The sequence below is a fragment of the Gopherus evgoodei genome, chromosome 1 (genome assembly GCF_007399415.2).
Source record: "Gopherus evgoodei ecotype Sinaloan lineage chromosome 1, rGopEvg1_v1.p, whole genome shotgun sequence".
Classification (NCBI taxonomy): domain Eukaryota; kingdom Metazoa; phylum Chordata; order Testudines; family Testudinidae; genus Gopherus; species Gopherus evgoodei.
This window is the reverse complement of record NC_044322.1, coordinates 104,089,941-104,234,119: the sequence shown is the minus strand read 5'-3', so window position 1 is coordinate 104,234,119 and position 144,179 is coordinate 104,089,941. Positions and strand designations below refer to the sequence as shown.

General features: G+C 40.6%; 2 protein-coding genes across 3 annotated transcripts; both read left to right on the top strand.

Moving 5' to 3' along the window:
• The first annotated feature begins 67,974 nt into the window (after positions 1-67,974).
• ARGLU1 (arginine and glutamate rich 1) lies at positions 67,975-81,828 on the top strand. 2 transcript variants are annotated; one of them, XM_030568301.1, is made up of 4 exons: positions 69,829-70,720; positions 75,651-75,876; positions 78,182-78,265; positions 79,819-81,828. In XM_030568301.1, the coding sequence occupies exons 1-4, from the start codon at positions 70,371-70,373 to the stop codon at positions 79,981-79,983; spliced, it is 825 nt and encodes a 274-aa protein (XP_030424161.1). In that variant the 5' UTR covers positions 69,829-70,370; the 3' UTR covers positions 79,984-81,828. The 2 variants fall into 2 exon arrangements, with proteins under 2 accessions (XP_030424170.1, XP_030424161.1); XM_030568310.1 differs by lacking the exon at positions 79,819-81,828 and having other exon boundaries at positions 67,975-70,720; positions 77,699-78,235.
• A 7,303-nt stretch (positions 81,829-89,131) lies between these two features.
• EFNB2 (ephrin B2) lies at positions 89,132-141,723 on the top strand. Its single transcript, XM_030568288.1, has 5 exons — positions 89,132-90,162; positions 114,630-114,913; positions 135,757-135,849; positions 136,567-136,680; positions 138,193-141,723. Exons 1-5 carry the CDS (start codon positions 90,035-90,037, stop codon positions 138,573-138,575), a joined length of 1,002 nt encoding a protein of 333 aa, XP_030424148.1. The 5' UTR covers positions 89,132-90,034; the 3' UTR covers positions 138,576-141,723.
• Positions 141,724-144,179: the final 2,456 nt, after the last annotated feature.

Genomic DNA, 144,179 nt, shown 5'->3' with positions numbered 1-144,179 from the left:
TTCCTGCATTCCAGTTGTTGAAAATGCTTTCAGAATTCTCCACGCCCTATGAACTTTCATTGAAGGAAGCTCAAAGAGACATGCTGTCTTTGAAAAAATGTCAGAAAATTGGGGGCCCAACAACTCTTAAATCACTCAGGGACTGTCACGTCAAGGCTATCAGAGCTGTTTTGGAAAATTTTGATGAAATGGTTCAAGCTCTGAACAAAATAACACAGTGGGGTTCGAAAGCTGGAGCTGAAGCTTATGCACGTCTCAGAAATGTGCAAGATTTCAACTTTCTATACTGCATGTTTTTTATGCAGACAATGCTAATGCAAACAAGCCACTTGTCCAAACTTCAATGAAAAGACTAATATATTAGACAGCAATAGTGATGGCTAAATCCACTTCAGTGTCTGTACTAAAGGAAATGAGAGGTGCATCCCCAACCTTTAATCGCATTAATGAACTGTGCCAGAAAGTTATCCTGGCTCTTGTGCATCTTGCAAAGGGGCTATTCCCACAAAAATGTGAGGAGGGGAAACGTCCTCTTTTGAGAAACCCAAGGACTATTATAAGCATGAAATATTGTACAGAACTCTGGATACCCTTATTAAGGAAGACCACTTTTCTGAGAATGACCTGTTCATTTTCAAGTCCCTTGCAGACATTCTCTTTTCTGAGAGCCCACCAGATAAAAATGTAGGCACTATCTCCACCACTTACAGTATTGATCAAGACAATCTGAACTCTGAAATCAGTTTTCCCCCAGATTTCAAAGATGGGAATCCTGACACAAGTAATGAAGAGGAGCCTACCCAGCTTGAAAAAAGGCTGCAATTCTTTCATGAAAGGGCATTGCATGACATCCTTCCAAATCTGTCAAAACTCCATGTGTTTTACTTAACTACTCCAGTGACTATAACATCAGCTGAGAGAAGCTTTTCTTCCTTGCAGCAATTGAAAATGTACCTGAGGACTACAGTGACAGAAGCTCATATTTCTAACCAGGCAATACTACATATCAAAAGAGGGCAAGCTGTTACCATATAGAACATTATTACGAGGTTCGCAAGCAGGAAGGACCGAGGCCTACAATTCTTTTGATAAGGTAAAGTCAGTACTTTTTAAAGCATTTACATTTCTTATTGCTTAATGGTTAGTTATCACAAAAATATGATCGTGCATGGACAGAAAATCAGGAGAATAGTATCCGCTGTGAAAAATACCCAGATTTGGTCCTGTTTAGGAGTAATAATTAAAAACAACAACAACAACAAACATTGTTTATCGTTTAAATTTCAGTCCTTTCTTGGATACACCATTCACAAAATAAAGATACAATAGAATTAGGACAGATTTTTGTTAAAGCATTCCATATTGGTGCCATCTATTTATTAAGAATGGAAAGTTAGCACCTGACAACCCTGAAACAGGTAGTTGTTCTGTTTTCTTTCTGATTAAGAACACCGGCTAGTCGTCTCAACATTATTGCAGTGCAGTTGTCACGTTGTGAGGGTTTTGTTTGTTTGTTTTTTAAGTAAAAGCTTGCAATGGGGTTAATAAGCTCCAATATTAATATAAAACTGTTTTAACAACATCCAAATTACACTTGCCAGTGATGTTCAGTAACAACTGACTTGTTATATTTTATCAATACATCCACTGCTCAGTGAGGAGGGAGAAAAAGTAATAGGAAACTTGGAAATGGCAGAGATGCTTAATGACTTCTTTGTTTCAGTCTTCACTCAGAAGTCTGAAGGAATGTCTAACATAGTGAATGCTTATGGGAAGGGGGTAGGTTTAGAAGATAAAATAAAAAAAGAGCAAGTTAAAAATCACTGAGAAAAGTTAGATGCCTGCAAGTCACCAGGGCCTGATGAAATGAATCCTAGAATACTCAAGGAGTTAATAGAGGAGGTATCTGAGCCTCTAGCTATTATCTTTGGAAAGTCATGGGAGATGGGAGAGATTCCAGAAGACTGGAAAAGGGCAAATATAGTGCCCATCTATAAAAAGGGAAATAAAAACAACCCAGGAAACTACAGACCAGTTAGTTTAACTTCTGTGCCAGGGAAGATAATGGAACAAGTAATTAAAGAAATCATCTGCAAACACTTGGAAGGTGGTAAGGTGACAGGGAATAGCCAGCATAGATTTGTAAAGAACAAATCATGTCAAACCAATCTGATAGCTTTCTTTGATAGGATAACGAGCCTTGTGGATAAGGGAGAAGCAGTGGATGTGGTATACCTAGACTTTAGTAAGTCATTTGATACGGTCTCGCATGATATCCTTATCGATAAACTAGGCAAAAACAATTTAGATGGGGCTACTATGAGGTGGGTGCATAACTGGCTGGATAACCGTACTCAGAGAGTAGTTATTAATGGCTCCCAATCCTGCTGGAAAAGTATAACAAGTGGGGTTCCGCAGGGGTCTGTTTTGGGATCGGCTCTGTTCAATATCTTCATCAACGACTTAGATGTTGGCATAGAAAGTACATTTATTAAGTTTGCAGACGATACCAAACTGGGAGGGATTGCAACTGCTTTGGAGGACAGGGTCAAAATTCAAAATGATCTGGACAAATTGGAGAAATGGTCTGAGGTAAACCGGATGAAGTTTAATAAAGACAAATGCAAAGTGCTTCACTTAGGAAGGAACAATCAATTTCACACATACAGAATGGGAAGAGACTGTCTAGGAAGGAGTATGACAGAAAGAGATCTAGGGGTCATAGTGGACCACAAGCTAAATATGAGTCAACAGTGTGATACTGTTGCAAAAAAAGCAAACGTGATTCCGGGATGCATTAACAGATGTGTTGTAAACGAGACATGAGAAGTCATTCTTCCGCTCTACTCTGCGCTGGTTAGGCCTCAACTGGAGTATTGTGTCCAGTTCTGGGCACCGCATTTCAAGAAAGATGTGGAGAAACTGGAGAGGGTCCAGAGAAGAGCAACAAGAATGATTAAAGGTCTTGAGAACATGACCTATGAAGGAAGGCTGAAAGAATTGGGTTTATTTAGTTTGGAAAAGAGAAGACTGAGAGAGGACATGATAGCAGTTTTTCAGGTATCTAAAAGGGTGTCATCAGGAGGAGGGAGAAAACTTGTTCTCCTTAGCCTCTAATGATAGAACAAGAAGCAATGGGCTTAAACTACAGCAAGGGAGATTTAGGTTGGACATTAGGAAAAAGTTCCTAACTGTCAGGGTAGTTAAACACTGGAATAAATTGCCTAGGGAGGTTGTGGAATCTCCATCTCTGGAGATATTTAAGAGTAGGTTAGATAAATGTCTATCAGGGATGGTCTAGACAGTATTTGGTTCTGCCATGAGGGCAGGGGACTGGACTTGATGACCTCCCGAGGTCCCTTCCAGTCCTAGAGTCTATGAATCTATGAATCTAAAGTCATTTATGCCTGAGAGATTTGGGTAATTAAAACTCAGCGGTTACCCATGCCGACCTCTACATGAAACATGTTGGGTTTTTTTAAGTATAGGAAGGATATGCAATTCTACAAACACCATTACTTTGTGCCAAACAATGTTTTTATTAAAATAAAAAATTATTTTTCCATCAAAACCTCTCTTGATTTGGTTATAATAATAAAGCTGTATGTATCTGAGTTGGAATTCTATTTAGTCACAAGATTGATTCTGGCACTTTATCCTAAAGTAGCACACTAAAGAAGCAAATGACAGAACACATAAGCATTTCTGTGAGCGCTGTGAAAAAAAAAGAATCTCAAGTGTCAGAGTCACTCGCGTTTGAATTGGCCTTAATGCTTAACCATATATTAAGACAACTTTCTTGTTAAGATTTTTATGCACATATGGATCAGACAACCATTTTTCTTCATGGGTAGCCCTCTTTTAGAACAGTCTAGCTACTTCAAAACTCCTTTGCCTCTTGGGTACCTGCCCTGAACCTTGCAGCATACTACCAGAACCTTTAAATTGTGCCCTCCCTCCTGTAACTATCAGCAGTTATGGATCACCTCTGCCCTCCTATGAGCCAAATCTACCACCTTCTTGACTTTAACAGTGCAGTATTTGACTTGCACTATTATACATTTCCAACAAGTTCTAGGAGAACTTTATTAACCCTGGAGCCTTAAATTCATAGACACATGATTCCAGCCATCACAGAGAATGAAAGAAGTACTTCTGGAGAAAGAAGTACTGGAAAGGGAGAGAGGGAGCATGGTCAGTTTATTATCATTAATGATGTAAAATTGTACTCACAAACGAAAATGAAGAGGATTTAGATGGGAGGAGAAAATACCTTTTACTCCTATGATAAGTTGAAATAGTGCTGATTGCTTCTTGTTAACAGGACAGTCTGCAGCTGTGCAAGTAACTAAAAAAATCAGCTCTGTATTAAAATATTATTTGTGAACACAAATCTATAAATAAATCATTGAGAAAGGATTTTCTCCTCCACTTAGTATCACTAATAATTGTCATTATTTCTCTGGCTTTTCATGGCTCTCATTGAATGATAGGATTCTGTAATATAAGAGACATATGCTTCCATTTTGAATTTCACACCACTAGTATAAGAGAATTGAGGTGCACAGAGAGGGGGTGCATGGCGCTGAAAATCCAGATATAATCAGAGAACAAAGATTCATTTCCTACGATGATAGGTATGTCAAGTCTATTTCAAAAGCCTAAAGCAGTAGTTCCAGTCTTAATATTGCTAATCATATTAGCTAAATACCACAGCAGGTAAAATGAGTTTTCAATAAAACTGCTGAGTAATTTTCCAGCTAGTTTCATGCTTAGGATAATCTTATTTTTTTCATTGTCAATTTTGCATGGATATACTGGGGCAATTATCTTCAGGCATTTGGAAACTAAGCTAGCACAGCAGTTTGCCAGTCTGTCTCACTGTGACCCACCATGGTGTTTATGTTATGCATGCCAGTTGTTATTAGCTCACGTGTGTGGGATACTATTTTCCTCTTTATTGGTTTAACACTATAGCATGTGGAGTATTTATGGAAAGGGAAGAATTTGAATTTATGGGCTCGATACAGGTGTCTGGTAACCATGCCCAGGTAATTTCAGTCATGCCATTTTTAATGCAATAATAAATATTATGTATGAAACTAAAAGGAGACAGAAAAAAAATAATTGCAGTTGTTTATGTAGTGACAGCAGCTTGCTCCATGCGGTACAAACATGGCTCTAATCTGATTTTATATTATAAGGCCCACAGGCATTGACTTTCCCCAGGCCCCACCCTCACTCCACCCCTTCCCTCAAGGCCACACCTTTTTCCACCCCCACCTCTTCCTGCTCCGTTCCACCCCCTCCCCCAAGCATGCCGCATCCTCACTCTTCCCCCACAACCTCCTGCATGCTGCAAAATAGCTGATTGCAGTGGACAAGAGGCACAGGGAGGGAGGTAGGAGGCACTGATTAGTGGGTCCTGCTGGGGAGCAGGAAGTGCTAGAGGGAAGGGGAAGTGCTGATGGGGGGGGCTGCCAATCGGTGCTTAGCACCCATCATATTTTCCCCATCAGTATTCCAGCCCCAGAACACCCCTGGAGCTGGCGCCTATGATAAGGCCATGATTACCCCTCCTACCATGGTAAACTCTATACATGCAAACATATGGTGCTCAATATATCTCCTCTCAGAGTAGATAACAGGGGGTAGCCATCCAGTTGCACTGATGTCTCAGGATTTGCATATATATTGGAGAATATGCAAGAAGTATATGCTCCTCTGTTTTATATTCTGTTTCATACCACCCATCTCCCCCACAGCACAGATTCTTGGAACCTTTTTGCCATTAATGCCCTGGTTGGACCTATGGATTCCCCAACTCAAGGGTGGGGGAGTGCAAAGCCAGAAAATGCTGCACCACATAGTATTAATTTCAGTGAAAAATTGCCATGAGTTAGGAGAGGAATGATGTTTCAATAGGAGCCATCCCCTGGTTCCATTCCAACACTCAGCCATGACTCTCCAAAATCCATTCAACCCAGCTGCACAGTTCATGCCAAGAGTTCTCTGTGGGATCTGATGAAATGAGATGATGTTGCTTCTTAGGCTTCTCTCCCTCATCGCATGCAAAGATAAGATGTATATATAGACAGCCCAAAGCTCAGTCAGTGCGGACATTCTTTTAAATAGATATTAAAAATGTATCCCTAAGACAGTCTACATGGTGGGTTAAAAGTTAAAAGAAAGTGCTTTAAGGAAGCATAGGAATAAGGAGAGGCAGCTTTTTTGATTTGTGAATCTTCTGCAAAAAAAAAAAAAGACATTTTCTTTTTTTTTTTTGCAGATCAGCTTGATGCAGACGGTGTGCTGTTCAATCTTCTATACAAAGAAACCAGGCAGAAGCATGCCTGACTTTGAAATTATTTTTAAAAAATATGCTTCTATTTTCCCAAGCCATGAAAGAAAGTGGAAGACCATTTTTTCTGGGCTTCAGGACTAAACTGAGACCTGCAGTTTTGAGGGTTCCCCCTTAACTCAGCATGTTTGTGCCACCAAACATTTCACCGGGACTTTTGGATTTGATTCAGAAAATGTATCCTTGACAACACACACACATACACATGATTCTAAAATTCCAGTTAAGACAATGACATGCTACATAACTACAACTTCAAAACAAAATCACTGGGCCAGATCCTCAGCTGGTGTAAACTGGCATATCTTACTTGAGTGATGAGAAGCTGTTTGGGCAGCATAAAGCGTGAGAGCTGAAGGAAAAAAGTGACTGCTTTAGCCTGCACTCTGCCCCCAGATGCCCCTTTTGTCTCAGGTTCCAGTGTAACAGTTAAACCAGGAGCCAGCCAGTCAGCATTCCAGATTTATTTAAAATAAAAGAAGGTGAATTTCCTCTTATTTCTCAAATTAAAAGTGCAAAAGTTTTGTCAACCTGGATGACCACTCTGATACTGAAGCAGCAGATACCTTATTAGATCTTTGAGACATTTGACTCTGATTTAGGATCTACTTAGGCCCCAGTCCTGAGAACACTCTGTTCCTCTCTGAGTTTATGTGCTGCAAGTAGTCCATGGAACTATTCACAGGCCTCAATCCTGCAAAGACCTACTGGTATGTGTATGCTTAACTTTATGTACTGTCTGTAGTCCCATTGACTTCAGACTATTCACAATGTGTCAAATTAAGCATAAGCATTCTTAGAACCATCATTATTCCTATGCCAATTTGAGCCACAATTATTCCTTCATGCAGGAATAATTACTACTATCCCATGCTACTCATCCATGTGGGCACAAATGATACTGCGAGGTGTGACGCTGAGCAGATCAAGAGTGACTACAGGGCTCTGGGAGTACGGGTTAAGGAGTTTGGAGCGCAGGTGGTATTCTCTTCGATTCTTCCTGTTGAAGGTAGGGGTCCGGGCAGAAACAGATGCATCGTGGAGGTGAATGCCTGGCTGCGAAGATGGTGTCACCAGGAGGGCTTTGGCTTCCTCGACCACGGGATGCTATCTGAGGAAGGACTGCTAGGAACAGATGGCGTTCACCTTTCGAAGCGGGGAAAGGCCTTATTTGCGCACAGACTGGCTAACCTAGTAAGGAGGGCTTTAAACTAGGTTCGACAGGGACAGGTGAGCAAAGCCCACAGGTAAGTGGGGAACAAGACCTGGGAGATGGATTGGAAACAGGAGGGAGCACGGGCTATAATGGCAGAGAGGAAGGAGGGTCAGGGCAAAGCTAGGAGGCAAGATCAAACCAGTATCTTAGATGCCTTTATACAAATGCAAGAAGTATGGGTAATAAGCAGGAAGAACTGAAAGTGCTAATAAATAAATACAACTATGACATTATTGGCATTACTGAAACTTGGTGGGATAATACACACGACTGGAATGTTGGTGTGGATGGGTATAGTTTGCTCAGGAAGGATAGACAGGGGAAAAAGGGAGGAGGTGTTGCCTTATATATTAAAAATGTACACACTTGGACTGAGGTGGAGATGGACATAGGAGACGGAAGGGTGGAGAGTCTCTGGGTTAGGCTAAAAGGGGTAAAAAACACAGGTGATGTCGTGCTGGGAGCCTACTACAGGCCACCTAATCAGGCGGAAGAGGTGGATGAGGCTTTTTTCAAACAACTAACAAAATCATCCAAAGCCCAAGATTTGGTGGTGATGGGGGACTTCAACTATCCAGATATATGTTGAGAAAATAACACCGCGGGGCACAGACTATCCAATAAGTTTCTGGACTGCATTGCAGACAACTTTTTATTTCAGAAAGTTGAAAAAGCTACTAGGGGGGAAGCTGTTCTAGACTTGATTTTAACCAATAGGGAGGAACTTGTTGAGAATTTAAAAGTAGAAGGAAGCTTGGGTGAAAGTGATCATGAAATCATAGAATTTGCAATTCTAAGGAAGGGGTAGAAAGGAGTACAGCAGAATAGAGACAATGGATTTCAGGAAGGCGGATTTTGGTAAGCTCAGAGAGCTGATAGGCAAGGTCCCATGGGAATTAAGACTGAGGGAAAAAACAACTGAGGAAAGTTGGCAGTTTTTCAAAGGGACGCTATTAAGGGCCCAAAAGCAAGTTATTCCGATGGTTAGGAAAGATAGAAAATGTGGCAAAAGACCACCTTGGCTTACCCTTGAGATCTTGCGTGACCTACAAAATAAAAAGGTGTCATATAAAAAATGGAAACTAGGTCAGATCACGAAGGATGAATATAGGCAAATAACACAGGAATGCAGAGGCAAGATTAGAAAAGCAAAGGCCCAAAATGAACTCAAACTAGCTATGGGAATAAAGGGAAACAAGAAGACTTTTTATCAATACATTAGAAGCAAGAGGAAGACTAAGGACAGGGTAGGCCCACTGCTCAATGAGGAGGGGGTAACAGTAACGGGAGACTTGGAAATGGCAGAGATGCTTAATGACTTCTTTGTTTCGGTCTTCACTGAGAAGTCTGAAGGAATGTCTAGTATAGTGAATGCTTACGGGAAGAGGGTAGGTTTAGAAGAGAAAATAAGGAAAGAGCAAGTAAAAAATCACTTAGAAAAGTTAGATGCCTGCAAGTCACCAGGGCCTGATGAAATGCATCCTAGAATACTCAAGGAGTTAATAGAGGAGGTATCTGAGCCTCTAGCTATTATCTTTGGGAAATCATGGGAGACGGGGGAGATTCCAGAAGACTGGAAGGGGGCAAATATAGTGCCCATCTATAAAAAGGGAAATAAAAACAACCCAGGAAACTACAGACCAGTTAGTTTAACTTCTGTGCCAGGGAAGATAATGGAGCAGGTAATCAAAGAAATCATCTGCAAACACTTGGAAGGTGGTAAGGTGATAGGGAATAGCCAGCATGGATTTGTAAAGAACAAATCATGTCAAACTAATCTGATAGAGTTCTTTGATAGGATAACGAGCCTTGTGGATAAGGGAGAAGCGGTGGATGTGATATACCTAGACTTTAGTAAGGCATTTGATACAGTTTCGCATGATATTCTTATAGATAAGCTGGGAAAGTACAATTTAGATGGGGCTACTATAAGGTGGGTGCATAACTGGCTGGATAACCGTACTCAGAGAGTAGTTGTTAATGGCTCCCAATCCTGCTGGAAAGGTATAACAAGTGGGGTTCCGCAGGGGTCTGTTTTGGGACCGGTTCTGTTCAATATCTTCATCAACGACTTAGATATTGGCATAGAAAGTACGCTTATTAAGTTTGCGGACGATACCAAACTGGGAGGGATTGCAACTGCTTTGGAGGACAGGGTCAAAATTCAAAATGATCTGGACAAATTGGAGAAATGGTCTGAGGTAAACAGGATGAAGTTCAATAAAGATAAATGCAAAGTGCTCCACTTAGGAAGAACAATCAGTTTCACACATACAGAATGGGAAGAGACTGTCTAGGAAGGAGTATGGCAGAAAGAGATCTAGGGGTCATAGTGGACCACAAGCTTAATATGAGTGAACAGTGTGATACTGTTGCAAAAAAAAGCAAACATGATTCTGGGATGCATTAACAGGTGTGTTGTAAACAAGACACGAGAAGTCATTCTTCCGCTTTACTCTGCGCTGGTTAGGCCTCAACTGGAGTATTGTGTCCAGTTCTGGGCACCGAATTTCAAGAAAGATGTGGAGAAATTGGAGAGGGTCCAGAGAAGAGCAACAAGAATGATTAAAGGTCTTGAGAACATGACCTATGAAGGAAGGCTGAAGGAATTGGGTTTGTTTAGTTTGGAAAAGAGAAGACTGAGAGGGGACCTGATAGCAGTTTTCAGGTATCTAAAAGGGTGTCATCAGGAGGAGGGAGAAAACTTGTTCACCTTAGCCTCCAATGATAGAACAAGAAGCAATGGGCTTAAACTGCAGCAAGGGAGATTTAGGTTGGACATTAGGAAAAAGTTCCTAACTGTCAGGGTAGTTAAACACTGGAATAGATTGCCTAGGGAAGTTGTGGAATCTCCATCGCTGGAGATATTTAAGAGTAGGTTAGATAAATGTCTATCAGGGATGGTCTAGACAGTATTTGGTCCTGCCATGAGGGCAGGGGACTGGACTCGATGACCTCTCGAGGTCCCTTCCAGTCCTAGAGTCTATGAGTCTATGAGTTAATACAGGGATCATCAAACTCTGGCACGCAGCTCGCCAGGGTAAGCACCCTGGAGGGCCGAGCCAGTTTGTTTACCTGCCGTGTTGGCAGGTTCAGCCGATCATGGCTCCCACTGGCTGAGATTCGCCATCCCAGGTCAATGGGGGCAGCAGGAAGCGGTGCAGGCGAGGGATGTGCTGGGGGCAGGTAAACAAACTGGTCTGGCCCTCCAGACTGCTTACTCTGGTGAGCCGCGTGCCAAAGGTTGCCAACCCCTGAGTTAATATTAGAACACAGAAATGTGCCAATTTTTTTCTTTCCACCAGAGTTTAGGAGATCTCTTTCTAGAACAACAATTGTGATACATTCTTTATTCTGATTTTTATATATTTTACTTTAATATTTTGTCTTTGTTTAAGTAAAGTCATCATTTCTTAATAAATGATTAATAAAAAGAAGTGGCGGAGGGAGTGAATTAAATTGGGCCTCAACCTGCTGATTAAAAGTCAGCCATGCTACTGAGACTATGAGATGGAGGGCAAATAGGTCCAGCTAGAGCAGGCAATGTTATAAGAGTGAGATAGAGTTAGAGGGGAAACACAGAAATATATTCCAAATAGTCTAGAAAAAGGTATTATCTTTTTTACTGTTATTTTACAAGGATACTTTTCAGAGAAAGACCTCCACAAAATGCTTTTTTAAAAAGGTAAGAAAATGAAATGTAAGATTAGTGAGTCACGTTTAATAAGCAATAAGCCGGTCCCTGGACTGTACACTTTATTTTGATGTATTCTACAATGGCAGTAGTCTATTATGCACTTGTTAGGTGGCTCAAGGCCATCACATTCAGGTTCTCAGCAATACCTCAGAGGCTCTGATATCATACTAATGCACACCCTGTAGTGCCTTATTGCTATGTAAGAACACAGTTTTTCTCAAGTTCCAGTCCCAATTCAATAGACTCCAGTGTTCTCCATGTAAAAATAAACCTCTCTACTTCAGTTACCCCACCTATACCTCATTGGGGCCCCACCCCATGATTCTATTACTTAAGGCAAAGCTGGCATATGGTTTACCAGCATTCTCATTTGTTGACCTGGGGCCTGTTACAAAGGAAAACAACCCAATAACTTCAATGGGAATTTGCTGGTGCCCTTGAGATGCAGAGGAAAGATATTTCATATCAGACATGTGGACCCATTTTCTGACCACTGACACTGTATGTATGAGAGCTAGGTCAGAAAAATGGAGGCCATGATATTTATCTACCTTTTAGTGGCGTTGAGTCAGAGCACTGAATAGGAGACTTTTGAAAATCTAAATAACGTTTTCCAAGTGCTATATATGTGCAAAATACTATATTATTAAACTCAGGCATCAAATTGATATGTCATGGCTCCCAGCCATGCAGTCAATTCACCAAACTATACTATGCAGTCTTTAAGGAAGAAGCAGCTATAAATCTCTATCACTTCAGAAATTTGTATGTGTGAAGTTATGTAAAAGTAGTATTTTTCAATTACAAAAAAATACAAAGGAAAATATATCATATGGAAACTAAGTTTTTGCACACGTGAAAAATTAGCAACAATGCTGAAATTTCAGAGCAGTTTCATGAACTCAAGAAACAGGCAAATTTCCTTGACTAATGTTTCTTGACAAATCTTTCACACAGCTCTAATTACCACTGTCCAGTATCAGAATCAGAAAGATAGGGTCAATTTAAAACTGGAGCTGGAAACCAAGACAGAGCACAATCAAGATAGTTACGTGGATGGATAAGAATCAAAAGAACAGCCAGACCCCAGGAACTTTCAAGATGGGAGTGGCTATCATAGGTGGCGGGTCTTATAGGCCGGGAGAGCCTCGGACTTCCTTGGCGCTGCCACGGCTGTTGGACCACCGGTTGTGGGGTTTGGGGAGGAAGTTTTTGATTTATTATGCCCGATGAAGGTTCTGGGGCAACTGAAGAGGCAACATATGCTATTCACCTTCTCAGGTTCGTCAGTAATCTCACTGGACTCCAGGGAAATTACTCATGAACTCAGGAAGCTGAGTAGAAAATACCGCCTCCACAGTCCCCCTGGAACCTGCATGGGGCATATCAAAAGCTTCTTCCAGAGTAGAGCAGAAATATGTTTTTCTCAAAGCGTCTTGGGGTCTGGGGAGGGGAGGCATGGCACGGCTTTGGCTGAATCAGGGCTTCTCCAGGCAGGGGGTTGGGGAGGGGAAAACGGTCCAGCTGGGGAGGAGCAGGGAGGGTCTGGGGCAGGGTTGCCAACTCTGACTGAAGCTATTCTGGGAGATTGTTTTTTCCAACATGACAATGTCCTTTTCTTAAAATATCCTATTAAAATCTCCTGGATTGCTTTCAGTAGTCATCAGGAGATCTATGCCAATTCCAGATAACTCCAGGCCAACCCTGGAGGGTTGACAACCCAACTCTGGGGGCTCTGGTGTAGTGCAAGAAATACTATCTGTAGGAATTTGCTACATCAGATAGCAGTTTTTTACAACCCCTTACATATGAGCAACTGCTACAGGTAGCAAATTCCTACAGGTAGCAGTTTCTTGTACTACACCTCTCATGGGCAGGTGGGGAGGAGGTCTCAGGGCTCTGGCCAAAGGGGACAGTGTCTTGGGGCTCCAGCCATAGGGAAGGGGGGAAGAAGAGGTAGGACTGGGGCTAACCTCCCCAAAGGGGGCTTAACCCACCACCCATGATGGCTACTCTAATTGAACAGCCAGAGTCAAGCAAGTCAGGTACTAGTACTGAGAGAAATTAACTTTATATCATTACTTCTCTGAACACAATATCTCTAATCAGATATTAGAGCTTAATGAGTCTTGCAAGTACACTGAACAAAAAGATGTCATGAGTACAGTAGAATCACAAATGTATATGTAACCCACACACCTCCTAGATGTGGTACGCTGTCCCATGGAGTGGCACCAACCCCATAGAAATTTATAAGCCTGCTACAGCCTTAGCTAACAGCTATGCAGCTTTTAGCTCATGCATTTGGCACCAAAAGTCCCAGGTTTGATCCTGCCTGCTGATGACTAGCATCTGTCAATGTTACATATATATTAGGCTTTGACCACAGAGGCGATTTACTTTAATTACAGTCCCTGATGGAGAGGGTCCTGATGGCAGCCTTCACTGTTTGCAACAGTGAAGTTTACTAGAGTGTCTAAGCTTAATAGGTGCAAATATCAGCTTTGTCTGTCAACATTAAGGGTTGCCCCAGAACAGTTACACTGAAGACTAACTGGTGCAAACTTCCAGTTTAGATAAGGCAAATTGGAAGATCTTCAGGAAAAGGAACATATCTAACTATATTTTGTATAACACTTACCACAATGGGGCCCAGACCCTGACTAGGATCATAAGGGCTGTGAATGCAATATAAACAATTATTGTTCCATTGTACACATAAGATACTGTTACTGGAAATCCCTGTTTATATCACTTTGCTAAGCACAAAGTATAGTTACATTATTTTTCAAAAAATATTTTTCCAGGGTATGAGCTGACTGGCTTCGTGAATGGAGTTTGGAGAGAAAAAGCCTGATTGAAGTTAGAAATTACATAAATCACATTAGAACTGTAATTTTCAAATTTATTGTGTGAAGTAATTAATCAAAGCATGGCTGAGTTATAGTACTTGAGAGACTTTGATCTGACAAGAAGAAGAAATAGAAACTACTGGGTATCAAGCTACAGTGTTAGAACATAAAATGTTTCTCTATGCTAGTCACAAGTTTAATTACTTCTTTTTTTCCACTGACAGACCCAAATTAAAATAAATGGGCCAGATCGAGGTAAATCTCAAATGCATGGAGTGCTTAAGAATATATTGTTCCTGTAATGCAGGAATTCCATGAAATTTATAAATAAAGCTGTTCAATTTTTTTCCCCTTCAAATGCGGGGAGTGTAGTGGAAAAGGAGAAATAGATTATAACTATATTTGCCCTCTCCCAGACTCCTGTACCCCACTGTCACACTAGCCATATTCCCTCTGAGTACTCTGCAGCAGCACTCAGGCAGAAGTACCTCAGGATAAGATACATGGACCACTGTGAAAGATGGAATTTGGAGTAATGCACTGGGAGGCCAGATATACTCATGTGTGCACACAGATATCCTGCAGTACTTATGGATGTGTCTGGAACTGGGGGAGAAGGTGTACAGTTGTGTAATGGCAGTGGAGTAGCAGTTACTGTTCCGTAGTTTTTGTCGGGACATATGCCTGGAAGCAGTATAATTCAGAAGATGTGAAAGCATTCTGCCTGTGTATTTTACCAATAAATGTATCACCTTAACTTTTTTTGTTTTAATTATTTTTAAAGCATGTCAGTTCATCTTCCTGCTCCTGAATCCATAATGTGCTGTGCATTCTCTGTGGGATGCTGGCATACTCAAACCCTCAGCTGGAAATGAGGGAACTCAGAAATTCACATGAAGTCTGATCCTTGGAGGAATAGATAATAAATGAACAGAAAAGATCCAAAAACCCCTGCTTCCTGAAAACAAAAGCAACACACAAAACATTACCACACTTAGCCATTTAAAAGCAAAGACATGACTTAAGTCATATCTGCTGTGCAGTTTTAGACACAATGCACTTTGCTAGGCCTAGCCTTGCTATATCCTTCCTGAGGCCCTGTTTCCTTCCAGGCACAAGTGTTTTCTCAGACTTCTGATCTCAGTTCTCAGACTGTCATTTGCTGAGTTCTCATGTCACCAAAACTTTGTTTTGCAATCCCCATGTTCCAAGGACTTTCCAAAGGCTCCCTCTATCTCTTGCCAGTGAGACTAAAGAACAGTAGAGAAGGAGTAAACAGGAAAAGTAAAGCTGTTAAAAAAATACTGACTCCTTCCTTGCTGTACAGTAATTCACTTAAGTAGAGATAAGAAGTGTAATAGCTTTGTTTACGGACTTCAGATGAGATGCACCATTGTTTGTGAAAGGTTCTTTAAAAAGTACACAACTGTCAAAAATCCTCAACTGCAAGGAATGACAGTACTTTCATATGCTTGATTTTTACAAACTTGCATGGAAAAATTATGCAAGGTGCACCTTTTTTGTAAATTATTTTCAGCTCTGTTAAATCAGCACACAAGAGGGAATGTACACAGTAGAATGTCAGAGGGTGAACTTCATCAGCTAAAAAATTTGTGTTGACCTCCCCATCCCACCCCCCAAAAAAATAAGATAACCCAAGATATCATTAATCCTTGTAGAATTACTTGGGAAATTCTTTTCCCAGGCTATCCTCTTCTTAAACATGTTCTCCAATGTCTTACACACAGTCAGGGTTTCCTAATAGCAGACAAGTTTCTTCCCTCCAACCCAAACTCCGTTTTCCTGGGATAAATACTTTTACTGTGACAAACACAGCAGAAAAAAGTTGGTTAAGCAGATAAATCCACAGGAAGGGGGAAGGAAAGAAATGAGAGATTTAAAAAGGGTGGAGGGGAAATTGAGCCCAGTAAAGGAAAATGTAAAGGGTGAAAAAAGAAAAATGAGGGAGCCACAGTAAGGATAAGGAAAACAGAGAATTCAAACACAGAGCATAGGAGTAAGGAGGGAGAGATAGGAAAGGAATATAAGACCATACATTTCAAATGGGGGAGAATATCCCTCTTCTAACCATAAATAAATTAATTATGGATTGGTTTACTGACAACCTGGTTCCTCCCTATTTAAATCTTACCTGAACACAGTAGATGCAGACATTTTAAAGTCATAAGGGACCACTGTGATATCTACTCTGACCTGCTGTGTAATACAGATCATAGGGCTTCCCTGAACTAGAGCATATCTTAGTTGTTTGCACCCAGCTTACCAAACCATCCAGATCACTCTTTATCATTGACCTGTTCTCTTTGCTATTTACCGCTCCCCCATTATCTAAAATGTGATGACTTTATTTCCTTCCCATTCATTGATGAAAATGTTAACTAGCGTAGGGCCAAGAAGAGATCCCTGCAGTACCTCACTAGAAATCCATTTGCTTGATGATTCCCTGTTTACAATTACATTTTGAGACCTATCAGTTATCCTGTTTGTAATCCATTTCACAAGTGCCATGTTGATTTTGTATCATTCTAGTTTCTTAATCAAAATGCCATTTATGGACCAAATCTGTAATCTTAAAAATATATATATTGAGTTACTTTGATGCAATCTATTTTCTTTTTTAAAATGTGTATATTTGCTACAGGTCACAACCATTGATATATCCATTACTGGCTATCATGGTACTCGGTATAAAACTGCATCTAGAAAGAGGTCCCGAACTCCCTCCCATAAATTTCCCTCCAAAATTCCAATTTGCCATTCCTATTTGCCTGCCATATGGCATTGAGCTGAATGGGGGAATTGGGCAACATGCTACAAGTGGAGTAATTTGAGTGACTAGGACTTCTATGGTTAGGACAGTGAATTCAATTCTCAGCTTTGTCATACACTCCCTATGACATTGGGCAAGTGATTTAATTTTCTTGTGCCTCAGTTCCCTGTCTGTAATAGGGATTGCACTTTCTTTCTCTCCCAGTTTTCTGCCTTTTTTATTAGGATACCTTTAGATTGAAAACTCTTTGGAGCAAGGACTGTCTCTTATTAAGTGCATATACAGTGCCTAGAACAATGGGAAGTTGATCTCTGTTGTGGCCTCTAAACAATGCAGTAACTTTCCATCAAAAAACATTTTGACAGGAAGTAGCCTTTTATTTTCCAAAATGAATTTTTCACAAAATAATTGTTTCTTTGAGAGATCTTCAGTTATTTGAGGGGAAAAACAGAAACCAAAACATTTCCAGTTTTTATTTTGTTTTTCTCATTATCTCTCTTTCCCCCCTCTTGTTGTTTGTTTCTGGAAAGGTGTGGAGGAGGGGAAGCCAGATAACAAAAATTTAAAAAAATAGTTTTTGGTGGGTTGTTTTTGTTTTTGTCAAAAAAAAAAACTGTGACATTTTAAAAACAAACCCCCCAAAACTTTTAAAATCTCCAGTTGCGTAAAAAAAGGTATTTTTTTAAAACCAGATCCAATAATATGAATAATATCCTGGTGACCCTGACTGAACAATCTTGCCCTGCACTAGCAGAATGGCTCTAGTCTGATTGCATGGCTCTGTAACACTTGTGTTCCTACATCTCTGAAATTCAATGAAAGTGATGCACTTTGGAAAAGCATAACCCTTGATTCCTTTTCTAATTTTCAAAGTGCTGTAGAAACTAAGTCCTCAACATCCCATGAGAGCGATACTTGCTTCCTATACCTCCATTTCACAGATCAGGACACAGATGCTATTGTCTTTTCTTAAGGTCATTCAGTAGTATTTGGCCCAGACCTAAAGATCAATACACTAGACCACATGCCTGTCTCACTTGAAAAAAAAAATCTCTGAAGGGCAGTATTTTTATTTATTTAATTATTACATTATTGTGAATTTTGTCTTATTTTAAGTTGCATCCATTAATTTGAAATTTGAAGGCTGTTTAAACTGTGACTGTGAATAAATTCCAACTGGAAATTAGAAAACAGTCTAGAATCATTATAGTGAGGCTCTGGAACAACCTCCTAATAGAAGGATTGGAGGCAAGTGACTTAATGAGTTTTAACATGGCACTTGATAAGTTTATTAATGGAATTACATGCAAGGGATGCCTGCACCAGCAGGGGTCTGGACTTGAAGACCCAGGAAGTCCCTTCCAGTTCTATGTTCCTATGTTTTGAAACATTTGATTAGAAAGACTAGTTGACTAATGGTACATTGACTGTCTTAAATTGCCCCCATTACCCTTGTATCTGAGCACCTCAATCTTTAATGTATTTATCTTCACAATACCACTGTAGCATTAACCTCACTTTACAGGTGTCAGACTCTCTGTGCCTCAGTTTAACTCAGTGATGCTCAACCCACAGCCTGTCAGGGTAATCCACTGACTGTCCACAAGACAGTTTGTTTACACTGACTGTCCACAGCTCCCACTGACCACAATTCACCATTCCCAGCCAACAAGAGCTGCGGCAAGCAGTGGCCAGCACATCCCTGCAGCCCATGGCTTCCTGCAGCTCCCAGTGGCCGGGAACAGTGAACCGCAGCCACTGATAGCTATGGGCAGCCATGCCTGCAGACAGTCAATGTAAACAAACTGTCTCCCAGCCTGCCAGCAGATCACCCTGACAGGCTGTGTAGGGCCCGTGGGCCATAGGTTGCCCACCACTGGTCTAAGTGAATTGCCCAAAGTGACACAGGAAGCCTACAAGAGCAGAGAATTGAATGCTGGTCTCTCAAGCCCTAGACTAGTGACCAAACTACTGCACCATCCATCCTCTCACCTTAAATGTTAGCTCAGAGGCTTAAGCGTGTGGGAATTTAACTTTTTGGTACAAAGAATCTCTTTCTCTCTGGTGGAATTTGCATATTTGCCGTACCTAAAATGCATTAGCTAGGAGATTTACAGCAAGTAAGGACAGAGGGCTTGCATGGATAAAGTCAATTGAAACCGGGGGCTGGGGGGGGAGGGGGAGCTTTCACCATAGCAGCCCAGGAGGCAAGGGAGATGTGGGGGCAGACTGCCTATTCCTGCCAGGGAGAGCTCGGCTTTTGCTTTTAGCAGAGGAAAGTGGAGCTACTTCCTTTCTCTCCTAATACTTCTTATTTTAACCTCTGGGTTTTGAAAGCAAGATATCTCTCTAAAAGTGCCCTTTAAGTCAATAAGAGGGCCAGCAGTAATGTACTGTACCTTGTTTGTTGGGTTATGTGGGGAAATGCATGTTAACTTCCCTTCCACAAGAAAAGTTTTCTCAGAAGGGAATTCTGATGCCCCTTTAGAAACAGACTCTTGGATATTTGCTTTTTCAAACATGCACATCTAATGGCAAGGGAAGAATTGTTGCCGGGGAGGAGGGGGAGGCGGCACAGGGAGGCAAGGTCATTCAGTAGAACCTGAAAATACTTCACAGCAAGGTCAAATAAAATAATTGCCACATCTCTTAAAATTGGACTTGTGCAGTCTTGCCTGCATGTTCACTCTTTGAAATATTTGACACTTTTACATTTCTGATGTTGTGAAAGCAGAGAGGTTTATTTCAATAGGAAGAAAGAGAGAGAGAGAGAGAGAGAGAGAGAGATTGATTGATTGATTGATTGATTGATTATAATGTTGAACAGGAATAAAGAGATCTTACTTCTAGTCCCAGTTCTTCTACTGTGAATTCCTATATGATCTTGCCCAGAAGCATGTTCTCTCTTACCTACCACATAGATTTGTTACAAGGATTACTTAATTAATGTTTTGAAAAGTACCTTGAGATCCTTGGATTTCAGGCAGTTTTAGTATAATAGTGTAAAGTATTAATGCCTCCCAAAATTTCTGTGGGAATTTGCTTGAATTTATAGAAGAATTGAGTTCTGCTCATGGTTTTGTGTTCATTTCCACAGTTTTCTGATCAATTTTTACACGCATTCATAGGAAGTGAATATTAAGCTTGCAAACTCAAGTATTTATACAGGAAATGTTACGTTTTAAAACAGGATGGGACACTGCTGGACGTAAGAGTGGCAGAATTCATGAAACCCCATATCAGGGCCCTGATAAAGGGAACTTAATTGAGCTAGACAAGAATCTCACTGCACTCTTTGCCACAAGCACCATATCATTCACATGCAGTTGTTTTGTGCAAACTTTATGAGAGAAAATATAAGAACATAAGGATGGCCATATTGGGTCAGACCAATGGTCCATCTAGTCCAGTGTCCTGTCTTCAAACAGTGGCCAATGCCAGGTACTTCAAGGTAGGGTGACCAGACGTTTCAATAAAATTGGGACCGTCCCGATATTTAGGTGTTTGTCCCGCGTGCCAACTGATGTTTGATCGGGAAGCAATTTGTCTCAATATTTCACGGTACTCCATTTTTGTTTTTGTTTTTGCTCTACTGGCGACCCCCCACCACCCCTCATGTGTCCCAAAATTTTCTTCCTCTCATCTGGTCACCCTATTTCAAGGGGAATGAATAGAATAAGGCAATCATCAAGTGATCCATCACCTTTTATCTATTCCCAGCTTCTGGCAGTCAGAAGTGGAGACATCCAAAGCATGGGGTTGCATCTCTGATGATCTTGGCTAACAGCCATTGATGGAACTTTTCATTCTTTCTGGAACCCATTTACACCTCTAGCCTTCACAACATTCCCAAGCAAGGAGTTCCACAGGTAGACTGTGCATTGTGTAGTACTTCTTTTTGTTTGTTTTAAATCTGCTGCCTCTTAATTTCACTGAATGACCCCCTGATTCTTGTGTGATGTGAAGGAGTAAATAACACTTCTTATTTACTTTCTCCACACCACTCATGATTGAACAGACCTGTATCATATCCCCTCTTAGTTGTTTCTTTTCCAAGCTAAGTCTCAGTCTTCTGTCTCTCCTCGTATGGAAGCTGTTCCATACCCTTAGTCATTTTTGTTGCCCTTCTCTGTACCTTTTCCAAATCTAATAGTATTTTTTTGAGATGAGGTGACCAGAACTGCATTCAATATTCAAGGTGTGGGCGTATCATGGATTTATATAGTGTCGTGATATTTTCTGTCTTAGTACCTAGCCATTTTCTCATGGCTCTTAATATTCTGTTAGGGTTTTTTAACTGCTGCTGCACATTGAGTCGGATGTTTTCATGCACATTGAGTGGATATTATCATATTCAGATACTACAGTGATATCTAAATATTTATCATTTGTATTTCTATACAACTCAGATGTTCCAGTCAGTTCCATTGTTCTGGGTTTTGTAGAAACACAGAGTAGTAAAGGACAGTCCTTGTCCTAACAAGCTTATAGTCTAACTTGATGCAACAAGTGGCTGTAACGGATGAATTGGGGGAGGAAGATGAGTGCAACAGAGACAGGAATGCACAGTTATATAGCCTAGCTTTATGCACAGCTAGGAGATTTCAAATATTTGTAGGGGGAACTAATATATTAACAAATAGGAGAAATCATTCAAATCACTCATGCCTACTGGCCTATGCCTTATACATTATCAATTTATAAGTGGGTCCTGCAGAGAAATCAAAAGCAAGATATGTCATATAGGGGATAGAAGGGTAAATACATAAAATTTAATTTCTTCACTCAGGCCATAAACCTTACAGTATTAATTTTTTTCTAGGATAATTACTTTTTATTTTATTTATAATTACATTTAAGGCTTATGTGACCTATAAAGGGAAATCTCTAAAATGGTCTAAAATTGCCTAATCCTATTTATCTGCAAGTTCTTCCTGTGCTGTACCTTTTCCTAAAAGAAGTAAAGCCCCATTTTCTACCACAAGCCATTATCCTGATTATGAATCTGATCCAAAGACCACTGCAGTCAATGGAAAGATGATAGCTTTGAACCAATCAGGGAACAGAAGAAATAGCAGGTGACTTAGGCCCAATCAGAAATAACCAATACTTCTTGATTTTAAATGTTGAGTACTAAATATTTCAAACTGTTATCAATCCACAGAGTTAAAAAAAATCAGCTGAGTGAATTAAAAAAACACAAATACTTTGAAAGATTTGTCATCGATATTCCACAAGCAGGAAAGTTTAATTTATCAAGTACGTTTTTCAAGTAAAATTATTCACTGCAAATTATTCTCACAGATTTATTATTCTATAATTCATACGGTGAATGGGCTTCCGATAATATTAATGAATCATCCTAGTAAGGCAAGATTAGGTTCCGTGCTTAAATGTTATCAGTCAAGTTTTCAAAGAGATTTGCTACCATTTACTGTTTAGTGTGAAGATTTCACCTCTCCTTTTTTAGGGGACAGACCATTGTGAGATGATGAGTCATCCCTGAACTAGAACCTGATTAAGCCATATGCTGTGATCAGTCATTCTTGTGCTAGGCTCCAGCCAATCCATGTGCCAGGAGCATGTGCCAGGAGCTGTCACTTCCTGGCTTGGAATTTTCCCCTGCCTCATAGTGGTAACAGAGTCCACAGGCCTTAGCCTGCTCCAGCTCTGATCTTGCTCCAGCTTCACTTCCAGCCTTGTCGTTGCTTTGTGCCAACTCTACTCTGGACTTCTGACTCTGGCTTTGACCTCTGGCTCTGGCTGCCACTGCTCCAATCACTAGACCTGACCTTCCACGTCTTGGTTTCTGACACCCTTGCCATCAAGCAGCAACACATAATGCCAAAATCTACAACCAAATTAGTATATCAAGATGTTTTTAGTGCTAAGCTTGCTGTGCCCAAAACCAGGACACTCGATGGCACATACTCTCAAGGTATTCCATGAACAAAGCAGCAATCCCTCAATTGGATGCCCTGTTGCTACAAACCATTAATGATAAAGTCACAGGGAAATATCAAAAATATGATCCAGTAACTCTGAATGCAAACAATTAAAAAAATTAATAGTTAACAATGGAAGCTGAGGGGAGAAAATGGAATCAAATTTTGACAGCCTGGAAAACCCTAAATCATGCAACAACAATAAATATCACACTAATGAACTATTTTAGAACTGCTTGGACTTAGCACATAAACAAACAAGGGGCCACAGACTACCTATTGTTGCTCAGCCCAAAGAGAAGATCCAATTGTTTTCTTTGAAAAATGGCTCTAGAAAACCCTAGCAAAGGATGTCCAAATGTGTGTAGATGGAAAAAGCATGTAGTCTGCCTGCTGAGAGACTGGATCAAAGGCAACTAATTTACAAAGCAGTCTGTGATTGTGAAAAATTAGATTGAGGGGGTAGGGAAAGATAGAGAAGAATTTTATTAATGTTATCTAGAAGGAAAGGAAAGTTCACTTCTAAAGGGGATGGAATCTATATGTTCCCAAATTTGGAACACAGACTAAGAAATGTGCACTTCTTCCTGTAAAAAAGCATCACAAAAGAAGAGTCCAGAAGCAGCTTTGTTGTTTCCAGCTAAATTTTGGGTCAAGTGCAAGTGAAAAATGTACTTATTTTCAGACTATGAATCTAAAGCATCGTTTTTGTACAGGATCAATAATACAATGGAAGAGAATAAATGGGGATCAGAGGAACACATTGTAACTTCACAAAGGGACTATTTGTCATCATGCCTTTTTCTCCCTATGGATTCGTTAAATATAACAATAGAACTGCACTAAGGCTTGCTAGTGCTGAATATTTAGCTATGCTTTAATTGCTGTAAGAACTTTCTGAAGGAAAGTTTTATGTCCACTGTTTCTCTATATTTTCTTCTTTCTTAGAAGTTCATCTTTTCTTATCTATGGTGAGGGTGTCCTGGGGAGGAATTGACTAAACACAGCTGTGAAGAAATCATCATTTTTCCTATTTTGCCTATTGAGATGATATACAAACTTTACACTTCATTTGCCTCTAGCACGCTGTCTCCCAACTATCCCAAAATCTGGCCAGTTTCACCACTTATATGCAGGGCAGTTGGCTGAAGTGGAAATTGGACAAAATGAAGGTAGTGTAAATGGAAAGAGAGAAAGTTTTAGGACCAGGTTCCCACCATCATACCACCCTCTACTGAGAGAGTCTGCTGTCAGATCTTCAAATTAATCAGCAGCTTTGAGGTTCATTTGGACTCCTTGTTGCTGCTGTTCTTATTAAGTAATAGCTTGGCTATAGTAATTTGAAGCCTTCATGACCTCCAAGCCAAATTATTGCAAATTACTCTACCCAAGTATGAGCATATGATCCTTTTAAAATGTTATTTTAGTCCAGAATACAGCAGTTTATCTCCTCACTAGCATTAGCCACTGAGTGCACATCACCCCAGCATTTGCCATAAACTATCAGGGTCAAGGTCAAAGATAAGGCCTTACATGAAATTAGCCCTCAAATATAACTATCTTCTTTAGCAGCTATGTTCCTTCATGAACTATAAAGTTATCAACGTCAAGTGAAAAGCTCAGGAGAGCAGAAGATAGTGCTTTCATGTGAAAGTCATTGCCTGAAGAGTAGAAGGACCACTAACATCATGGTCTTTAGAATGAAGTGAAACACACACTTCTTAGGCTTGGTTTAATACAACTAAAAACAGCAAAGGAGAAGAAATTGAAGAGGAAAAAGAAGGTGAGGAGACATGAAGGCAAAGCAAGGAGATGGCGGAAGAGAGAGAAGGAAATTAAAACTAAATAACAAAATAATTCTTCTCACTACCTGGGAAAGTAGGGAGAAAAATGAGGCCATGGATCATTTATAGATTTAGTTTTTAACTCCTGGGGAGGTGTTCAGATATTACAATAATTAATACCGTTATAAAAACCTCAATAGGTTAGTAAGATATAGAGTGGTAGCTAGCGTAGCTCTTGGATGAACTAACAACACGGTTTGAATTTGTGAGAGTTCTAACTGTGAAATTTGCAAATGCTTCCACATAAAGATTAGGTACTCATGCAGCCTCTGTTCAAAAAGATCATCTTGTTGGTTGCTAGGAGATGGTAGAATTCTCTTGGAGAAAAATCAGTCCCGATTTAAAAAAAAAAGTTTTACATAAAGACCTTCTTAAATATAAATATATTTGACAGCATCTATTATTATTCACTGAGTTCCTTCACATCTGAATAAATGGCAGAAAAACGGTTTTATTCAAATATTACTATATCCTAAAATGTTAACTGGATTTTCTTGCCTCTTCTTTTCCTCCTTTTTGTATACAGAACTGATATTTGCTTCCAACTGAAACTGATGTCTTCCCTTTTCTATAGGTCGCTTAGTGAAAGAAGCATTCGGTAAACTGAGATCAAAAATTGAACTCACTTGTTTTCACTTTTACTGTGAAATATCCTTTGTGGACATTCTCAGAACAAATTGTACAACTGGGTAAATACTTTCCTGGGGAAGCAACTTGGACCTAGCAAGACTGAAAGAAAAGTGCACCAAGACTTTCACAAATGAGTGGCTGGGAGAAGGCAGGTGGGAGACTGTGCTTCATGAAAGCAACCCATAGTCCAATTTCATTTCAATAACATTTGTAATTTTCTTCCTCCTGGGATGGCTGGAGGTACAGCTGCCTTATATTTGTGTCCATGTGCCCAGCTTTTGCTAAAAGTGACCTTGACAAATAAAACGTGAAACAAATAATATACTTGCTGTTTTAAAATTGTATAGTCAATAAATGAAACAATAATCTTTCCTAATTTAGTGTATGCTGGCTTGCTATTGTGGACCTGAGAACTTCACAGCTGCACAACACAAAGGCATGCTGCCTACACAATATGTGGCTTCAGCAGCTGTGCCTTTCATTGACTGGAGCTGACAGAAATGTAGACCAAGTGCTAACAATGAGAGATCAGTGCTGTAACATTACCATGAGAATGAGCACGCCAAACTCTGAGTATATCTTTTTTATTGTTATAAAGTTTCTTAAGACTTTTTTTTCTAAAGTATCTTAGAATCAGGCAGCAGCATGTTTCCTAATACAAATATTGACAGGACTCCTTCAGCTTATTTGGAATTTTCCTGTGAAAGCCTCAACAATATGGTAATACCACTTCACCACTACTCACACATTTGTTCTGACTGTTGGCACCAGGAAGTCCTTATTGTTTTAATCAATACCACTGGAGTGATGACATTTTTTTTTTTCTTTTAGTGATGCATTGCAATGCATGGTGCATTTCCTTGCTTTAAGTTCTCATGAAAGGTTTTTGTGCTGTGTTCTGTATATGCAAAAGAAAATATGTTGCTCCCCACCTCATCCCATTCTCATTGTGTTACTTTAGGGCCTAATCTTTTTACTCCTACACACGCAAATAGCCCCAAAGAAGGCAATGGAGCTACTGGCATGAGTGACAGTTACTCACATGAGTAAGGTTCCCAAGATCGGGATTTACTCTTTTGGAGCTGTTGCTCAGATGGTAAACTCCCCCCACTGAAATACACACTCACTTTAACTGTTTTCTTAAGCACTAGATTACATTATAAATAGAGGGAAAAGGTGGGTGAGATAATATCTTCCACCAATAGAAGTTGGTTCAATAAAAAATATTACCTCACCCACCCTTGTCTTTCTCATCATGGGACCAACACGGCTACAGCAACACTGCATTGTAATAGTTTACAGTCATTTAAATGAACTAGTACCAAATTCATATAATATGATTAATGTTATTACAAGCCCAAATTCAGTCTGGGCCTAAGGTGGATGCACTGACCTAACTTTCAAGCTTTCTTAAGAAGAAAAAAAGGGCACATGATCAGTGGCTAAAAAATACTGTGTTGGTCACTTTAAACAGAGCTACACCCCTCTAAAGAGGCTTTAGAGTGAGTTGCAGGGAAGCAGATGGTGTAGGACAGTGGTTCTCAAACTAGGGCTGCCGCTTGTTCAGGGAAAGCTCCTGGCGAGCCGGGCCAGTTTTTTTACCTGCCGCGTCCACAGGTTCAGCCGATCACGGCGTCCACTGGCCGCTGTTCACTGCTCCAGGCCAATGGGAGCTTCAGGAATGGCGGCCAGCACATCTCTCGGCCTGTGCTGCTTGCCATAGCCCCCATTGGCCTGCAGCAGTGACCTGCGGCCAGTGGGAGCCACGATCGGCCGAACCTGTGGATGCGGCATGTAAACGAACTGGCCTGGCCCGCCAGGGGCTTTCCCTGGCCAACCAACGGCCCTAGTTTGAGAACCATTGATGTATGACATCTTCTCCCACATTTTGCGGCCTATGTAAGGGCTGTGCTAAACTTCGACCCCTGTGCTATGAGGAGAGCAAGGCCTGTTCCCTCCATACTACCCAGCAGGGAGCAGGTGAGGCCATGGCTCTACGCACTCCTGTGGAATGGAGCTGGTCCTTACAGGAGGAGTAAGCTACAATCCTTAAAGAGATGTAGGACATCGTACACTCTTCTGGGCAGCTGGAAACTCTAGCATATGGATTTTATGAAGGTTTTTGTCAGCCGAGTGAGGACTCCACTTCTTTTCTCTCTGCCCTGTTTAGAATCCCAATCAGTCCCAGACTTCCCCTTCATCAGTCTGTCCTGAATCTCTCTAGCAAGCCCACTTTCTCCCTATCTCCAGTTTCCTTCTCCTAGCATCACAACACAACACTACCCCCTGCAGTGCTGCCCTTTATCATAGAATATCAGGGTTGGAAGGGACCTCAGGAGGTCATCTAGTCCAACCCCCTGCTCAAAGCAGGACCAATCCCCATGAGATTTTTGCCCCAGATCCCTAAATGGCCCCTTCAAGGATTGAACTCACAGTTCTGGGTTTAGCAAGCCAATGCTCAAATCACTGAGCTATCCCTCCCATCCTGGAAGGATCCTGGAAGAGAGAAACCAACAGGACTCCACTGGCCATCACATACAGCCCCCAGCTAAAACCCCTCCAACGCATCATCAAGGATCTACAACCCATCCTGGACAATGATCCCACACTTTCACAGGCCTTGGGTGGCAGGCCAATCCTTGCCCACAGACAACCTGCCAACCTGAAACATATTCTCACCAGTAACTGCACACCACACCATAATAACTCTAGCTCAGGAACCAATCCATGCAACAAACCTCGATGCCAACTCTGCCCACATATCTACACCAGCGACACCATCACAGGACCTAACCAGATCAGCCACACCATCACTGGTTCATTCACCTGCACATCCACCAATGTAATATACGCCATCATATGCCAGCAATGCCCCTCTGCTATGTACATCGGCCAAACTGGACAGTCTCTACGGAAAAGGATAAATGGACACAAATCAGACATTAGGAATGGCAATATACAAAAACCTGTAGGAGAGCACTTCAACCTCCCTGGCCACACTATAGCAGACCTTAAGGTGGCCATCCTGCAGCAAAAAAACTTCAGGACCAGACTTCAAAGAGAAACTGCTGAGCTTCAGTTCATCTGCAAATTTGACACCATCAGCTCAGGATTGAACAAAGACTGTGAATGGCTTGCCAATTACAGAACCAGTTTCTCCTCTCTTGGTTTTCACACCTCAACTGCTAGAACAGGGCCTCATCCTCCCTGATTGAACTGACCTCGTTATCTCTAGCTTGCTTGCTAGCACACATATATATACCTGCCCCTGGATATTTCCATTACATGCATCTGAGGAAGCGGGTATTCACCCACGAAAGCTCATGCTCCAAAACGTCTGTTAGTCTATAAGGTGCCACAGGATTCTTTGCTGCTTTTACAGATCCAGACTAACACGGCTACCCTCTGATCCTGGAAGTGGTAGGCCATGCTGCAAAGGGATGATTTTCCTAGCAGTTCTGGTGGGAATAGAGGGAGACAGAGTACACACAGTAGTTTCAGTGGACCTGGCATCAGGAGAATGCATGGTCCTCCTTTGAGAAGCTGGGACAAACAGGGAAGCACCCCCAAACAAATAGAGAAAACTCAATTTGTTTATATAGTGCAGTAGATTTTCACAGCCCAGTACAATGAGTAAAGTGTGCAGGACAAACAAAGTTCCTAACTTCAAATGTTTACAATTTAAAGGCACACAAGTTTACAAAGCCTGATTACAGCAGCTGTACACATATTAGTTGATCCTCATATACATTTTGAAATCCCTTCCATCCTTTTTCCCCCTGCCTTGATCAAGTAAATATGTGGCTTCTCAGCTCCACTGATAAGTGTCTCAAAGACAGACTTTGTAATTCCCTTGGGGTTTTCCAGCTTTTCTCCCCTCCATGACTCAGACTTCCCATTTGCCTATGAACTTGGCATCATTCTGTCCTCAAACTGTTCTCAAACTGTCCTTTAACCTCCACCGCCGAGCACACTCCTACAGACCATAATTGCTGTCCATAAGAGTTTTGCCATTAACTTCAATGGGAATAGGATCAGGGCCTATATATACCAGTATACCCACCACCACAGGCTCACCATTCTTAGTATATGCCATTGCCTAAATTACACTTTTGTTGAAATATTCATCTCTGTTATCCTCTTATTTTATGGCTTCCCTCAAAACAAAAAAAGCACGCAGAAAGTGCCTGGTTGTTCCATGTAACTGACTGAGTAAACCTGTACAGGGAGAGACTCAACACTTCAGGTGTGTTTCAGATGGGGAAATACAGTTGAGCCAGTGCCCCTGTGCCTAGCAAAAACTGACTGGGTTTAAATAAGAATCAGACAGGGATCACTTAAAGTGATCATTACAGGAGTCTTATGTATGTGGTGCTTAATGCAAGTTTTGCCAACTAATGCAACTGTCTTGGGTACTATAGCTGTTTCAGGTGTGCACTTGCTGAATGTGCAGGGTGAAATTTTCAAGAGTGCTCAACATGGTAAAAGTACCCTTGAAGTTAGTGGAAGTAGAACCACACCTCATTAAAGTAATCAACTCAATTATTATTTTTTTAACATCCAGGCCTCTGGGGTCTTTTTTTAAAACTGAAATTAAACTGAGATTGCATCTAATCAGCTCTCATTTAAAAAATATCTGTACCTTCTTATTATCAACAACAAATGACAAAAAAAGAGAAGCCTGATTTTAAATGCTAGCTTTGACCCTGGCTCCTTGTGAAAGCTAATGTACCACATGAAAAAGGAGAGAGAGAAAGAAAGAGAGAGAGAGAGAGAGAACCCAGTATGTGGTTTATCAAAAGCCATTTCAAAGCTTGATATAAAGTTCAAACCTTTTGCAGCACATATTATGATTAAGATGAAATATTTAGTGGCACTGCATTCTGGTCATCTTTTGACAATAACTTACCATGTATCATAGGTGATGGGTGTTGGAGATTTCAGTCAATAATTAAAAAGAAACTTCTCATTTTTGAAGAGGAAAATTTATAATTTTTAATAGCACACCATTGATTAACTTGCACCCTCCATTTTAAAGTCCTGAACAAATTCTATAAGCATTAAAAAATTAGTTGCTTTAAAAAAAAAACCTTCATACATTGCCATTTAATAGCCATCCCTATCCCCTACCTAAACAAATTGGCATGACTCATTCACCTATGGACAATAGTAAGTCACATTCTCTGGACTTGCACGTAGTGTTCTTTAGAAATCAGACTGTTACAAATTACTTCAAGCTTCTCTATAGGATAGTTGCAAGGTGAATGCAAGGTTAGAGTGGAATTAGAGGTACAGCTACTGCTATACTTTTTCAGATTAAAATCTCACTAATAATTAATGTTTGAATTTAAGCAAAATGTTAAATGTTTAAAGAGTAAAGTTCTTTTGATTATTAAACCAGCATTAAAGCAAGATGGAAATTAGATTGCAGTACATTCCATTAGGCCCCATGTTGTTACCCTCACAAGTGATGATCGCTTTTCAGAAATATGTCGGCCAAAGTGGACAGCTAAGAAATGCTCATTTTCATTTAAAGATTTATTTCCAAATATAATTCACATCTTAGAAGTGGTCAGAACACTTTGTGGAATTTCAAAATAGTGCAGCAAGCAAAAACTAGTTCAAGATTTCCTCCATCACTATATTTCCACCTACTCCCTGTCTTTCTCCACTCCTTTTTTAATGTTGCTGCTAGAAGGGAACAACTCAATACCTGCCCCGCACACCACTGAGTGGGCAATTCTGGATGGCCCTTACATAGCCACACTTGAGAGAAAATTCCTTCCTCAAAATTCACTCTCTCAAAATATTGCTGCTAGAATATTTGTAAAAAATTAACATAAAGGCATGAACATAGTTGAAATGATCTCACCTGAATATCTGAATTAATACTGGTGATAGTTTTGAAGTATTAGTGGAGTTGTAGTGACAACTGAGACAGCACTCTAAAAGACTGGTGGGCTGAGAGGTGCTGTCTAGTGATCTGAGTGCAGGACTGGAAGCTAGGATTCTTTAGTCCTAATCTTGTTTTTAGATTGACTCTGTTTGGGGCCTTCGGCCATTCTCATACTATCCATGACTCAGTTTCCATATCTGTTAATACTTTTAAAAAAAAATCCAATGCAAGTTTGTTGTGCCAATTGTGAGAATTAATTAGTCAATGCTGATAAATCACCTAGATGACAAAGTGCTGTGGCTGCTGATTATTCAATTGGATGGGCTAAATAGAAAGTGGTTATATCTGGTCTCTACTTTTATTCAGTGAGGAAGGAAACGCTGAGTTTGATCCAGATGTTGGTGATGTTATCGGTGACATGCCAGACTTTATCAACTCTGTTGGATTCTACTATATTCCCTAGCATGCCATGACTGTCAAATCTGAACTATCTGGGCATCTGACTGATTTTTTCCCCACTGGGTTTGTAGGAATTTCAAGACAATTAGCAGATTTGGACCAAAATATCACTAGTCTGAAAATGTTGATGGTATTTTTCCCCCTCTCCCTCTCTCCACCATTTTAAATACTAGAAGACTTGCCTACTTCAATCCTCAGGCAGTGCTGCAGAAGATTAGTTTACCCTTAGCTGGGTGATGGGTGAAGGCCAGTGCTTGGATTACTGGAGTCCCTGGTACCAAAAAGGATCAATGCTCTGCCACGCCTGCATTTGAAAGTAAACATTTGCAAGAAGGAATAAGATTTTATTTGTAAAATATCTGTTTTAAAATAATATGATGGATCTAAATTTAAATACAATAATCCCTTTTCCTTCCTCCTCTTTTTAAAGGAGGAGACAATATGGTAGGACATGTTTCGAATCTCGTAGGGTATTTTCAAATGCAGACAAAGTTGTTAGCCTTGCTTCTCTTTTTTTCTGCATATGCTAGGATTTTAAGCACTAGATTGTCCGCAGGTTACAAAGCACAGATTGGCATTTGTATATACTGTGGCACTACCTCCACCTGCCGCAGACAATGTTTACTCTGTATGCAGTGGTGTTGTAGCTCTGTTGTTTCGCAGCCAACGAAGTCAGTAAAAACTGCTTCATAATAAAAAATGGATCTCATGTGTCAAGTTGTTCGATTTATTTTATAGGAGTTGTAGTCAGTTGCTTCTTCTCAGACTTTTGAATGGATATTTCTATTAGGGAGAACTCGTCCTCAAATCATCTTAATACTGTGTACTACTGATACTGTCCACATATGTGGATGCTTACATTTCAGTATAGAAGTGTAGCAAAGGTACATGCCAATTTTAAGCACCAGAAACAGGATACTGGCACCCAAACTGATCATTCAGTTTTGAAAACAACCCAGCTATAAATCTGTTATTACCTCCACCTTTCCTTTGTAATATACAATGCTTTCCAACAACTTTGATTACATTTGCTAAGGACCCTTTCCAATATGTGTGTAATTCAGAAGTGCCACTACATTAGACTAATCAGAAAGAGACTTTACTACACAAAATCTAAATCTTTGCACTGACTGTTCACTTAAATCACTTGGTTGAGTGCTGAGCAGCAAATGACAATACATTTTTTTTCTCTCATTCAGGACGGAAATGTGTTTAATTAGGCATTGAAAAGAGACAACTTCTACAGTCTTCATCACAAATGGTTTTTGAAGCAGCTCAATGATCTGAAACACCAATTAGTTTCAGTTCACACCTATTATCTGTCCCTCATTACAGTGTTCAGTGCAAAATTCAAATTTGCCTCCATGCCAAAAAACGATGACTTTTTCTTTATTTTGTAAAGTGTTTCTTCTAGCTGTTTTGAAAGCCATCGTGACAAAGGTCATTACTTAGAACTTAATAAAGATAACTTTTGGTGTGCCTCCCATTTCCTTTTTTCATTCTATTTATGCCGGCAGGGATCCTCCCAGGCATATACTCTTGCTTCTCCTTCTTCCCCCTCCAATCTACCACTGTGACTCCTCTATCCAGCCTTCTTATACAAGTCACTCACACCCCACCCAAGCTGTTGACACACCTCTGCACCCTACACTCCATGGTTTCTCCAAAAGGTTCTCCATTAACTGTCTGTTAATTGCCAACTTCCCCATATTCACCAGTCACCATCCCAAAGTGTGAGAGATTGTTATTTTTAATCCAACTTTTACCATATACTGCTACTGTGCTCTCAAATCAGCCATGTCCCTTATTTGGTTCAAAGGCTAATATTATTTAGCTGTTAATGTTCATGAGGGAAAAAATGCACTTTGTTTAAATTAGATCTGCTGTTTGAATATCTTGCCTTTTGTTAATAAGCTTTAGGACATTAATTAAAATATGCTAGTTTTAACACTCAGAAAAACAGGTGAACAAGTATCATCAGAGTTACTTATAGGATAAAAATATCTTTGAGTTACTGGTGTATCCTCTTATCAATTTTCCTTTGAACACCTCCATCATTACATTATGACATCTATTTATCGTAGTTGTCCTCTGAATATATCAAGCAGAAAAACAAACCAGGGGAGCCTGATCAGAGGTCTGGCCTGGTTCACACTTGCAATGCCAAACACATATCACAGGAATCTATTTCAAAGAGAGTGGCTGTATCAAAGAGAATAAGGCAAACAGTTGCCACTATTGGGACTTGAACATGCTGACACTACTCAACAATCTCCAACAGAGGGTTAACGCACTATCTTTTTCTAATCAGATAGGCATTACAACATGTAGAAAATGGAATTTGACCTTATTGCAATATCTGGCTACAGGTGCTGGTACTTGCTTAAAACCTTGCAATGTAGAGACATGCATGGATTTTAAAAGCTCTTTTACCTGCTGTGCTTAACTTTAGAAGCCAATATGGGTTTTTTAGGAAGAGTGGTTGTGGAGTAAAGCACTGAACTGGGACTTGAGAGATCTACAGTCTGTTGTATGGCAGAACCAAGACAGTGTGAACTTGACCAGATAACTTAATCTTTCTGGCTCAAGGCCTCTGGAAGATGGGGACAGTGCTTCCTTTGTTCCATCCTTTCTCTCTTGTTTAGTTACATTAGAAACTCTCCAGGCCAAGGGCTCTGCTCTGCGTGCGTTGTGTGTGTGCATGTACGTACAGTGTCTAGCACTGTGAGTTCCTGGTCTTAGTTGAGGCTTCTAGGTGCAAATGCAAATAGTGATTTATGTGATACTGTGAGACCAACTGGGTGTTTAAAAAATATTGTGGAGCCTACCTGTAGGCACCATCCTACAAACATTTTTTTATATTCCAGTTGACATTGGAAACATACGAAAATGAGGTTTTTCAAGCCCTAATCCAGCCTGCTAGAAAGCTAAAGGTACATATCTGAAAGTGTCTTAGAGGTTTATCTCCTGCCAGTTAAAAACAGATGAAAATACTACTGAACTAGGAGTATATGAAGCATTAGGGCCTGATTCTGTGTGAAAAATGGGATTGGGCCCTGTCTTTATGGACACTAACCCTTTCACTTATGTTTAAGACCTAGAAAGTTGGGAAGTGGCTCAAAAATCTGGTTCTAATAATCTAACTTTGAAATGCATTTTGGCGCGACACACCTGTCGCTGCCTTAATTGGAAAGGCTCCCTCTGCGTGAGAGTTGCTGGAAGGTATTCTATCCTGCCTTGCCTGCTAACCTAGAAACAAGATTCCTCAGCTTAGAATCCTAAGTATGTGAAGTGCTTTTTAAGCTAGTTCTGCAAAACACAGCAAGAGGTTGCAGCGTAAAGAAGACAGTCAAGTGGCAGACTTATGAAGCAGTAAGAAGGATCAACCCCCTAATGCTGTATGTCAAGTACAGGGCTCCAGTTCCTCTTCAGACTCCTCTGGGGAAGGCTGGGTAGCACTTGCTTGCCCCCTTTTTGAGTTAGATGCACTATGATCTTTCTCTGCTACTGTGAATTGGCTCAGGTACACAAAATGCTTTTGCTAGAACTCAGCTTCAAATATTGTAATAATTAATAATAATAATTAATAATAAATTAAGCTTTTATAGCTTTGCCTGAAGCTTTGACTGTTTCTTTGTCAGACCCTGGTATCTGTTGGGAATCAAGGAAGTTGAGTCACTGGGTTCAACCAATGGACTAACTATCATATACGGATAATACTTTCATCTTTTATAGCAATAGTACAAGAATCAGAAATAGTTCCAGCTCTCAGCCCTTTTGAGACTAGCCAGAGAGATGAGTTTTCTAAGTTTATGTAGCCAATGTTCAGCATAGTGGCACTTTCTTTGAAAGAGATTCAAGGGCAGAGACCCTTAGACCTTAAAAAAAATGATATTTATTGATTTGGAGCTGATTTCTCCCACATCCAAAGAGAGTGTAGTCCTTAGACAGGGAACTATTTCTCTGGCTGTAAATACTTTTAATGGGTGAAAAATGCTTATCAAACCTGGCTGTAATTTTTAACAGCATCATTTAAAATGATTAAGTGGTTATTTCATGCTTGGCATTAGCTATTATGGCTTGTGAGAATTAAGGAAATGTCTCCCCAGGATGTTTTGTTCAGCTCTTTTCTGTTAGTTTAAAATGTTTAATATTCCATAATTGAAGGAGTTTTTAGGTCAAATTCTACAAATTTGTTGAATTTTGTGATCAACTACAAAATTCAAAGTTCTCCAGGGTTGCCCACTCCTATAGTATATGTGCATATAGCATAACACTCTCAGAGAAAACAAATCAGTAGGTCATTATTTCTGTGAATTAGGCTCACAGTATAGTCTGGGATGTTTTCACCCTGTTTTCAAAAGCATTACATGGTGCCAACGAGATTAGAGTCTATGCTAATCTTAATCTTAATGTGGTCAGAAATGCTATGGGAAAGAAACAGCAGAAGGCATACAACCAGAACTGTTTACAAGATAAACAAAAAGTTTACTGCTTCCCATATACTAGGGAAACAGTTGGATTACACATCAGAGTCTGGTTGCTTTAGACAATACTACCAGGAAGTTAATGGAATTGGAACAAGGAAATTACAAGGACTCTGCACTCCATAAAAAAGTGTAATTAATCATTAGTGAAAAAAACACAAAAAACAACACTGGAAGCTCTGCTGATAAATTAACAAAAGAAAATGTAAAGACTGCATTGCTGTAAAAGGTTAAATTAGCTTTGTGTTCCTAAAGCTAAGACACCTAAAATTAGAAAAAATGGTAATCTCATTATGCATTTCTGCCTGGAACACAACCAGTGATGTGAGGCAGGTTCTTTAGTGTGGTCTTGCAAAGCAGGCATGATATCATAAAGTGACTGTTTTATTAATTTCACCCTAGAGTGGGAGTAATTCCACAAAGAATAAAAACCACAGTCCTACTTCAAGCACACAGGAAAATCACTTCTTTCAATAAATGTTTCCTTTTAATGGAGTCAGTCCTCATTACGAGCACCTGGACTTACACTCTTGCGTCAAGTATCTGAGGGGTAGCCTTGATTGTCTGGATCTATAAAAAGCGACAAACAGCCCTGTGGCACCTTATAGACTAACAGACGTATTGGAGCATGAGTGAATACCCACTAAGTCAGATAAGGTGCCACAGGACTCTTTGTCACTCTGGTGTCAGTTGTCAAGCAGGTGAACTGAACTGATGCTTTGGAATCTTAGTGCCACAGTTTCTCCTCTGGAGCAGTCTTTTTTCACACCTTAGGGGTGGCCAGACAGTGTTTGTGGCAAGGTAAATGTCTCACACAAAGGCTTCTAGGAGAAAGGGGTGTAGATTGTAAGATCTTTGGAATACTGTCCTTTTGTTCTGTGTTTATACGGTGTCTAGTATAATAGGGTCCTGGCCCATGATTGTGGCTAATGGGTGCTATGGCAATATAAATGATAAGTGCCCTGATTATGACTGTGGACATTGTAATAGTGGCAGGGTTCTTCTGCCTTGCCTGAACAGGTCTCCTAGCTGCTAATTCACCAGTTTCATTTTGCTCTCCCCTGGACAAGGCAGCTCAGCAGAGCTAAGCAAAAACCCAATATGCAAATGAAATAACACCCTTATGCTGCATAGCAAAATCAGAGCCTTCCTCTTTTTGGAGAAAAATCTAATAGGAGAAAGCTAATTTCTCACTCCCTAGGTACTAGATCTTCTGAAAGTCCCAAAGAAGACTGTGAAATAGTCTTCTCCTTAGAAAAATTAGTTCCAGGAGTTCCTAAGGAACAATCTTGAGGATGGAAATGTAGTCTCTCTCAACAGATGAATGTAAAAAACCACTTGATTTTTCCCTTTTCCAAATGCAAGAATTATTCTAAATTCTTGTTTGTCATATAAAGAAAAAATGGTTTCTGTACTTCCTATCAGTTTTAAGTATCTAAAAATCTGTGATGCTGCCTGGTCTTCAAGCATGTTTTACCCTCACATTATAGAATGTCTAGTGGCTAGGGTAAAATTTCATTAGATGATCCTGTTGTACAGATTTTACAGAACAAAAAGTCTCTCTTACTTGATCTTAAAGATTCTCTTGCTGGAAAATAGATATTACCCTGAAAAAGAACTTGAAGTGTGATGAATAGCTAGCAGCTAACAGTGGATTTTTCTGTGGGACCTTCACCTGAGAGGAGAGTGTAATTTTGTATTCTGGAGGTGCAGTCTAGATTTTGGGGTGATTTTCTCTAGGTGTGTGGCTTGATCCAGTCTTGCTGACAGCCCTTAGTGAGGGAGTGGTGCTGACTCAGTTTAAAACTCAGTCACTAGTGAACACTGAAGCTGTTTATAGAAATGGAAATTACTGCATCTCAGGTGGAGGAAAAACTGAGAGAGCTTAATGTGTTCAAATTAGGAATACCAGATAATCTCCATCTCAGAACATTGAAAGAACTGGCACATGAGATTGTTTGTCTAGGAACAAGGATTTTTAATAAATCTATTAGCCAGTACTATCATATGAATGGAGAATACCTAACATCACACCTATATTTAAGAAAGGGAAAAACAGAGATCTGCCCAACTACAGACCTGTTAGTCTAACCTCAGTATATGCAAGATTTTGGAACAAACTGTGAAGGAAAGAATGATTAAATTCATAGAGGTAAAACAGAAAAGGGGATATAATGCTACACGGGTTTACCAAGAGTAGATCATGCCAGACTAACCAGATTTTCTTCTCTGATAAAATAACTGACTTATTTAGATAAGAGAAATTCAATAGATATAATATACTTGGATTTCAGTAGAGCATTTTATATGGTAACACACTGAAAATTATAAGTTAAAGTAGAGAAGGTGGAATTAGTACAAGAATTGTAAGGTGGGTAATGGAATTGACTAAATGGGAGAAGGCAGCAGACTGTGCTGAAAGGTGAACTATCAGACTGGATGGAGGACTTCCTCAAGATTTTAGAATCAATCTTATTCAATATTTCCGTTTATGACTTTGGCACAAAAAGTAGAACTATGCTAATGAAATTTGCTGACAACATAGAGTTGAGAGGCATTGTCAATACAGAAGAGGATCGGATTATTAAACAGAGAGATCTGGATAACCTTGAAGTCTGGGGTGACTACCTGGATGGTGCATGAACCACCCATTGGGGGAAGCTAGCCCCTGGCCTTGCCTCTTCTGCCCAAGACCCTGCCCCTTCCTCACCAGAGCCCAGAACCCCACAGCCCCAGTGCCCCCAGCCCCAGAGCATGGCCCCGGCACCCCCAGCCACAGTTCCAGAGCACTGGGCAAATAACATGGCCCCAGACCCCCCAGCCCCAGTGCCTCCAGTGCTGGTGTGCCAGGTGGGCAGTGCTGGCCTGGCATCCCCAGGCCCAGAGATCCAAGCAGGCTGCGTGGAGCCAGCGACCCCAGCCCTGGAGTGCTCGGCAGCAAAAGCACTGGCCCCAGCTGTCCAAAGTCCCAGCCACAGGCCACCTTAGCCCCAGGTGGGGAGGAGGGGGTGGGGGAAAGTGGGAAGCTGAAGGGAGCCTGGAGGGCAGAGCATGGGCAGGGGCACACCAGGCTGTTTGGGGAGGCTGTGATACCTGCGACCCATGTGTGATAAAAACGGGATGAAAATCAATAGCACAAAGTGTAAGGTCATGCACTTAGGATCTAATCATAAGAATTGCTGCTACAAGCTGTGGGTTCATCAGTTGGGTGTGATAAAGGAGGAGAGAAACATATGTGTGCTGGTTGATCACAGGATGACTATGAGCCACCAATACGAAACTGTTGCGAAAAAGGCAAATGTGATATAGGATACATCACACAAGGCATTTTCAGTAGAGATAGAGAAGTATTAATGCTACTGTATTGGTAAGACCTAAAGTGGAATACTGTGTACAGTTCTGGTTATCCATGTGCAAGAAAGATTAATTCAGACTGGAAGAGTGAAGAAAAGAACTACTAGGATGATGAGGGGAATGGAGGGCCTCTTTTATGAGAGGAGACTGGAAAAGCTTGGCTTGGTTAGTCTAGCAAGAAGAGGGTTGATAGGGGACATGTTTACTCTTTATAAATACATTGGGGGTAAACACCAAAGAAAGTGAAGAGCTATTTGAGCTAAACTGAAATTTTGGCTCAAAAACAAATGGATATACACTGACCATGAACAAATGCAGGTTAGAAATTAGGAGAAGGTTTCTAACCATCAGAGTAGTGAGGTTCTGGAACAGACTCCCAACATTAGTTGTGGGAGCAAACAACTTCCTTAGTTTTAAGAGAGCTGGATAAATGTATGAGTGTGACTGTACGATGGGGTTGCTTGTGATGGTGAGGAGCAGGGCTCAGCAGCCCTGAAGATCCCTCCCGGTTTAAGTCTTGCGCTCCTAAAACTCATGCTTCAGATCTTCAGCTGGTCACCAGCTGGGTCAGGAAGAGATTCCTTTCCCCAGTGTATTCTTGGGACGGGGAAGAGTTTGTTCCCTTCCTCTGAAATGTCAGAGATGGCCATGGCTGGACATGGGGCATTGTATGTGGAGAGCCAGGGCTCTGAGGTGCCAAATATTCTCTCTCTCAAGTGCATGGCTGGCTGGTTCTTTCTTACATACTCAGTGTGTAACTGGTGTCCATATGAAGGGACGGGGGAAAAAAAATTCCCCATGTCAAATTGGCAGTGACCCGCGAGGTGGTGCAGTGACCTCTGCAGCATGGAGTGCAGGTTATTTGCCAGGATAATCTAGGTATATCTCACTTAATCAACTCCATGCCATTGCAATGGTCTCAGGTTGTGATATACCTGAAGTCAAGCTAGATGATCTGGTGGTCCCTTCTGGCCTTAAACTCTGACTCATGTCCATCTTTGGTGCTATGAAAGTTTGAGAGCCATGATAACGTGACTGAAAGCACTTGTACAAAGTTAGTTTAGTATCTGAAAGAGAAAGAAAGACAGCTACAAAATTTTCTTGATTTTATTGACATGCCCGCCTATAGATTACTCGCATAATGCAGCTACAGATTTCCTTTCTGTCCTATCTCAGAACATTGTTTATAACATTCTGCCTTGATATGACCTGTAATCTAGAGAATATGATGGGGATATAAGCACAAGGAAAAACCTCCTGAAGATATGGTGAACAGCTCCACAGTGGTGCAGTGCCTAATAGAAGAAACTTTTGATGGAATGCAATAGCAAACTTCAACCCTGCTGCTTATGTGTCTAACTTTACACACAGTGAATAGTTCCACTGAAATCATTGGACCATTCACACTGCATAAATTTAAGCACATGTGTAAGTCTTTGCAGGATCAGTGCCTTAGATACTAAACTCTCCTGCTTGCAAAATCAGATCAGCAGCTTTGTAACAAAAGTAAAAGCAACTCAGGAACTGTACAAGAAAGTTAAACAATGATAATCGGCTATTGAGTATAAGAACAGATAATAAGCCCAAAGAACTACACAGCAGTTGAAACCAGGAAGGAATCTTAATAGTATATTGAGGACTTTTAAACAACTGGGGAGAAAAGGAAGAACATCTGCATTATTGGATTACTGGAGGAAATGAAGAACAATTATCCAGTTTCTTTATTTGAGATTTGGATCCACATAATCTAATAATAATTTGCTTTCTAATAATAGCAAAGTTAAAATTGAATGCACCCACTGGACTGCAGACCTCCAGCAGCAAAATGCAAAAAACTAAAGCCAATGATAATGCACTTCCAAAACCCTAGGGACAGAAAATTAGTGTTACAAGCTACATGTAATTCGATAAAATAGTTGTACCATTCCAAGACTAAAAGAAATGTATCTAATAGAAGGACCATGATCTTCCAAAGAAGGAATATCAGCTCTACCTTGAGTGATCTATTCACCACTCAAGCACAAACATTCCTGACCTTTGCACACACACAAAAATGAAAAACCAAGAATGTCTGTGTTCAAGTGCTCAAAAGATCATTCAAGGTAGAGCTGATATTCATCTTTCTCTGGAACATCAGGGTCCTTCAATCAGATGCATGTCTTTTAATCCTGGAATAATAAAACTATTTTATTGAATATAATTAAAGGCTACCTAGATTCATGGATTCCAAGGGACCATAATGATCATTTGGTGTGACTTCCTGCACAACACAAGCCAAACCTTCTCATTTAGTAACCTCTGAATCAAGCACATAATTTCTGTCTGAAATACAGCATATCTTTTAGAAAGACATCTCGTCTTGCTATTCTCTAGATCAGTGGTTCCCAAACTTGCTCTGCCGCTTGTGCAGGGAAAGCCACTGGCGGGCCGGGCCAGTTTGTTTACCTGCCGTGTCCGCAAGTACGCCGAAGATGTGGGACAGGTAGATCATCTGCAGATCCACCGCCAAATCTGCAGGACCGGCGGACCTCCCGCAGAAACACCACTGAAGGCTCCCTGACTGCCATACTTGGGGCGGCAAAGTATATAGAGCCACATCTTCATAGGGGTGAACTCACGTGACCACACATCTGAAATCTGGGTCTTTGCTAACAATGTGAGTGGGGTGAAGCAAGGGGAGAAGGGAATGATGTACTAAAGAGACATTCATTTGTCAGACTTTCACACAGGTAGGTGAAAAACTGAGACAAAGAACATTGCCCAATGTACTGTGGGGTGGGTATTTGCTTATAATTATATGCTTTTGAATTGTGGTTCTGATGTTTTCAAAAATTAATTTTCCCTTTTAATAAAAGTTTTATTTTGTTATACACAGACTCAGTGCTTGTGAGGTTGGAGGTATTGCCTCTTAGCGGCACCCAGGGGTGGTGGTTAGTTTTCCCAGATTACTGGGTTGGGGCTCAAGCCAGTTCTGTTTTGTATTGTTAAGAGGAACCCCTAGGTTTTGAATCCAGTCCTTGTTGCAGCTGATGCCACCTGACGGAAGGGTTATGTAGTAGCCAAAATGGATTTGTCAAGCGCAAATCATGACAAACCAACCTAGTTTCCTTCTTTGACAAGGTAATTGGCCTCATGGATAGAAGGGAAGCTATAGATTTGATATATCTTGATTTTAGTAAGGCTTTGGATACAGTCACACATGACATTCTCATAGACTAGGGAAATGTAGTCTAAATTATCAAAAAATTGGGCCCAAAATTGGCTGAAAGACCATGCTAAAAGAGTAGATATCAATGATTCACTGTAAAACTGGGGGGAATTATCTGTGGGGTTCTGCAGGGGTCTGTCCTGGGTCTGGTACTATTCAGTATTTTCATTACTGACTTGGATAATAAAGTGGATATTATACTTATACAATCTGTGGATGATATCAGGCTTGGAGGGGTTGCTAGCACTTTGGAAGACAGGATTAGAATTCAAAATGACCTTGACAAATTGGAAAATTGGTCTGAAATCAACCAGATTAAATTTAATACAGACAAAAGTGCACAGTACTTCACTTAGGAAGAAAAAAAAAGAAATGCATAACTACAAAATAGGGAATAACTGTCTATGCAGTTGTGCTGAAAATGATCTGGGGTTTATAATTAGGGCTGTCAAGCAACTAAAAAAATTAATCACAATTAATCACACTGTTAAACAATAATAGAATATAATTTATTTAAATATTTTTGGATGTTTTTCTACATTTTCTCACTTCATTGAACCTCTGATGTATGTAATACTTAGCGACCCAACAAGTGATGCAAGCTATCCTTTAATTTAAAATTAATTTGGTAAAAATGAAAATATTCGCAAGAAAGTTATATCCCAAATACTATTCACACTCTGTGTTTGTGTGTGTGTGCACGCATGCACGTGCAGAAGGACTGCACGTAGTATTTGCAAAAATGTATATCTAGAAAATATCTTGCATAACTAGGGAAGGAAGAGGATAGTGCAGGGTTTCAGTATCACTTAATCCAGGGCAAATGGAGAAAGGAATAAAAAGAGGAAACATAATTGTTTTAGAGCACAGATCAGTGTTTCATATCTAGCCCTCAAGCCATATGTAGAGCACAGAGCAGCTTTTGTGACATACTTTGTCAGAACCTAGTTGTCTCAGGCTATAGCTACACTACAGCTTAAGTCAAAACAAGTTATGTGAACTAGCCTCGCCCTGAGTGACATAAATTACACTGACCTAAACACTGGTGTGGACAGTGCTATGTCAGTGGGAGAGCTTCTCCCACCAACATAGCTGCCGACGCTCACTGGGAATGAATTAAGTAAGTCACTGGGAGAACTCTCTCCCATTGGCTTAGAGTGTCTGCACAGAGAGCTCTCTACCATAGCCTCAGAAACTGAATCTCTTTCCATGATCCACTGCAACAGCTGCACTAAAGAGAGATGTTGTAATTGATGAGGCAGGGCTTTTCTTTGTGGACACTGGGGAAATACCTTGATCTCTAGTAACAGGGAAGCCAGAGCAGTGCCATATTTAGGACCCAATGCGGACAGATCTCTTTGCATAAGTCTTCCCTCAAAAACAGTGCTACAAAATGTCCCAGCGCCCTTTTTCCAAACAAGGGTGTAACCAAAATATAGTTAGAACAACATATTATCATTATATACATCCTGTAATGCATTGTTTTGTCACAAATATTTTATCTACATATGGGTGTGGTATGAGACGACTTCAGTAAGCCTACTGATGGTGATGTATCTCCTGCGAATATGCCACTGTGACCAGATTCTGTAGAAAAAGATATGCAATAAGATTACAAGGGCCCACAAATGCTATGTGAATAATCATGCTAAATATAAATGATGACATGTCATTAATTCTACCTGTTTATGCAGATCATTTTCAGAACTCAGTGAATTAATCAGTTAACATATCTTGAAAGTCTTATACATTAAAAGCTTTTATGTACAATAAGAAATATGAGATACTTCAAATTACAACCTGAAATGCTGCTTTAGGACCAGGGATAATTTAGTGGCCTTTAATCAATTTCAATTGTTGTTGATGTAAGCAAGGTCTGAGGAGCTCTCCCCTGACAGCTAGTGATGAGCTGGGTGTCAGGACTAGACTGTATTCACATGAACACACATACTGTGCCTCGCTATCCAACAGAGTTGTGTTGCCTAAGTGATCAATTTTGGCTGGTGTTGGGTTACAAATCACTTTAGTATTGAATGCAGGGATAATGAAATGTTGTTATCCTTATTGTATGAGGAAAGGGCAGCAGAATGTACTTAGTCTGTCCTGACTGAGGGAGTCACCCTCAACTGAACTCACTAAGCAGGGGGTTCAGATGCCTGGTAATAGATCCCAGTGGAGAGTGAGGGGGTGGGGCAGGTGTTCCTGCCTGGAAGTGTGGGCTTGGCCTAAGAGTCCTAGGCACCATTTAACTTGCCCCCTCCCTGTTTAAATATAGAGCTAATTATGCTCCATTGAGAGGCTTTTGCTTTGTTAAATGATCACTGGAGCTGAAATCATCAATAATCAGGTCTAAGTGCTGCTTAGATCTGCTGTGGGGCAGCGTGTCTGTGGAAGAGACTGAGTCGCCTGCATTAAAAGTGACAAGATTCAGAGGGGTAGCTGTGTTAGTCTGGATCTGTAAAAGCAGCAAAGAGTCCTGTGGCGCCTTATAGACTAACAGACGTTTTGGGCATGAGCTTTTGTGGGTGAATACCCACTTCATTGGATGCATGCCACAGGACTCTTTGCTGCATTAAAAGTGAGATTCCCTCACTGAGAGCTGAAATCACAGACAGCTGGGAGGAACCTCAAGAGATCGACCTGCAGAGGTCACAATATAGAGCAGTGATCGGCAACCTTTGGCACGCAGCTTGCTAGGGTAAGCACCCTTGTGGGCTGGACCGGTTTGTTTACCTGCCGCATCTGCAGGTTTGGTTGAATGCGGCTCCCACTGGCCACGGTTCGCCATCCAAGGCCAATGGGGGCAGCGGAAGCGGCACGGGCCGAGGGATGTGCTTGCCAGCGGGAGCCGCAATCGGCCGAACCTGCTGACGCAGCAGGTAAACAAACCGGCTCGGCTGGCCAGGGTGCTTACCCTGGCGGGCCACGTGCCAAAGGTTGCCAATCCCTGATATAGAGGTTGGCGGCAGCAGATGGTGATGGTGCAGGGCCATCAGTGACAGAGCAGACAGTGTCACATTAGAGTGAACAGTGGTACGATGAATGACTGCAGCAAAGTAAACAATGGTGCAGCAGCAGCAGGCAATGATGCAAAGTGAACGGTGGCAACAGTGAGTCCAGTTATGGCAGCAGCAGTGAAGTCATTGCTTGATATTTTTTCCCCCACCCACCTCCCAGTGGGAGGTGAACTCACATGAATACACCTCTCAACTGTAGGTCTTTGCTGACCAAGGACAGCAGCTGTGAGTGGGATGTGGCAGAGGGAAAGGGGACTGGCATGTTAGAGGGACAGTTGTTTGTTGGACAAGGTGAGAAATGGAGGCAAAGGACACTGCCCAAGGTACTCAGGGGCAGGAGTTTTGCTCATTATCAGATTTGTTTGAATAATGGTTGTGATGTTTTCTCAAACCAATGTGCTTTCCCCTTTATATTAAAAGTTTTATCTGCTATACACAGATTCAGTGTTTGTGAGAGGGGAAGTATTGTCTGTTAGAGGCACTGAGGAGTGGTGTTTAATTTTCCCACATTACTGGGTGGGGACTCAAGCCAGTTCTTTACTGTATAGTTAAGAGGGACCTTGAATATTGAACCTGGCCCTTGTTGCTGCTGACTCCACCTGGCAGAAGAGTTACATTTTGATCACCCTAAAGCTCTGAATCTTTATGGAGAAAAATGTGATCAAATAAAATATAATTCTCTAACAAATGTAAGTTGTTGCAAATCTACTGTTTATACTAAGTCAGCCCATCATTTAGAACTCAGCTCTCTGAACAATAAAAAGTGTTTCTGGGTGCAGTTCTTCCAGCTGCTAAGATGATTCTTCTCTCACTGTACATCTTTCTTCTGTGTAACTGTGCTAAATAAAAAAAGAAACTCAAACAAACAGGATTTTTGCTTTCATTTCACTGAGAGACAGACAGCCTGCATTTTCTCTTTTGTCCCTAGATAACATACACTAGATTTTGTTTGATACACATTTTAAAAGTTCCTTTTAAGTTTTCACTTCCTAAAGAATACTTGTGTTGCCATAGCTTTTTTTAACCTTGCTCAACAGCATCTTTCACCACTCACTACAATTCGAAGCTTTTGATCTCTTTTATCATCTGCTTTCTCATACTCTTTGAATTGCACACATGGCAAATGCTGTCCTCTTAAGTGTCGATTGACTTATTAGAAGAAAGCAAGGAAATATCTTTCTTTTTATTCTGAGTCCCAGCTTAGACAATACATTCGGAAGGGACAGTCTATGTGAGCTAATCAGACCTATTGTTCACTGTTTGCAGTGTATATCAGAAATACAGCAGGGGTGTGTGTGATGTGGGACAGATGGGGAGGGTTCCATGTAAGACAAATATACTTGCAGCTATACCACCTTAGGGCATGCTATTGTCAAATATCCCAAGCTGAGTAGCACCAGACTTGGTCACCACTTGGATGGGAATGCCATCTAAGTGCTGCAGGAAAGGTGCTGGTGGCACTCATCCTCTGAGCCAATACTGAACCAATAGCCCAGTATGGTGATAGGTGGTGGTGTGATATTTCAAGGCCCATATTCTAAATGAGATATAACACTGAGGTCCTGATCATGTGTGACCATTAAAAATCTTACAGCATCTTTCACTAACTAAAGTAGCAGTGTAGCCCTTATGTACAGCCCAAGTTCCAGTTTGGATAATCACAGTGTGCTGATCCTGGTTGCCTAATTCAGTGGCAAAACTCCCATTGACTTCAATTAGATATGGCATTCTTCACTTCCAGTCCTCACCTGCTTTGCAGTTTTGCTGTGCACTGTTAAACAGCTGCAGTGTCAGGCACCAGTAATGGGTGAAGTGATTTCTGTAGGTGTAATGGTATGTCCATCTGTGATAAAAAACTTGTGGCATGGAGTGTCAGAGCCTGGATCAGCTGACTAGGGCTCACAGGACTTGGGCTGTGGGGCTAAAAATAGCCGTGCAGTTGTTTGGGCTCAAGGAAGAGCCTGAATGTCTACACGGTCACAATTTTATAGCCCTGCAGCCCAAGCACCATGAGCCTGAACCAGCAGTCCTGGACCAGCCATGGCCATGCTGCACGTCTTCTATTGCAGTGTAGATATACCCTACGAGGCCAAACTCTCTTGCAATAAGGCAATATAAAGCTGCCCTTAAGATGATTTGGCTATTGGATGATTTCTCCCTGCATAGGGACCTCCAGTGCTGACAATTCCATCCCACAGCAACCAGTGAAGGGCTCATGGGCAGGAATGCCTCCACTCCAGCATGCTGTTTGAGACCATAAGCAGGCAGTGCAAATTACAGAACTTTGAAGGATGCACTAACTTCCACCAGGGAACTGGCTTGACCCAGAACAGCCTTAATATTAGGAGAGTGCAGAGGTAGCTTAAAGCCATATTTACACTCCCTTTCTCAGTGAACACTTTTTGGCCATATCCTGAGATTTGACTCAGTGTTTGCAAAGCAATTTGAGATCCTCTGGGGAGAAAGGTACTATATTAATGTAGAGCATTATTATTATTTATCATAATGTTCTCCTTCATTTTGCTGTCTTTTCACTTGTTTACAATGCTGCAGAGACACTGTACAAATGAAAAGAAATTACAAAATACCTAATGGGCAGACATGATTTATATTTAATAGCCAATTTTTAATTAACTCCTTTAGCACATGGAAGAGGCCATGCACTCATATCTTAAAGTTAACAAATAAAGGTGTAATTTATGTGTGTGCATATCTAACATTCTGCTCTAACTTGCTTACTGCAAGCACAATAGATGAAGCAGAAGATTTTAGTTTTCATTCAAGAGGACAGAAAATTTGAGCAGGGGGAGAAGAAATACATTGTGCAACATTCTGTAGAAATTAATTTTCAGCTAAACTAATTATACTAGAGACAAACACTATATATTTTGTTTGTATAAGGGTTAGATGTTGAAAAAAGGATGTGGGAGAGCAAAATTAATGCATTTGTTCACTTTGTAGTGCTTAAGGGAGCAAAAATTTAACAGTTAGAAGTCGGGGGCGGGAGGGGGGCGCAGAAACAGCAGCAGTAAAGAAGCTTACCTCTAGAAACAAACAAAAACGAGTATAGAAGAAACACTACATAACAAGTCCTTTGCACCTTCCCATAAACTGAATAACAAAAGAGCCTTCCTGCCTTTCTTTTGTCCCTTCCCACCTATTGAATACTTCTTGGCAAAAGCTACATTTTTATGAGCTATAGCAAAACTATACAAATGGGAATCTTGCTTTCCCCTACACATTTTACAGAACCATTATGCTGCTTTATTTTAGCTTGTTTGCCAACTTTTTTACACAGTTCCAAAGATCCAGTGGCCAGTGTAATTTGTGAGGAATGGTGAGAGATGTCAGTTTTGGACCTGAATTGTCCCTTTCCATGATAAAAACCACAGGAGGGGATTTTTCGTAAGTCCTCTGTGAGGATTTCATTGCAAAGATATGTCTACAATGTCCAGCTGAGGATGGCAAGGCACTGTTTCTTCCCCACTCCTAGCCCCATGGAAAATCTACCTCCAAGTATGGCAGCTTCTCTGGGAACCACAGGAAGTCAGGGCCATCCATATAGAGACCTGCCTAGGGTTGCCAACATTGTCTTTAAAAAATATGGGACTGATCTCAGATGTCCCCAATCTTGACTTGAACCTCTGGGGGCAAGTCCCTTTCCCCCTCAGCCCCATTATCCCCAGGGTTTTTCTCTCTCCAGCTCTGGATACTGCAGAGACCCAAGGGCCTCAGGGGCTGCGTCAGCAGCCACTGTGACTCCTATTCAGGTTCTGTACCAGTGTCAAGAATTGAGTGGGAGGTTTCAGTTGCTCGTCTTTGCCTGGTGCAGCGCTGTGCACCTTGCTGGGGACCTTGGCAGAGACTCTGCGAGTGGAGAGGCTACAACCCAGGAGCATTGAACCCCCCTGCCAGACAGAGATACTTCCTGAGCCTAGCCCTTCAGCACAGCCCCGTCCACTTGCCCTGCCAGACAGAGCCTGCATAGGGAAAGCAGTTGCTGATAGGCTGGAGTTAGCAGGAGGTCCTGTCCAGCAGGGGGGTACATCTTTCCTCCTTCCGTATACTCTCCTCCTGACCCTGGCCCTTGAGCACAGCCCTGTCTGCTTTCCCTGCACAGCACTGAAAGGCCAGGATCAGGAGGTTAATGGAAAGATGCACCCTTGAGTACTGGCCCCCTGCTATATTGAAATATAGATTAAAAGGCATCAGGACAGACAATTTTCTGTTTAAATAAGGGACATCCTTTGTAATACAGGACTGTTGGCAACCCTACCTGCACCCCACAACAACTCCGGCAATGGTGGCTTCCTGGTAGTGCAGCTGTATTGGAAAAATGAGGGCAGGGTCTCTCATTCTGTATATGGTGGCTCCTGGGTATCCCAGCAGTTGAGGGAAGAGATCAGTAGTAAAGTTAACACAGTCTGTGGTTGTGTAAATTGTATGGATTCAGAGGGAGTGCACTTCCTGTGGCTGAAGAGGAGCCAAAGAGGCATCTGATGGTGCCACAGACGCATCAGAGACTCCTTTCCGCAAGAGGATGATATCTGCATATGGAGGACCACTCCTTATGTAGATCTAAAGAGCAACACAAGAAACATTTCTCTGATGGACTGGGTTTTTTAAAGAGAATTGTGCTGTTGTTAACTAGAAGGATTTGAATCTACTCAGAAATTTAAAGTTTTAGAAGTAGTGCCCGTAAAGCTAAATCAGTGAATAGAGTTCAGATGAGGTGGTCAAATGTGTATTGATAAATGCATTTTATCACATGGATATCACCATGACACATGGTATCAGTGTCTCTTTTACCGTTTCTAGACAGGCAAACAAGAAGACAGACAACATGTGCGTGCTTACTAAATCTTACCATTTACTGAAATCTGCTTTGCAAGATTTTTTCCTATTGAAAATCTCTGTTTCAAAAATGTGTAATCAAAATGAAAAAGCATATTGCATAAAAAATATAACCTATGTATGTGCAGTGGATAGGACAGATATCTTAATGTAATTTATCTACAGTAATGATAAATATCTATTTAGAATATTATTGTTAATTATGTTTAAAAATACCTTCAATGATGTTCTACTGATTTCTTCAGCCAGGCTTTCTATTCGCAGATCAGTTGGGTTAACTACTTTGCATACCATACTGAAAAATGCATAACATTTAGTGCATTCATTTATTACCCACGTCTCTCTTGGTGAATTAAACATTATTGGGTTCTGTTGTGAGTGGACAAGAGGTCACTGCAAACAACATTCTTCACACACTGAGCTTGACCACAGAGTTCACTTTGACTCATTTCATAAATCTATGGAGATTTTAAAGCTGACTAATTGGAAAATGGATATCTTATGGGGATGAGGGTAGGATTGCCAGGAAAATAAGGGTCCCAATCATGTAAAAGGCTGAGCATCTCCTAAGCAGCCTCAGCACACAGGGGCTCAGTACCTTGCAGGATCAGTCTCAAAAGGACCAGGCCAAGTGCTTTGGGATTAATAACACTATGGGCTCAGTGCAGTCCTGTAGGGAAGCCAAATATGAGGCCTCCAATGGTGGTAAAGAAATACATCACATTTATATGGTCAAAGCAAAATACAGACAATAACTACCAGTGTTTCCATGGTTTTATCATAAGTCATATGATATTTGGTGCTTTTCTTAAAGCCCCAGCCCCTGGAGTCATGGGATTACATGAGACTCTCAGCCTTCAGCAAACAAAACAAGTCTGTAGTATTCATGACTGCAGCGAACAGCTTGAACATATGATATCTATAACCTCAAAAACCAGAAAGCAAGTAAGAACACTACCTTTATTATAATTTAAAATCTTATTCTTTTTAAACCAGCCTCATGATTTCTGAATACTTGGTGTCAGTGATATTGCAAATCAACCTTCACAACATCCCAGAGTGAGTACAATTATCTTCATTTTACAGATAGAAAAATTAAGTGACTCCCCAAAAAACACACATCAGGTAAAATAATGTACAGAGAACCTTCGCTCCAGCAGTAAAAGCTTTCAGCAAGAATTTCAGTGGGCTTCTCAACTCTTTCATACTATACTATTCAGGTAAGATCCTTGTGTAAGAAAAAAATATATTGAGCCCCGAGTTTTGTTGTGGCAAAATATAATTCTGATCTGAAGCAAGAATACAGCAATATAAGAATTCATATATTACTCATTAACTCAAAATGGCTTAAGAAGGAACTTGCAAGCATTTACAACACCAACAGCCTATTGGCATCTGCAATAGACAAGTTCTCAAACATTCTGCAAACTGCTCTATTGTACTAAATGCCTCTAAAATTGCATTCTGAAAAAACATCATCCTGGGATAAGATAAGATGACTGCCATGGACCAAATTCTGTATAATGAATTTCAGTTATTCTAAATAACGCAAAGGCATGAATTGGTGTGATTCATAAGGCAAAAATCCTGTGATCTTTCATGTCTTCATGCTCTCTTATAACTGTTAAAGGAAACAATATGACTTTAATATAGATTTTTCAATCATTTAGTGCTTTAGATTATGATAATTATTAAAACAATTAATAAAAGTACTTTCTTCACAATGTACACTTATGAGACTCTCACAGATTGGGACAATTACTTAAGTGGTACAATTCTTTTTCCAATGGGGTTTGTTAATTTAGAGGAGCTTATGGTAATGTCTCATAAATTCCTACACATCTGAAATTCCTGTATATAACAAGCCAATCTGGTAGCTTTACAGCAACACAACACAACTGCCAGAAGTCCCTTTCTTCATTTCTTTGTGTATTTGTACTCCAGGTAAGGAGAATAATGTCTAATCACTCTACAATTGAATCCTGCTGGTACTGATGCTTGCCAGAGTCAGTCTCAGCAATGACTCGCCCTTACACTCAGAGAAGAGCAAATGTCTGGCTATTAAACAGAGGATTCTGAAAGTATAACAGTCATGAAACCGGAAGGATCCTGCCTGGATAGGTCTTCTGTGATGGGTTCCCCAGGGTGCAACCTGGAACTTGGGTACCACTGAGCCCTCTGGTTTGCCAATCTGGGCTCCTCTCACACTCTGATGTTGTGAAAAGCTGCAACCCTCTCTAGGTACTGCACTTACACAGACATCTAGAGGCAGGAACACACCCAGCTGAGTTACATGAACCCCAGAGTTGTACTGTCTTGCTCTGGTCAGAAGCCTGACCAGTGTAAGTTTATTACCCAGTCCACCTCTCCCTCAATGTGGAGAGGACATGCACCAGCTTTTGTACAGTGAGCAGAGGTTTCCCCAGTGCCAAATACACTTTTAGGTAAAACATAAAACAGGTTTATTAACTACAGAAAGATAGATTTTAACTAATTATAAGTGATGGGCATAAAGGATAGAATGCTTACCAAAGAAAATAAAAGCAAGCTAACAATCTAAGTTCTATAATCAAGCAGTGTCTCACCCTGATAGATAATACAAGCAGATTACAGATCTTCAGTACACAGGCTGGAACTTTCCTTCAGCCTGGGACCACCTCTCCAGTTTAAAGTCTTTCTCCTCTGGATGTGTTTCCAGGTGTTGAGTTGTGGGGGGACTGAGGTCCAGTGATGATGTCACTTCCCCTCTTTTACAGCTTCTGCCAGCTTGCTCCATGTTTACATGCTATCTCTGAGAAGTTTCCATTGTATACAGCTCCTAGGATAGTCCTAGGGAGTATGGATTCCCTTTAATGGACTATCAGTGCATCTGGCTGTTCCTTTGTTGTACCTGAAAGTTTGGTTGTGGGTGTTGCAAGCCTCACAATATATTTGAGAAACACACACATAGCAAAACTTCACACACAATTATAGAGCACACAGTCCAACAGGATATTGATGTTCAACAGATCAAGACTTTTAAAATGATGCCTCACAAGGCATACTTTGTACAAAACAGATCATAATTATATGACAGAGGTAAATATGGGGGTTCCAGATTGTTGCTTTGAGGCACAGAGTGCCACATCTTCATTTAGGTCTCAGAATGGTGATGAATGGTCCATACAAGCACGCTATCAAAGGATGTGCTGCAAATGACAAGAAAGACATCACTTTCTGGGAATGTTTACTGAAAACATCAAGAAGAACCTAAGATTTTAGTGATATGCCCCTTCGTTAATACTCACAATAAATTCTAAGGACCTCCTGTCATAACTTTAGTCCCAGATTTGGACCTTAGCGTCCAAAATATGGGGGTTAGCATGAAAACCTCCAATCTTAGTTACCAGCTTGGACCTGGTACTTGCTGCCACCACCCAAAAAATTAGAGTGTTTTGGGGCACTCTGGTCCCCCTGAAAAACCTTCCCTGGGGACCCCAAGACCCAAATCCCTTGAGTCTCACAACAAAGGGAAATAATCCTTTTTCTCTTCCCCCCCTCCAGGTGCTCCTGGAGAGATACACAGACACAAGCTCTGTGAATCCAAACAGAGTGACTCCCCCTCTCCGTTCCCAGTCCTGGAACAAAAGCACTTTCCTCTTTACCCAGAGGGAATGCAGATTCAGGCTAGCAAATCCAACACACACAGATTTCCCCCTGATTTCTTCCTCCCACCAATTCCCTGGTGAGTACAGACTCAATTTCCCTGAAATTTCCCAGAAAAGAAAACTCCAACAGGTCTCAAAAAGAAAGCTTTATATAAAAAGAAAGAAAATACATACAAATGGTCTCTCTGTATTAAGGTGACAAAATACAGGGTTAATTGCTTAAAAGAAATATGAATAAACAGCCTTATTCAAAAAGAATACAAATCAAAGCACTCCAGCACTTATATTCATGCAAATACCAAAGAAAAGAAACCATATAACTTACTATCTGATCTCTTTGTTTTTACACTTAGAAACAGAAGACTAGAAAGCAGAAACTACTTTTCCAAAGCTCAGAGAAAGCAGGCAGACAGAAAACAAAGACCTCAGACACAAAATTCCCTCCACCCAAAGTTGAAAAAATCCGGTTTCCTGATTGGTCCTCTGGTCAGGTGCTTCAGGTGAAAGAGACATTAACCCTTAGCTATCTGTTTATGACACCTCCATAATTAATGGCTGCTAAAAGGTTCCCACAGTTACTAGGTCAGACAGAAGGTGAGACAGGTTCTGCCTCCAGAGGGGATTAAACACACATACCACATTTATTAAAACACACATACAATAGGTCCCAGAGCATCAGAGGACGGTTCTCTGAATAGGCTTGTTTCCAAATCTGTGGCTGAAAGATGCCATAGAAATTATGATTTATTATTTTATTATAAGTTATTATTGTATTATAAATTATTACCGACAAGAACCTAAGTACAGCAATCAAACTAGGCAAAGCTAACAAAGTTTCAGTGTGTTCTGGAAAATCTGTGTATCAATTAGTCTGTCATTTATCAATGAAGGCTGTCCATTTCCTCCCAATATGATTTATAGTACAGTTACCCCAGCCTAACAATAAAGTAAATCCTGCTTACTAAGCAGCCACAAGGAGGTTGGTAGTGACTTTTAAAGGAACAAGGTTGATTAGGATTTGTGGACCAAGGATGCTTATTTCTGTGAGCTGCTCACTTCCTTGATGGCTCCATTCCACAACTTGGAGATATGGAGACTGTTGTTTTGGGGGATTTTGTAACCATACAAAGAGTTCTTTCTGACAAATGGTCAAGGATAGTTCAGAGTACAGCCAACACTTCAGCTAACCTCAACCTTCTTCCTAGTGCAGAAGCAAGTTAATACTTTTGTCATGGTACAATTCCCCGCTCTGAACCTTAGCGTCCAAAAGATGGGGTACAAGCATGAATTAATACCAGCTTAGAACCTGTAGCGCTGCCACCAACCAGGAATTCCAGTGCCTGGCACACTCTGGTCCCCCCAAAACCTTGCCCGGGGAACCCCAAGACCCAGACCCTCTGGATCTTAACACAAGGAAAGTAAACCCTTTCCCTCACCCTTGCCTCTCTCAGGCTTCCCCTCCCTGGGTTACCCTGGAAGAACACTGTGATTCAAACTCCTTGAATCACAAAACAGAGAGGACAATTCACCTTCCTCCCTCCTTCTCTCTTTCCCCCTCCCAGACTCCTCCTGAGAGAAAGTAATCCTGGCACAGAGAGAAATCAGCCTCTCTCTCCCTCTTCCCTCCTTTCTCCCCACCAATTCCCTGGTGGATCCAGACCTAGGCTCCTGGGGTCTCACCAGAATAAAAAAAACAATCAGGTTTTTAAACAAGAAAACCTTTAATTAAAGAAGGAAAAACAGTAAAAATTATCTTTGTAAATTTAAAATGGAATAGGTACAGGGTCTTTCAGCTATAGACACTGGGAATGCCCTTCCAGCCTAAGTATACAAGTACAAATTAAAATCTTTTCAGCAAAATACCAATTTGAACTCCTCCCAGCAAATACACACTTAAACTCCTTCCAACCAAACACACATTTGCAAATAAAGAAAACAAACATAAGCCTAACTCGCTTTATCTACCTAGTACTCACTGTTTGGAATCTATAAGAACCTGTATCAAGGAGATTGGAGAGAAACCTGGTTGCACATCTGGTCCCTCTGAGCCCCCCAGAGTGAACAACCACCAAAAACTAACAGCACAGCACAAAAACTTCCCTCCCTCAAGATTTGAAAGTATCCTGTCCTCTAATTGGTCCTCTGGTCAGGTGACAGCCAGGCTCACTGTTCTTGTTAACCCTTTCCAGGCAAAGAGATATGAAGCACTTCTGTTCTATTAACTCTTACTTATCTGTTTATGACAACTTTTAACTTCAATTTAGCTAGTCAGGGTTCTCTTTGGTTGTAGCCCTCAACCAGGTACATCAAGCTAAGAAGTGTTACCCTGTGTCTACTCTTGATCTAATTTCAACTCTTTTTCCTAGACTAGGGCCAGGTCTACACTATCACGGCATAGCTACGGTGCCTCAGCTATGCTGCTGTAACCCTGTAGCGTAGGCACAGACTGCAGCAACAGATGGGGTTTTTGCATTGCTGTAGGAACTCCATCTCCCTGAACAATGGTAGCTAGGTTGAAAGAAGAATTATTTCATTGACCTAGCTGTATCTACACCTGTGATTAGGATGACATAGCAACAATGCTCAGAGGTGTGGATTTTTCACTTCTGAGTGCCACTGCTATGGCCTTATCTACACTTGTCAACAAACCAGTGGAAGTGTGTACAAAACAATGCTCCTGCCCCTAATTTAACTCTTTTGCTACGTTGACATAATAAAATCACCTTGATGAGCAGCATAGAGCTTCTTGCTACAAAGTTAAAGCAACGCAGTGTGAGTGTAGACACTTAAATGTTTCTGTTGCCTTAAATGGCCTCCAGGAGGTGTCCCACAATGCCCATCATGACCACTCTGGTCATCAGTTTCTACTCTGCTACAAGGTACACAGGCATGCACCTCTCTCCCTTTAAATCTCTGGGAATTTTTGAAATTCCATTTCCTGTTTGCTCGGCAAGGACAGCTCACATAGCATCTTCCCAACTGATCATGCCAGCTTTCGGCAGCAAATACGCTCCTGCCTGGAGTACACTGGAGTTGATGGATCTCTTGGGAGAGGAGGTTGTGCAGTCACAGCTCTGATGCAGCCGTAGGGACTTTGACACCTACGAGCAAATTGCTCATGGCATAGATGAGAAGGAGCATGAAAGGGACACACAACAGTGCCATGCTAAAGTCAAGGAGCTGAAGCAGGCATACCAGAAGGCAAGGGAGGCCAACCGTTGCTCTGATACAGCACCAAAAACACGCTGCTTCTACAAGGAGCTGCACATCATCCTCAACAGTGACTCCACGTCCACCACCAAGAGCCCTGTGGATACTTTGAGGGGATTAGAGGCAGCAGCCAGCAGAGTCAACCCCAAGGATGAAGTGGTGGACAAGGAAGTTGAGTTGGAGGAGGATGTGGAACAGGCAACAGGCTCATCCAGTGGCGTGTCAAATTAGGACCTCTTTTTGACTCTGAAGGAATCTAGCCAGTCCCAGCAGTCCAGCTCTGGCATGTCTGAAGCAGGAGAGGGGAGCTCCAGTAAGTACTCATTTTGCTTTGATAGTGCACGGTTACATGAGGTTGAGGTGTCCTTTATTTTGTTACACGATGCAGTTGGGAGAATGGATCAAACTTAACAACACTAGGTACTGTTTGCATCTGCTTCACAGTCCTCTGTGCACTTATGCAATGGGAGCCCTGCAGAAAAGTTTCTTAATGCACACCAAGATCTCCCAGGAATCCTCCACAGAGATTTCTAGGAAACTTTCCTGCAGATACTCTGCAATTCTGTGCCAAAGGTTGCTTGGCAGAGCTGCTTTGCTTCTGCCCCTGTTGTGGGAAACTTTGCAGCACCAATTGGAAATTACTTCTGAAGGAACCAAAGCAGCACACAGTAAGCAGCATACAGACCCAGTCAGAAGCTGAACGCATGCAGGAAATGCACCTGTGCATCTTCGGTTACCCTCAGTAGTGTGATTTCAGCTTCGATCACCCTGTCCGTGGAAAACAGTGCCAGTGGTCAGAACAGTGTCCCTAGGCGCCTCTTCTGATCCTCATCGAAAACCACCTAGACCCTTTGTCCCATCTTGCACCCCATAGGCTGAACTCACCATGTTTAGTGTTTTGGTTGTCCTGCATGCTTGCCAACGGAAAGTGAGACAGAGGTGTAAGTAACTTCTATGATTCAAGACTGTGAGTGCACACACAATACTGACTGTGTATTTTTTCTTTTCCTTCTGCAGATGTGCCCTTGAGGGCCAGCTCCTACACACCGATGGAACACCTCCGTCAGATAAGGAGGCAAACGAGGAGGAATAAGGACAACATGTTTCACAAAGTGCTGTAATTGTCACATCAGGCCAATAGCGAGCACAGAGCATGGAGAAAGACAATAAATGAAAAAACTAGAAATGGATAGCCAGGAGAGGAGACACGGACAGGAGCAGATAATACAGGGTCAGGAGCAGATGATAAAGCTCATGGAGGCCCAAACAGAAATGCTGTGGTCCCTGATTGCACTGCAGGCAGAACACATGCATGCTCAACTCCCCCTGCAGCCCATACAGAACTGTCTTCCTTGCCCTCTCCAAGCTCGCCACACATTTCTCTCACATTCCTGGCCCATCGTAGTACAACTTGCACTTCATCCCTAGGGACATTTTCCATAACAACAGCTGGCCATTACACACAGCTATGAGATTCTCACTTCAGAGAGTGCTGCTCACTATCATGCCCCTTTTAAGAAATGTTAATGCGTGTATTGCTGTTTAATTGTAGTCTGCAAATATATCAGTTGCCACCATGTATGAATTTCTGTTGCAACCACACTATGTTGTTCACAAATAAAGAACAACTGCCTTTGTCAGACTAAATTTTTATTAATGTTCGGGCAGGAATCATTACAGGGGTCATTCAATGTGATAAGTAAACAATGTCTGACTGAATGAATTACAGAAAGACACATTACTGGGGCTCATTGACAAAATGCTGCTTAAAAGCTTTCCTGATTCAAATAGCCCCCTGTTGAGACCCTCTAATACAATGTTTCTCAAACTGGGGTTGCTGCCTGTGTAGGGAAAGCCCCTGGTGGGCCGGGCCGGTTTGTTTATCTGACCCGTCATCAGGTCTGCCCGATCGCAGCTCCCACTGGCCGCAGTTCGCGCTCTGGGCCAATGGGTGCTGCTGGAAGTGGCGTGGGCCGAGGGACGTATTGGCCACCGCTTCCAGCAGCCCCCATTGGCCTCCAGTGGTGAACCGCGGCCAGTGGGAGCTGCAATTGGCCAGACCTGCGGACGAGGTAGGTAAACAAACTGGCCCGGCCCACCAGGGGCTTTCCCTACATAAGCAGCGACCCCAGTTTGACAAACACTGCTCTAATACCCCTGGGGTCTGTCTGCTCAAAATCAGCCACAAGGTGATCCACCTCAGTGTTCCACCTCTCAAGAAACCTTTCCCCCTTGACTTCACAAATGTTAGGAAGAGCACAGCAGGCTGTGATGATCCCGGGAATATTTTTCTCATTGAGGTCTAACCTGCCAAAAAGGCAGTGCCAGCTACACTTTAGTCTACCAAATGCACATTCAATGGTCATGTTGCACCTGCTGAGCCTGTTGTTGAAGAGCTCCGTGCTGCTGTCAAGGTTTCCAGTGTATGGCTTCATGAGCAACAGGAGTAAAGGGTAGGCTGGGTCTCCCAGAATCACTATCAGCATTTCCAAATCCCCTGTTGTAATCTTATGGTCTGCAAAGACAGTCCCTGCATGTAACTTTCTATACAAGAGTGTTCCTGAAGATACAAGCGCCATGCACCATCCCTAATCATCCTGCATTGATGTCAGTGAAACAACCCCAGAGATCCATCAGCACCTACAATACCATAGAGAAGCAGACCCTTCTTTTGATGTACTCTGTCGCAAGATGGTCTGGGGCCAAAATTGGGATATGTGTGTCATCTATCACCCTGCCGGAGTAAGGAAATCCCATTGTTGCAAAGTCATCCACTATTTCCCACAAATTACCAAAAGTCAAAGTCCTCTGTAGCAGGAGATGATTAATGGCCCTGCACACTTGCATCACCGCACCCCCACAATGGACTTCCCAACTCCAAACTGATTCGTGACTCACCGGTAGCAGTCTGGAGCTGTCAGATTCCACACAGCAGACGCCACTTACTTTTCCACCCGTAGGGCAGCTCTCATTTTGGTGTCCTTGTGCCACAGGGCAGGGACGAGTTCCGTGCAGAGTTCAAGGAAGGTGGCTTTGTGCATATGAAAGTTCTGCAGCTACTGCTCATGATCCCGTACCTGTATCACAATCTGATCCCACCACTCAGTGCTAGTTTCCCAAGACCAATAGTGACGGTCCACCGTGTGAAGCTGCTCCGTGAATGCCAACATCAGTCTTGAATTTTCTTTCCATGGCACAAAGCAGGGCAGGCAGCATGGATTCCTTTTCAGATTCACAGCTCATAAAATACTGCAGAATCAGCTGTGTTGTGTTCACAACACTTATCACAAGACTGGTGAGTAGTGCATGATCCATGCTTTCAGGCAGAGATGGCAGGCACAAAGTTTACAGGGGCAGTTGAAAAACAGTGTGAAATGCAGTCAGAAGCCAGAAAACTGCATCATGAGGCAGTGAGCCTGCCTCCATGATAAACTGTGATCCATTCCCAGAATTCCTAGTGGGAGACGGTGGCAATTTGCACAATGGGATAGCTACCCACAGTGCACTGCTCTCTCTGTCCATGCTAGAGCATCAACTATGGATGCACTTCTCCGACACAAGGAGCATTTTGTGAACATGCACAAGCAATGTAATTACAATAGTTTATGATAGTTGATGTAACTTAAATCGACTTAACTATGTAGTGTAGACATGACCTACGTCAACCTAGGTTTTAAGTGTAGACCAGGCCTAGGCCTCTCTCAAGAGTGTTATTCTCGAAATTTGAACATAACTTTCACAAATCCTTAATTTACAGATCTTTGACTATACACTTTGTTAAGTGTATTGTATCAATATACATGTAGGAAGTATTTAATCAGCAGATCTGTCCATGTGGAGAAACTTTAATGCTAAAAAGAAATTCTTGAAATAACACATATACTACAGTAGCTGCTTTTCTAATTTTAAAAGACAGTCTTTTTTTTTTTTTAATTGCACAAATAGTTCACGTTAGGAGTTGCAAACCTGTTTTAATTAAGCAATAACTGTATTACAGGAATGTACTAAAATATCTGAAAGCAGAAATTTTCTTTTTTTATGACCTCCTGGTAAAACATAAAAATGGCCAAACTGATTTGTTTCAAAATGTATACAAAAATAATTGCACTGAGAATTTACATCCCAAGTTTCCGCTATGAAAATTTTTTTAGAGGCTGTTACTGAACAAGCCACTGAAAACGAGGATTCATAATGGAAATGCTGACAGACTGTTAACTATAACAGTGCTAGCCAGACACACACCCGCATGCAATTTATAAGCATCTGAGGCTATCTTTGATATACGGTGCTTCATGTCACAGTTTTGCAGTTCAGTGCAGATACCTCCCTCACAGCATAGGCACTATCTTGCACAACAAATCACTATCTTGCAAATTTCCTGACTTCCCAGAATAGCTTTGAAGAGGGAATTGTTGTAAACTGAGAGTGAAGATGTATTATAAGATGTGATAATGAGGCATGAATTGCACTGCAAGCACTTCACTTTACTTTTTCTGAGTGGTAGTCATGTTAGTCTGTATCAGCAAAAACAGTGAGAAGTACTTGTGGCACCTTATAGACTAACAAATTTATTTGGCCCAATAAATGTGTTAGTCTATAAGGTGCCACAAGTACTCCTCACTGTTTTTACTTTTTCTGTTACAGATAATGCTTTGAAGAAATGGCTGAAAAGTCATGCAAATTTATTTTTTTCTTTTCAGAACAAATGTAAGATAACCCATTTGTTTCATGTGTCCAATAATAGGACACCCAGAAAATCTCTATCTGATAATGGTACAAGAAACAGCAACCTAATAATCACATGTGGGTTCCATTATGGTTTGGCATAATCTACTGTCTTATATTATCAATAATTCATCAGACGCCTCAGCATATAAGCATATATACAGTTGCAGGCCAGATCCAGAGCTGAAAGGAAATTCATGGTAACAAATATGTTTTCAGTCCACACTATGCTTGAGCCTCCTTCACTAGATCCATTCCACAGGGAACCAATTCTGCTTGCTTCTGAAACACATTTTCCTTTCCTGGGAGTGGTTCCCAAAGCATTAATCTCTGCCCCTGTGACCAAATCATGTTCCTTTTAAGAATTGTTTCCAGAATCAAATACAGTCATTCAAGCCACCATCTGGCTTTGAAGGAAAAACCTTCTGTATGTGGAAATACAAAATTGATATGTCTCCAGTCTAGACTAATAATTATGTTAAGGATAGAGCCAGTTCCCTTATCCCCACAGAATGGGTGGAGGCTTTGATAAACCAGTAATGGTAGGTGTTAGTCTAGTGCTCACTGAAGAATTTTTTCTGTGTTTTTTTATAAAAGAGAACTTTAGTCTCAATCTAAAATCCCACATCCATTGGGGAAAGACAAAGAGTTAGCTCATTTATCAATCAAAGGCAAAGGAGTAAATTTAGTGTAGTCCCACAAAATAGGAAACGTAGTGTTGTTCACCAAAGGTTGACCTGCTTGTAGATTTTTTTCTCTGAATTGCCTTTGTTTTGAATGGGAAGCAGAGTTCCTCTAATTGTGCAATTCTAATTCTTCTAATTGCAGACTTTTTATGTATTGAAATGGACAAATTCATTTAAAATTGTTACACTATTAAAAAGAAAAAGAGTGCGTGAACAAAAAAAAGATTGAGAAAACTGAGTGAGGCTGTTAACCTTCATTAGAAGAAATGTGCAGCTTGCATTGATAGGGGCCAATTTTCAAATGTGGGTTCTTTAGGCCCCATTTTAGTAAAGCATTTAAGAACAGGCTTAACTTTTGTTCAGAGCTCCATGCAATGCTGTGTCCAATAACATTATTAATCCTGCAAAATCGAGAAACTATGGGATGTATTCATGAGTGCCATCTACTGGCACCTAATCTATTAACTAACCAATTTTAGACATCTCTCATTTATAGACCACTCCTGTAAGAACTTAAGCAAATGCTCAACTCCACCCCTGTTCATCACGGCATTAAAGCATATGTTCATATCCCATTTGCTCAAGCATTGTACTGAATAGGGATGGACTTAAGCACATGCTTAAACACATGCTTAAGTGCCTTACTGAATTGAGTTCTTAATAGGACATCAAAATGCTACATTTGTACATTCAAATTGAAACTAGTCTCAAATGTACGCACTGGAATCCTTCCATTGACTTCCATGAGTATTGCAGTCCAGAGAGATCGCTTCCATCCATATCCACGGGGGCACACAGACATAACCAATGGATTTGCCTCTCTGCAAATGCAGGAGGGCAAAGTATGCTGCCTGAAGCCCTTAAAGTAGAGTTGTAGATTTTGTACTGGTAAGGAGGAATTCAGCCTCATTGTGGTCGTCCAGTTCTGCACCACCCCTAACAGATGGCTGTGCCTAAACTGCACAATCTAGCTAACCCTTAGGGGTATGTCTTCACTGCAGAGTTAGCTCTTAGTCAGACATTGCGCCAGGCCTGCTCCCATCCACACACAAAATCCTTTCACCCGAATTTGGTGGTGCTTTCAACCCCAGCTAGCAGGCCCTGCTGATGGTATGAGTTGGAATCACCCTGCTGCCTCTCTTCAGGCTGGTAAACCACCCACTTTGCAGTGAGGACATAGGCTAAATCACTTGAGTGCTGATAGTCCTCCAATGCCTTCTCACAATTCCCCCAGTGGGAATCAGGACAGATACGTTTTCCCACAGTTCACGGGGAACAGCTTATTGCAGCACAAAGAACCCTGGGATGAACACTTAGAAATCCTAGCAACACAAGTGGGGAATGCAGCTTTGCAATGTGGCTGCTTGCACCCTGCTTAGGCAAACCTGGGTGCTGACCATCTGAATTAATGCTGCAATGAAGACATACCCATAGACTATAAACTTATCAGGGCAGGGCAGGCACAGTCTTTATTTGTGTCCTGTGCACCCAGAATCTCCAATTTACTTGCATGTGAGCTCCTGGCTGTTCAGCACTATTGGAAATCAGGCAGGTTTTTAATTGCTAATTTAGGAGCCTAACTTTTCATTCCTGTTTTTAAACTCTTGACTGAAATCTACCTGTATATTCTCTTTGTGAAAGAGAAACACCAAAAGAAACACTTTTAATCTGGCACTGTATATCTCTAGAGATGCATTACATAGTAATTCACTTAGGGACGTTCCAAAGCAAAATATCAAGGGGAAACCTCAGATATTTTTGTATTTTTCTTTCTTCTATTTAGCTGTTTTAAATTCTGGCCAAAGCCCATACAGCCTGAGGTCCTGTTAATCCCAGAGGTGAGATTTTCAAAGGCAGAAATTACAGTTAGATGCCCAACTCCGTCATTTGTGTCTTTGAAAATCTCCTTGATGATCCCTGAATATTAAGTCTGTTTTATTTGCACCTTTGTTCCTATGCCAATTCTGGCTGGAACTCCAATTGAAGGGTTTAACATTTTTATACAGATCAACTAGCAGAATTTATTAGCAGGAAATCAAAGTAAATCCAACTTGTATCTTCTTTTGCCATTACTAAAATTGAAAATTTGGGTATTCTAGTTTTTATGCTAATATGGATGGTAATTTGGAAACTGCGTGCCAGACTCCAGAGACCTGCCCTCATAGGTGTAGGATGATATAATTGCACCAATGCCCATTGTGATTTAAGCTCCATACTTTATGTGAGAATACAACTCAAAAAAAGTTTCTTTTTTTATTTTATTTCCCCACTTATCTCCACCCTCCATGCCTTTCTCACTTCCATTTTGGAAGTGTTATGGGGAATGTTAAGAAGCATGGTGGCTAGAGGCATGATAGACAGTTACCTAGTATCCATATTCTCTGCCCACCCTCTGTTCATGGGGAATTCTGTGGTGGAATTTCAGGGACAGGAGGGAGAATTAGTGGAGTATCTTTATGCCCCAGCAATGCTGCACCACCTATCAGCCATTGTGAGCACACATTAAGGCACATGGCAGTCCATCAGGGGTTTTCACAAATGCTTTGGTGGCCTCAAAGTGTGACCTACTGTACTTGCCTCTGAGCTGGCACCTCAGGGGTTTGATGTACTCCAGCCTTGAGCAGTCTCAATATTTACAAACTTAAACACTAATACATCCATCTTTTGACATCTGTATTTTGTTATTTTATCTAAAACCATCTTTAATTACTTTATTGGTCATGCTCTCAGTAAATTAGTTAATTTTCATGAAACTAAATCGGTTTGGGAATAAAATTAGATCCAATTTTAAATTAACCATATTTTCTTATACACGTAATTCTGATGAAACAGAAATTCTGTCTCAGAGTTATGAAATATATTGTCAACTGCATTATGTGTTGTCTGTGCTCAAAAATATCCCTGTTTTCTATACACAATTATTAACTGTCTTTTACTTCTCCCTGTAGGGTTAAGCTAGTGATTCTATTTATGTATACATTCTGTCCTGCTCCTTTCGTATCAATACTGTGCGAAAAAAACTTTGTATTGGTGTGACTTGAAATTTTACATGAGTACCCCCTCATCTTCCAATTAAACAATTTTCCCTTTCCAAAGCAGTCCCTCTTCAACAATTCTAAGGACTCAGTCTGTTCTCACAAGTTTCAAAAGAAACAAGCTTTAAAAGAAGAAGGTTGCTTTCCTCCTTGCCACCTGCTCTGTGCTTCTGCCATGCTTCCACCCAGCTGTTCTGCTGATCTCCCAGATGCTTGGCCTGTGCTGTATCTGCAGCAGAACTGCTAAGAAATCTGTGAAGCTGCTAACAGAGAAGCAAAGCAGCTGACAGAAAATGCACAACCAAAAGCAGCAGCTTTGGCAGTATGTGTGAAAGAAGTTATTAGGCAATACAACTTATGCACCTGCCTAGCCTTAGCAATTCAAAATGTGACACAAATTCAGTCAATTCATGTTTTTTTTTTACTCTGTACAATGTAACAGTTCCTGATCTTGTAATAAACAGCTGATAACTGAGTAAAGCTGAAAATAGCTACTGTAGTTTGAAATAATGTATAAATATTTGAACCTCTTTGCTGTTAAAGGTTCCTGCTCTTCTGACCTTCTTTTTCCTCTTACTATTGTGAACAAGATTATTTCAGATCACCATAAAATACTTATCAAGTGGTTTATGCTCTGCTGCTCTTTCCCTGCTTGCACAGCAGAATCTTTCCACTTCAAACTCCTGGTGCTGGATCCTCAGGACCAACTGAACTAAATTCTGTGCAGGACCATCAAATGGAATAGAAAAGGTAGCTTCCCTGATTCTTTCAGCTCCTCTGATAGCTGGCCTGACTGTAGACCAAATCAGTCCTTGGCATATCCTAGTTCCGTGGACTATGGAGTTAGAGATTGCCAGAGCACAGTGCCTGCCAGGGATACCCCTGTTGTGCAGGGTGGGAAATGTAGCATACTCTCCCGTGCTGCTGCCCATCATGCGGGTAGCCAGGGCAAGGAAGTAAGGGGGCAGATGCTGCTTTAGCCAGGCCAGGATTTGGCCCTCAATTACAATGTTCTTGAAGTGTACAAAAGCTGTTTAAGAAGCAAATGGGATATATAATGCATTACAAAAACAGAGGAAAAACAATGTAAAAAATATATATGAATACACAGTACTGAAGAACTATGTGCTGATTTGGTTACCTAACCCTAAAGAGAAAAACATAAAATTATGACTGAAAAAACTAAGATTATTTAACCGAGAAAAAAGAACATTAGATGAGACTTCATTAAAGTATCAAAAATTACAAAAGGAAACTGATTAGGGAAATGACCAGTCCCTCTTTTTACGCATTTACCTAATACACCTCTACCCTGATATAATGCTGTCCTCAGGAGCCAAAAAATCTTACTGCATTATAGGTGAAACAGCATTATATCAAACTTGCTTTGATCTGCTGGAGCATGCAACTCCCCCCTCCCCCCCACGGAGTGCTGCTTTACTGCGTTATATCCAAATTCGTGTTATATTGGGTTGTGTTATATCGGGGTAGAGGTGTACAAGAACTTGTGGACACTCAATGAAATTAAAGATGGTAAAATTAAAACCTACAAAATGAAATATTTCTTTTCACAGTGTATAATCAACCTATGGAGTTCTCTGCTATTGGTCATGAGAAATATACTGCAGCTGTATTTGTAAAAAAGACTGGATATTAATTATTATACATTATTATTATTATTGTGGTAGGCAAATTTAGACTGATGAGAAAAACAAATCTCATACTTCGGGGTATGTGAAAGACTGAAAGAGTCATAAAATTTTCTCCATTCTGTAACACTGCATAGTTTGATGGGTGCATTATTTAGGATAATGGAATCTTTTTTTCTGAAACATCAGGTTTTGGCCATAACCAAGACCTAAATGTCGGTCTGATCCTGTGTATTGGAAACCCTGTGTTCCTATCATGCTGTTGTGAATAAAAAAGGAATAACAATTAAACAATCCTGAATTCCTAGTAAAAGGAGTCCTGCTATGAATAATGTACCTTTGTAATTGTTTTATTGCACCACCAAACATGATCAAATAATTTGTTTATTAAATCACATAAAGAACTATGATAACACACTGTTCATGAAGCCTACAGTCTCTGATGCATTAATAGTACTGATCAGAATGGGGAAGGGTTCTGTAACATAGAGGACTGGAGAGGACAAATATAGATGCTGCTAAAGGTGTCCTGCAAAGGGGAAAACATAGGCTTGTGTCCTTTTTTCCTTGCTTAGGATTTATAAAGGAGGCCTGAAAGATATGATCATTTTCTGCTTGTTTTTTACATTACAGTTCAGGTCCTATGCACACTTTGGTGACTGGAATACTAGTAAAATTATGGCTAAAACTGGTCAAAAAAATTCCAGTGAAACATTTCTTGGCAAGAACTTACTGATTCATTGAAATTGAAACTTACTGCTAGTACTGATCGTTCAGTTTCAACAAAGATCCCCTGGAAAACTTGTGTAGTTTCTGCCAGCTAACCTACCCAACTACTGAGGAGCCCAGGCTTCCAGGATCCACAGCTGTGGGGCAGTCCACAATGCAGACTGCCACTCATCCTGGGACCCCAAGGCTTGGACTATCTCTGAGCTGGGGACCCCAGTGGACTGCATCAATGTTGGGGACTCCAGGACTTTCAGGGTCCATTTACTTTTGCAGAGGATTTCAAAATGTTTGCGTTTTATTCCAAACTGGAATGAAACCTAATTTCAAAATATCAAAATCCTCCATGAAATGGAATGGTAAAACAAGCAGAACTAAAACCTTACATATTTTTCAGTACTTTATCTATCATAAAGAAGAAAAAAGGGCACAAAAGGGATTATATTTTTAGAAATCATTTGCAGTTCACCTTTAACTAATCATCAACCAAAACATTTTTGCCAAAAATTAAATAAAGCAATAAAGTGTCATTTTAACTATTTTTTCACTTTTCCCCTTACGCTTCCATATTACATATAGTAACAGGCTGTATCAATTTGAATTAGGTCTTTTTTTAAATTGGGAATTCAACCATGAGAGAACTGCATTGCCTAGTGCTCCCACTATTCCACCTGAACCAATTAAAACATCAACGGCAGTTTGGGTAAATTTCCCCAGTGAAGATAAATAAGTCTGTGACAGTGCTGGGAGCACAACCAAGCATCTTCATTCAACCACTTATGCTCAGCCTAATCACTAGATTAGACACCCTCCCTACCCTTACAGTGATTAGTTGCTCTGTTTTTAGAAAGGATTTTTTGTGCATCCCAGGCCTTGTCTACACTAGTACATTTACCTACAGTGTCAGCAACTGCTGCAGTCTAACTGCATTCATACACAATGCCAAATTATGGCTCTTTATAGACTAACAGAAGTATTGGAGTATAAGCTTATGTTCCAATACTTCTGCTAGTCAATAGGTGCTACAGGTCTTTGTCGCTTTTTACAGATCCAGACCTACATGGTTACCCCTCTGAAATTATGGCTCCAATCTTGTAATCAGACACAAGATGTTGGACCCTTGTGTGGCCACATGGGCTTCACTGAGGCCACTGAGGAAGTGCAAGGTGGCCTGTGGCCGGGGATTCAAGGGCAGGGTCAAGGCCCCCACTCAGCACCACCCCAGGGAGGGCGGAAGCAAGGAGGGAACTGGATGCGCCACTAGGGCATCCCTGGCATGTACTAGTCACACTTTTAGCAACTGCCCCGCCTAAGGAGTTAGACCCCCTAGCGGCTGGTCCAGGCAGCTGCAGAGGGAGAGAATAATTCAGAACCAACTGAGGGGAAATTTCTGACCAGCCCTTTAGTGTGGGGGGGGGGGCGGGGGCGGTGTGTGAAAATTTTCTCAACTTTTTTACTTTTTTAAATGTTTAAACTGTCCCCAGCCACTACCCGCAACCAGGGCTCCCGGCACGTCACAGCGACACCCGCGGAAGTGGGCGCGGGGCCACCGCACAACCGGTGACACCTTCTGGCTTGACATAGGGCGCGGAGCGGGGCTTAGAGCCCCAGCCCTCCGCGTGCGCGCTTAGCGGACCCCACGCCCCTGATAACCCGGCCACTTGGGGGGTGAGGCAAATTGGGCCCAGCCGCCGCCAGTCACCCAAAGGCGCAAGGACGTGTTGTGCGCATGCGCACAGGCTCTACTTCTTCCCACCCACACCCGTTCCCGAGCTCACTCCGACTCGGCCCGAACCTCTCCGAGCGCCTTCGGGTGTCTCCGGCAGTCAAAAAGAGGGGGGAGCCGACTGTGCGTGCGCGGTGCATTGTGGGGCGGCAAGGAGCCGAGTCACCGCTGGGTTGAGGCCGCCATCTTGTCTCCGTCCGGATTCGCTGCCGCCTTCGGGGCCTGCTCCTTCTCCTCAGTGAGCCGGGCGGGGGAGAGGCCCAGCCAGGCTGATGCGCGTGTCCCCTCGCGCCTCTCTCAGGTGCCGCTAGCGTCCAAGCTTCGGGCGGGGCGGCCGCGGCCGGGGGGCTCCGCCATGGGTCGGTCCCGCAGCCGGAGCTCGTCCCGCTCCAAGCACACCAAGAGCTCCAAGCACACCAAGAAGAACCGGAGCCGCTCGCGGTCCCGCTCCCGGGAGAAGGAGCGGGCGCGCAAGCGCTCCAAGTCCCGGGAGACCAAGCGGAACCGGCGCCGCGAGTCCCGCTCCCGGTCCCGCTCCAACACGGCTCCCTCGTCCCGCCGGGAGCGCGAGCGGGAGCGCGCCTCGTCCCCCCCGGACCGCATCGACATCTTCGGGCGCACGGTGAGCAAGCGCAGCAGCCTGGACGAGAAGCAGAAGCGGGAGGAGGAGGAGAAAAAAGCGGAGTTCGAGCGGCAGCGGAAAATGTGAGTGCCCACCTCGGGGATCCCGAGCCCGGCTCGCAGCGGCTCCCTCCTCTCGCTTCCAGCCCGGGGCAGTCTCGCCGAGCCCCTCCCTCCCATGCTCCCCGCTAGAAAACACCCACTGCGGAGCCGCTGCTTCCCTCCCTCTCTCCTCATCCATATCGCTTCCTCCTCTAACCTGCATCTAAGGGCCTTCGGTTCGGTCTCCTCCTCTATCCGAGGCCTCGCCGCCTCTGGGGCTGTGTGTGCAGCGCTCACTGCCAGACTTTTGTCCCTCCCCTTTTCTGCGAGCATGCAGCTTATTCTTTAGGCTGAGGCACTCCTAGTTGGCCCGAGGGCTGTGTTGTGCCTCGTAAAAAGATGCACTCAACAAGTATACTAACTCGGGGTTTGTCTCAGCATTAGTGCTGAATCAAAGAGGATTCATATCATGAAACACTTGCTCAGTTGAACAAAACTAGCATGTTTAGTGTTCAAGTGTGTGTAGCTCTTGTTATATTTCATAAAACCCACAGGCCTTCCTTCATTTTAATATAGTTTTGGAATTAGGTGCCCGAATAGTTCACTTGCAGCATTATTTAAGTTATTAGAAGTATTTTTATTCTCCCTTATGATTTCTCATTCCATCACAGACAGCAACAAAACCCCTTGTAACAAGTTGTAATAAATCCATCATTCTGAGTATCCTATAAACCTTGCACCTTGAGGTATGAAACTGTGATGCAAAAATATTGACCTGGAGAAACAAAAATACTGTCTGATCCTACCTTTGTAAGTGAATGCTTAGGCAGACTCCAATAATGACAACCAGTTCAATTAATTTTACAGCAACTCATTTTCTTTTGGCATTGTTCTGGCTATATCAAAATGAATGAAATAATTACAAATTATCCATATGTTGGAAATTCTTATCTCTCCATATTGCTTCTTTCATTTCTATTTTAATGTATTCTGCTGTTGAGAGTTCTCTTGACCTATGCTAATTGCAGTTTGATAGCGATATCAAATATTGTGGGGTTACAGAACACAAATTTGAAAAATTTCAATATATTTTGTCTTAGAGACACTGGGTGCTGATTCTCCTGTTAGACCTGGGTCAATCAGGATTAATTCTATTGAAATCAGTGAAGTTACTCTAGCCCAAGGGTTCTCAAACTGGGGGTCGCGAGGTTATTACATGGGGAGTCGCGAACTGTCAGCCTCTACCCCAAACCCCATTTTGTCTCTAGCGTTTATAATGGTATTAAATATATTTAAAGTGTTTTTAATTTATAAGGGGAACTGCACTCAGAGGCTTCCTTTGTGAAAGGGGTCACGAGTACAGAAGTTTGAGAACCATTGCTCTAGCCTATAGTAAGAGTGAGAAGAGATTCCTGCTCTGGCTGTTTATTTTTAAACATTCAGTCTCTTCTCAATTTGGAATCTTAATGCCTTTGTTCCGGATTCTTTTTCGTTCCCAGGTAGCTCTTTAAATGAGCTGTAAGGCAAACACTTATACGTTCTCAAAAAAAATATTTATGTGACTTGTGAAATATTTGCAATTTTAAAGTAATTGGACATCTACTTTTTTATAACAAAGACCTGATTTCTTACCAAACCAAAATGGTTCTTTAGGGAAGGGAAGAAACTGTTCTGGTATTGAAGGAAAATAAAAGGTTTAAGATCTTTATATCAAATAGTCAAGCAGTTGATCATTATGTTTCCATTAAATCTTTGATTTGCAACAAATCTGGTTCTCTTTACCTGACTAGTAGGCCTGAGCTCATTAAGAAAAAAATCTGTCGGCATTCTTACCTGCACTTGAATATTTTTCTAGAGCAACTTTGTAATACTACACAAATCAGCTTATTATGAAAAATAATAGAATACTTATGATCTAGATGGGCAATATGGGATTTGATCAAAGTAGTAACAGTGCAGTAAAGTGCAGTCTTTCTCTCACAGGAGTTTGTTAGGCAAACAGAATTCTGCTGTTTGTCAAAATACTATTTAAAAGGTGCACAAGAGTCTTTAGTTGTCCAGGTTATTTAAGTGTTGTGAACTTAAAAAATAAAATAAAAAAAGAATTTCCATGTTTTTTGGAGGGAGGGGGTTGAGGAGTTTTGTTTTATGGGGGGAGGGAGGGGATTCCATTTGGGCTTTTTTAGTGTGGCAAACTATATTAAATTTAAATTTTGTGCTTCACTAGTTGAATCAAGCACTTCATATTTCATACTGGCTTATTTGTCACTTATCAAATTGCCTAGTGATAGCCATTTTCAATGTATGTAGCTGTCTTCTGAATCTGTACAGAATGGCTATCCTGAGATATAAGAGACCTCTCTGCTTTACCCTGTTTTCTGTTCTTTTCAGTGATGCTTAATTTCAAAGTCTACAAATAAATGAATATGGAAATGTTTATGTGGCAAATCCACTGAATCATAAGCACTTTCCTTCTTGCAGCTCTCATAAAACTCCTAACATACTGTATATGAATCTCATAACTTATTCTGAAAAATCTGACACAAACATGCTTTGACTTTCTGCTGTTTCTGAAAATGTTGCATGTTAGAGGAAGATGCTAATTTTACCTCTGTCTAGGAAGTCTTGTATACACCTGTTACAGAAAATACCTTATTATAGATAGAAACTACGCTACCGTATTTAAGCCTGATCCTGCATTTGTTGAGAATCTGCAACACTGACTTGTAGAGTTAAATCTTTAAATGTAGATGTTAGGGTGATGGTCTAATACAGAACTTAAATCTTTGAGAATAAATTCTCATGTAGTCACGCTTTTTTTAACACAGCTTTTATAGTGTAGTTTTTTATCACATTTCCTGGAACACTGACTTGGGGGAGGGGTGTAATGTAATAATTGTCTGTAATTTTGGAAAGCAATGCAAGTGCTGCCCCTAATTTTATGCATCTTGAATTTTTTTGCCAGAAGTAGGAGGAGGTGTGAAACCTTCACAGTGTGATGCTAATTTGAGAACAACATAATTTACTTACATTATTTTTTAAAAGTGAGCAGTTCACGTGTTCATTTGCCTGAAATATTTGCTTCAATTTGGAAAAAAAAATGGTCATGTGGATTTAACTTCTCATGTTCAAATATTTGATTAAGAGGGCAACAATAAATAAAGATTTGTATAGCTTGATACCTGATATATACCAAGGCTTAACGTGAAGCACACTTTACAGCACAATTACAGCCGGCTGAGTAATATAATATTATTTTAGATTTGATCCTTATTCTGCAGGTTTTAAAAACAATTTAGAGAATATGTCTACAAGAACCTTGTAGTTATTTCTGGAATGAAAGTGCACTGGGCAACAAATACACTGCACAACAGTGAGGTGAGGAAATGGGCCATGGAATATTTTATATCCACTTAAAGCAGAGAACTTTGGTTTAAGGTTTCATCAGAAAGAGCCCACATCTGCATCAGTAGAATGAAAGACTAAATTGTCTCTTCTGGGGGTTAAACCTGTAGGTTCAAGGAGTCCCTAGGTGTTTCAAATATGTTATTTAGATAGTCAATCCATTCCTTTTAGGATATGTGTTGTCTTACTGTTTTATAAAATCCCCACTAGGAAATCCAAAATCTGTCAAATTATATAATTTTTCTGAAAAATGTATGAATAATTGAAAATGTCTTAATATTAGAAATATACTTATAATTGAGTGAATAACATCTGAAACTCTTACTTTAACAAGAAAGTGACCAGAAACTATTCTATTTTAGGTCTTATATTGTAAACCATAGATTATTGGTCCTAGCTGACAAATTAAGATTTATCTCTTAAACATATTGTAGTCAGTATTTCAGTAGTGTGCTTAAATTTCAATTCAAATAAAAATCCAGTGTGAATGTAAAAATAATACAGTACAGTAACCCTGAAAAGTGAATACCATTTAAGGAATAGCTGTAGAGTATTATTTTATATAAAATGAACCTTCTGTTAGTATTTGAATATTTAATTCACGAACGGGCCCAATCCTACAAATACTCACTACTATGCGTAGTGCTTGCTATCATGAGGAGCTTTTTCATCTTCATGGTAGCAAGTACTACAGCAGGTATTAAGCATTTGTAAGATCTAACCCAATATTTTACTGTTCGGTGAAAAATGTGAACGGAGTTAAAGTTAAGTGAATATAACATTTTGCATCCTATCATATTTGGTGTTACCCTTTAAAAAAAAAATAGCATCTCACTGAAAAACAAACACAAACCCCCACTCTTTAGAGAAAAATCCTTTATAAAAATACAGAACACAAAAGTAATGCTTTATTTAGGACTCCAAATTGATGATATTTGCTTTTGTACAATTATGCTTGACACTCAATACCATCATAAAGAAATTAAGTAGATCTGCAGTATTTGATATGTGATAAGGTAAATTATTGGAGATCTAGATTACGCCAACACCTGGAGCTTTTGTTAGGAATGTTCAAATTACAAATCTTATTGTCTCTGCTTTCTGTTTTGGTTAGAGACCAGTTTGGTGCCTTTGAGGTGGAGGTCTTAGGGCAGTGTTTTATTACTTCATGTAACACAAAACCTAAAATGTTTTGAATTTTGAAAGGGGGATGGGTACCCTAGCTGATAGCTACGTTTCAATGTTACTGTGCTTTAAGTAACATTGAGTCAAAATAATCCATTTGCTTTATCGCAACCTACTCAAAATGCTATTTTGTTGTTAAATGTAACACTTTAAGACGTTAAATATGGTATGTTCCTATGGCTTTTGTAGTCATCTTACTCACTTTCTCTTAAATGTAAAGCAAATTTTTTGTACGGGTTGTGTGTGAATAAAAAATAAAAGAAAATATTTAAATATGTAATACCAACCATAATCTTTTACATCAGTCTGTGAATTCAAAGTTTTACTTAAATTTCATTATTGACATAACTAATTCATTTATTATTTTCATGTCTGTTTCTAGACGCCAACAAGAAATTGAAGAGAAACTCATAGAGGAAGAGACAGCCCGAAGAGTGGAAGAACTTGTGGCTAAGCGCGTAGAAGAAGAGCTGGAGAAACGGAAGGATGAGATTGAGCGAGAGGTTCTCCGCAGGGTGGAGGAGGCTAAGCGCATCATGGAAAAACAGTTGCTCGAAGAACTCGAGCGACAGCGACAAGCTGAACTTGCGGCACAAAAAGCCAGAGAGGTAACGCTCGGTCGTTTGGAAAGTAGAGACAGTCCATGGCAAAACTTTCAGTGTCTGGTTGTGCCTCCTGTTCGGTTCAGAAAGAGATGGAATACAGCAAATCTAATTCCCTTCTCGTGTAAACTTGCATTGCTGCGAAACTTAATTTTTAGCCTATTCAGAGGAGCTCACTGATACTTAAAACAGTTACTCTCCTAAAACCTGTACAAGGATACTTGAATTTTAATGGAACTGACCTACATATTTGAGAGTTGTTTGAAACTTTTGCCATGGCTGCAGGATTTATCCACAATCCTTTCTTATTTGGGGGGAAAGGGTTAAAATTTATAATAATATATCATTCATTTGTTTCATTTTATTTACCTAGACTGTAAGAGGCTTTTTGCCTTCAGTCAGGAAAAGAGCAGGGTCCAGCATTGAGCTGCAGTACCTGTCTTTAACTAGGTTTTCTTACTGTTCTCCCTTTAAAACAAACATTCTCTTTGAGCATACATTGGACTAATTCCTGTACTTTGAACATAAGCCCAGCCACCATCTTCACCAAGGACTTATGTCCAAATCATTATATCCATTTTTCAATAACTACTAATTCCTTTTTTTTCCTCTAGAATTTATTAAGGAGCAGGTTGTCCTTGTCTGAAGTCAAGTTAAACGTGTGACTTGTTTTATCAGCAGTTGGAGGAAAAGCTGAAAAACATCTTTCTGTGAGGCAGTAATTTGCTACTAAGGCTTTGATGCTTGTCTGCACTAATCACTCCAGGATCCAAAAATTTAAAGTCCATCTTTTAAACCCTTAAAGAAAATTCAGCTAAATAGCACTGAGTGTCCAATAACTCTCTCACTCCGTACTTCTTTTACTAATTGGTCTAAATGAATAACTTGATTAGTTTACAAGCGAAAAATCATTAATAATGATGCTTTCTCCTTAAGGCTAAATGTCAACTGTTTGTCTGCCAATATAATATCTTCGAAATAAAAGTTCTTTTGCTGAGACTTAAGATATGCAGAATTTCACATGTGTGCAATTCAAAGTTCAACTTTAAGAGAAATGCATTTTGACTTTATATACATTAAAGTTTGCTGAAATTTGTATGTATTGGATTTCAGTTGACTAAATGGATGCATCATTAGAAAAAGGTTTTTTAAAAACCATTTAAGTTTGGTACGGAGTAGTTTCATCAGTGCTTTACTATGTAAAATGAATTTCAATTCTTGGAGCATAGCATGCTAGCTAGTAGCTGATTACTAGTCATCGTAAGAAGTTTTTTCTTCATATGCTTGTTTTGTTTCATATTAACTTTCTTTTTTACACAGACACAAACCTCTGGCTGATTTAAATCTTCCAAATATTAAAATAATTTGGATATTTATTATGTGAACTGAAGCACCTCAAAAACCTTCCCGCACTCTTCATATTTATGTTTTGCATAACAAAGTTTTATTAAATTCACCAAGGAAACAGCAGTTTATAAGGCTCTATTTCCTCGTCATGCCTTTTCTGGACTCCTGAATTCCAGTTCAAACTATAGATGACAGTTTAAGCTGTCTTAAAATTGTCAAAATATTGAATGTTAAGTCCATTTTCCCCACGAAAGAAGCCCTTAGTTCCATGAAGTATGGATTACCATTTGTATTTTTCACTAACAGTAAATGTATTTTTCTTATTAATTGTTTGCCTTAGGAATGATTTACATATTTTTGTTCCTTCTTACCATAAACATCTGCATTCCTCAGCTCAGCCTTCCTTGTATGTTGTTTCTTTATAAATGGTTGAGCTGCTGATGCAGGTATTGCCAAGCTAACAGTACAAATCATTTTAAAGAGGAAGCTGGCGCGTATGGCAGCCGAGGAGCACACTCTGCAGGACACTGGACAAGACAGTAAATATTCAACTTTTAATGCTGATTAAAGGAGTATAGGTAAAGAATACGTAGGTATACTTAATTGGTGAGACCAACTATTCACTTTATTTATATTTTATATATTACTTTTTTAATTTGGTAAATACTATCCAGTTTTTGTAGTTGTCCTTGTTCATTTGTGTGGTATTAAAATACTAGTAGTAAATTGTCAGGAATCTATGATTAGGGAGGGTTTAGTTGGTTGCTGTTTGGACTGGGAGGGATGATTTAAATTTAGTACTGGAGACCAATTTTAGTGGCTGCACAATTTACTGTTGAGACAAAATAGGTGGCTGTAAAGCTGCCCTGTAAGTCAGTTCACAAAAGAATTCTGAGGAAGATTAGTGAAGACACATAAATGAGTATTTTACTTTTCTAACATCTTACCCTGTCCTCCCCTTTAGGAGGAAGAGCGTGCAAAACGTGAGGAACTAGAACGAATATTAGAAGAGAATAATCGAAAAATTGCAGAAGCACAAGCTAAACTGGTTGGTAGAAATGAAGTTTACATTAATGTAGACATGTTCAAATCCTATTGCCTGATGTGCTAGATAAGGGTTTTGTTTTTTTAAAACATCTAATCCTACTCTCATTGAAATCGGTGTGAATGCTCCCATTGACTTTGATGGTGTGCCGTTAGAGTGGCTCGTGTGTTTCCGCGGCGGTAGCAATTCGGTGGCAGCTTCTGTCTTCAGCTAGAAGACAGAAGCTGCGCTGCTGCAGACAGATGAACATAGAAGCTGCCGCCGTGTTGCTACCTCCGTGGAAACGCGCGATCTGCCCTAACAGCACGTGGACTGCCCCCACCCTCAGCAGCGGCAATTCGGCGCGCTGCTTGGGGGCAAAAACACAGACTGCTGCCCCTTGCAGTTTGCCGCACCAAGCACCTGCTTGGGATGCTGGTGCCTGGAGCCGGCCCTGCTAGTGTTGCTAGTGTAACAGAACAGGTATAAACGTGTTTGACACAAGCAGAATTCCATTGTGCAGTGGTTGAGGAGGACTTTGTCAGCATGTACACTTCAGACTTCTGTATATGACAGTTGCACTCATTTAAAGTAAATCAATGAGTTTTAAACCAGTTTAGTTGAATCAGTGCAAAACATTGCTTCCCTGTATAGATGCTGCTACTTTGGTTTGAGTGGTTTATTTTGCTTGATCTGTTTAAAATAATGCAAAATAAGCCTGATTGCAAAGGGGTTTGCACCAGTTTAACTAAATTGTTTAAAATCACACGTTAAACCAATGCAGCTTTCTTATGTAGATAAGGCTTTTGTTAAAATTGGTTTCTGGATTTACATCTGCTTTAAAATCTCACTGTCAGTTTTTTTGGTTTTACAGTTACATTTTTAATTTATCACTTTATGGAGAAACAACTATAAAAACAGAAAAAATATTCAAATTAACTATATGCTAAATACTGTTAAATGAACAAAATAAAAACTTGAAAATACAGATGTTCTTCCGCTAATCTTTCTTTCATTAGTAAGTATGTCCTGATAGTGCAAATAGACATAAGTCATTTTATGCCTGAGTCATTCCATTAAGCTTACTGCATAAGTGCTTGCACTATTTGAGCCTAAATGGTAACTTGCAATAGGTTGAGAAAGAAATCGAATGAAAACTTGGCAGGGTTTTGCCCTATATTGATAGTGCCCCTTTAAGTTATCAAGCACAAATGAGAAGTAGTGGAGAATATTCCTTTTTATAAATTGATTTCCCTAATTATGAAAACAGGAACAATGTTATGTTTAAATTTGTAATGCATATAAATATGTACAGATAGTATTTGTAAAGTTATGTTGAAAATGGAAAGAACTATATTAGTGTATGAGATTATGATATGCACTGAAAATGTTTATGCATGTGCAAAACTTTACTTCTGTGAAGCCAATAGAACTTGTAACATGAGTAGTGACATGTCTTAAGTTTGCGGAATTGGCTTCTGTGTTTGCTGAATACATGTAAAATAGAGATTGAGAAATCACTACTACAGGGACTGCAAAATATTATGTATTCTAAATTCTACTGATTTTGTACACAGGCTGAAGAACAATTGAAAATTGTTGAAGAACAAAGAAAGATTCATGAGGAGAGGATGAAACTAGAACAAGAGAGGCAACGTCAGCAAAAGGAAGAGCAAAAAATGATTCTGGGCAAGGGAAAGTCTAGGCCAAAACTGTCTTTCTCATTAAAGAGCCAGGATTAAATTGGAACTCTGAACTCTTAAAAAGAAAAATGAAACAGAAAAACTTTGTATGGTAGCTTCATGTTGAAGTGGTTTCTTTCACCTTTTTTTTTTTATTATTTTTTTGAGGGAGGGGGGTCTTTTTTTTTTTTTAAATGTTTTGAAAGTCTGGAAAGTTAGCTTGTTCTAATAGGGGCTGTGCTCTGCAATTCTTAATATTTTTTTTTTAAACTTCCATTAAGTTAAATCTTTATCAGATCACTGTTGCCTTTTAGAGAGTAATCTGTTCTCATCCATTTTGTTTCTGTAATAGTGGTTTGAAGCAGATCAGGTCACTTTATAAATTGTATATGATCTGATAAGGTTTTTACTGACCCATTGATTTCAGAGTTATACTCTGATATTAGTTCGAATTTCATGCTGGTTTTGCTGACTTTTAATAACAAAAAAAGTTAGTATATGCATCAGTAAATTCCCAAGTACTACTGGACCTCTGTGGTTTATTGTTAAATCAGTGTCCTATGATACTGTCCCACTGTTGCACTTGATGTTCCTGATACAGGTAAGGAAACAGTTGGTCAATTCTGCTATGAATATATAGAGAGATTGAGAGTTCAGTATTGTCGCTTAGATTGTTTTTATTACATTGACAGAATTCAACCAGCATTCCCCATTGTGTAAATAAACCAAATTGCTGAATAAAGTACAGTCTTAAATTCATATGTTTAAGTAAATTTTTTTAGTACACTTGTATAACTACAGTAAGAGTGACAGTTCACTTTCCTAAATTCAAAAATATAGTGGCATTTTTTAAGTTCACTTCCAAAAAGTTGTTGCTTTTCCTACCTCTAATGCAAGCATTACACAGACAATTAAAAAACCCAGTTTTTAATATTTTTTTAATGGCTGTCTCTATTTTCATTAAATGTTGGTAATATTCTGACAGAGACTTATTTTGGCTTCTTTAGCTTACTGAACCCAGAAAAGTACTTTAGTATCTAATCCCCTTGAGTTTGCCTCATTATATGGTATGTTGTATAATTTAGGGTCATCACCATATATAGTGAATCTGATAGATTTAGGAAGGGGAAAACAAATCCTGTATATATTCCTGTATATATTTATTTTTAAATTGAAGGGCAAGCACACTTGGGAGATAATGAAAAGCAGAAAGTGAAGTTCTGTTTTAAATACTTGTTTTAAGCGCAAAGCAACTGTTGTTCATGTGCAGCATCCTGAATGTTATCCATTTATATACGGGTTTTATTCTGACAAATGAAAACACAGATTGAAAACTATATATAAAATCCCCTTTTGTATGTAACTCTTCTGCAGAAACTTCAGCTACTGTAGTGTCCAGTTCTAAAATTCCATTTTTCCTATTGGTATTACATCATCTATAATGAATACTTTAAAATGAAAGATCATAATTGTTGACTAAACATATGAAGATTTTCCGGACTGAGAGGGAAAGAATACTTGATACTTCACCAGATCTGTTTCTGTGGATTTGATAAATAAAATGTAGCAGGTTGAATGTGTCACTGTAACAGTATGCAACAATCTTTGTCTGGAACTTGGAGTCGGGTGCAGATTGACACTTTCCGCTTTGCCCTGAGTGTCACTATAAGCATGAAGATATAAAATACCTACATCAGTACTTGTACTTAAATTTGTCTTTATAAATTGTTACAGAAATAGTGTTGCTTAATGAGTAAGCACTCAAACTGAGGCCAAACAATGTACATGACCTGTAGCAAGCATCAGGCTTTATTTAAAAACTCAACTGATAACCTGTATTTCTAAAATATAAAACTTCCCCTTGTTCCCTATATGAGAAACAAGCTATTAAAAAATCAATACTTAGCCCTGTGTATTTTGTTTCCTCTCCTTTTCTGAATGCAAGAAACTAAATCTGCCCTAATGCAGATTAGCAGTTGTAATATTTCATACTTCATTAATTATTTTCTTTTGTTAAATAATGGCACTAATACAATACATAAAATCTTGGTTGTCTTAGTTATGCAGTATGTGGCTTTCTTGAGATTGTAATTTTTAAGTCATCCTTCCTCTGACACAATGTAGTATAGTCCAAAAAAAAAAATATTAGGTTTCACATCCTACTACATGTGTTACACTTATGTATTTGTATTCTTCCTAGGAGCAGATCCTCAGCTGGTGTGTAATTGTCAAACTCCACCAACTTCAAATATTTCTGCTTACTAGCTAGCATTTTATAAGTTTTGTACAGGGAGAGATTCATGTGTGCTTAATTCTTCTTGCTTCCCCCAAAAACTTGTTTGTCAGTTATTTGTGATATCTTAGAGTTGTGAAGGGGAGACTGGGAATAGTCCTCTTGTTATACCTGTATATTTTCTCTTGCCACTAAAAGAATGACAACCCTGAAGGCAATAGTGAAGACCCAGTTCTTCCACTGCTATTTGATGATTAACATCCTGTCGCAAGAAATGACTTAAGCCTGCAGCCCCCTCCCTGATATTTGTACCTGTCTACAATTACAAGTATTTGTTACATATGCAAATTCCTTAATACTTCAGGCAACAATTAAACTGATCAGATAGATTTAGTCTGTCAGTTTCCCCCAAAGGATGGGTCATGGGAAGGTTGTAGATGGGTTGCGAGAATGATTCAGAAGAAGGGAGGCTGGGAAGGGGCTGGAGAATGAATCTGCCCCGTAACCCACCTCGCCCCTCCTCCCCCCAAATGGCTTCTGTCCTTATTTCCCCACTCCAGGCATTACAACCTGGCATGTGGGGTTGCAGTACCACTCAGGTTTGGCCCACTCTGGCATGAGGGATGGGTGGCCAGGCCAAACCTAAGCAGTGCTGTAACCCCACACTCCAGGTTGCAATGAACTGGAGCCATTAGTGGAGGCTTACTCTCCACTTCCCAGGGTCTCCCAGCACTGGGATTCGGGTGAGGGTGCTGCTGTAAGTGGTCAGTACTGCCTTGGCAGGGTAAGGAGGAGACAGTAGCGCTGGTGAAAGAGGACACTTGGCTTATGGTTTTGTCCCTTTCCTCTCCCTCCCAATTTGAACCCTGGGTGCCTTGCAAAAAAGACCATGCAGTTGGTGAGTATGCTTAGTAAAAAGTTCAGGGAACTACTGCATTAGTTACACTGAACCTTGTTGAAGTCACGATTATGAGCTGCAGCTCCCATTGACTTTATTAGTTTATTTTGGGGGGTTATTTCTCATCTAGCGTAGAAGGGGTGCTGATTTCTCCCGTTTTTAAGCCACTTCAGCCTTTGCTTTGAACGTGTTAGCTTACTGAATATTTGATAGGAGTGGGACATCCTTGTGTCCACATGCACAAAGGCAGTGTGCACCATACATTTCTCATCTGATGATAAAGATGGCCTTTGTCTCCGGTGCCTGTGCTTTTCAGGAAGTGTCTGTTGGATTTTTTTTTTTTTTTTTTTTTTTTAAGGAATAAATAGGGTGGAATAAACTAGAGCTGCTACCCTAACCAAAGACTCAAACAACTTTTTCAAAATCAGAAGAGTCTCTTTTGCGGTTACAGTAAACCACCCTTTAACCGTACCACAGTCACTGGTCTGATGAAAACTGACTTCTGCTATGAAGTGGACCGAAGAGCTGCTGCCTGTGAAGCCTACAGAGACAATTTGGCCTGTGAGCTATCTAAGCAACATACCAATGTCCTACCCACCCACATAACAAAGGGAATGTCACTACACCGCCAGGCATTTAATATTGAATCAATTCTCAGCTTGCTTCCTAAAAAAAAGGAAAAATCATTACCACCCATCTACCATTTCTTCCCCCTCACATATGCACTTGCCCCAGATAGTACCACCTGCTTTTTTCCCTATGGTATTTCACATGCTCTACCACTATCCTCACCAAGAATGTGGAATAAGTTTTCTCTCACTAATAGAGGCTATGCTATCTCCAACAATCTCTCTGCCTGCCCTGGCTACCTCTGCTTTTCAGAAATGACTGGTGCATTCTTTTATTTTTATTTTTTTTCCTTTTTTTTTTTTTTAAACACAAGGCATAAATAGATATGGTGGAATAAACTAGCGCTGCTACCCTAGCTATAGATTCAAACAACTTTTTCAAAATCAGGTTTCTTTTGCACTTACGATAACCACCCTTTAACTTGCCTCATGCAGGCTGTTGCTTTTGGCCCTCATGTACACAAATGATCTTTTAATAATTTAAAAGCACTGAGGGAGGTGTGCACTGTTGCACCGTCACTATAGCATGCTCTGTCCTTTGTCCCTTTGGAGGTGGAAAACAATTCTCTGTCCCCAGTGAGGGCCTGATCTTGCACTATTGGACTCCCTGGGAGTTTTGCTACTCTCTTTAATGGAACAGGGTGGGGCCCTTATAGTGCAGTAGAGAAATTCAAACCAAATAGGAAACACACACTTCAATTCGTATGCTCTGGCAATTCTTTTAGAAGTAGCAGTGGAGGCTGCATTTATCCGTGACAGCGGGGGCCAGGAGGAGGGGAATGTGCCGAGCTCTGAAATTCTGCAGCTACAGAAACTGGAGTTCCTTTTCTCACAACTTTCCAGGCCTGTGTGTGTATATTTTCATGTTTGTATCACCCAACCAAGACCCAGACTTTTTTTTTTCCATATGCTTGTGTGGTGGTAATTGAGGGCTTAATTTTCATGGCAGTGGAGAGAAGAGAGCAGAGCCTCTTTTTAATATCTCCATAATGGATATCCAAATGACTCCTATCTGCCTGGAATGACCAAAGGTTGTACTGGCTCAGTGATCCGTTCTGTGTGAGTAGACATACACCTTTTTTAAAGGCCATTGAAATAGATTAACTTTGCTCCCTGGTTCTTTCCCCTGCCCCCAGCAGGAGACATCAGAGAAGAATTATTTATGTTTGGGGTTTTTTAAAATTCCTTGGGGGTCAGTACCTGAGCTAAGAAGAGTCAATATAAAAATAATTCAAACATAGAGCCAAAAAGCATGGGCCAAACTGCACACTACCATGTTTTACAGCATGCATTCTGTCAGTGATGGTATTTAGTGGGAGAGGAGAGCATTTTCTGCAAAAGCATAGGGAACCAAAATTGCTGAGTTACAAAATAGAGGCAGGGAAAGGGCACATTAATAGTTCAGATCTATATTCACTGTGTCAGAGACATGGAAAATACATCTCGTTAAATTTTGAGTGATGGCAGTGGTCTGAGTTTTAGGATCTTCAAGTGCCCAACTCAATTGGCCTTACACAAAATATAAACAATCTGTTTAAAAGCAGTAAGTATCATTTGTCCACCATTTGACCAATGAGGGTGGGGGTTTGCACTTTAAAATATTTTGATCCCCCCCCCAACTTTATGTTTAAAAGGGATTAGTGAAAAATTGGGGGCCGATCCTGCTTCTATTCTTCTAAATGAGAGTTTTGTTGAAGGTTGCAGTGAGGATAGAATCAGAGCCAATATTTGTGCGGTAACCGCGATCGGGGGCGGGGGGGTCAAATTATTCAGAGACAACTCTCTGGTTTCTGCTCTGCGGTTTGAATGAAGGAAGGAAATAAAGTTTTTCTAAAGCGCAAATCTATTGTTCTATTTTTGTTTGCTTTTTACATAAGCTAAACACGGGTAGCAGTTTCTCTTCATTGTATCTATTTCTGCACCAACTCATGGGGCCGATCCTCTTCTCCTTTGCTCACGCAAACCCCCCCACCGAAAACGGGAGCTAGGTCTATGCTAGGCACTCAGGATCGTGCCCCAAAACCATATCACAATTTCCCGCGGGAGATCGAGCCTTGGTCTCCAGTATTTAGACAGTGGGGAAACTATGTTTTCGATGAAATGCGAAGCCCTGGGTATATATCCCGGCCACAAACTTCCTGATCTTCTGATTTGTTAAAAAAATTTCCTTAAAGAAGCGATTCCTGTGGCTAAAAAAGCGATTGATAGTTTAAATTTTGTAGCCTTCATAAAATCTTACGTTTCCTCAGCGATTTCTAGTTTGTACGGAGGTAAACCAGGAAAGCTAGAGCCCGATCCCGCGAAGTGTTGAGTTCTACAGGAGTAAATTGTGTTGAGCAACCAGGCAAGATTCGGACACTAATGGGGATGGGGGAACAGGCTATGGGGTAGCTCGGAAGGTTTCCTGCCCTGTTTATAAAACACAATGCTGCCACTGGAACTTTGGTCCCACTTGGCTTTCACCTACTCGCACTGAATTTCACTTCTGGGCAATGTAGCCTCTCAGACTTGGAAAATTACGCCTCGCTGCTGAAAGAAAAATAATGCTATTGTCAAATCATTTTAAATCGCCAGTAAGGAAACAATCGAAAAAGTTATTGGTGGTACTTTTAAAAATGACTAATGAACAAATACATCATTTAGCACATTATTGTTTTGTGTGCAAATTATTGATGTATATGTTAATTGATGTATATTCCATAAAAATACTGTAAGTGAGCATCATGTGATGTTTAGTTATACAAAGGCGGGTTTCTTTTTAAGGTATGGTTTGTTGTTGTTTTGGAAACTACCTAAACAATTTGATTTGTCTAGAAACATGATTAACCTGAGAGCCAAAAATATAATGCGTTACAAGTTGTATTTTTAGCTGCTGAGAGATATTTTCAGACAATGCAGAGCTCTTCATTTCCTCTGGTTTACTTAAAACAAGGATACAGAGAGTTAGAGGTCACCGTTTACTCACAGCTTTTACAGAACACCACTCCCTAACCTTTTGCTTCAAACCAAACAAAAGTAGAAACATAAAATAGAGAGTTTAATCTACTTTATTTACACTTCTCAGTCGCTGGAAACATTGATCAAACTCACTGTTTATATTGGCTCATGAGGGATACAAATCACACAATTTCTTTAAAAAATAATAAATTAAACACTCCCCCCCCCACACCGACTGACGAAGGTGGATGCCCCTCCGGTGTGAATAATAAATAAACTCTTTCTCCCACTTGTGTTAGGAATCGGATCCCATCCTGGGACTCAGATCTTTTTCTACCTAATTGCGGCGCCGAATCTGCAATTCTGACAACATTGCAGGCTACATTTAATTAATAGTTTACTCAGGACATATTCGATGTTTTGTGTGAAAGACAAACTGATTTTTCCTCTTTCTTGAGTTGTCGATTTCATTAGAGAACTACCATATGCAATTCACACAACCCACGAGGCATCAAAAGCGCCTTCAACCTCCTTTTCCTTCTCATTGTGTTGCTAACTGTTTGAGTGATCTGTGCCAGCCATGTCTGTGAACTCTAAATCAAATTTGGTAAAAAGTGGAATTGTAGCCACTTTCTCCAAAAGGAATAAAGGAATCAAATGAAAGTGGCAGCTGGTTTTCCTTATTAAGACCCTTTTCCTATTTCAGTAAAAACAGAACGAACTATACTGATTGAAAAAAAATATTTTCTCGTGGAATGAAATTATTCTCATGGCTTGCTCCCATATTTTCTGTATGTCATTTAACTAAACGGTGGGGAAAATGATTCTATTTCAAGAGACGAAAAGAATAGCGTAGTTCACAGGGATCTGGCTTTTATTTACTTTGTCGATTTTGGGGCATACAACACCTACTTCAAGAGATTTGTCAACCTACATAATGTAAAAAAACTGTGTGACTTACTTATAATTATTATTTAGTCTTGAGATCAACATCATTCTGAACAGCTAGTCCTCCGCCAAACCTCCATTCCAAAAATAATTCCTAAAAGATGCGCAGCATTAGAGTGTTTGTTGTTATACTCTGGGGAGAAATAGATGTAGGTTTTAGGGAGAAAAGGAAAGGAGTCACAGAACGGGGATTAAACCCGTGTAGATTCCTTTTGCTTCATATTGAAACCAGTTGACCAAATGGCCGCTAGTGGGCGCTGTGGCTCTGTGGAAACGTACAAAGGGCGTCTGAGACCTGCACGTTCCGATTCGTTCTCTAGGGCTGCGAGGAATGATCAGAGTGCAAAGGCTCGAACTGGGTCTTCCCCGGCCACCTACTCATTTTTTACTTTTTGTGCCACTTTCAGTCGGATTTGTTCTTTTTGAGCCCTGCGTAAAGGGACCTTTGGGAGAGTCTGACCCCAAGGAGACAGCCAATTTTGACTCTAATTTGCCATTTCTTGCCTCGTTGCAAAAAGTTGCCCGGTGCTGTTGAGATTCGCAAGATCTGGAGAGAGTATTGACCGAACAACCCTCATCATAACAAACGTGTAGACGTGAAGAAAGTGGCACTGAGTGACAGACAAGAAAGGGCGAGAAAATTCACACCCGTGTTGAGAGTCTCTAATTATCTGTTGCAAATTCAGGCCCCACATCTCTTTGAAGTGGCTTTGCATTTCAAAATCCTGTTTATTTAAGACTGTCCGTGGCTAATTGTTTTGTAACAAAATAAACTTTGAAAACTGTAATTAAGAGACCTCGTGGGAAATGTTGACAGGGTCAACGTGACAGGATGGAGCGAAAAATACCAACTGAAAATATCAAAATGTGGGAGTAAGGGCCCGGGAGGACGGAGAGCTTTGTCTCATTATCTCTGTTATTAAAGTATACGCTATATGTGGCTTCATATGATAAACTTGACGACGTGAAGTTCCATAATAGCGATTCTCCCAGTGAAACGTAATTAAAGTCAGGAAGCATGACCTGCAAATAGGGAAACATAATTATTCCGCAAGTACAGGTTGGATGCAGAGAGGGATAAACTCCACTTTAATCCTTTTTATCCCATGTATAAAATTGCCAGTACCTCGCAGCCATAGACATTGTTTGAGCCTTTATGACAAGATGTGTAAAAGTTTTTTTGAATTGTTCTTTTTAATACTATAATCGGATGGAAAGGTGTTAAACCGTGGTTGGAGTCTCACCTTGCATTGTACTATTCTGATCATGAACATAGCGATGGTGATTTTTTTTATTATTGTTCATATTGTTAACAGTAAGATTATATTAAAGTGTTTTAAGGGGATCACCTGTCACACACAAGACCCTATCCGAAGACAGAATGTCGAGGGCTGAGGTGTGTAAGTGACACACACGACACCCAACCAGAGCCTCCGCTCCTCCAGCAGCCCTATGAGCGCAGGCTGAAGGGGAGGATGGGCTGAGTTTATATTGCTATGACAGCACGCTAGGAGCGGTTACATTCATTCAGGGAGACTCCAAGCGGCAGCAGCAGCAGCAGCGACTTGGAGCCTGAAGGAGCAGGGGAGGGAAAGGCTGCAACTCGCCCGGCTCTTTCTCTCTCTCTGTCTCACACACGCACAAGCCACCTACTCAGCGGCAGCAGGGGCACTCCAAGCCAAGGGGCTCCTGTCTGTCTCTGGCTGGATCTGCCCGCTTGCCACCCAGCGCAGGGCTCGCACTGCAGATCTCGAGTGGAAGAAGCAAGAGGGGAGATTTTGACGCTAAGGAGCCCCCCCCCATCACACAGCGGGGACAGCACCCCCGCGCCGGGGACGGGCATGGAACCCTGCGGATGCGCTTTCCAGGGGCTCCGGGAGCTGATATTCGAAGTGGATTTATAGAGCAAAGCTTCCCTTCGCCATCCCTGCACTGTCCGGGCCGGTGTCCGCACGGATTGCACGCGCCGGGGACCGGAGAGCACAACCAGAGACCCAGGGGGATCCTCCTGGCGGAAGCCGGGTCACTTCTCCCCTTTAATCGCCCCCATCTCCAGTTCTGCTCGGTTTTTATTTTACGCGATCCCCAGGCGCCGTGACCGTGGATGGCGCACTGGATCCAAAGCGGAGTTGGCAATTTGAGTGGCGTCTTGCAAGCCAGCCGGGAGCCCCCAAAGAGCAGGGAGGACTGAGGCGTTTGCATTGGTGGTGGCGTTGTTACTTCGGAGGTGGCTGGATTCTTATCTCGCTGGAGAATTTCCGACATGCCTGGGGCACAGATGACTCAGTAACGCTGCGTGCAGTTCTCACCAAGTGCTTTGTCGCTCGTCTTGTTGTTGGTTTGTTTCTGGTCAATCTTTCTTGCTGGGGGATACCGAGCGTCCACCCGCCCCCGTTGACCAGGTACGGGGAGTCGCACGGAGGAGTTGGCGAGGTTTAGGCAAGGGACTTGGAGCCGCTTTCGACCATGGCTGTGCGGAGGGGAGACTCCTCCCTTTGGAAGTACGGCTGGGGAGTTTTGATGGTTTTATGCAGAACTGCAATGGCCAGATCGATAGTTTTAGACCCGATATATTGGAATTCCTCCAACCCCAAGTAAGTTTGCCTCATTCTGCTTCATCCCTCCCCGCCCCCGCCGCCCCCGCCCCCATCGGGGTCTGATTTAATTTTAATAGCTCAGCCAGCCAGCGAGGCCGACGTGGGTCGGTGGAGCGTGGAGAGCGCGAGTGGCAGGCACTGCGGTCCCAGGGGGCTGAGCTCCCGGCGGCGCCTGCTCTCACCCCGAGGGCAAGGTGCTGCCGCCGGGGTACTGCTGTGATTAATCGGGCACCACATGTGGAGCAAGTCCGGGCAGGGCACAGGCAGCGGGATCCTTGCACTTCTCCTTACCCACCTTTCCGTGGCTCCCTATGCGCCGAGGCGATCCCTCGCCCAGCTCTCTCCAGCTTTGAAACTCTCCAACGCCCCAGTGCACTTCAGGATCTTGCCGCCCATTAAATACTCCCTCCCCCCGAAGACACCGAGGGGGGGATTCGTGCACAGAGTCTGTCTCAACGGGGAGGATATCTCGATAGACCTTGCCCGGCTTTTGTTTCTCTGCAGGACAAATATAGACACGGCCATGGGGCCATCTCCTGATGTGCTTGGCAGGGGCCGCTCCCAGGGAGAGGCAGTGCCTTATGATTTGGAAGTCAGCGGGCGTTTTGCCTGAGCAAGAAGTGCAAGGATCCTGCCAGGGCTCTGGGACGGGGGAGATATGGGTGACAGAAGAGTAAAGGAGGATCCCTAGAGTGAAGTCTATTGCTATTCCTGGGAGTTTTGCCCTTGACCTCAATGGGGCCAGGATTTCCCCTTTAGACTGCATACTCGACTTCAGATGACTTTGCAGTTGCACAGCGCCTAACGCCAAATGTGACTGCGCCCCATGGGGGCTACAGTAATTGGATTCCTGCCTGGCTTTATTCTCCCAGCACTGGGAGAGGGCAAGACTGAGTACAGAGCCTCAGGGCAGATGAGCTTTTTCATACAAATCCCCAGCAGGGCCAGATCCAGCGGGGCTCATTGCCAACCATTATAGCTCCTCACCTCCAGCAAAACAGGGAGTGCAGGTTGGTCCCACTTCCTTAGAGCAGCGGTGCTTTATACACTCTGAGAACTACTGCTCAGCTTCTCCATGTGGAGATGCAGGGCCAGATTCAGCCCATTGACTTCAATGAAGTTGCACTGGCTGACAGCAGGGCTAAATTTGGCCAGTGGACTTGATGAGAACAGGGCACATGCTTGTGAGTAATGTACTGAGTATTGTCCATCAGAGGGCATTTTCATGTCTCTAGTCAGAGCAGGCAGAAAGTATATGTGTTCTAAGATTTAATTATTAAGGCACAGTCTTAAAATATACTCCTATTTTTTGAAAGACTCCTCCTTAGGTGTATTGAGATTGTTACTTTTGGAAATAGGGATGTTATTTGCATAAGAAATCCTGGTGAAGAGAAAACTAGGCAATGATGCAAAGAGAGCCTTCCTTGCTTTAAAATGTGTATTGTTCCAAACTGTTTTATTTATGCCACTGATGCATATATCTAAAGTTGGCTTTGATAAACTTTGAAACCCATCAAAACTTTGGTGATATGGAAAGATTTTCTTTAGCATAGTCTGAACTCCCCCCTCACAGTATTATTAGGAAGGATAGTTTGATAATGAGTTTAGAAAGTTTTATGCTAAACATATTATTTAATGTATAATTTTAATTAAATGTGTTTAAAAACAAACCAGACACACAGAAGATCGCAAATGTAAATTTCAACATGCTCACGTTGTTTATTAACTGAATTCAAGTTTTCTCATTTAATCAATTTAGTAAATATCTGTAAAAGTACCCTTAGATGAACAAGACAAATTGGAAAGTGCCCAGAGAAGAAGAATGGAGTATTTCCTGAATCAGGGAACTAACTGTGTATTGGTAGCAAAACCCAGAGTCTGAAATTACACAAGTTTGGATTAGATCTAGGAACTGAAAATATTTATTAAGAAATCACATCCTAACATCAGCATTTATCTTCCACTGCTTTTAGAAGATAATTTATTATAGATGTCTCCTGACTTTTTTCAAGAATGGAAAGATTTATGAGTATGTTAAGGTCCTTTGTAAAAATTTTACAGGAAAATTAAAAAGGACAATGTAGGTTTTAATTAAAATATGGAAAATAATTATCATGAACAGAAACATTTCAAATGCAGTTTTTTCTAGTTTTACATGACAAATGATCACATACTATATGAGATGAAAAGCCAGTTTAAACAGAGCCACGGTTTAAACTAGATCTATGGACCTGCATTTATATGATGCTATCTAGTTAAATCCTTTCTCTGACCTAGAAAAGATTAAACACCAAATCTTTGAATAAGACAAACAAGACACTTTCTAAATGCCACCAGAACTGATGAACTCACAGATTGGTGGCAAGACCAGATTGCATTGTATTAGCAGGCCTGCAAATGACTGTGGAGAGAGATTTAGTACAATGGCAGAGGAACCAGAGCACCCACCCTGTATCCACAGTCCAGTGATCAGTTTGTTCCTATAGAGGTCACTCTTCCAAAACAGAACAGTCTCTGTGCACCAGACCTTCCTCCATGCCATTCTTCCAGTTCTGGTTTACCTTCACTTTTTTTGCTTACACTGTCAGCTTGCATTAGATAATTTTATTTCATTGATGCCTAAATAACCAAATTTAATCCTTGCTATAGTACAAGGTTCAGTGCCTATCATAGCAAATAAAAATAAAGTTTCAATTTTGCTAATTCTAAAAGGTATTTTACTTCAAAAAGGTTTAAACATTATTAATGGCAGTTCTAATGATGCTATCTAATTACTTTTTCAACTTAAATTTACACTTAAAAAAATAGGTTCTGCCTGTTGATGTAACTGAGTTTTCTTGAGTGATTCATTGAAGCTTAATCATCGCAGTGAAGAAGTACACTATTAAAATTAGTCTTTTTCAGTGGCTGGGCCTATTGATTTATAGGGCACTTGGAGGCCTGTAGTTTGAGGAAGCTTACAAATGCATTAGCGATATTGCTGTTGGTGTGATTGCTCCACTTTTCAGGAGCAGGATTTCTTTCTAATTCTTGTCACAATGGTTTGCCTGAAGGGTACTGAATAATTTCTCCTTAGAAAAGGTCGATATTTCACAGGTCCCAAGCTTAATACTAGGTTGAGAAATTAGAAAATTTCCTCCTGCTGCTGCTGGGAGGATCTGAGGATAGTGCAATATTAAAGATGCTTTCTATGTCTGTAATAAATAATTACCAGCTTTGGTGTTACAGCTAATTTATTTATGGAAGTTGCATGTATATTTCTGTTGAAAGTTTCAGTACATAAATCTTCTGTACAGGGCAGCAATTAAATGCCCAGGGGAATTTATTAGTAAGTTTAATATAGAGGATGGAATAATAAATGTAGGCTGAGGGGAGCATACACTAAATTTGTTTTGTGTTTAGATTTAGAGGTCATAATTTTTAGCTGGCGACTGGGACAGAGTGCTCGTAGTCCTTTGAACATAAGATCAAAGCCCCCTCCCCCATTACAGTTCTCTCTTTAGAGATCCACTTTCATTGCCTTGACTAAATCTTCAAATGTAATTAAAAAAAAAACATAGTAAAAGGGAAGGAATAATCGATTGTCTATGACATTACATTTTTGGGAGAAGTGGTTCAATTAAACGCCATCGTGATAGACTTCTCATTTCAGACTCTTGGACATTAAGCCATGATCTTTAGAATATAAGGACAAATGATTATGAAAATGTAACTCCTGTTATTGGACACATTTCAATCAGGGAATATTTTCTCCATGTACCTAGAGATATTTTCCCCTATGAGATACATAGATTGTGGGAATTACTTCAATTTTATCTCACAGTGCACAACACTGCCTTTGTACTACATTGCAGAATGTAGTTTTATGGATTTTAGTCAAACATTACAGAGATCCACTTATCAACACAGTGTTTCTGGTGTCTGAGGCTACTGCTGTATGTGGTAGGCCTGTTAACAAAGCATTTTTCTGTCATAACACAATGAAGCCTCTCCATAAAAAGCTGTATTTTTGATACTGATTGTCTTAGGGAAGACAAATGGTAGCTAAATAATATCTGTGATAACCTGATATATGTGGAATCTGCCACAATCAGCCTTTGAATAAATACCAATGTGTCAGAGATTGATAAAATAAACTACAATTGATGGTCCTGTTTAAACAGTCTATTCAAGAGCATATAAACCAGTCTGCCTCTCATTGTATCTGAAATTCTTATTTTTGTAGGTAAACAAATGCACATTCACTCCTGATTGAATAGCCCCTTGAACTATTCTCTGCAGTTTGCATTTGGGTTAATCTTGTCGGTTTTAATATAGAGAGAAAAAAGGACAAAGCACCAGGGGTGGAATTGTTAGTGCTTTCACATCCACATTCCTCACATTTTGTCAGGATGATAAACTGTAGGTAATGGACAGTCCTTGTTTCACAGGACAACTGAGCTAAACGAAGCACAAAGAGCTTGCTAAAACGATATCTCACAACATGTTTTGTCTCCTCTTTCTAGACAAGAATTTATTTGGGAATCCTGTGCCATGGGACTGCGCTCTTTAACCTTAACAATTACAGCTTCAAGCTGAAGAAACAGGAGCTGAAGGTTAAAATGATTTAAACACACGCTTCTAAATCTTACCCAAAACATAGCTGTTGACACTTCGGATGCTAGTGCAGAGAACTGTGAACAGTGTCCTCTGTCCCATTAGATATTTCTGGGACCTATGGCCAACTCCTAGCTCAGGTGAATTAGCCACATAAACCTCGAACAAGCTAAAGGCTGAATTTTTGACTCAGTGATTTTCTACAGCCCTTTGTACACAGGATCAGTTGGAGTATAAATGCTATATTATTTATAGTAATTATCTTAAAGCCTCTTATCTGTAAACCTTACTAAGGAAAAGCACTTTGGTTAGTGTGGTAGTTGTCTTTAGATAGACAGTGACTGAAAGTCAAGCTGAAATCATTACATTTTTCTTTTTTTTTTTCAACCTTTTTTTCTCCCATATTTTATTGTAATGAGCTCACATTGCCTTAGTATGGCACGTAGGGTATACCTCATGCTCACAAAACATTCCTATAATGGGAAATTACTTGAAATACCAAGATGACTACAGGGAATATTGGCAAAAATAGGTGTAGCAGCCATAATCAACTTTTTTTAGGGATCTAGTCTTAATATATCATGCAACCTTGCTACTCAAAATTGCTTATTACAAATGAGATGCAATCTCCCTGAGAAAAATAGTGATTAAAATGTTATTCATGTGTGTTTAATCTCTGCCTTCTCTGGCTCCTGACATAAAGAAACTTGTTTTTCAGGTCATTTATCATACATCTACATAGATTTGCTTATGACATCACCCTTTGTGTGATGTTGTGGGCACTTACATAGGAGTGTCCAACTGTCTAAAATGTTTTAATTAAAATACGCGGGTCCACAGAACTATAAACTTCTAGCCAAGACTTAAGTCTGGGTGATTTTTTTTTTATTTTTTATTTTTATTTTGATATATGAAAAGCAAAGAAAGGGAGGATGGCAAATGGATAGTGTTAGAACAGCTTGGAAAAACTCCTGTGGCTTCATTGTCTCTTTAAAGAGAATACAAAGACATATGCAATTCAGCCCTTCTTCCATGATGGAAAATGTAAACCGTTGACACGGCTCCCATGTTTAACTTGTTTAATTCTCATTTTAAATTCAGTACTATACCAGCCATGTGAATTCTGAAGATTTCTTTAGTAATCCATTTTGTAGTTCCGAATCAAAAACAAAGTGAAAAGGTCTGACACAATTTGCTTTTATTTTTAGGCAAATCAACCCCGGTCATAGTTAATAAGGGGATTACAACTCAGACTAGGTCTTTACAGATGTAATGTAAATCAAGGGCAGAGTATAAAGAAACTGATCCCTTTTGATTGAAGTATGGTAAAAAGGCATAGAGAAACTAGCAGCAGTAATCTGATTGTATGGCAATAAAACCACCATTTTCTGTCTTTCAGATAAAAATAATGTGGTAAATCCATGCAGTTCATAAGATGTAAAAGCAGATAAAGGGTGATGCCATGGCAACATATAGATTAGCTTGATGTTAGAAATGACATGTCTCTGAAAGGGGTGTTAGAAACTAAGGGCCTTGCTCCGGGCTGTAAGGTATTATGTGAGAACTGCACAAAACTTGGAGGCCAGGATTAGAAAGTATGAAAGGCCTACTTGTGGTTTGGGATGGTTAAAGCAGTAAAGAAAAGCTGCTCAGTTCTTGCTCATTGGTGGTGTATAATATGGTAAAAGTAGATTTCATTTACTGCTTTTTATTAAGATTTGGACTGATTAGAACTTCAGATCACTGCAATTGTTAGGATGTAGAAGATTTTCCTTTTTAACTCCTGGCCTAGCAGCAGCAGCCATTCTGTAGGATTAGCAGCACTTTGAGTTTGTTTCCTTAATCTATTTGGGCTTCAGGCAGCAACCTGCTGGCAAGGAATAGAGAGCAGAGGGGATAGGTAGAACTAGGGTTATCTGAAAAGAAAACAGAGATCTTTTGATTTCAGCCATCTTTCAGACTGTGGTCTCAATCTCAAACTCCATGGGAGAAGCAAAGGTAAACATTCCGCATTGTCCTTTTCCCTTAGCGAGACGATTCTTGTACAATTTTTGTGTTTCCCACCCTGCAAACATATAAAAGAAAAAAATCCAGCTTTAATTCAAATTAGCTAATAAAGCTGCTGATAGCCAAGTTGATATGGCTTAGTCCAGGTGGTATTTGCTCCTGAAAGGCGATCTGAAATCCACAGTTGAATGAGATAGGCCCCCTGCAATTTAAAATCATTGGGCTAAATTCTCTGTTGGCCTAACTCTATTGACTGCAATGGAGTTAGGACAGCAAAGAATTTGGCTCTTTGTGTTGTCATTTATTTTAAGTGCTTTGTAGCTGTAAAAGTTAAGAAAAGATTTTGCTTGTTGATGCTACACTGGTCCTTTGTTGCCTCTTGTCACAAACAGCCTTGTTAATAGCTTAAGACTTTTGTTTTTGCATTGTGTTTACCATTATAAACATCCGAAAAATAGAAAAAGGCCATAGACCAGCCTGTTGGGTTATTTGTTATGTTGCAAACTACAGGTGCAGTCCAGAAAGGAATATTTGCTTTATTGTCTGTTCATTTGTGTGCAAGGGGAAAAAAGCGGGAGTCAAGACACAGAAAAAAAACTCTGGTACCATAACTATTGTCTCTTTTGATTAAGTGGGCCTTTGCATGAGTTTGAGAAAATGAAACTCTGTGCTGTTTGCTGGCAGTGCCTTGGTCACTTTCTACGTTTCTGAACTCTCAGGGAATAGGGAATTCAGAAAATTGCATTTTCAAATTTGTAGTTTTTGTCCTAGCTGATAGGTTTAACACATTTCTGACAGAAAACCTGAGTCCCTAACCAAAATCGACATGTTGCTGAAGCTAATATGGTTTAACAAGTATTTATATGCACACACACCACCAGATAAAGGGGGATTCAGCAGATTTGTGTAATATATGGAATCTGAAGCACTCAAAACATTTCTTCTATTCCAGTTTAACCTTCAGAAATTTATATAGAAAGATCCATTTCATTTGCTGAAATTCTGCAAAGTATGGGGGCAACCTTCTCTAATTTACAGGCTGGTCACATCCAATCACCTTGCATTCTGCATTTGACAATGATTGCTAATGGGCCATTCAACTAAAGTATTTGCTTGTTAACAGGGAACAGAGCATGATAAATGTCCAGCAAGCTTGCGGCCTCCTTCAGCTTTTCAAATGCAGACTGGTGCATATTTATGGCAGGCAAATGACAAAAGAGGAAGCTGAATTACTCTGGCCTTATGCTTTCTGTTAGAACAAGGGTTAAAGTGATTAAAGAAATAATGCAAAAACCGATGTCCTTTGTTTGCTAACCATTACCCAACATTTAGCTTTGGAACCTACCTGTCATGTCACATTTCAGAAACATACTAGATAATGCTATGTACATTTGGTGAGGCATAGGAAAGAGTAGGTGGTCATTTCTGTAATGTTTCGCATGCAGCAAAAGTCAAGTATGTCTATTTATGTTGTTCCTCTTGAATAATCAGCAGGCCCTATTCTCTTGAAATACTCTTCACTCGTATACATTAAATTTAAAGATGTTCTTACAAACATCTGCAAGTAGTCCTGCAAAGGGGACCTTGAGGTTGGTGATTGCGTTCTCTGATTCCAAAAGAAAATAAATAGTAGGAGAAACTCATAAGAAAGAAAACAAGCCCCATTGCCCTCAGCCCATTTCTCTAAACAAAGTATGAAAACAAAATGGCAGTATAAGAGCACTATTTAGTTTGCTCTCTCCGTTCTCCAGGACATGAATAAGTGGATTTTCAAAATGAAGAGTATAAGGCAGGGGTTGGCAACCTCTGGCATGTGGCTCGCGTAAGCACCCTGGTGGGCTGGGCCGGTTTGTTTACCTGTCACGTTGGTAGGTTTGGCCCATCGCGGCTCCCACTGGCCGCAGTTCGCTGTCCCAGGCCAGTGAGGGTGGTGGGAAGCTGCGGCCAGCACATCCCTCATCCGCGCTGCTTCCCGCCGCCACCATTGACCTGGGACGGTGAACCACGGCCAGTGGGAGCCACAATCGGCTGAACCTGCCAACGCGGCAGATAAACAAACTGGCCCAGCCCGCCAGGGTGCTTACCCTGGTGAGCTGCGTGCCAGAGGTTGCCGACCCCTGGTATAAGGTATGTGTACAAATTCTGTGAATGGATAGAGGGTTCCCAGCACCATTTAGAATACATTGAACTGTATTCCAGTACCACAGCTTTTGCATATTAATTCTGTCTGAGGAAGAGCCTGCTCCATTTCCCACTGAAGTCAATGGCAAAATACCCATTGATTCCAGTCATGCAGGATCAGGCCCCCAAATACTTCACCGTATTCAAAGTCTTTAACTAAATCTGTGATTACAAGACTAGACGAGAGAGTCTTGGGCCAAAATTCTCAGAAATGGGCAATTAAAGTTAGGCTTCTATATTTATATTCAGATAAAGGATCTGATTTTCAAATGTAGGCATTCATTTATGAAAATCTTGACCTTGTCTGTTTTATTACTTCATTTTCAAGAAGACAGACATGTTTAAGGCCCCAGTCCACCTCTGAATAAAGTTAAGTGGAAAGACTCCCAGTTACTTCAGTGGGAGTTAGATGGAGTCCTAAGGAAGCAACCTTCAGCTATATAGCACATTCTTTTATATTTTAGGATTTCAATGTTGTTTTCTTTCAGTATATCTGAATCATAGTCCAGGTTTTTATTTATAGCAGTGTTGAAAGTTTGCAGTTTTATTTGGCATAAGAGAACAGTTCCTTTTTTTTTCTCTATCAGTTGCGTTATTCATAGGACTCTGTGTCGATGTTGTGATTATATGTATTTTAAATATAAGTGAGAAGCACAGGACCTCTGTCTTTCTTTTTTTGGCATCCCTGAGGAGCCAACACCCAGTGTTTCATTGCAGTATCAGCATGATAATTATAATGCAGCTGATTTAAACTTTGATGTAATAGTCTAGGCTTTCTTCTGGTTTTAAACACAGTTCCCCAGCCAAGAATGATTTATGGAGACTGATAGGAGATTGTATTGCTAGGTAAATCATTCTTGGTGCATGACATACATATCATTGTAGACTTTTTTAATCTATAGACATTTCAAAAAGGTGCATGTCTAAAGACTAAATTAACATTTCCAAGATCTTGTTCACCAGGACCAGACTTTTGCACATATTAAAGAATAACCAAAATATACATATTGCAAAATAAAGTAATGGCCTGTGCTACGCAGCGGGCTAGGCTCACAATGACCCCTTTTAGCCTTATAACCTATCACTTTCCGAATTATTTCTTAATGTTTTATTGTGTCTTTGTTAAATATTTCTGTTTAATATATTATGTTACCTTTTGCAAAGAGCAGTGAGGCAAGATTGGCAATGGGTAGCGGCTGGATTAAGGGGGAAAGTATGTGTTAAAGCTAATGAGAAAGTCTGACTTTTTAAAAGAGAAAATGTAGTCAAAATTGAATGCCATATGATTCCAGAGATTGGGAATTCTGTCAGATTACAGCCTGTCAGAGCTGAGAAGACTCAAATCAAGTCCAGGCCTATTTCTACAGCAGATTGGAATCCTGGCTTTTTGCCTGTGGGTCATTCAGTAAGACCCATCTGGTTTTTGATGTTCTGCAAGTTTGAAGCAGGTTGCTTAAGGAACCTATGCAGTGAATACTGGTGAATCCATGCATAGCTGCAGTTTTGACTCTCAAGTGGTGCGTCATTTTGCATTTCCATTTTCACTAGTGCTTGCAGTCTGTTTTCTTATTGCCTGAACAGCAGTTGGTTTCTATACCTGACTGGATAAAAGTGCAAATTTGGCATTAGGAACATCTTGATTCCCTTTGGGGCTCGACAGTCACATTCTATTCACTGTCCACACTTCAGTTGCTTTCTTTATGTTTAATTAATTTCAGTTTAGTTCAGGAGCAGCCTGCTTTAATCACTGTGCAATGTTTAACCTTTGGGGGTTATTCAAGGTAATTCCAGAATGTGTAGGTTAGTTGAGCAAGGAAAATCATGTTGGCAGCCAGGATTGCTAGGCATGTTTATAAAGAGATGAATTTTGGGGGGAATCTGTATTGCTGTGAATTTACAGAAGTCAGTCTGATTCCAGAGATTTTTCATGAAAGATAAAGGCCAAATCCTGCACAATTTATAATCCATTGAGTTCAGTGGGTCTTTGTGCAGGGTAGAGAAAGCAGGATTTGTCGTTAAGTATGTTTGCTCTGAGAGACCCTGATTCAGGAAAACATCTCTCTTCAACAGAGTTTTTAAGCACCTGTTTAACTTCTTTGCTAAAGAGGGAGGAATTTAGGCATGTGTTTATGTGCTTTCCTGAATTCAAACTAGAATGAGAAGGCTTTTGATAATAAAAAATATAAATTTCTTCCTAGATTTTAGCTTTGTAAAATCCTTTACATTCGAGATGGACCCATCAAACCTCAAGGCCTTCAATGCACTCTGGAATAGGCCCAATTCACCTATTGGTGGCAAGTAATTGATGTAGCTCAGTGGCTCCCAAACTGTGGGGTGCGCTCCCCTAGAGGGTCACAGAGGAACATTCGGGGGGAGCACATTCGGGATCCAGGCCAGCCCCCAAGGAGGGTGGCGTGGCAGTGCCACCTAGTCCTGCTCTGCCCCAGCTTCACTGTGGCCCAGCCTCAGCTGCAGGTCAGCTGCTGGCCGTAGATCCGCTCCTGGCTGCGTCCCTGGCCTCGGCTCCTGGCCCCGGCCTCAGCTGCGGACGCCAGCCCCGGCTCTGCTCTCGGCCACAGCTCCACTCCAGCCACACTCCTGGCTGCAGCTCCCGACCATGGTTGGGTGGGGGGATGCAGACAGGTTCCATTAGGGATAAGGGAAGAGGCATGACAGAAAAAGTTTGGCTACCAGTGCAGACCCCTAATAGTTAAGGACAAGTCGAGGGGTACATCGGATGACTAGACATCCCTATATTATTGGGACATCTCAGTACTAAGGGCTTTATCTTATATATGCAACTCTACACCCTGCCCACCCCTCGAAAAAAAATGTGTCCCAGTTTTTCACATGCTATCTGGTCACCCTAGGAGACACATCAGTTTTGCTAATCAAGCTCTAACCTTACATGAATACCTCAGTTGACGCAAACCTTTGCATATTATTGCCTGCTGTTAGGAGTATGGCCAGGGCCTTTACCCTGATTGCTGGCCACCAGTGCTGAATCCAAGCTGTTCCAGAGCAAAGTCAAGATCTTAGATCTGAGACAGAATCCAGGCTGGGATTCTTGCTCACAGCTCGAGCCTAGCTCTAAAATGGGCTGAGTTTGAAAGCTGGATCTGAATTTTGGGAAAGTTTTGATTTGAATCTGGATTTCAGATCCCCAAGTTCAGGAGTGATTGAATCTGTGGTTTACAAAGAGATGTAGTTCTGATTAGACCCCAAGTTTGTATCTCAAGTTTTGCTTTGGGTCTATGTCTACTTTAAATGAAACTTCTGTGTATTATTCCTGTTCCTGAAGCTTTTTTTTTTATGTGAAAAGAAGAGCAAGTAAGATAAAACAAAAAATTTAAATGAAATTTGTCGATGGGTTTTCAGAAAATATTCACATATAAATTCTAGATTGGAACATGCCAGTGTATTATCAAAGAGTTGTTTGTTTATTCCATCCTATAATGTGACAAACCACTGGTACGGCATATCCCAGACTGAAATGGCATGAGATAGGACCTTGTTCCAACTCTACAGTTTCCTTATGCAGACAAATAGTATGGAATAAGTTATTTTAGAACAACTGTGAACCAGCTGAAAATACTATCGGAATGTATTTAATAAGCGATAGTCAGTGATTATTAATGTCTCACCAAATAACAAGGCAGACCCAACCCTTTTTTATAGACTGCTGCTAGCAGCATTGCTTGGAACAAGACTGTACAGGTGCAAACAAATTATACTTAAGAGAAAGGAGACTAAAAACTTTATTTCACCTCCTTGCATTGTGGCTGACACCAGTTTTGATTCTGTAACAGTAACAGAGTAGAACACAGAATAACACAGTAATAGAACATCTGTTTTTATTGTCTCTTTACCAGCTTTAGTTTGCGATTTATAGTGTCCTTTAAAAGCCAGTTCTTTGGCAAATGCCAGCTGGTCTCTGTTAGCTTACTAAGAGCAGAGACTTTAGTGATTTCTGTCAGAAATACACATGGTTTGATTTGACTTTCTTTTCCATACACACTACACACAGCTCTGCATCTTTTCAAGGAAATGCTGTGCTTCTCATTTTCGGCTCAGAGTATTTTTGAGCACTTCGAGTGGAGCACCAGGTTTGTGTTACACTGAATTCATGGCCTGGATTTTAAACAAACAAATAAATAACTTGATTATCTTTGCTGGGAGAGCAGAGACTAGTTTAATGTTTCCAGCATCATATTTTAAACAAAAACTCTTCAATTAAGTCAACATCAGGCTCTTCCTGTATTTTGTAGCTAGAAAAGGAGGAAAAAACACCAGCATTAATATCAAAGGGAATCGGTTTTCATTACAGTAGAGGTTCAGTTGTGGGTGCTGTAGGCAGTGAAATTTAATATTACTGTGACTTGTATAGTAATTGTAGGATGACAGAGGGAAATGGATTAGTTTAAATATAAGTATACACAACAGCACATGGACTTTGTCAAATGAAAGCCAAGGTTACTGGGGCAGGGAGAGCCCCCTCTGGCTCTGTCATCATGAATTAGTATTTTGTAAATAACTAGCCAATAGACTATAGATGTATTACCTTTTGCACTATATACACAGACATAGACGCACAAGAATGCTGTAACTACTGTAGCTGCAGTGCAGCGTTGCAGAACCGGTTTGTGGCACTTGGGCTTGTAGGGCATTTGAATGTCTAGAGGCTTCTTGTCTTCACCTTTCATGAAAATATTTTACCTGCCAGTTTGTGAATTTCTGGTTTGAAACACACACCTATACTTTTAGCACAGGGATTGCTAACACCTTAATGGCTCCCACACTGGATGACCCTTTGTCACTTTTTTTTTTTCTATGAATAAACCAGGTTCAAGTCGCAGATGATCTTTGCTTTAGGAAAGTATGAAAGAAGGGCCACCTGCGATAACAAACAATCACCCCAAGCACACACATGCAAGCAGATTAAAGTAGAAAATGTCTATTCAAGCCTCCAGTTACTGATCGGTTCCTGGCATACTGAAGGCCATGAAGGAGCAACACCTCACTTGTTTACATTTTAGGTAATTGCAAGATGCTCCAAAAGCAGTGTGTGATAACGTAATCCTATGTAAACCTAGTGCCCTGTTGTACCCCATTAGCACACAGAGTTTCACATAAGTAAGTTCGTGCTGAAACCTGTTCTAATGTTAAAGTGCAAAAGGGGGCAGTAAAGTGCTATCCAAAAAATGTTGATTTTTTTAAGGGTATTTTTTCATGGTAGAGGCCGCATTTCTCTCTAGGCTTCTGATCTTCTGTCTTTAAAATAACCAGTATTTATGAATATTTTCTGCATGTAGAGACTTAAAAGATCGTGGAAGGCATTTATCATTACGCACTGTGGCAGTAAATGTTATATGTGTGTCTTTCTGTATTCTGTCCTTTAACCCCATCATGAAACATGCTGCCCATTTGGAACGACTGAGTCAGAAATCCTTCCTCAAGTGTATTTAAAACATAACTACATAAAGCACTTCTGAAAGAAGTCTAACATCTAGGGCTCATTTTGTGTATTACCAAAAGTGCATCTGTGTGAAAAAACAAAAAAAAAAAAGAACTCTGAGGCTTGGGATTCCTGGTTGAAGTACTAAAGTGTGTAGTGGTGTCATGGGTCAAGAGTTGGGCTCTCATCCAGAGCCGCATGCATCATTTATCAAGAGGTAACTAGAAGAGCAACTAATTACAATGCACCTACTGAGTGTTTTCTCTTCAGAAATTCCACAGAATAACCCATTTATACAGATCAGCTTCTACTCTCCATGGCAGCCATTTGCGTTTTTTTTAAACCTCTTCTGCTGAAGTGTGTGTGTTACCAAACTGATAATCTAACTCCATTTTAAAATAAAATATTAGTAATATAATCAAACACAGGTTTAAAATAGAATATTGTTAATATTCATATAACATTCTTCAGTTTGGAGACCAAGCCTACAGCACATTAGCGTCTCTTTTGTGGTTACCAGAACTGATTTAGTAAATGGATCTGAATTCTCTAATGCTTTATATTCTTATGCCACTGCAGTCATTGCTTTCTGCACAATAATACAAAAAAGCTAATTGCTATTAATAGTACTTTATGTGGAGGTCACATAAGAAAGCTGAATATAAAAGCTGTAGTTTTGAACAGAAGTTTAATATCAGTCCAGTTAAAAGGGCTAGATCCTACACATTTTCATAATCTCAGGCCTTACTACCTGGTTTGCATTCTGGTGTGAGAAAAGCCAGACTTTACTCCTCATACTAATGTAAAAAAAGCCAGATAGGCATTTGCTGTGAGAGTGTTTTGCTTTTCAGGCACAAGGAAGTGCGTTTTCCCCATCTGTGTGGTATATTTTGCACCAATCGCTCAGCCCAGATTTATGTCTGGTAGTGAGGGGTGTAAAGCATGAGCCTGTCTAAATCTTCAGGAGGTTGGAGGGCGTGGTTTAATGTTTTTCCTAACTGACAGTCAAACAGTGAGGGAAAAGGAGGTTCTCCACCAAAGTAAAATCTTGCCTTTTATGCAGTGTGGTTTAAATTTACCCCCATGTGTGAGCACGCACGGAAGACGTGATGTATTCCAAAAATCTTGTGGTAGGCCTGCATGAGGGGGTTGAAGGCAGAGCAGCCATTCATTAGGGCTTCTGCACTCCATGTCCTGGGGAGGCTAATTTTGAATAGGCCAGTACAGAGAGAAATGCTGGGGAAGAAGCTGCTGACTACTCAGTTACATGGCTCCAGTTGCTGGGCTTCGTGGGTTGGAGATGCCGGGGATCAGTGCAGGGCTTGAGGTGGCAGCTGTAAGAGGCCTGGGCTGCATTTTGTTGCATCATTCATTGTTCCCATTGAATGAGAACTAATTTTTAAGCTGAAGTCATAGCCTTTGAAAACCAGATGTTCTCATGAGAAGATAAGGCATCTAATTTAATGGTATCTCCAGGAGAGCAGATTCAGTGCCAGGTTGTGGCTGGCCCCTGGCATGTACACAAAGGATGGGGCGGGGGGAGAGTGACTTTCCCCTCCCAGGAGCTGGTCACAATTGGAGGCTTTGTGCTCCTTCAAGTGCAAGACTGTACCCGACTTGTGGCCCCCTAGAGCTGCTTCTATAAGGGGTTCGGAAGAAATGTGACCATGCTTATTTCCCCCCCACCCCCATCCTCCTCCCTGGCAATGACTTCCTGAGCTGGCTGGCCATATAAACAAGAACATGCACCTTCCTAAAGGATGGCTTAGGGGCTTCGCTCCCTAAGAGCTACAGTTATGCCTCCCAATGTCGCTAAGGGCTGAGTAGCTGGGACTGTATGACATCACAATGTCCCCTCTTCTGCACTGTGCTATAACGGCACTATCTGACAATCAATGCACGGTTCTGTACCTCTGTGCAAAGCAAGTATTATTTTGTTCAAAAATCTATATACCTTGGGGCACATGCATAAAAGTACTTCACTAGTTTTTTCTGTGTTTTTTTTTTCTTTTTTCTCTAACATTTGGTAAAGTATAAGCATTGGCCTGCTAAACGCAGGGTTGTGAGTTCAGTCCTTAAGGGGCCATTTAGGGATCTGGGCCAGAAATCTGTCTGGGAATTGGTCCTGCTTTGTGCAGGGAGTTGGACTAGATCAGGAGTCGGCAACCTCTGCACGCGGCTCGCCAGGATAAGCACCGTGGTGGGCAGGGCCAGTTTGTTTACCTGCCACGTCGGCAAGTTCGGCTGATCGCGGCTCCCACTGGCCACGGTTTGCCATCCCAGGTCAATGGGGGTGGCAGGAAGCCGCAGCCAGCACATCCCTCGCTCGGCCGAACCTGCCGATGTGGCAGGTAAACAAACTGGCCTGGCCCACCAGGGTGCTTACCCTGGTAAGCCATGTGCCAAAGGTTACCGACCCCTGGACTGGATGACCTCCTGAGGTCCCTTCCAACCCTGATATTCTATGATTCTTTGATTACCAAAAACTGCTAATTGGAACAGCTGAAACTGATCTTTCCCATCTAGACGCGATATATCGATCCCCGAGCGCGCTTATATCGATTCCGGAACTCCATCAACTCCAATGGAGTTCCGGAATCGACAGGGAGAGCCGTGAACATCGATCCCACACGGTGAGGATGGGTGAGTAATCCGATCTTAGATATTCGACTTCAGCTACGTTATTCATGTAGGTGAAGTTGCGTATCTAAGATCGATTCCCCCCCGTAGTGTGGACCAGCCCTGAGTAAGAGTTTGGCGGATTAAATGCTAGATGAGAAGTTGACTTTTTTTAAACAAATACATCATTTAAAATTTGGTGTCACACCTTGTTACGTGCTTCTGATAGCCTAATAATATAACACTGGCAAGGAAAATAGATTCCAAACCATGTTTAAGTCAACTGAAATGAAATGGAATACATTCATTTAATTTTTCAAAGTTTACTCTGCTAATTTGTGTGTTAAATTGATTCAGTCATCACATATTTTTGGTGTCAATCCCACAGTCAGAGGTAATTTTTCTCTCAGAGGACCTGTGCAAGACTAGTGGCTTTTAGAAAAAAAACAAAAACCAAAAAGCAAATTCCATAAGAGTTTTGAAAGAGGAGCTTCACCTTCATCTTTCTTGATGCAGCTCATATTGATGTTTCTACCACATCAGCTGCTGGGGAACTAAGTACATGCCGGGTCTGACCCTGCTCCCATTGAGCTCAGTGGCAATTTAATCTTCAGTGGGATCAGGCCCATAAAGTTACTGTTTCTGAAAATGCATAGATACAATTCCTAATAAGGTGTGCAGTACCTCCAAATTATAGTCATAACCTGAAATGGAATAAGAAGGTGATTGATATAAAAAGTTGTATTTCTGTATCGAACAGAGAACTCATTCACTTACAACTGGTTTCCAGTCATTTGGGCTTTGATATGCAAATGGGATTTGGACATATGGGTTTGATATGCAAAATACTAATTTTGTCATTGTTTTAAAAGCAAGATCATTAATATATATATATTCTTTAATGGCCATTGTTTCCTTTTGTTTTTTTAAATAGGGAGATATACTTGGTACAATAGTCTTTACTCTGCTGCAATTTGTACTTTTACAAGCAGCATGGCCACATCTAACATATTAGGCTGTTAGTATTCATGAAATTTCCTTAATGAAACTTTTCAATGAGTAGCTTTATAGTCAGATTGGTAGTTAAACTTCATAAAGTTAAGTAGCTGGGATTCTTTAACAGAAGGTTTCGTATTTCATTTTTAAGAAGCAACTTGATTGTTCTAATTTTTAGGGTTATTTTTGTCATGTTAATTTAAGACTAAATGTTGATACCCATTATTTCAGATAAGATATTAGAGCATGTAAATTTGGCACTCTTTCTCTAGTTACATACTCGAGGTTAATAGGTACTAACATGCTTTCTATAATTGCATTCATTTAAATATTATTGGGAAGTTTCTAAAGCTGAGTACATACAGTTTCCCAGGTTGGGAAAAGCGCAGCAGCACATATTTTTGGCGTCAGGATTAATTAATGTAGTCTAAGAATTTGTCTCCCTTGACTATTTTACAGTTTCAGAAGCGTATGTAGCACATATTCCCAATGAAAAGTTCCACTTACAGATGTATTCCTAATTTTGGTAGAGTCTAATATCAGGAAGTAGGGCAGGTTTGACCGGTTATTCTTATGGAAAAGTCCCATATAATTTAATAGAAGTGAATGTAATAGGTTTTTATAAAGTTTAATTACATTCTTAAGACATTGGTCTTAAAACTCTATCAAATTTAATAGCGAATGAGATCCTTTCTATAGAATTCTTAAATTTAAATTCTATAGTACTTTGACCAGGATAGTATATTAATGTCAGGAAATGGTTGGGGCTTACCGTAGAAGCACAAAGTGTACTGTAGAAAATTACAGTAATATTAATGGGAACGGAGGGTCAGATATTGTTTGTTCCAGTTCTCTTCCCTGCCCAGCCCCCCAACTCATTTTTTTTGTTTTTGGAGCATATGAATATTTGGTCTACAATTTTTAAAGAAAATGTCTTTTGAGAATGTTTTCTGGGAAAATTGAATGTGCTATGTATCATGTTACTGTTTATTAGGCCAAGAAGAGTGAATAGTTTAAATAATGGATGGGACTTTTGTTCATGGGATTTTGAACAGTGTCAACAAATATTGGCCCCTCAGTGAAACGCACTGTTGGTATGAACATGCCTACAGAGAGAGAAAGTACATGAATTTTGATGCCCAGATTTCTTTATACCTAAAATATTTTCTGCATACTTTCCCAGAGTAATTGTGATCATAAATTTCTGTGGGCCAGATATTTGATCACACAGCAGCCTCCTTTTGCCTCTCTGTATAAAGGAGCCATAAACCAGTAGATCCTTCCCTCTGGGATTGTGTTGAAATGGGAGACTTCTTTGTTGGTGATGGGCTGCTGGCATAAGGGATGTTCCTGGGCAAAAAGGAGTGTCCCTATGGCCAGGCAAACTCTGGCTGTTGGAACGATCCCTTGGGACCTTAGACAGCTACCAAGTGCAAATTAGAACATCCCTGTGGCTGCCATCCAATTCTTGGCATTGGGGAGGGATGAAGGTAGATTAAATTCACCTTTGTCCCTCAGTCTCCTGTGGACTTGCACTCCGGCCTAAAACTTCCATTCTTAGAAAATATGCTGCATGCTCATTGATTTCAATGGAAGCAGGATCTGTTCCTCACTTTGCATGTGTGAATGTGTCTGTTTACCCATTAGTATTTGTTTGTTCTTTTGTACCTCCTTGATAGATTAACAGAAATAGCCTTTATGAATTCACCAGCAATGGAAATCTTCACTGAAAGCAGGCAGCTGGAGGGCAGCATTTTAGACTATGGGCTCTGCATTTAGCCTTTAAGCCTCATACTGTGTATCTTTGCTGTAGAAGTTGCCCCAACTGTTTCAGACATAATTAATGTATCCTTGCTGTGAAACTCAGTCCAGAGTGTAATCTTTAGTGTAACACGTGCCACTGGCACCACTGCTTTGGCATCGTTCGTGGGATTCAGAAGACTTTTTGATCCTCCGTATTAGTTACACTTCTATTTGACATAAGCTTTTAATTAGCTGAAGGCACCTTCTCATGCACACCTTTCAAAACACTTCCAGCATACTTGGATGGATTTTGGATGTGTGAATGTCTTAACACTGCAGTCAGCCTGCTGCTGCTACCTTAGTTGGCTTCAAACACTCAATTTTTTGTTAGGACAGTAGGATGAGAGCAATTTACTGACTTTATTATGCAGCCCTTCAACCATTTCAACAGAGAGGTGTTTGGCTCACTACATTTAAAACTTGTAAACAGTAGATGCAATGATATAAATATTACAAGCTATTTTCAGCCTTGCTGAAGTTTTGTTAACTAACACCAAAGCTGAATGTAGTCCTCCATTTGCAGATGTAAAGGTTTAGTCTAAGATTTTTTTAAAAGTGGGGTCCTAGATTTCTGCTCCTAATTCCATATGTAGGCACCTGTATTAGTGGCCTTACAAAGCACTTTTGAAAATCAGTTTATTTATTTAGGAACCTAAATGAAAAAATATAGGGGGATATCTCCACTGTAACTCTTCCCCTCCTCCCCTCACAGCAATGAGTCTCAGATCCTGGGTCAACTGACTTGGGCTTGCAGGGTTCATGATGTGGGGCTAAAAATAGCAGTAGACATTCCTACTCTGGCTGGAGCCTAGCCTCTGAAACCTGATGAGGTGAGAGGGTCTCAGAATCCAGGCTGCAGCCCAAGCAGGAACATTTACACTAATATTTTTAGCGCAGTAGTATGAGCCCCGGGAGACCGAGTCAGTTGACCCTGGATCTGAGCCTCACAGCCTCAGGGAGTTTTTGCAGTGTAGTTTTTGTAGTGGTTCTCAAACTATGAGTCGGAACCCCAACTCCATTTTAATTGGGTCGCCAGAGCCAGCTTTAGACTTGCTGGGACCTGGGCCTGAAGCTGAAGCCCGAGTTCCACTCCACCCTGGGCTGCAGGGCTTGGGCTTGATTCTCCCTCCTCCGGGGTCATGTAGTAATTTTGTTGTCAGAAGGCATTTCATTTTGTTGCAATGAAGTTTGAGAGCCTAATTTTAGTCTCATATTTTTGCAAATCTCAGCCTTACTCGTATGCTATTGCATAATAACTGTTCCAGTTATGGGTCACTACATTTCTGTGATGGCACACAGATGAATCAGGTGAACCTCTTGATTTTTACAGTCTCCACCCATATTTATAAGTTACTATCACAAGGAAAGTCTATTGCAAGAACTCTGCTCAAGAAAAGGTCACAGTCAAAGCCACAAACTGTGGAGAAGGTTTCAACTCAGTCAGGCTCCTAGCACCACCTTTCATTTTCTGGCCCCCTTTTTTCCCTCCCTTTACTTCATTAGCGTTAGATGGTAGAAGTCTGAAAATTGGAGCGGAAGTAGCTTTGTCAGGTTCAATTTTCAGAATATGCCAAGTTTAGACACATAGCCAGAATATTCCATCTGCTGTAATGTCTAACCATTTTACAAGTTAAAGCTCTTGTAAAATGTGTTGTAAACAGTATAATGCAGGGGTGGCCAACCTGAGCCTGAGAAGGAGCCAGAATTTACTAATGTACATTGCCAAAGAGCCATAGTAATACATCAGGAGCCCCCTCATGAGCTCTCCCCCTCCCACTCCTGCTCCCAGCACCTCCCACCCACCAGCAGCTCTCCCCACACCTCCCGATCAGCTGTTTCGTGGCATGCAGGAGGCTGGGGGGGGGATGAGAAGCAAGGGCACAGCGGCCAAGGGGAGGGTGCGGGAAGGGGTAGAGTGGGTGTAGAGCCAGGGGTTGAGCAGTAAGCACCCCTCGGCACATTGGAAAGTTGGTTCCTGTAACTCCAGCCCTGGAGTTGGTGCCTATACAAGGAGCCACATATTAATCTCTGAAGAGCCGCATGTGGCTCTGGAGCCACAGGTTGGCCACCTCTGGTAAAATGGGACTGTTCTGTCCTTTACGCTTTATATTCCGATTCCTGGCTTTTAAGTGGCTTTTAAAGCTCTTTAACCTTTTATTTCCCCGTCCATTTTTCTATTCTTTTGCATTTATTTATTTCCTTAAAAAAAACCCAAACAAGAACAGCCGAAAGCATGTTTCCCACTGTGTATCTGTTTCTAATGGAAACTGTTCTCCCATACTGACTTTGGGCCCTAGCCTGCATTCCTTTTGCACTCCAAACTTCCATTCACTTCACTCATCCCTATTGACCGTTGCCCCCAAAATTTAGGATCAGCTTCAAAAGGTTCTTTTTGTTATTTTTCAGAAAGGCTTCTAAATGATATCGGCAAGATTGATTGTAAGCAGGTACATGTTCTAACCCAATTAATGCACTATTTATGTCCATGTTACATGCAAATGTACGCTGGTTTCTTAAAAACGAAGGGCCCAATTCTGCAAGCGCTTTTGCGAATTGCATGAAGTATTTCCATCGTCTGCAATGGAAATACAGGAGTAAATGTTTGCAGGCCTGGGACCAAACAGCCTCTGGCCTTTGTCCAGGCACACAGTGGTGAGGAGCCCAAGTAATCTTCCCTCTGCCCCAGGATTGTGGCCAGCCCCTGTATTGGTATATGGGAGAGAAGTACAGTAAATTCTTCTCCTGCCCCAACGCTCCTTATGCTCCCTGTGCAGGGTTGGCCACTCCCTGCCACTCTGCTTGTGCCAGTGTAGGTGCTGGCCTTTCCAAAGGTGACAGGGAGAAGAAAGCAAGGTGTGGGGCTTCTCCATTCTGGCCATCTCTGCCATGGAGAGACCATATGCAGCCCCGTTGGGGGATGCAGCACGGGATGCATTCCTCTTGCATGCCTATGAGCTGTGGGAGGCAGTGCAGCTTCATGCTGGCCCCAACGTAGGCCTGTGCCCAGTAGGCATGGCCAAGCCCCATATTTGTAACACAAAAATTAAAGAGCATGAACGAGAGGGACCCAGTGAATTATAGCAACATGCACTTTTCTTGCCATAACACTGTCTTGTTTTTTTTAATGCATGTAATTACAATTGCCTTTCTCCTGCTACATGCTGCTTCACAACAAATATAATTCTCCCAAAGGCTTTGTGAGTGAAATAATCCCATTCATTAGTACAAATCATAAATCCTAAACTCACGTTGTGCAGGACCAAGAAATCACAATTCACAGACCAGTAACTTGGGGCACCTCATTGCTGTTTTTGAGTTAGTGACTTCTGACCTATTAATAATGCTATAGCTGGTGGGCTCCTTTAGTTACGTAAAGGATGGGGGTACTTTAGGTTTACAGCTTTGTTCTCCATCTCTGATGTTTTAATGAGCCTGCAGGATGACTGCCTATGGATGAGCTGGGTTTTCTAAGTATGTTGTTTAGTGTTAGCACTTGAAGAAGGATGTTCGTTAGGAAGCCGTTGTTTCATGTTTCAGAGCAATTCTCCATTAAGGAAGATCTTTGCAGCAATATGGCTGGCAGGTAGGAGAAAAAGGGAAGAGAGAGGCTCTTAGCTGTAGGCATTAGGGGATTTTGTATCAGTAGCTCCAGCTCTAAAGACTTGCTTCGAGGCATTAATTGGACCAAATACATCTTAAGAAAAAAGATTAGCAGGAAAGTGCAATGACTTTTGTCCTTGCAAGAATAGGACTTTTTGTTTTGTGGCTGAATCAATATTGCAATTAATTATTTTTAGTTTTCCTTTATGGGTTTTTAAAACATTTCTGTTAAGGCACAATTTAAAATAAGTCCTGTTGTTTGATCGATGAGTGACTAATTATGATAAGTAACTCGACATGTTCTTGATGAAGCTTGCCTGTTAATTAACTTCAGCAGCAAATATATAATAGCAGGATGGAAACAAAATGCTTGCACACTTGTGATTCCCTAAGAATTATGAAATCTGTGTCAGTGTTTCCAAAGGGACTGCTAGAGAAATAGTGGAGGCTTGGATTGCAATACAAGAAATAAAGCCTTTCTGAAGTTACCAAGACCACAACCATGTTCTCGATCGGATCGGGCAGTGAAAGGGAGAAAAGGAGATCATTAAAGCTGATCACATTACTGTGTGATTGGCAGTAGAATGTAAGCTCTTCGGAGCACAGAATGCCTTTTTGTTCTGTGTTTGTACAGCACCTTGCACAATGGAGTCCTAGTCCATGACTGGGGCTCCTAGGTGCTGTGTGATACACATAATAGTAACTGATATGTTAGTAAATCCTAAGGGCTAGTTTGTGCCGTGCCCTAGAACAGGAGGTGCAATAAATCTCTCACCCTTTGGATTCCCATGCAGGAATCAAACAAAACAAGTGCAAGACAGCGTGAGGCTGGAGACACTAGCCACCTAAAACAGGAAGGAGAAAAGATGTCATGACCCTGCCCTTCCTGTACTGGCTTGTGGAGTTGGCTAGCTGTGTAAGGAAGCTTTGGTAATCATTGTGCTTGCTTGGGACACAAAGCCTTTTGAAGTGCCCAAAAGTGGGGTAGTGCTTATAAGACATACTCTGGCTCTAATTTTCAAGAACTAAATTTGTACTTTGTTGATTTTAAATTATCTGGCCACAAACTATCAACAGCTGCTTCATTCAGCTGTATCATGTATGGGTTGGAAATGATGTATTCCTGTCTGCTCATTTCACATGCAATTTGTTTGAATCAGTCTTTATCAGATATCTCACATTTCCCCTTTTCTCCTCGTTCTTTTAGATTCCTTCCTGGACAAGGATTGGTACTATACCCACAAATAGGAGACAAACTGGATATTATATGCCCAAAAGTGGACTCTAAAACTGTTGGCCAGTATGAGTATTATAAGGTCTACATGGTTGATAAAGACCAAGCAGATAGCTGTACTATTAAAAAGGACAACACACCTTTACTTAACTGTGCCAAGCCAGATCAAGATGTTAAATTTACCATCAAGTTTCAAGAGTTCAGCCCTAACCTCTGGGGCCTGGAATTTCAGAGGAAAAAAGATTATTACATTATATGTAAGTACAAGTTAGCATTTGTTTATTCTTTTTCTTTTTTATCTATGTACATTGTATGCAAGTAAAGAAGTTGCCTGGATTTGCATTGTTTTTTCTTTTAAAATATTTTCTTGTCAACTTGTTTTCAACAACATACTTAACATTCCCTGCTGCATCTGTAGGGTCTATCCCATCTCTTTTTCAGGCTTGTTTACAGTCACTGTAGATTGTATCATTATGCCTATAAGGACTTCTCATAATAGGTTTGGGTACTTACTAAGCGCCAGATGGCTATATCCTTGCTCACATAGTACCGTACAACATGAGGAGTCCCACTGAAATCAGTGGGGCTTCTTGCAAGGTAATATTCTACCAATTGTGAGTTAAGGTATCCAAACCTAGCCACAGCCAAATCTTATTAAAGATTATGGCCTAGACCAGGGGTCGGCAACCTTTCAGAAGTGGTGTGCCGAGTCTTCATTTATTCACTCTAATTTAAGGTTTCACGTGCCAGTAATACATTTTAACATTTTTAGAAGGTCTCTTTCTATATCTATAATATATAACTAAACTATTGTTATATGTAAAGTAAATAAGTTTTTTAAAAAATGTTTTAAGAAGCTTCATTTAAAATTAAATTAAAATGCAGAGCCCCCCAGACTGGTGGCCAGGACCTGGGCAGTGTGAGTTCCACTGAAAATCAGTCACGTGCCGCCTTCGGCACATGTGCCATAGGTTGCCTACCGCTGGCCTAGACCCTCAGAGAGTGTACAATGACATAGCTCCCTTGACTTCAGAGACTCTGTGCCAATTTACACCAGCCAAGAATTTGGTTCTCTAACATTAAGGTCAAAATATCTCATTCAAAGCCTTACAAGCATTCCATCTTTCTCTGGAGAACTGAACAGAGATCATCTGCTAGTAGGAGTTGGGCATACTCCAGAAAGTCCATTTCCTGCAATTACGGGTAGGTTGGGCATTGGTGGACCTTGGTTCTTCCCATCTTCTTTGTGTGTTTATCTTTGAAAACTGAGCCCCGGAAAGAAGCTGCCCTTGATATTTTTTTCATTTGTAATAAACATAGATCATTTAAAAAACATACACAAAAATTGGAGTGTTAAAGGGAAACAAATAATAAAAATAAAGTGGATACGTACTCCTCTGTTACATACATGTACATATGGACTGCTTCTAGTAGTTTCATTATACTTACAAATATGTAATAAATTACTGAGAAATATGTAACTGGTCAGTGTAATTAAAATGTGAAATAATCACAGAATTGATTGAGAAATGTGGGAGTTTTAAAATGCAGTTTGTTGATGGTGTCAGACTCTGTCTAAAAAAAACCAAAACCCACCAGTCTACTAAAGTAGGTGCAAAAGAGCCTGATGCTGTAGTCAATGCGAAGCGCCCATTGAAATTTGCCTGTGTAAGAACTGCAGGATCAGATGCTGTGACAGTTGCATGTAGTCCTAATGAAAATGTGGAGCATAAACATGTCCATTTATACGCAAATACATCTCTACCCCGTTACAACGCGGTCGTGGGGAGCCAAAAATCCCTACCACGTTATAGGTGAAACGCCGTTATATTGGGGTAGTGGTGGCATGGCTCCAGCAGTGATTTAAAGGGCCTGGGGCTTCCCACAGCAGCCGGAGCCCCGAAGCCTTTCATGCGCTGCGGGATCCCCGCTGCTACCGTGCTATATGTGAACCTGTGTTATATTGGGTCACGTTATAGCGGGGTAGAGGTGTAGCTGGCTTTAAGAGTGAAATATTTTAGTTATGTAATGCTAGTTTAGGAAAAAATCCACAGTAGACCAGATATAATGGAATAAATGTCACCATTATAATTATAACTTGAGAATTGTGGGCTCAAATAAAACCTTCTGATAGGCGGTCAGGTCTGTCATATGTGAGTCAACAATTCTCTGAGTAAATCCATGAGTATGACTCATTTTCTTTATTTTTCTATAATTATTTCATTGTAACAATAAGACATAATAGATATTGCCTTTCCTGGAGGATTATTGCATTCTTTGGTTGCTAGAAGTCACTTGGCCTGCCGCCTCACTCCTCAAAAACCATATTAGATTTTCAATAATATCTTGCTTACTGCCTAACAACATGGCCTGCCACACTTACTGCTTATTGTGGTGTCAACAAAAGGCCTTCCTGGTATTATGCTGCAGTGCCCATAAGCACCATGGCCCAGCTTCTCAAAGATATCTAGTCACCTAACTAGTTAGGCGACTAAATATCTTTGAGGATCTGGGCCCATGGGTCGGATTTTGAGACGTGCTGAGCACCCACTGCCCACAGCTGAAGCAATGGACTTGTGAGCACTCAGTAGCTCTGAAAATCAGGTATCGTGGAGCTGAAACTCCCTTCTTTTCTGTGGTTCAGAGATAGGAAGTGGGCCTGAGTCAGATCTTAGTTATGCCAGTTTTACATCAGGGTAATTTCACTGAGTTTGTTAGCGCTCCTCCTGTTTTACACAATTAAGCAAAACCAGAATCAGGTCTAATATTCATCAGATGAGTGAACCGAGGGGAGCAGAGCCAGGAAAATCCATTGCAATTTGGCTCTAAATTGCTGCTTTCATTAATGCTACTTGGAGCAGTGTTAACTTCTGCTCCACAGCTTCTGCACTCCTTGGAAGGGAGGTGATACCTTGTTAAGAAGGGAGGAATCAGTGACAATGTTGCCCCCAACAGTATTGCCAATCCCAAATGTTTGGAAATCACAAGTCAGACCCCAAAATTACTTAAATCATCAGATTTTAAAAATAATAAATGCTTTTTTTCTTGGACTTCTATTTTTTTGAGGCTTCAGGGTTCATGTTTTCAAGGGGGGAGGGATAGCTCAGTGGTTTGAGCATTGGCATGCTAAAGGCAGGGTTGTGAGCTCAATCCTTGAAGGGGCTATTTAGGGATGTGGGGCAAAAATCTGTCTCAGGATGGGCCTGCTTTGAGCAGGGGGTTGGACTAGATGACCTCCTGAGGACCCTTCCAATCCTGATATTCTATGAATCTATTTTAAGCCTTTTTCCTACAATCATGAGAAATTCTTTTATGAAAGCTGAAATTCTCACATATTCTCACACGTCCATGAGAGCTGAGCAAAATACCACATATGGTGCGAGCTGGCACTGCTGCACCAAGCTAGTCTCGCTGCTCAGGGCAAAGGGCATGGTCAGCTGGGCAGGAGCAAGGACTTGGGCTTTGTGCCCCTTGGCTTACCCCACCCTTAGCCTGTCCTATTCAGGCCTACTCTGTCCAAGAAGTTCCCCATGGCCAGAAACTTGAGGAGAGATGCTCTAGGCTGTTACAGTCAGGGCTCCTCCAAATGGGATCTCTATAAATAGAGTATTCCAGGCCCCTAACCACAGAGCGCCAGCTCGGAGGACTCTCACCACAGAGATGTAGAGCATAGTCCTCCAACCCACCCATGGCCAGAGACCTAGATTTAGAGCTAGAGCAATGCTGGACCATAACTAGGGAATAGCAGATAGAGCCCACACCCCATCCCAGTTAGTTCACAAAAGATAAGGGGTATCCAACTAGGGTAGCCAGCAAGGCAGAGAATTAACAGCTGATGAGAGGAAGCAGCCAGATCCCTTCCAGATTCATTGGTCCTGCTTTGAGCAGGGGGTTGGACTAGATGACCTCCTGAGGTCCCTTCCAACCCTGATATTCTATGATTCTATGATCATCATCAGACCAGGGCAAGCAGCCCAACCACAGCCCCTTCCTGGGCTAGGACAAGGAGCAGCCAAGGACAGTGCCTCAAAGAGAAGCCATTTACTTAAACTCCAGCCCGGAAATATGCCAGAGCCAGCTAGGAGCTCAGAAATTCCCAAGTCCATAAAGCTTATTCCCTGATATAGCCCTGTCAGAAGCACTGGTAATCAAGATATTTGCTATCAATTATGTAAATAACATAATGCATATTTATTATCCATGCAAATTAGGATACAAATAATTTGCATAAACTCCAGATTCCTGAATCCTCAGTTTAACAGGTGCTCAGTTCCCCTGGAAGAATGCATTGAGTTATCTATTGTATGAGAGACACAAATATTTTGTTGTAATATTTCCCCTTTTATGTGTGTTTTTTGCATTGCATTTTTGACAGTATGTTCCTATCTGACATTGTCTAGTTTGGAAGCACTGTAAGATCCTGCACTAGACTAAGTGTGACCAGATGAGTGATGGGAATCATGATCTTGGGAGGGAGGTTTATGGAGCACAACCTCTATTGAGAATCGACTGTGGCTTGATCCATAAAATAGGATCCTGGCAATGATGATGATGGCACTGCTAATAGTGAAGTGGGTAGAGAAACACCATTGTACCACCTTTCCCTTATGGGGACGATGCTTTAGTCTGCACCAGAGGAGTGTAAATTCTAGTGCACCCTAGCATGTCAAGGGCCTGTGTAGACCCTGCTAGCACACGCAAAAAGTTCCCTAATATGCATTAATGTAGTGCTATTTGAAACTGAACTACATTAATGTGCACTAGGAAACTTCTAGTGCATGCCACCAGAGTCCATACAGGTCGGTTAGTGTGCAACACACTAGTGCGCACTAGCTTTTACACCCTCTGGTTTCGACTAAAGTACCATGTACACAAGCCCTATATAAAGGTAGGGATGCAGTTTTTCTCCATTAAATAGTTACATGTAAAAAAATGACCTCACTAACAAGAGGATTCTTTAACATGAAAAGAAAGGGTACTGGAAACTATCCATTCTCACATTGAGTTGTACATTAACCTGCAATTAATATAGTGCATTTCTGTGGGATTACTGATAGAGTGAGGTACAACTCGTGTAAGTAAGAGCATCAGAATCTGGTCTGAAGAGTTAATGCTGCTAATGGCAGCACTGGAAAGATGATGTTGCATACTATTGTTAAAATTAATAAACTGCAATAGAATAATATCCTTACTTTGCTATCATCAATTTTTGGTTCCTTGGAAATTACGGTAGAACCTCAGAGTTATGAACACCAGAGTTACAAACTGACCAGTCAACACACCTCATTTGAAAATGGAAGGATGCCATCAGACAGCATCAGAGACCAAAAAAAAAAAAGTAAATACAGGACTGTGTTAAACATAAACTACTAAAAAAAAGGGAAAGCAGCATTTTTCTTCTGCATGATAAAGTTTCAAAGGTGTATTAAGTCAATGTTGAGTTGTAACCTTTTGAAAGAGCAACCATAATGTTTTGTTCAGAGTTACGAAGGTTTTAGAGTTACGAATAACCTCCATTCCCAAGATGTTTGTAACTCTGAGGTTCTACTGTAGTAGATCTATTTCTGTATTATCTGATTTCTTTCCAACAGAGCTGGGTGAGGTCAAATGTAGTTGAGATTTGAGATGCATTCACATTAGATTACTCTAAAATATACAGCTATTTAACTAACATATCCTATTTCCCTAAGGAAATATGTAATTAAATGCATGGAGCTAAATCGTGCTCTTCAATGTAAATATCCATGGGAAGGACAAAGATAGGCAGAAAACCGCAGATTTGAGGCTGTGGAGTTTCCACTAAACCATCTCATCATGTGTTTGCCACTCTGTGTAGGCAGGAGGTGTGACCCTCTACTCCTTGTATATCTCAATATGCACAGGAAAGCTCTGTGTTATTAGGATATCCACAAAAGGCTGGGTCTTCATGCAGAGGCCCAGTACCTCCAGCAGGCCCAACCTTCCCTAGGTGGAAGGGGACATTTTTTAAGGTGGAGCCAGATTACATAAAATAAAATGCAAAATCATCTTAGTTAGGGAAATTATTATGAGTTTAAAGGAATTGATGCCGAAACCACTAGGGCAGAGGTTCTCAAACTGGGAGTTGGGACCCCTCAGGGGGTTGCAAGGTTATTACATGGGGGGGTCGTGAGCTGTCAGCCTCCACCTCAAACCCTTCTTTGCCTGCAGAATTTATACAGGTGTTAAATATATTAAAAAGTGTTTTTAATTTATAAAATTAAACTCAGAGGCTTGCTGTGTGAAAGGCGTCACCAAACAAAAGTTTGAAAACCACTGCACTAGGGGAAATCCTGACCCCACTGAAGTCAATGACAAAACACTCATTGACTTCAGGAAGATTATGATTTTATATAGCGACTTTTCTCTGGCTTTGTCCCCTTTCTAGCCAGCTGTGTCTTCAGCCCCAGAAACTGCAGAGCCCCAAATGCATTGATTTAGCTTGGAGGGACTTCCATGGAGTTGGAGAAAGAGACAGTGTCATTTTTGTTCAAATCAACACTACCCACATAGTAGAATTGTAGCAAAGGGAGCATGTTTTCTGTTAATCTCCTCCGTTCTGTGGCACAAAGCAAAGGGAATATGGTCCAAAGTCTTTAAGAAACTGAATATGAAGTACTAAATAGCCATATTCAATGTAATCACTGCGTTTTAGAAATTTGAAAAATACATTTTATTCCTCAATAGAGAATGCTTGGGACCCAAGGAGTGACTGCAGAATGCCCCTAGGAAGGGTTCCACTGAACCCCCAGGTCTGCCTCCGACCTCATTAGCTCAGTTTACTGTTAGATGATCATTTGCTTTGACATTAGCAAAATGGAATATGTGGCTTTCCTTAAATGTTTTTTGTCAACTTTTTCAAGTGACCCATTTATGCAATTGGCCTCTGGCTTAAATTGTTAAAAAATCTTTAATCCCTCACTGATCTCAAAGGTTGGACTGGCTAGCAGAACTAGCGCTCAGAGAAGTCTTTTAATAGCAGGGTGGCTTTTAAGATCTAAACATTCATTCTGAATCTTTAGCCTTAAGTGGATTTTTCATAAAACCATAAGGCTTTTATGCTATCTGTGTGTCATTCTGTTACAACTAAAAGGCAATAACTGTCAAAGAAAAAAACACATAAAAAGACTGTACAGATTGTGTCCTGAAATATGGCCTGCTTGGAAGGAGTAAAGCTTTTTGCATGATCAAGCAGATTTACATGAACATTTGATTTTATTTTTGTATTCTGACAAAACAATTTTTAATTCTCAGCTAGTCAGTGTGGCTGAAGATTCTAATGCCTCTTACACAGCGTTCCCAGTCTGTAATACTTGAAACCTGCAAAAGGGCTCACAAAAACACTTTTGAATATCCAAAAGAAACTAGTACAGATGCCATTATGAAATGTTTTTAGTTTAAATGGCACAAAGCTGCACAAAACCTATAGACTTTCACTCCCATTATCCAAAGTCATTCATAATTTTATTGCAGATCATACATTTGTAGCAATTTAATGTAATCTGTATTTTTTCCAGGAGGCAAAGCCCATGTATTAGAAGCCACCTTGACTCTGGCTATACATGAAGTACATTCTCTCTTCCTTCCTTGTCCTACTTCTCCTCTTCCTCAGACAATTAAATGAATTACCTCCAACTCTTCTTAGTGTAAAATGATATCCAAAGGTCAGTCTTTGAGTTTGTTGAGAGCTTTTTAAGGGATATATCAGCAACACACTTAACTCTTGTATATAAATACAATTCATACGAATAATATTATTGGAGAGAGAGAAAAAATCAGTGTCTGTACAGCTTCAAATTCCTGACAGTGTCTAAGACCTGAAGGACTAATGTAGTCACGGTCTATTGGGATTTTTGTCCCAGACCACACAGGGTCTGTAAGAGAATAAGATTATTTTAGATTGATGGTCTTTGTTCATATTCAGTGCCATTACCTAGGCAATACTGACAGTTTATCTCATTTAAAGCTAGACAGAGGTACTACAGCAGGAAATCTGTAAGTACCACTTCTCTGTTCCCAAGGGCAGTAAATGAAAGAACAAGATTGCTCTGATTGTTAATAGGATGGGAGCCGGTGAGAAAAAAAAAATTTATATGCAAAGTGGATATGTAAGCAGACAGGAAATGAAGAATGATTGCTTAGAAGTGAAGAAAGAATTATTTAAGAATTGCTCAAAATGAAATTGCTTTTAATATTTCATACGATACAGTTTAGTATTTTCAGCCACTATTTATTTATAGCAATTTTTTTTTTAGATCACTTAGCTTTATAAATGATTCAACAATACTGGAGACGTAGTATATGCACGAAGGAAAACAATTTCCTTGCTAAGGAGCCTTTATTTATTCATCATGCAGATTAGCATTAAGAGAGAATTGAAATGCTTTAAAAAAAATAACTTAAGCCCAGATCCTGCCAAAACTTATGTACATACTTAGCTTTAGGTGCATGAGCAGTTCCACTGACTTCAGTAGGATTACTCACGTGTAAAATTAAGCATATGCGTAAATCTTCACATGATCAGGGCCTTAGGACCTATTCTCGTACTGCAGGATCTGAGTAACTCTCACTAAAATCAATGGGACTTAACTTGTCTCGCAAGGTGAAAGAGTAGGTCCCTTAATTAAGATCCAGTATATTTATTAACCTAAAACAAGAAACATACTTATGTATCAGAAACACACTTACATTTATTCTATATTTCTATTGATGCATATTTATCTATGAAGTGGGATGAGCAGTCTTATATATTGTACTGTTGTTTGTATTATATTATTCTTATTAAATAGTATGTATTTCTAATTAATGGAACAGGAGCCCAGAGAAATGCATAGGCATCTACAGAAATGTTTATGAATCTGATAAATAAATAAATAATATATTAATATAACAATCAAAAATCATTTCCCTCCTTACTTAGACCCTTCCCACTCTGGGGTCAGAAATGCATTTTTCCAGAATATACTTTCCCTGGCTAGTGTAGAATTTTTTGTCTGGGAACTGCACTAGATAAAGTGTATTATAGAATAGAAATGACTGAAAAACAGGGTGAAATTTGAGTGAAATTGTTTGCGAAATTCCATCTCTGGTTTTAGTCAGCATTAAAAATTTTGATGAAAAAATTATCACCGTTTTTGATTTCTGACCAGCTCTGCTATAAACTAGGGCCACAGCTTAGTTTCTACTTTCAGTCCAAAAGAAATCAATATAAATACTAATGTGAGTAAGATGAGCAGGATTTGGCCTTAGGTAGTCTATAACGGGTTCTTTGGAGTGGTTCAGTGGTTCCTTCTTCACAGTGTTCTCGGAAATTATACTAGAATCCTACTTGCAAAAAACTGTTTTAAAAACATGGTTAGAGCTTTAATTGCTAATAGGCTTATCTGTTTCTGATGCACTACTTGATGACACCATAAGCAACTAAAGTGCAGGAAAATACTCATCTTTATATGCTTGTGATGTTTGAACCGCTGCAGATAAAATAAAGAGCTCTGAACTCAGGTCCTGGCAGGTAAGTTGAAAAGGAATTGATTTTCAAATATTTTGTGTTAGCATGCAAATGCATTTGTAGGCCCCAATCCAGCAATCAGACCCATTGAAACCCCATTGGTTGAGTGGAGATCTGGATGGGTGCTGGCATCTGCCTCAGTAGCTCTGATTGCAGGATTAGGGCCAGACTCTAACTGATTTGTGACCTTAGAACAAATGGAGTTCAAAGATGAATTGAAAATTATTTTTTACGAATAATTGCTTTAAAATTTGACTAACACAGTTTTTATTTAAAATATCTATCCTCCTATCCAGTCATGGGTATGTGTCAAAATTTTCAAACCTGTGTGTTCAGAATTAGGCAGTGATACTTAAATCAATAGTTTGACTCCTAAGGGTTTGTCTGCATCAGAACTTTTGACGATAAAAAATTTGTTGGTCAGAGTGTGAAAAAAACACAACCCTGACCGACATAAGTTTCACAGACAAAAGTGTTGGTGTGGACAGCACTGTATTGGCAGGAGATGCTCCCCCACTGACATAGCTACCCGTGCTCATTGGGGGCGGTTTAATTATGCCAGCGGGAGAGCTCCCTCCTGTTGGCATTGAGCAGCTACACAGGAGACCTTACAGCAGCACAGCTGTAGCAGTATAGATGTGCCGCTGTAAGGTCCGTAGTGTAGACATAACCTAATTAAGGAAAAATGGTCTGATCTCCAGAAGGGATGAGAACCCACAGTTCCTGCTGAAGTTAATTAGAATAACAGGCACTCAGTACCTTTGAAGGTCAGGCCACTTTGATTTAAGTGCTGCACCCAAGTTTAAAAACTTGGGCCCTGATCTGAACGATGATGGTTTATAGTTCTAGACACAGACACATACATACAACAATCACAACAGTACTTAACTTCTGATTAGCTTTGCCAAGTGCAAAGCTGTTCAATAGTATCATAATTGATCTTAGTACTAAGGTGCCAAACTGTGTGTTGCTGAAGGATAGTTAGATGATGTAAATAGCTTTTTGTATTTTGCAATAAAGCATGCCTTTGTTGTGCTTGATGTAAAAGCAGGAGATGAAGGTATTCTTTTATTGAAGCAAACGTGGAAAATTGCTCTAGATTGTTGTAGTATAGAGCTTCTCCCCTGAAAGGAATGAGGTTCATCTGTAGGGCAGACTCTAACTGTTTCACTTTATTGGGGTTACTGCTGGACTCTACACGGTCAAAGCAAATAACGTCATGTCCATCTAAACTATTATAAGCATGAGAGTGACACATTTTCTCATCTGTAGTGTTATATTCTAAACTGTCACTAGGCATTAACTCAATCACTGGTGAAGTCCTACCACCTAGAGATGAACTCTGCCTCAAAATGATGTTTTCCACTTCACTGCCACTCGTATAGCAATTACTAAGTCATTAATATCATTGCATGCAATTAGTGACAGTAGAATGAGCACGAGTGGGCTTTTATTTTGTTTTTTGTTATTTAATATAAACATTTTACTATAACCTTTTCTCATCCAAGGGCTTCAGTCAGAAACCAGAGAGATTTTAAAGACAGATGCAGATTCGAAAAGGAAGCTGTTGAGTTTGCGTGCTATAGAAAATATTGTCCTGTATAATATTAAAGCTCATGGTCTTGTTTCTAGACAGCCTGTTTGTCATTAGAGACAATCAGTGTAACCTGAATGCTAACTAATTCTATTAGTTCTGTTCAGCTGAAGTGTTAAGCAAAGCTCATTGTGGCAGTAGGGAGCATTTCTTTCTATCCACGTGGGGTTTTTGCCAGCAGAAAGAAGGGCAAACTGTGTAAAATATCTGTTCTTGTCTCATGAAGTTAACTATCCAGTAATCTGCTTTAGAAAAAAGTTATAATGTGAATACATTTTAATTAGCAGGTTTACATCTGCTATACAGTTTAGTTCACCACTCACGTAGACATAATTTGTTTGTATAAACTGTAGGAAACCATGTGTGTGGTAGACATGCGTAGCTCGATCACTATGGCAAAAAGACAACATTTCCTAGAGTGTTCTTCATGAGAACCATTTAACAGAAATAATGTTGGAAAAAAATTAACTCTAATGAAAGATCTTAGAAGTATAAATAATATTTTTTAGCAATAAATCCTTGAGGGCTGTTCTCTTTAATTGGCTCTGAACCTTTACAACTCATTTTAAGACACTTGAAACAATAATAGTTTTTGGTAGGGAGGAGGGGGTAGTGATTATGGAGGACACAAGCAAATTACTTCATATCACCTCATACATTTGTCCAATATCCATAAATAGGAAGGGAAGCAATTTAGGCCTGATCCTGCTTCAACTGTAGTCAAATGGCATTTTGCCATTAACTTAAATGTGACCAAGATCGTGCATTAGTGACATCTCTATTTGAACTTCATAAGAAAGAACAGATATTTTGGGCTAGCATGAGTAGGTACTTGTAGTCTTGTCATTCTCTGTTGCATTGCTGTGGACAATGACAGGCGGGGCCTGTGTTTTACAAAGACAAGTGTGGCCTCTGAAATGCCTGCTCATTAGATCAAGATGTAGCTCTGGTTACTGCACTTCACTCATGGTATCCACTAATCTGGAGGTGAAAGTGTTACTGCCTTTCTCTTCAAGATTGACAGGCAGAAGCAAATAAATTTAGAGCTCACAAGCAGCATCGGGCTGAGTCTCATTGAATGCCACTTCCCTTAAAAGGAAAGATGTAAGTTTAATAGTAATAATAATTAATAATAAAAGGTCCAAGTCTGCCACCCTTCCTCAAGTTGCGTAATAGCATATCCCATTGGAATAAGTGCCATTATTCACTGACTAAGGCAGTAGTGAATGTGAATAAGGGTTGCAAAATTGGCATATAATTTATTCCTCAACCTGCAGATATATACATACATGCTAACTTGACTCAGTGGGCCTACTCATATGCTTAAAATTATGAGTGGGTGTCAGTATTTCCAGAGTCAGGGCCGAACTTTGGTACCTTTTATGGATACAGTTTGGAAGCTGATTCCTTGTTTAAACAAAGTTTAGATTCAGTAGATTTTTTTAAATATATGCTAATATTGATCTGATGATTGTAACTACAAGCAAAAGTAAGCTATCAGCAATCTGTAGGTAATTAAAATAAACAGATTTTATCCCCACTGTAAAATTGCTTGCGGCCCATCAAGCAGAGTGCCTGCTGACTTACCTGTTCTTTGGTTAACTGATCTGAATGAGTTTCTTTAGTCGTTCCAGACTTATCAAGATCTGACATTGCTGCTGGATGAAAAAGGCAAATATAATTCTATTTAATTAAAACACTCTTTATATCTCCTCAGCTGCCTTGTCCATCATCCTGGCTGTTCTAGAAACAACTTTCTTGATTTGTGCCTATTTTGGTATGTGGTTCTTGGTGTTCTTAAACCTGTCTCGTAAATGTAGATAATTTATGAGAAAGAATTAATTATTTATTTGGTGCTTTGCTGAGAAAGTCTTTAAAAAGACCAAAAGTGAATGAAAGCAGCTAGAACACACATCCAGTATGCTATGGCAAAGGAATTTTCTTTTATTTAAAAAACCATGTACTTAGTGATCCTGTGAGCACATATTAGATCAAGTATACCTTTTCAATAAGAATAACTTCTTATTACTGTTGGATCTACAGCTGGCTTTTTTTTTAATTGCTATTCTTGGGTTTTTCTGTTCCTTTTTCTATCTTCAAAAATAGCATCGAGGGAAAGCTGGATAAGAGATTTATAGGGTTTTGATTTTATTTAACTCTAATTGTAAGAACCCAAATGTCAAAGGCCTAGATAGTGACTTAAGGCACAGTTCTGAGCAAGAGGTGGCACACAGAATTCACTAACCCAGGAGTATCCCTAGGAGGCTTTGTACCTCAGATAGATCTTTCTAAGTCATAATTCCTTTCCTGCTTTGCCCTTACTCTGGCCTACATCAGCAGCAAATTACAACAACCTCTGTGTCTGCAATGTCTCCTTTGTGCTGTTCCTCATGCTAGGTGGCTGCAGAGCCCAGGCTGCACCTGTTCCCCCACCCAATTTCTCAAAGGGAGGAAACAAGCACTCAGCCGTGAGCGCTTGCTCATCTCTGCATGCCCAGACACAAGGTCTGAGAAGGCAGCGCTGGCATGTTGAGAATGGGTGTGATTTTACTTCCTTCGGTGAGTGGGTGTAATCCATGTCATAATCCAGCCCTGAAGTAAATTGGTTACAAAATTTTTTAGGCCAAAGGACATGTCACTAATGTGGCCTATTTTGAAGCTTAAAAAGCATGGAAGTATTTGTAACCATGACAGATATAAAGGTAATTGTGACAGATACAAAGGCCTAAAACTTTGTTGTAGTAGCATTTTCCTAGAAGTAATGGTGGTGGAGTTTTTAATTTTGTACTGTATGTCTTTAAAAGTGAATGAGCCTTGATTTTTGTGACTTTGCCTTCATTTCTAATCCCTTTGTGAATGAAAAACTATATAGAGGCACAAATCCAGAAGCTTAATTCTTCATCTGATTAGAGCAAAGTCACCAACCTGATTGGTTGAAAACAGCCAAAGATCCATGGAGCGGCTTAGCCTCCTGGGAGGCTGAGTAATAACAATCAAATGAAGACATATTAAAATGTAATATTACTTCCTCTCCATGGGGACTGTATAAAAATCATAGCCAGGAACTATTCTTGTTGGCTGATTCTGTTTCAGTCACTGATTCCCTGCCTCTGCATTTATGGCTAATGCATTTCACACAATAAACAGGGATTGTGAAGTTTTAAAAGCAAATAAATGTGAAAGATCAAGCACTGATTTATGACTTCCAGTGGCTTTTTATGTATTTTAAACCACAGAAAGCAGAACTAGAACTGGATGCTTTGGTCTGAATAATTTCATCACCTCCCATGTCAGATCGGGATATATTGAGAATGTATTTTACAATTACTGAATAGATGCATTTCACGTCCCAAAAGCAAGAATTAATCAGGTCTCTTTAACTGCCATTTCTTAAAAATCCAGTGACACAAATCCACAAACCACTTTGAGCCCAACCCTGTATTCCTTGCACTCTGACAACTCCTGTGAACTTCAAGTAATTCTGGCTCAGGCCACTAGTATAGTGCACAAACATCAATTTCAGTTTATTGTTGAAAATGTGTTAGTCTTAAACTTTGAACAGGAACAGTTGGGATTCAGAGAGATTTAGGCATCTGTTTGTTTGTTTAAAGGTTGGGTATAGGCTCTTGCTTACAAACTGCCGCATTCTGTTTCTGAGTGTCGTCAACAGAAGTTTTGCCATTGACTTCAGTGGAGCATGACTAGACTTCAGAAGCTCAGATGCACCTGTGTCATCCAAGCGGGGGAGGGAGGAGTAATGAATGCTATTTTATCCAGTTAGCACTGTTGTGCTTATTTTCAGTTTACTGCAAGATACTAGTGACACGATATAAAAAACATAGAGCTCAATCCCGAATATGCACCTTTGAGCAACTGTGTTTAAGGATGTACATTTGTACAGGATTATATAGTTTTTCTGATGATGAATGTGACTGGTTGCCTGGGATAGAGTACACTGAGAATGCCACATTCAGGACAGACTGCAAGAAAGTAGGCTGACAGTCCCCCAGAACTGGTGGTTTATTCTATAATTAGATTCACCAAACCAGTAACAAAGGTGCTTCTGTAGTCAACCACACTGGTTAACCAGAAGCCACACAAAGTCCCCTTTCAGCATTCCAGTCCTTGGTTCCCATCCAGACAAACAGGTCTAAATATAGTGAGAGGTTTCTGAAAACCCAGTTCACCATGTATGAGGTTCTGCCACTCCCAAGGGATCAGACACATGTCCCTTAGGTAAATATAAATCTCAGATGTTAGCCAAATATCATGTTGTCAGCCAATCCTTAGTAAACTAACTAGAGATTTTATTAACAAAAGGGAAGAAGAGAGTTATTGAATGGTTAAGGAATCATATACCTAAAAGTGATTTTCAGTGTTCATAGATCAGGATCATAGCAATAATGGAATAGATTGCTGGCTTGTAAAAGTGTCTCTGGTAACTTCCAAAAGATTGGAAAGTCCTCAGTCCATAGTTCAGAATACTCCTTTTTAATTGTAAATCCACAGTCCAAAGAATTGGAACAGAAATGAGGGAAAATGAAGAGGTCTCAGGTGTCTTTTATATCCTCTGACTAGGGTAGGTGCCCGGTTTTTGACTGGAAAGTCTGGTAAAAAAGGGGGACTTGGCAGTGTCCAGTCAGATGTACTGACCGGACACCAAAAGTCTTATTACCATGTGGGGGGAGGCACTGGGTCATCAACCTCTGCCAGCCCCTGCTCAGCCGGGACTGCCTTCTACCAGCATCTTGTGAGCAAGCAGGCGTCAGGCTGCAGCTCTTGTCTCAGTTCCAGAGCAGAGGGAGCCCAACAGGGGTGGTGGGAGGTGGAGAGGATTGAGTGACAAGGATGGGGTGGGAGAGGGAGGAGAGCAGCGAGTGATGGAGGGAAGGCAAGAGGAATGAGCAGAGCGGGGCCTTGAAGGAAAAGGCAGAGCAGGGGCAGGGCCTCAAGAGAAGAGATGGAGCAGTGGTGGGGACTTGGAGGAAGAAGCAATGTGACGCAGGGTCTCAAGGGAAGATACGCAGCAGCAGGTGGGGCCTTGGGGGAAGAGGCCGACCAGGGGGGTCCAGTTTTTAGTAATTAGAAAGTTGGCAACCCTACCTCTGCCACATGCATGGAAATTTACCATCCCAATCAAAGCCCATAGACCCTGAGTATGGAAAGCTACTGACAAAGATGGAGTCTGAGGTCACATGTTTGCATCACACGCTCTTACATGTTTTGCTGAATCACAGGGGTGGCCATTGGCTCCTTGCTGTCTGAGGCATTCTCGGAAAGAGCTTTCTGAAGAATGAATTCTTAATGGCCCATCAACCTTGAATAGCTTATTAGACTCATAGACTTTAACACAGGCTACAGAATCTCACCCACCCACTCCTGTAATAAACCCCAACCTATGTCTGAGCTATTGAAGTCCTCAAATCATGGTTTAAAGACTTGAAGGTGCAGCAAATCCTCCAGCAAGTGACCCCTTCCCCACGCTGCCGAGGAAGGCAAAAAAAAAACCACACTCCAGGGCCTCTGCCAATCTGTCCTGGAGGAAGATTCCTTCCCGTCCCCAAATATGGCGATCCGCTAAACCCTGAGCATGTGGGCAAGACACACCAGCCAGACACCCAGGAAAGGATTCTCTGTAGTAACTCAGATCCCACCCTATCTAACACCCCATCACAGACCATTGGGCATATTTACCGTTACTAATCAAAGATCAATTAATTGCCAAAATTGGGCTATCCCATCATACCATCCCCTCCATAAATTTATCAAGCTTAGTCTTAAAGCCAGATATGTCTTTTGCCCCCACTACTCCCCTTGAAAGGCTGTTCCGGAACTTCACTCCTCTGATGGTTAGAAACCTTTGTCTAATTTCAAGTCTAAACTTCCTGATGGCCAGTTTATATTCATTTGTTCTTGTATTCATTTATTCATAATGGGCTGGCAAGACTGAAGGTAAACTATGGCTGTGTCTACACTAGAGATCTTACAGCTGCACAGCTGCACTGATGCAGCTGAGCTGCTGTAAGAGCTCCTGTGTAGCTGGTCTATGCTGGTGGGACAGAGCTCGCCTGTCGACATAATTAAACCACTCCCCAGTGAGGGGCAGTAGCTATGTCAATGGGAGGGTGTCTCCCGCCGACTTAGCGATGTCCACACCAGCGCTTCTGTCAGTGTAACTTATATCGGTCAAGAGTTGTGTTTTTTCACACCTTCGAATAACTTAAGTTTTACTGACAAAAGTGCTAGTGAAGGCATAGCCTACCTTGTCGGTGTCACCCCAAGAACAAAAACACCTGAGATACAAATACCTAGCCAATATTCATAACTCCAGATAGAGGGATGATACATGGATTTAACCAGCGTAATCATACTCGACAGATTGTAACTTTTCCATTGACACCTGACATGATACACTTTGTACAAGATTTGTTGCAATTGTGTAACAGTGGTAGAAACAATGATACAAATGGTCATCTTCAAGCATACTGCATCATGGTCAGCATGTAACTAGAGCCTAATAAACTTTCTTCTTAGCATGACAGTAGGCTGTCAGATAAAATATTTGGAGCAAATGCTTCTAAAGCAGATCAAGCCAAGGCATAGAAAATGCACATTCTTTTTTTAAGTAAACTGAGTGGAGAGTTTAAGATTTTGGTTCAATATTTTATAAACACACAAATCTCAGATTAGCAAGTACACTTTAAAATATAGTTAATTATTTTTGTGATTTCATGATCATTATCTTTAATAATATCACAGTAAAAACCTTTATTAATTATTTTAAAAAATTCTTAGGAATCAGGATGCAACATTAATGTAATTAGAACTCCAGGAACGGGGTTACCCACCTGAAGTGTGTGTGTGTGTGTGTAATGGAGGAGGTTTAGATCGCTGGAGGTGTAATTTTCACTCAGAGATCAAATATAAAGACAGCTGCAAGTGTTCTAGGAATATTTTGCACTAGTTCCCTTGTTTGACTTCTGCATACTAAGCTTTTGACAGAAAAGAGTGTTTTCTCTGGTATCCCATGTTATTTTTCTCTCTCAGTGAAAATCCTTCATCTTCCTGAATCTTAAAACTGTTTAAAACTTCCCCTTCTTCCTCCCCACACACTGGAATATGTGAGGTGATATCTTGACAGCCATAATGAAATTTTTCAAATAATTTTCTCCACCAGCCTTGACTAATTGTTAGTTTAATTAAGGGGAGAAGTTGCTTTGCCACTGCAATATATTTCACTGAATACTCCTCCTTCCACAAGATATGGTGTTCTCTCCCCTAAACTATAACATCAGCTTTCAGAAAACCCCTTGAAGGACTGTGGAAAAAGTGAATACTCCTGTAAATTCATTCATCCAGCATCAAAGCTATGGAAACATTCTTTTAGTAAGCAAGCAAGGCAGTTCGAACTCTGAAAAGCACACATCAGCTTTATTGTAATATTGGGCTATCTTGATCGAGACCGGGCATTTGTAATAGCTTTGCATTCCTATTGCCATCTTACTTTCCTTGTATTAGACTGGGATTAAACTGTGGGTCTTCTAATATTATTTTGGTCTCTGACAGTGTAGGTTAAATCAGACAAATTTTTAAAGGATACTGATATTGAGAAGGGACTGTACTCTAATCAATTAGAATCTGAAAAAGTGGAGTTTAAAGTGATTGTGAATCCCTGTAGCCTAGATATAAAAAACAAAAACAAAAACTTACAAACAAAAAAACCAGAATAAAGTCAATGTTTATTAGCTGTACTCTTAGCTGATGCTCAGTTTTGATATTTCTATTTACTACTTTTTTTCCTGTCCTTGTGCCTGTACATTGGCAAATAGGTCATAAAAAACACTTTCAGCAAAGACACATTTGATTTATGTCCAGAACTAGTTCTTAGTATTGATTTTTTTTCCCTCTGGAAAACAAAACAAAAAACCTCAAAACTATATGTCTCCATTATTTTCTGAGTCTGGCAATGCAATGGCACGTTTCAGATCTGCTTTTATCTTAAATTACTTATCGTGGTGTGGGTTGTTGGGTTTTATTTTTTTCATTTTGAAAACTTTTTAAAAGAAAAGATTAGAAATAAAAACAAACTGAAGTTTCAATAACTTTCTTTGTGATGATTGTGCAGTCAGGGAGGGGAAAACAAGATTAGTTGAAGGGGGGGGGAAAGTGGGAGGGCCCAAATATAAGGAAAGGAAAGTATAGGAGAAGGAGTAACAAGCTGGAAATGTTATGTGGGGCAGGAGGGAACAGGTTACTCACAAAAGAAGCAGAAGTGGAAAAAAAACAAACAGTGGATCACAGGATAGGAAGGTAGGTTCAGTGGAAAGGGTGTATAGCTAAGGAGAAGATTAAAGCAGAAAAAATATTAACATGGGCTGCGAAGACACTGTGAAGGAAGTAGGAAATACACATAAGCTATATTAAAAGCAAATCCCAGAGGAAGCTGAAAGGGGAGGGGAAGGGGAACTGAAAACAAAGAGCTGGACAGTGTGAGGCACTTGCTGAATTAGGTCCTCCGATGAAACGACTGAGTCTAGGGCCTCGTCCAGACTAGGGGAGGAAAATCGATCTTAGATACGCAACTTCAGCTATGTGAATAACGTAGCTGAAGTCGAATATCTAAGATCGAATTACTCACCCGTCCAGACGGCACGGGATCGATGTCCGCGGCTCTCCGTGTCGATTCCGGAACTCCGTTCGGGTTGATGGAGTTCCGGAATCGATGTAAGCGCGCTCGGGGATCGATATATCGCGTCTAGACTAGATGCGATATATCGATCCCCGAGCAATCGATTTTAACCCGCCGATACAGCGGGGTAGTCTGGACGTGGGCTGAAGGAAGAAAAATGCTGTTTAATATAAGCAGTCCATGGGAATCCCAACAAGTAATACAACTGGTATCTGTTATTTATTTTTTTGCACTAGGTGTTCTGGTATCAGTGTGTATGTGTTTGGGGAAATAAAGGAAAATGGACAAAACACTCATATAAATCATGCAATGAAGTAGATTTAGAATCATCTCCCACTATTAAATACTGCATTGTTGTTAATGTATCTGGTTAATCTGCAGTATTACCTGTCAGGAGCATATTTATAAAGATGAGGCTAGTAAAGGATGCAATACATTGTAGTCCTAAGAATACAATACAGTATAGTATTAACGTAGCATGGAAGAAAACTGATCTCCCCCTCTCCCCCTGACTATTGGCGATAGAGTAAAATCACGTAGACTCTGACTTGATTTGTATGAGTTCCCGAAGTGAGTTGTGCTTCATACACAAATCAGATTACAATACCAGCTAGCAGTTAGTTGCAAGTGGGTATGTGGAGTTCAAGCAAGCATACAGATAAGAAAGAACAATTTAAACATGGGGGGGACACTAATTTGTTTGTAGAAGCTGAAAGGGTTCTGTTGAAGTAGAACAGTTTTTAAAAGCCTTAAGAAAAATAAGATTGTATTTAAAAAAAATAAAATACTGTTTTCCAGCTAGTATGGAACCTCAGATTTCACCTTGTCTTTTGTATGTGCACATTTCCTTAAACAGGAGATCTGTCACGGAGGAAGCAGGTGTACTGTGGTGATTATTATGCTGTTGCTTTAAAAAAAAAAAAGTGAATTAAGTACTTTGCTGCTTTGAGCCTGGCAGGGCTTCTTTTTCAGCTGACTCCATTACCTTTATTTGGAAGGTGATGCCATTTCATCCAGGGGCATAATAGAAAGTCAGTCAATTGTGCACAGAAGAAAAAGTGGTTGAGTAAATTTGAAACCTGATAACTCATTCCAGCATTTGTATATAATGTATGACTTACCGATGTATTCATTCTTTTGGCTCTCAACATTTCACAGCTTTTCCTAGGTCAACCTGAGCAACAAGAACAGATTCCAGTAGATTAAAGGAATCCCTGTTTTCAGGCATGCATATTCACATCACTTTGCCTACTGATTTCCTGAAATCTTTTTTTGTTTTTCTTTTAATCAGCAACATCAAATGGGTCATTAGAGGGCCTGGATAACCAGGAGGGAGGGGTGTGCCAGACAAAAGCCATGAAGATCCTCATGAAAGTTGGACAAGGTAAAGACCATCTGCTGTTTCATGAAATCACTTTGATCAGTCTCCGTACCCCACTTAGTGTGCAGGCTTCTTTTAATAGCATAGAACAGAGTGCTAACTGAGTCTAGTTTGGTCATTCTTCCCTTAGATTTTGAGAGCAAAGCCTATTTTCTGTACCTAAGCTACTGACAGATTTCTACAAGAGGAGCGCTAGTGTAATAAGATCTCGGACAGCCAGTAATAACGCATTCAGTCGTTTTTATTTTTATTTTAAAAATAAAACCACAACTTCACAGTTCATAATTATTTGGAATAAATGAAAGGAGGGAAGCTAATGTTTCTATAGTTTTTTTGTTATAAATTCTAACTACAGAAGAGGTTTTTGTTCATTGTCTCTTTATATATAGATAACCTATTGTGCAGAAAGAAAGAATTATTCTTCTAAATAGAAATTGGTTTAGGAGTCACTCAACTTGCTCAGTTAAACTGAAATGTCATCTGCAAAGCTTTTCTAGCCAATTACAGGAATCCCTATAGTTTCTGCAGATGGCTTCACAGTCTAAACCTCTGAAAAAATCAATTTTGCTTTAAAAGGAAAATTATATTCTTCTCTCTCATAGCCCTTTGCATAAAGAATCTTCTATTCAAAGCTAGTCCTATCTCATGATATATAGCAGCCTTATAAAGCTTAATATCTTCAGTTGTCTAAATTGAAATCAATCATTTTCTTCCGTACAGATCCCAATTCTGCTGGATCATCCCGTAATACTGATCCAACTAAACGTCCTGAACAAGAAGCTGGTACCAATGGAAAAAGCTCCACAACGAGTCCATTTGTAAAGGATAATTCAGGTACACATCAGGATTTTTTGGTCTTGGGAAGTGCCATTTTAAGTGATTTTTTCCATTCCTTTCATCATTATTTTAGCACTGGAATTTGTTAAAGGCAAATATTTGCATAGTGAGATCAAACAAAAATGTGCTCTGATGCATCAGTGGATGGTAGATAGAAGCTGTACATTTTGACTAGTGCACATATTGCCCCTATCCCATTTTGCAGTTGGAGTAAATTACATCTTCTAAGAAAATCATTCATTTCCAGGAAAGTTTTTGGGTAGTAGTTTCTCTGAATAGCTTTACAGTGGTAAGTGCTGACTTATGTTTAGTACCCTGGCAGATGAGAGAATATTTCTCTCTCTTCCTGTCTGATACATTATCAAGTGGTTCTCAACAGCCATTTGTAAGGTTTATTTTAACGCATGTATAATTAATGCTCTAATCTCTTATCTGATCTTATAAAGTCTACGAATGACTAACTGATCCTAAATTTTAAAAGGTTTTTTAAAAATGTATCTTTTTAATATTAGGAACTCATGGTCCTCAGACCAATATCTTCAAACTGCTTTAAGTGAACAAAAAAGATAAACAAGGTCACTGTGAAAGATAGCAAATTTAGAATATTACAAAGCCAAACTGATTATCAGTCGACTCTGGGTTTCACCAATGGCTTCAAGTCTGTCTTCACTGGCTACATTATTTGCTACCCTGCTAATGAATCTTTGAGTTGGCAGTTGTCGAGTAGGCGTCAGCAATTTTGTGCTAAGGATATTGTAGGCAGAGTTGATAGTTATGAGATTTTAGCATCCACAGCATTATTGCATCTGGAACTGAGCATCAAGAGAGGGAAGTTATTTCAAACTTTCTAAGTAAGAATTCATTGAATTCTTGTAACAAACTGATAATGCGATGATGCCATGCACTCAGCAGGCTGTTCAGAGTGAGAGGTTTTTTCTGCCCTCCAAATGTATTTTTTTTAAATAAATGTAATTTAAATAATAAAAACTAGTTGCATCATAAACATTTTACCCATTTCCCCTGCTGCCTGCAGCTTCCTTGTTTCATTAGTAAGCAAAATACGTAGACAGAATCTGTGGTTTAATTTAAAGTAGGATCTGAAAGAGAAAGTAGCAACACTATGATACCAAAGTGTCAGCCGTCCCGAGATTTACCATTTCCCTGTTTGCTGCCTTGAGCTGGCCGGCATCTGTTAAAAGATGCAGAATGTATCAAAGGCTGCCTTGTCAGTCCCAGGCCTTGCTGCTGATGGATGATGATATACGAAAAGAAAACAATGCGGTTTTGGAGCAGCATAAAAGTAAGACCAACAGACACAAAGTCTTGTTTAATATTGATTGCTGACTTCAGCTGTTTGCATTTAGCTACCTAACAGGGTAATTGGTTTGTCAAAGTTTAGCTGCCAGTTAATTCTTCCAGTCCTGCCGAGTCTTCACATTTTTAAGTTAAGCACCATAAAATGGTCACAGGACAGTGATAACTTTCCTCTTTGTTTTCCTCTCTTTCTAGGATCCAGTACAGATGGCAGTAAGGCTGGACATTCCAGTATACTTGGTTCAGAGGTGGCCTTATTTGCAGGGATTGCATCAGGGTGCATCATTTTCATCGTCATCATCATCACTTTGGTGGTTCTTTTATTGAAGTACCGGAGAAGACACAGGAAGCATTCACCCCAGCACACTACAACTCTGTCACTTAGTACGCTAGCCACCCCAAAACGTAGTGGCAACAACAATGGGTCTGAGCCAAGTGACATTATCATTCCTCTAAGGACTGCAGACAGTGTTTTTTGCCCTCACTATGAAAAGGTCAGTGGAGACTATGGACATCCAGTGTATATAGTTCAAGAGATGCCTCCTCAGAGTCCAGCAAACATTTATTACAAAGTCTGACAAACTGTGGTACCTTTGAGTTACAGAGGAAACTTACTGGTCAGATGCTTTCTGTTGGGGTTTATGATGACCCCCTTGTGCACTAGTATTGACTCAGGCACGGGGGGAAAAGGCAACACCCTTTTCTCAGAGAGCCTTCTTGAGCTGGACAGCTTATCTAGTCTGTAGAATTCCTGTCTCAGTGGACAAACATTCACTAAAAGCTGGAAGACTTTCCGTAGAAGATACCCATTCTCTGATTGCTGTATTCTTGTTACATTCATCATCCTCGAAGCCATGTGCTGCAGGCATCCAGGCATGTACAAAAGCCAAGGGAAGATGGAGTGATTTGTGGACGTTTAATAGTTCTAGGCATCCTGGGAAGGTGCTCTAGGATATCAGGCTTGAAATGCAATCTTACAACTTTTTGTGTGTCTCTCTCTCAGTGCAGACTGGATTTGTCACACAGACCTCGGCATCTAAGTAAGACTTTTAAATTCTCTTGCTTTTAGTCTGTCACTGTTACATTTATTTCTGTTATCCAGGGTTCTGCCATCCTTCACATAAGATTTCCATTCACTCCACCTCCTGCATCACTAATGGAACATTAACATTTGGAGTGCCATGCTCCATGCATCTGCTACAGCAGCCTCTCTCGAATGGGTAATACATTTATAGAAACTGTGTTTGCTAATAAGGAGCTTTCCAGCCAAAAGTTAGGCTGTCAGTGAAGTCAAGACCAGGATTGGATGGTGGCAGGGAAGGGCTGACTGCAATTGCAGTTGAATGCTGCTGCCTCTGAAATAGAAATCCGAAAGAAACATAATTTAGGTAGCACAGCACTTTGGTGTGCTAAGTTTTAAGAGGCAGGTAGGAGACACAACATGCACAGTGGATTAGGGCTGCACTTGAAGGAGTTCACGGTTATCGAATAGCAATGTGCAGAAAAAAATAGTACCTTCAATACAGTAGGACAAAGGGGTATTGTTAGTAAATGAAGAGGCCTGGAGGACAAGACAATAGTAGGCCGCTGATGATGTATTAGGGCAGAACTGTTGTGGTACTGGCAATAAGATATACAGCTTGGACGCTGTCGCAAAATTGTAGTCTGCTTTGGATGACTTTTTAAGCAGACTCAGCTGCTATACTTATCACATTTTACTAAACACAGGGAAAGCATTTAAGAAAATAGCGGAGAGCCAAATCTGACCGAGATGATTATAAGCCAAAGGGTCAAAAGAGCAGTAATTCCATCACCAGTGGAGTTATTAAATACATTCTCAGCTCTCCAGATAGAACAGGATTTTGTTTCTGATTGAGCCTTTTGACTCTTTGGTTTATAGTAGGGCTGTCCCTGCACAGTGCAGTGTAGGTACGGTGACTGACACAGCAGTTCATTGGTGCTCTGTTTCAAAGTTAAAGCACATATGGAAAACCTCTTACCATAAGGATAAAATAAATTATGACACTGAGAGGGAGAAGGATGATATGACTTATTTATAATAGGTGTATAGAACACAAGGAATATAAAGTGAAAGATTGTTTTTCTAATATATATTTTGAGATTGCACAGAATCTACACCAGAAGATGTGAAATTAATTTGTGGCAATTAAATGGTCTTAATTTCTCAGCGTTACAAAATAAAAATAACAATTGGATGACTGCTTGTGGGAAAAAAACAATTTCATTCCAAAAATAACAATAATGAGCGCAAATACAAAAATAACAAAGCCCTGTAAAGGCGTCTCACATAACCATAGACTAGGAAACACAAGCCCAGAAATCCAGGAAATCAATGTTACTGAATCATATATTTTACAATGACAAGATGTTCCGGCATTTATTTTCTGTGTTGTGTTTTCCCTTGCCTTATGGACTGAAGTGTTCTGTAGATTTCAGCAGGTGACACAGATGGGGAGTTTCAGGTTAAAGTTTTTCTGCTTTAGCATGTTTTTTCCCCCACATTCCCCACGCTGAACAACAACAACGAAAAGAATCCTACTTCTTATGTGCTATGCAAAATAGACATCTTTAACGTGGTCATGTTACTATGGTAACACTTTGCTTTCAGAATCGGAAAGAAAATGTAGCAACAGCATTTTAAGGTTCTCAAACCTCCAGCGAGCACCTGCAAAAAAATGAACTGTCATAGAAATGATTACTCTCTCTATTTCCTGAACCTGAAAATGATGTTGGTCAAAAAGGAGGGGAAAAAAGAAAAGAAAAAAAAACCTGGTTCTGTGGAAGGTTACCATGGTGACTATAGTACTATGTAATTTTTTGCAACAACCCCTCCTTTCTGTGAATCCATCCATACAAGATTTTCTTGTAAGTCATTAAGATTTTATTTTGAAGGAGAGGGAGAAAGGGGAAAAGGAGAAAGGCATAGTGAATCTGATTTTAATTAAATCAAGTGTATGTTTCATCAGTTGGCTACATTCTGGTTATGTACTAAACTGTGAAAAAAATCAGATGAATTGATGAAGAGCAACCTGCAACTAATTGAAAAAATGTACTGTGCTTCTGTTTTGTGTTTGGTGCAGCATTATGACAATCTACCAACTGTTCCTTTATTTGACGTTGGTTCAGCTTTGAAAAGTTACTGTAAATGCCTTGCTTGTATTATCATCCCTAGTCACTCGACTTGGAATTTGCACCATCATGTCTAAGTGAAGATGCTGTAAATAGGTTCAGATTTACTGTATATGGATTTGGGGTGTTACAGTAGCCTTATTCACCTTTTTAAATAAAAAAAGATACACACGAAAACAAGATAGAAATGGCTTTTCTTAACCAGATTGTGTATATAGAGCAACGTTGGTTTTTTATAAAGTCTAAGCAAGATGTTTTGTATAAAATTTGAATTTTGCAATGTATTTAGCTACAGCTTGTTTAAAGGCAGTGTCATTCCCCTTTGCACTGTATTGAGAAAAAAATGGTATAAAAGGTTGCCAAATTGCTGCATATTTGTGCTGTAAGTGTGTACCATGAATATTTATTTAAGAATTTCTTTGTCCAGTTTGTAAGTAACACAGTATTATGCTTGAGTTATAAATAATTTTCTTTCTTTCTTTTTTCTTTTTTTAACTAGCCTGTCATAGGTTTGAAATCTGTTTTAATTCCACATTGCAATTAGCCCCCAGAAAATGAAAAATTACGAAAATCACATTCCACGTGTGTTTCAAATTGAATTTGTTCTTAAAAAAATAAAATATTTTTTCCTATGGAAATCTTGCCTTCTAAGTATTTTCTTTAGTTTTTGATTATTTATTTTTTCCTTTTTGTTAGTTTTATTTTTCTTTTTTTTAAAAAAAAAAAACTCTCCACAGCTACTAGTGATTTATAGGGAGAACTTAAGTCTACTTTTGTTTCAAATTAGGGCCCTGATCCTGCAACCTGATTCGTATTGGCTGATCATTATGCCCACATGGAGCCCCAGTGAAGTCAGTGGGTGCCATTAAGGCATAGAGGCCTACTAACATGTATCAGCTTGCAGAGCGAGGACCAGGTGTCTGACCTGCAGACACTTAACTTAAAGCCAGCGGGATTTCTCAGTGTCCCAGTGCTCCCAATACTTATGTATATGTTTAACTTTACTATCGGTGAGTAGTCCTAGTGAAATCAATGGGACTATTCATGTTAATAAAGTTAAAGTGCATAAGATTTCCCAGGATTGGGTCCTAAGACATACAAGCTAACACAAGCCTTAATACAGAATATATGGATGTGCTGCTCTATAATTTTCACTTAAACAACTGACACCCACATTTAACAAATACTGTCATTTTTTTCCACAAAGCCCAGTCACCATGAAAGCACATAATTTGAACAATCATGTGTAGAGTAATATATGGGGAGGTCTGAGGAGGAGAAAGATGCCTTTGTCACTTTAACAATTGATGCCAAGTTGTCTTAAGAGTTTCCACTCGAGAAAGGCAGCTAGTTATTCATCGCTTTTGGTCGTGTAATTCCCATTTGTCAAATTATTTGTCTTTGCTGAATAATCAAGGAAAGAATTGCTGACAGGTGAAAAGTAAACTTATAGGTGAAGCATGAGATGCACTAACACTTTTTTTATACTGGACTTGAGGGAAGCTTAGAGAATGTCAGTGACTTTAATTTGCTGTGCCATAGACTCCCTATATGACCTTGAGCCAGTCACTTGGGCCCTGCTCCAGCAAAGCACTTAAGCATATGTATAGCTAAGCATGTGAGTAGTCCCATTGACTTCTCAGGCAAGTCACCTGGGCCTGATCCTATAAAATCTTATGCATGTAGATGACTTTATTTGGGACTACTCGTGCTTAAAGTTAGTGGGATGCTTTGCTGCCCAAGGGCTTTAGTCTCCCGTCTCCACTCCCTAGTTGTATATGGGGTTAACAATATTTCACTATCTTACTAGGGTATCATGAGAGTATACATTCACCATTGGGAAGTGCTGAGATACTCTGCTGATGTGGTGGGGGGGCATATCAATAAACAGATAGACACTCCATTCAGTCTGTTACATTTCTTCTGGTGAATGGTATGTGCCTTATAGCAGTACACCCAACATAAAGCTGCTGACTTAGCCCATCTTTTATAACATGCAGAGAAAAAAAATGTACTTGCATTTTTGCAGTGCTGCTGACACTGCTCTATTAATTATCAAACAAGCACAAAATCAAAATTTACTGCCCTCATTATGAAGCCTGGTTCCCCAGTAGGAGTCTGTCTGAGTCAATAGGCTCTGCTAAGTGGAAAATAAAATTATAATGTAAAGTTGTTATCCATCTAAAATGCAGTAAGAATCTGTTACATGAAATATTGTCTCACAGAGTAAGCATAGCAAAATGTTACTTCCTATGTCTGAAGTGTTCTCTTTTTTTGAACATTGCAGTGTTGCATCAATCAAATGCTCACTCAGTGAGTGACATACTTTGATTCCATGAATACTGTAAATTCCCTTTCTGCAGAAAATTTACTCATTCAAAAACTGGTGTAATAGCAACAGAAATCAGAAAAGTCAATAAAATATGGAAAATGACTTTTGAAGGATGATCTTGGTCTTTGTAGCCACCAGAGATATAATCAGAAGCAGGGAGGGGAGAGGGGGGAAACAAACCCTGGTGTGATAAAATACAAAACACATTGATGACACAGTTGCTACTTCACTATGAGAAGCATCAGATTGCAAGTAGGGTGATGACTTTTTGGAAAAAGAAGGGAGCTGGGAGTTGGAACTCCTTGGTTCTGTTGCCACTGACGGACTGCATGGCCTTGGCTTGTTGACTCTTCAATAGTTTGTAAAATAGTTATTCAGCGTGGAGGCTTCATGTTCTTCTTAGTAGTTGTCAGAGAGGTAATGGTGATGTTGGAAAGAAGAATGATAGGAGATGTGGTGTTTTTCCTATTTATGCATGGAACTTCTGCCCATGCTAAAAGTGGGAACAGAGCCTAACAGCCTTGCCAAACATGGGCAAGGTTCTACCCACACATGATGGAGGTGGAGAGCAGGTCCTAAAGAAGGATGGGGTGGCGCTGAGGGGGGAAGAATCTGCTTGAGCAGTGCTGGGAATAGCAGGGAGGGGTGCAGAGAAGAATCAGTAGCTGTGAGAGCAGTGGGGAGCCAAACTTGACCTAGA

Coding starts and splice junctions, on each gene's coding strand:
- ARGLU1 (XM_030568301.1), top strand. CDS start 70,371: ATGGGTCGGTCCCGCAGCCGGAGCTCGTCCCGCTCCAAGCACACCAAG. Junction 70,721..75,650: donor TTCGAGCGGCAGCGGAAAAT/GTGAGTGCCCAC, acceptor GTCTGTTTCTAG/ACGCCAACAAGAAATTGAAG. Junction 75,877..78,181: donor CGGCACAAAAAGCCAGAGAG/GTAACGCTCGGT, acceptor CCTCCCCTTTAG/GAGGAAGAGCGTGCAAAACG.
- EFNB2 (XM_030568288.1), top strand. CDS start 90,035: ATGGCTGTGCGGAGGGGAGACTCCTCCCTTTGGAAGTACGGCTGGGGA. Junction 114,914..135,756: donor AAAAGATTATTACATTATAT/GTAAGTACAAGT, acceptor TCTTTTAATCAG/CAACATCAAATGGGTCATTA. Junction 135,850..136,566: donor CCTCATGAAAGTTGGACAAG/GTAAAGACCATC, acceptor TCTTCCGTACAG/ATCCCAATTCTGCTGGATCA.